Below are 120,439 nucleotides of genomic sequence, written 5' to 3'. Positions count from 1 at the left end.
CTCCTCTCCCTGTCCCTTCACAAGCATGGGAATGCATGTTTGTGCACAGAATATATGTGCTACTTTTGTAATTAAACAATTTGCACATAGTAGGTAAGGTTATTAATATTAAATAATACATTTTATTTGCTCTGCCCCATTCTTTCTCTTGGCAGGTGTTCCACTGATGTGCACACATAAGTGGAATGATCTCTTCATGGAGAAAAACTACCAGCTGACTTGCATTGTCTCACACCAGGAAAAATGGATTTGAGAGTACAAGTAGGAGACAGTCCTATAATCATAGAATTTCTTGAGTTGGAAGATACTCATACAGATGATCAAGGCCAAGCCCTGCTCCTCACAGGTCTAGCCAAAACTAAAGCATCTGACAAAGGGCATTGTCCAAACTCTCCTTGAACTCTGACAGGCTTGGTGTTCTGACCACTTGCCCGGGGAGCATGTTCCAGCGACTGAGCACCCTGTCAGTGAAGAAACTTTTCCCAATGTCCAATCAACTTCCCCTAACAGTTTCATTTGGTTCATACCCTGTTCTAGCCACAGCTTGTGGGCAGACAGTATATTTAAATGTGCTCCCTTCATCCTGGGAACATTCTCTTCAATAATAGCTGGTTTTGCAGATAAAATAAAATCTGGTAGTTCTTATCTGGTTATCAAGGGGATTCAGTAAATGTCCCAGAAGCGTTTTCAAACTTTATATATAGATTCATGGCCTTTGCCCAGCAGAAATAACAGGCAATAACATACTTCCAGCACATTCTGAAAACTATTTTTTAAAGTTAGTTTGCACCATGCCAGACCACATGTTGGAATTGTTTTCTTGCTCTTTGAGTTCCAAAACTCTGAAGTACTGTGCTTTTCTGTGAGGTACATAAGTGTGCACACCAGCACACCAAAGAGAAGAATATACCCTTACTGTTTCTATTTAAACACTCCCCCTGCCTTGACCATGAGTACTGAGAACTCAGACTTTGTAACTAGTTGCAAAGGGCTTCAAACCAAGACATTTAATTCTCTTTGTAAATACCTATAGCTATACACCACTGTCTCTCTATACAAGAGATTCAGCTTCAATAAACAAGAACAAAATTGAAGTTACTTTTCTAGCACTCATGTCCAAATCCTAAATTTCATTTCTGCATTCCCCTATTCTGATCATACACCTCAGAATATATATATACACACATATATATTTATATATATATATATCCATATTCATTCTCTTGGAGACAACATGATTATTTGATATAGAGAAGGGAAAAGAGTATAATAGAACAGATAAGGATCAAAATTCCTAACTTTTATCTGCCCTAGTAAGTGGCTGAAAGATTAATTTAGCACAGAGTAATCTCATGAGGCATAAAGTGTTCGAGACAATTAGTTCTCACAGTGTCTCTCCTGAACCTAGCAGAGCAGATCAGTAAGGATTGGGAGAAAATCAAAACTTGTGCTTTGGTAATGCTTTCTTGGTGAAATGGCATCCCAGGAAAGCAACTGCAAGGATCCAAAAGTGACTGAAGAGGTAGTGCTGCTCTAAATTACAGTGAAGACTGGTTTCTCTTGAAGCCACCTTTACCTGTTTACATAAAGATTCTCAGCTAGCTGCAAAAATGAGTAAAAGGAGAAGTTAAGACTCAACATGGACCCTTAACACAGTAAGGAATAAAACCACTGCTTATTTATCTGTTCAGGTGATTGTCATAGGCTCTTGATTTTTTTTTTTTTTTTGCCTCTGCCATCAACTGCTTTTATGGCTTTTTCTCCAACCTTCCTCTCCTCAGACACATCTCTATGCACTTTGTTCACTTTCTGACTGTATCTGACTGTTCTGTTAAAAGGGTGTTAGACTTGCTATTACAGTCTTCTAGAAATTTAGGGTCCACAAAAAAAAAAAATCTCTCTCACAAGGATGAAAACCAAAATAAAAAATTCCCCAAAGGTGAAGTTACATCACTGTAAGTCTCTAAGAAAAGCAGAATGACCCTTGTTCACCACCTTCCTCCATTTACAGCTGACCTACAAGTTGCTCCCTCTAACCCCAGCTCACAGTTGATCCTAAAATGCTTGATCTCATTTTCCATATCCAACTCTTCAGTTAAAACAAAACCATTTCTAGGCAGAATATAATGAAAAAACAAACAAACAAACAAAAAAAGCCAACAAGCAAAAGAAACCCAGGTCAGGAAATCAAAACTTTCTGAGCATAATTTTCTTTCATTTCCTACTGAGTTGGAATCAAGTTGTCCAGGAGCAGGAAGCTGCTTGGCCAGGGAAGGGGAGCCAGGTAAGGGGCAGTGACCTGCCCAGCTGCAGCCCATTCCTGTTGTACCCAAATAAGGTGAGCAGGAAACCCTTGGTGATTTTTTGATGTAAAATTTCTCTTACATATAAATAGAATTTCCTATGTTTCAGTTTGTGGCCGTTGCCTTTCACCCTGACACTGGGCACTACAGAGAAAAACCCAGCTCTGTGTCCATCACACCAACACAGGTATGCTCTGGGCCTTGTCCCAGGGTTGAGTTGATTGCATTTTATTTTTTTAAATCTCATTTGTAGTATTTACTTTTCATCCAGTAAGGGTGAAATTTGCATAACTCCTCCTTCAAAAATAGTGTGGCCATCTCTAAACTAGTTAAATCATTACTTAAGTAAACAAGATGTTTAAGGAATGGCAGTAATATTATGATTATCGATTTTTTATCACTGATTTCTACCATCATCTCTTTGAAGCAAACCAAGAACATATATGGAATGACAAATTAGAATCTTCAAGTGCCTTCCAAGAATCTAAATTGTTATGCTGCCAGCTGTATCCCACTGCATCACAATAACAAGGACTACAAAAGTTCAAGGCATCTTTTCTATACTTCAGTTATTAGGAATTTTTCTATCATGTCTTCTCCAGTTCATGTGTAAAACACTGTTACTCATAGCAGCATTTAGAGCGCATTATTGATATGAAATATTTATGTTCTAGTGATCGAAATTAATTCATACAGATTATATTTTTTGTACATTAGTACCTCCCTATATAGCTTCATGTGTCTTTGTTTAAAGAAGCCAGAAAAGATAAAACATTATTCCTAGGCTGTCCATTGGGAATATGGATATCCCAACTCAAGTATCACTAAACTAACAGCAAGCTCAGTAAGCTTTTGGATAATTCCCAGGCTACACTGATCAACCTTCAGCTCTGCATCTATTATCTTTATATTTCCTTGCTGTAGTAAGTTCAGAAACTGTAGTGATGCTTCACAGATTTTTTTTGGTGCTTTAATTCTGTCTCCTTCACCACAGACAAAATTGCCTGGAGCGTGAATTTCAAAGGGAAAGTTACAGAATCTCTTATCTAATTTATAATAAGTTTTGTCTGTGCATAGCTCAAAGCAATGGGCTCAAGCAGTTTTGACTGAGCAAGGGAGTTTCATAGGTCCAAAGGGGGTTGGTTTGGGTTTTTTACCACTGTGGCCAAGTCCACAGAGGTATGAAAATCAAAGCCAAATAGAGGGGTTTTTCCTTGGTGACTTGGTGACAGCAGCAGTGTCAGTCTTGCTCAGTCAGCTTTATTTCATCTTTGAGGTGTCAGTGTTTAACCCTGAATGCTAGATAAAGCAGAAGGTAATGTGCCTGCTGCTGCCCACAGTGCCATTTAACAGCTACAGAGGGAAAGGAGAAACATGTTCATCCCTGCAGGATCCTACAGGGGAGATCCTTCTGAGGCAATAATCAGCTGCCTTTTCCCTTGCTTTGTTGGAGAGGAGCGAAGGGAGTGGGGCTGTGCCCAGGCCATCGAGGTGGGGTAGCCGGGCTGAGAGCCCTGCCCTGGTCACTGCTGTCCCCAGCTGCCTTTGCTGCTGGCCTTGTACTCAGCCTGGCCTCAGGACTGGTTATTTCTAAGCAGGATGTGCTGCGGTGTTTGGACACGAATGATTCCTCAGTTGTGTTTGTCAGGAATGGGGAGACTGAAAAATGGGATAACAGAGCAAAAGACTCAGCAATGGTTTCCAGAGAAAAAGGAGATTTACTCTGGTTTTCTTCAAGGTGTTTAGCAGCTGAGCTTATCTAAAGACCTGACTTATATCCAGTGATAGTGGGCAAAATTTATTGATTTTTATCAACCTGAGAAGACATGGACTCATTTTGCAGGCTCCAGCTGTGATTCAGAACTCCTTGAGCTTTCCCTTGTGTGATATGATCAAGCTTAATCATGACGTGCTGATTGTAAATGGAACATACTTCCTTGGTCTCTGCTCTTTCAAAGAATTTCTGAAGGTTCAAAGAGTTGCAGAAAAGCCTCCTTGCACTGTGTGATGCTGGGCAATAAACAGTGAGCTTAAACACATGCAGGAAAAAGCCATTCTGACTTTACATATTTAGTGACATGGTCCAAGTTAGTTACAGCTACTTTTGAAGATGGCCTTGGAATATTAAGAGTTAGCTCTTTAAAAACAGCAGCTCAACACTTTTGCAGTCAAAAAGCAATTAGAAATTATCATGTAAAGGAGAGAAAACAAAATAGAGACTTTGTTTTTACATGCGCAAACTATTGTACATCTTGCCCTTGCCTACTGTGGAAAAATTCTACTTTGTGGACTTGAAAACAATAATGAAGAACTGGGAAAAGATAACAGTACATGATTAAAGATAGTGCAAACTGAGCTAGCAGACTGAGATTTTTCAGACTGGATAAAAAGTGTCTGGAAAAGATATGACAGATACCTAGAAATATCATTCCTGGCATGGAGAAGGTGGAAAGGATTGATTGTTCCAATACAAAAGATAAAGAACATGGACTAAAACTAGAAGGTTCAAAACAAAGTTACTTCTTTTATGTGAATGAACCTGTGAAATCATTGCCACAGAATGCTGTGACTTGAGAAAGCAGTGGACAGGTATTGGGAAAGTCTGTCCATGCAACAGAAAGACATGAAAGGCAGCTCCAGGACTGCAGGAGATACAGGAGCTGGGAGAATACTTTAAAGGAAGAGCCACTGTTTATGGATCTTACTCCTGTACATGTCTTTGTCACCAAGGAGCACCTAGATGGATGATGCAGCACACATGCTTATGCTTTTAAGTTTAACTTCACTTGGTCCTGTAAGGGTTCTTTGATAGCTGTTCACATTTTCTGTGTTTGAATTCATAGCCTGGCGCTTCTATTTAAGAAACACTCAGGGTTTCTTAAATGGTGCTGTTAATTCTGCATTATTTAAACAGGCACCAGCCAAATATCCTATTCAGTTACTCCAGTAAGAATTTCAATGATCTTTTTTAAAAAAGGCTGTTGGACAGAGAATGATTCAATGACTTGCTTAGAATCCCACACCTCTCCTAAACCACAATATCTCAACAGTTTCTGGGACAAGACCCAGAGAACATCCATATGCTCATGTGATGCAAGCAGCACTGGGTAGTGATTTCACTATTTATACACTGGTTTTCATTACACCTTTCACACAAAATGCCTTTGCATATTGGCATAAATCTCCCAGAAAAGGTAATTGGGATACCTTCCATAGCAAAAAGATGGTCTAAACTGGACTCATCTTCAAATCACTTGAACTGGAAATAGTTGTTACCAGTCTTCCTCTGTCATCACTTCCATTTTGCAGATTTCTACTGAGCATTTTTAACCACTCCCCCCATGAGAAGGCCTTACATCAGGGATGAAGGTGTATGGTAAGTGCTCTGGAGCAGGTTTTAGCCAAAGCCTGTTTTCCCTTGATTTCTACATGCACCTGCAGCTGATTCAAGTGCAGGTCATCACATGGAGGTTTTCAGCAAGCCTCCCTTGAATTTTAAATATAAAAATAGGCCATGAGCACACATATGCATGTCAATTACTGTGCTTTATGTTTTAGTGCTCCTCAGTTGCTAGAAGGTTTTATCTGCATTTGGGGAGGATTTGCAGGGTGGATGGCAGGGCAGTATGTATAAAACACTGAAAATATTTATTTTCATATATGCTCACTGATGAGTAAGTATCCCTGCAAGTTCATGCCTTTGGACATGCAAAGGAAGGCACTGAAAGAATTTAAACCCCATTTTTGTATTATTCAATTTTCTTCATACTTTCAGGACTCAACATTTTCTTGACTGATGTCAGACAAAAAGCAAATTTAGCAAATCTTAGACAAAATCCTATCAATTGTTTTGAGTTCTGTCTGCATGAAAGAGCAACCCAAACTACATTTCTTCTTTTAACACTATTAAAATTTTTCCTTTTCTAGCCTGTTCTGAATAGTCTAGTCAAAATCCATTAATTTCTCTCAACTTCTACCTCTACTTACTGCAGATTTGCTATTCAAAATGAAAGGCACCCTATGCATTTAAAATGTTACCACAGTAATTACTACTCAAACAATACATGCCAAATTAGAACAGTCATTTTTAGGGACATTGCTGAAGAAATTGTTTTCAGCCTAATGGAAGTTAATAACTGCTACTTACCTGGAACATCATTACTATTATTGCTTAAATAAGGTGACATTTAATTAGCAAGTCATGAGCAAGAATAGTCTTTAAAATGCCTGGTCCTGGCTCCTGCAGATATTCTATAGATTCAGTTGAAGGTGCAAACCAGCAGAAGGAGGGAGGTTCTGCATGGACTGGGGATGCTTCTCACCAGTCCTGTGCAAACCCTTCACCTCAGAGGGCAGCAGCCATCCAGAACTGCCCACCTGCCCCCTAACATTGGAATGCCTTGGTCACTCCAAAGTGCTGGTTAGAAAACTCTGATTTCTCAGATTAGAAATACTAACCTGATTGAAGGAACAGAATAGCTAATTCTGTATTAATGAGGTTTAAGGTTTTGAAGATCAGGAGGGCCAAACAATCTGGATTGTATTTCCATAAATATATGCATCAGTGGGGCTGAAACCAATGGGGATCTGCTCTTTTCAGTGGAGGATTTAGTAATGGTAATAGCAGCTTCAAAGGGCAATAAGGAAGAAAACGCCACATGAAGAAATCTTAAGCTTTTTCTCCCTCTTAAAACATTATATGTCTATTTTTAATATGTCAGCTTAGAATTGAGCAAGACACTAGTCCCAGAAAGCCAATGGTTTTGCCCTGTAAGAAACAATTTGGTTATGGGGTTTTTAAATTTGTGGGGTTTTTTTTTCAACTAGTTTCAAATTTTACATAGATTAAATTACTGAAATACTCAGAGTTTGGTTTATTATATGTCTAACATGTGCCAGGCTCAAAAAAAAGACTGTGATAAAATAATGGGGTTTGGTTTTCATCTTCTTTCCTCCATCTGATGTGGTTTGAATTAGAAATTACTTTAGGACTGCCATAAAAAGGTCCAATTTTTGTCTTTTAGGAGCAAAGAAAACAACTTGAATGTAAGCAACTAAAAGCTGTTTACTAAACCAGTATGTGTGTTTATCCCTAAATAAATCTGTCACAAGGCTGTTAGATAATTTGTTTCTAGTGAGTACTTTGAAAAATTGCTATTTAACAGATACTGGAACTTCCTTCCAAAAGTTGCCTGTTGAGATTTTTGTGAACTTAGTAGAGAAATATGTATTTTCTGAATATGAGAAATGAGGAGATAGGAAACAGTCTGTGATTCCAGTACAATGTTGATCTGGACACAAAACAGTTATTCAGCTCATTTTAATTATTTTTTTTTTTTATAATATCAGTTAAAACTCTGTTTCATTAGTAAAGTGAGGAGGTCCAAGTTACTGTTAATTCCAGGGCCAAGGTAAACTGTTCCTGTTCACAGTGAAAATATCCACCAGAAAGAAAAGATAATATATAAAAAGAAAAGGAAATGCACATATGTTTCTATAGAAAAGCTGCTTTAGTTGAATTCAGGAAAATCTCATTGAGCAGAATGAGACAAAAGCCACTAACTGAGAATAAACATTACAAATGAAGCATTCACCCAGGAGTTTAATTTTTTTCAATTCTGATAGCTCCTTTAGAAGGCATGGAAATGTAATGCCCAATTGACAGGGCCTCTGAAGTTACATAACACAGATCAAGGCTCTGCTCTGTCTGTGGGGGAGTCCTCAGGCTCCTCTGCTCCTCAGCCAGGATCTGTACCCACCCCAACACCTGCATCTTTATACACCCTACAGCTACAAATTAAAAAAAAAAAATCCAAATAGCTGTTAGCATTGTCAACCATAGCCACTTCTCTCTAAAATTAAGCCAAATTATGGAAACTACATGACATCTGGTCTCCTTCATGTGTATGCTAATATTAGAAAAATCTATTTGCTGCTCCAATACTGCACACAGCATGACACAGGTAATAGAAACAAAGCAGGATTTCCACCTCTTTCAGACTGCTCCTATAAATAGAAATTTAAAAAATGATCTGCCACAATTTCATTGTCTTATAAGAGCATTTTTTGTCAATTTTGGACATCAAAAGCCTGACTTTAAAAGAACTACAGATACCTCATTCTCTTCAACTTCATAGAGAACAAAGAAAGTTTGTTTCCAGAAAGACTGCCCATGAAAATGCTAATATTCATTAATGAAACTATTTTGCTATGTACTTACATGCCAGCACACACAAGTATTAATGATATTCATACTTTTGAATTAAATACAACATATTACTTGAGTTACTGCTATCAAGTGTTTTTCTAGTGCTGACAATTATTTTGTGTCTACTTGGCATGCACAGAGCTACATCAGCTTCAGCCATTTCCCAGTCTCTGCTGACAAACAGGAGGTCTCCACACCTATTATTCACTGCTGGCTTTCCTAACCACTTTAACACATTAATTCTTGAGGATGCTTTAGTTGATTTACATAAATACCTCCTCCCCTCCTACATGCATTAGATTATTTTTTACAAAGCATTACTGGGGATTATTTGCAGCCAGCAGAGTCAGTATGTCCTCACCATACAGTCCAGAAAAACAGAGTTGACAACCAGGCTGTTTCCATGGTCTCCCTGACACGCTGGTGTTCACACTCAAAGTACAGCAGGCAGCTGTTCTCACCCAAAACATGAGCCCAGCTGTGCAGAGGAAGGTCTCACAGTGGGTAACATATGCATTTGTTTTTCTGAAATAGAAAGGAAGAAAACATTTATCAATTGGTGGATTTAGGTAGACTGAAAAGAGCCAGTAAAGCCCAACTGTAAAATCTGAGAAAATCAGGACGGTTATTAAAGGGGAGAGAGAAAGTGGTAAAATAGATCACTTCTATTTCTTTGAGTTTCAGGGTTTCCCTTCATGTAACCCCAGTGTGATCAGGAGATGTGGTGCTCAGCCCACTGCACACACTGGCGGGGCCACACTCTTCACTTCCCATCCTGTACTTGCAGAAATCCAGAGCTAAAGGCCCAAAATTCAAGGGCTGAGCCCCAGAACAAAAAGTTTATTTTCACACCCAAGATCTCCCCAGGTTTGCAGCAGTTACATTTATCCAGCTCTTTGAATCACTTCTGTATTTATTGTTTCATGTTACAAGTACAAAACTAGTGTAAATACCATGAAGTAAAAAAATTTACTTTATCTGGTATGTTTTTCACTCTCTCATTTCCATGTTGTTTCTGTCAGCATACAGGAACTGTTTCCAGACACCCCTTCTGTGCCCATTTGCAATTCCTCGGAGAGCAATCTTTAAGGATCACACAACTTTCCAATTTTATTATTTTCACCAAAAAGAAAATGTGAACATGCTACTAAGCATATTCTGGTTCGTACAGATTGCTACAATTGCCTTACTTATCCCCCTTTCATAGGATTAACCTATAAATTGAATGAATATGAACATAGTTATTAAAATGATTTGTCTGGTTTTTCTGCTATTTCCAAAAATAGCACCCAGGAGATAGGAACAAATGAATTTGGTATTTCATCCAGAGACAGGATACCTCTTGGGCTTTCTAAGCCTTTAAAAATTATTTAGCAGTGATGACAGATGCAAGACTGACATCTCAATACAATGAAAATCTCAATTTATCCATGCTATCAGCAAGGCTCCAGTTATTGAACAATTCTATAGCTATGCAGGTTGTTACTGAATTAAGTCCTTCCTATAGCATAGTGATTAATAATCCCTGCTTTTGTTGTTTAAAACAGATGTTTCAGGGCACAGAATGACAAAGATCAACTTAAATACATGAAGAGAGTATAAATGTCTTCCTGAGTCTGCAGAACAACCTGAAAAAATTTGATGGAGAGGTCTGCTTCTCCCTAATCACCTGAAAGGGTTGTCACGTCTGGAATGGAAAGATAAGTTACAGCATTGCCCTCAGTAATTATTTCTAGATGGAGAATTCCAGCAGAAGCATCCAGCTTTTGTTCTTAACCTCCAGTCCAAAGCTGGCCATGCAGTAGGAAAAGTAATAAAAAATAATATCTCAGAGGAATTCATTCTCATTATGAAACAGTTTCATATTTAACTAACTTCAAATGTCTTAACATTAATTAAGCTACTGTAGTTTCTTCTGGTGAGGTGTGTCCTACAGCAGAGCACTGCATCACCAACCAGCACAGTCATGCTCTGGGTTGGGCAGGAATTCCCCTCCCTGCCTTACTTTTAGTGGCACAAGGAAGTTTAAAACCAAGGTGTGAAAAGGTACATCAGGCCCTCCTTCTCAGCTGAGCCTGCTGACTGATCCTGGCATCAGTCACTTCAGAAAGAGAATAAACCAGCAGTTACTTTTTTGGTGCCTTTTCCATGAGGATTACAGCTGATAGAAAGAGAATAAACCAGTAGTTACTTTTTTGGTGCCTTTTCCATGAGGATTACAGCTGATAGACTGCAATGTCTCCCCCTTCTGTGCAGCTGGAGATTCATGCAGTGCTGCTTGTCCCAGCAGAGCAGTGGCACAACACAGATGCCTTTCCCATGGTTTGTAAATCCTGTATTTTATATCCATGACCTTTGCAAATCAAGCCTCAAAGAGAAAGCATAGCCTATATAAAGTAAGTTTATACTTTGAAGACTTAAGACTTGCAAGTGAAATATATCTGTTTAGAGGCAGAAAGTAGAGGCTTCCCAGGCAACTAGAAGCTCTCTCTGTGAAAGCAGCATTAAAGACCCATTTTCTTTTAATCTGTGATGACAAACTGCCTCAACAGCTGCATTCCTCAGAAATGAAGTGACCAAACTCATGGGTGAAACTCCTGTGAGAAGACAAAAATCACCCTACCCTGCTGGCTTAAAACTCCTCATACATTTGAAATAAGGACCACAAATTCAGGTATAAGTGGTAAAGTAATTGTGTTTTCCCACAGCAACAGTTAATAGGAATAAAGGATAGAATACAAAAATAAGAGTGAAATAGGAGCTAAGAAATTCAGAAAACAGCCTAAAAGCAGGCATGGGAAAAGTCTGGCCCATACATGTGCCTCCCCTTGCTTTGTGAACAGGAGACATCAGACCATCGAGTTCTGCAGTTTCAGTATCTGAGAACTGGGATATTATGCTAATAGCTGTGATGATAGCATTTGATGTGGATTTCCAGGTCATTAAGGATGCCATCAGGGTCATCCACTGAAGGAACACACAATGCCCACTGAAGACACCTCACTGGAAGTTCAGATAATTAAATGTAAGCAACAAGCCCTCTCTCCTGCATACTTGCCTTCTTCAGGATGTGAGTTGCACACTGAGGACTACAAAGGTCACAAGCCCACTGGCCAGCTCCTGGCTAAATCCTTTCCCACAGCTGCATGAAAGGTAAGTAGCTTCAGGGGAATCAGCAATGAGTTTACTGGTGCAATAATCAGTAAATGTTGTCTCTAGTGCACAGTGTGAGAGACAGATCTGTAGCCATTGACCTTAATACTACTGATTACCGTGTGGTTTGTTGAGTAAGCACTGTGTAAGTGAGCAAGTCTGAAGCACAGCCTCTGAATAAAGATAACATTACATCAATATTGTGTCATTTTAAGCCTATATTAGCTACCCAAAAGTATTTGTTAAACTAGCAGGAACTGTGCCATGGGCAGCCCCTTTTCACTCCAGTTCTAATGTAGAAATACCCTGCAGAATAATCTCACGAGCTAAAACTTGCAGAACCATATAAAAGCAACAGGGACCAGTTAGGGTTTACATGTACATTTTTAACCTTGTTTTTTCCAGACCTTAATTTTATTTTTCAGTTCTTTACAAATTTCTGACCATGTTTAGTTTTATCCACTAACACCTTTGCAGGAACTACTGTCTCTTAAGAATGCATCCTTTGCAAAGCCAAAAATTTCACACTGGTACAGAAGCAGGGAACTATCACAGGAGTGCTGAATTAAATAGTTTTAAGTAATTTTGCAAGAAATAAAGATATGGCAGATTACTATTCCCAGTTTTAATTTATATATGCAAAACTAATCATCCAACATGACCTAAATGGGGAGTGCCACTTTCTGTTCACCAAAAATGCAAATGGTTAAGGACCTTGAGAAGTGGTGCTCCTTGCAGAGGTCACCTCGCTGGTCTATTATCAAAGCCTGCATAATGAAGTGGATGACACAGCCATTAACTTGCATATGGGCTTGTATATGTCAAAGCAGACCAGCTTAATCTAAAGGTGAATTCAATAATGTTATGCTGAATTGCAGTACAAAAAAAAGCCTGCAAAAGCCTGTGATTAAGGGTCAGCACATCTGGCTTCTGATTTGATGTCAGCTGCTAACCCTTCTTTGACCTCATCCCCTGCAGACTGTCTAACTGCCTATTACTACGGATATTTTACAAAGTCATCTTGCTAACTCTCACTGTGCACTGAGAAATACCATGTATCTTCCCCTTTGCTAAGTTAATTTCCAAACCTCTTCAGTACACACGGAAAACCAACATTTAATTTCCTAAACCTGCAGAAAATTGTATCTCACATTGGGAGATAGTGAATGAAAATTGTAGGAAAGCTTATTTTTCCTTCCAAAATAACCATTCTGTCCATTAGCCAGTGTGATCTCTCAAATTTGCATGCTTTTCATAATAACATTGGTGACAAAAATTTATTCATCCTTAGCGTAGCTGCATAAAACCAAGAGCAGAAAAAACTTGCTTACACTACATGGGAAATCATTCACACCACATGAGATTTCCTACTTTACTGACTCTTATTGTTCTTCCATTTATTCATTTCCCTATATTTGGCAGGTTGGTGTCCCATTTCTGTTGTTGATAGGCTGAGGCTTGTTTATGCTTTTGGGTAGGGCAGTCCAATTCTGCCAAAAATTAAGGACAAAGCCTGTTGAGAGGCTGCATCCTTCTGCATAAAAAAGAGATGAGAAACCTCTCTCAACTCGGCTTTCCATTTGCATCAGAAAACAATCTGTTCATTAGAAACAGTTCATAATCTTAAATGTTTTTCTAAGCTCCATACCAACTGATTCTTGTTTCAAAACAAACAAAAATTACAATTTACAAAAGTGAAAGGTAGATAATTACAGCAGAACACTCAGTTATAAGATCATTTCCAAGTACACAAAGGGAAGGAAATGAATGGTTTGTGAACACCCATATACAATCGCAGACGTTTCTCAGTGAGAATAAAGGAAAAGTTTCAGTACCATGAATGCCCCAAGGCACCACAAGAATTTACTTCATAGGTGTAAAAAAAGATACATTAATTTGATACCTAAATATTTTAGGAACACAAATCAGTTAGAACACACCTTGCAATTATTTCAGCTTCATTCTGAGAAGAATGTGCTATAGGCTGACATTAAGGAAAAAAGAATTCCACTCTTTCAAATGATACACAAGCATTTTTTCATCTATTCAGGTTTATAAAAGCTTCAAAAAAAAAAAAAGCTATCCAATACTTGAATTATTACATGCATCAAGACACATAACACAAAAGATTTCTTTTAGAATTTTACCAGTGATCAGCATTTCTCACTTATTTTACCCTTTCCACCACATTTAGGGAAAATGGGGCTTAATTATGGAAACCAGCAGCTGTTGTAGCTCCATAATGCATATAAATAAAACACCAAAAGACTGCAGTGCCTTCTTTTGGGGTTACTATTTTAATGAAACAGTATCACAGTTCTAGCTCGTTCCACCCTTTCCAGGGTGCATATCAGCAACAAATCTCATCGACTGCATGCTGCATTGCTGAATTAAAGATAGAACCTACTGGGATGGAGCTGAAACCAATGGGAATTTAGAGCTACACCACACGTAGCAGGGACTGGGCTTGTTGCCCACATCATGGCCTTATCAAAGTATCAAGAAAATAATAAACATAAAATATAAAGTTCAATAACTTTGTTATCAGTATAACTAAACACAGCTTTCATAAACATATCAGATCTATGCCTGCAAAGCCTTATAGTCACTTTTTCCTTTATTCCTCTCAGCCAAAAAGCAAACCTTCATTATCACTTAGAGTCCACCTGGTTTTCCAAACAGCAATTACACCACCTGCACTGCATTCCACACTAGAGCAAATTTAGTCCCACTTCACTGCCATTTCTGCTAGGGTCTAGCTGCCACCCAGTCTATCTGCCTCTCATTAGCAAGGCAGACCCTGCTAATAAGCAAAAGGACTCTTCATATGTGCAAAGAGACAGGGAAGACATCTGATGGATGTCACCCTGCCTCTGACTCCTGTGTCCATCTCAGCAATGCACGCCCTCCATGAACACCAGTAACTGCGCATGCACTGCATACACATTTCCCCTGCTTCCCGAGCAGGCTGGGGTTGGCACATGCAGCAATCTCATTCTGTTTGTGTGAAAGTTTCATATTTTTCCCCATTATGAGTCCCCACAGCCCAGATTGATAGCAGACCCAGCTGTCCTTTATAATTACATTTTAATGACTTAGGATGGTTGTTTGCATTTTGGCAACTTGTTTAATAGTGATGACATTTAAATTGTCACAACTAGGCTTCAAAGTTATCAATTTATTAGATGATCAGGAAACTTCACACCTACAGTGGTGAGGTTTTTTGGCTGCAAAATCAGTAATCCATTGGCACACTGATTTACATAATGAGGGTTATTTCATAGGGATATGCTTTAGTTAATTCAGCCCTGAAAAGGATTCACTTGAACGAATTAAAAAGGTTCTGTTTACTTATTTATTACTTTAGATTGACAGATACTCTAAAAACACACATATTGTGTTTTGCCTTCTGTTGCTTTTTCATTTCAGTACATTGACTTCTTGTGCACATATCCATTTATTTCTTCTCCTTCTTTAAATGAACCTGGGATTTGCAGAATCACATACGATTCCTTCAAAGAAACACTTCTTTGATACAGCAACAGAAGCACTCAAATATTGCACATTTATATTCTCAGTAGATTTTTTTTTGCTAAGTATTTCAGTACCCAAGCCCCAATGGTGCATCCAAACAGTTGTCCAACTCCTTATAGATGTAGAAGTCATGAAGAGCAGAAAAATTAACCCTGATTGCCTGAATGTCAGGTTTAATCATAGTACTGTCAGCTGCCTGGCACATCCCCTACACACTGCTTGTTTACCCCTCAAGTTCCCTGCTTCCCACTTTCAACCCAAGGGTTTCAGTCTCCCTCCCTGCAGCCCACCAACAACACATGCTTCTGCCAGAGGAGACTGAAACCGGTCAGGTGATTCTGAGGTTACTGGGAGAGCAGCATGCAGGTAAAATTGTCACATGTTGAGTTTTAGGAAATCAACTAAAACTTACTAATACACCTGATTGGTGATTGGTATCAACAGGGATATGCCAGTCATCATGAAGGAAAGTAGCTCTGGGAGGGGCAGGAGGGGGATTACTGCTCAGTGCCAAGCCCCTGATGAACAAATGGCACTGCTGACAGGCACCATGCAGATGCAAGCAAACACCCTGTGAGCTCCCACCTACCTCAGGGACTTGGCCCAGCATAGGGGGTGCCATATAATCTTTTTTCCAAGAGAGAACTGGCTGTAATACATAAGTACAAGGAAAAAAAAAAAAACCTAATGAATGTACTTCTCTTGACAATTTTGACTGCCTTTTCCTCCTTATCAGTGGTATTACCTTCATGCAAGCAATCATTAAGTAAACAGATCTCAATGAAAAGTCATTTCAAGTACAGATTTCTTCCACTAAACTCCCCGGAGTGCCCACTCTGTAGCCCTTGGGCAAAATCCAGCATGAATTTATCTCAAGAATAGGCCAGTGCTCATTAATCAAGCAAAGGCCTGGCTGCAATCCTCGCAGGCGGCTGCGCAGAACGCCAAGTCACCTTGTTGTAACTGATCTAGGTACTCTGCACTGCCAAAAGCCAGAAAGCTGCCAGAGACCATTATATTACAGATGGAAAGCCAGTAAAGAGAACAAGGAAAGTAATTAAAAAATATATTTCTCAAGCTCATTGGACATGGACCAAAATCCAAACACAGAATGAATAATTGAAATAAAAGTGACAGGTAGCAGAAATACACATTAGTGAGCTGCTGAAAGAAAAAGCTTCAAATAGACTCTCACAAGCTTTTAGAAGAGGAGGAAGAGGTCCCCAGGGCAATCCCCATGGGAATTCTTTGACTCTGGGAAGCGGGAGGGTTCATCTAACTAATGGTTGAAAAACTTGCCCTTCTACCTAGAAAGCTGGAAGATCCCCAGAAACCTGAACAAGTCCTAGAAAGTTTGCATAAACACCCCTGCAGATGGCTGAGCACTGTCTTTACGCCCTTGCCGGTGCTCATTCCTTGCCAATCTAAGCCCTCTGCCCTGACCTCTGCTCGGTTTCCAAGGGTGGCCTTTGAAGTGGGTGATTCCCGCACTGGCGATGGCTCGGGGGACAGGACAGCCCGGGGCTGTGACTTGTTCTAGCTGGGAGCTGTGCAGAGCACGGTGTGAATCCTGCCTGCTCCAGCCACACCCATGCCCCGGATACAGCCTCAAGCCGATCCCAAGCACCTCGTTGATTTTTTTTAAAGAAGATTAGAGAGCAGTATCAGCAGAGGACTGACAGGCAATCATCTTCAGCAGAGTGAAAAATAAACTGGAGCAGTAAGCCAGCAACCTGTTGTAGCTGTTTGCTCAGCGAGCGCACGGCTCAGAGCATTGCTGCGCTGCGTGTCACGACAAGCAGTCACACAAGGACAGCGCGGAGCCACCTCCTGCTGCTGCCCCAGGCCTGAAGGAAGGCTCCCACCTGCTTTTCTTGGTCTGACAAGAAACAGCACATCTCTCTTTGTCCTTAGGCGATCACTGTGGCCACAGCAGCACTACCACTAAAATGGGTGAAAGCTGCTATTTGAAACTAAGGTAAAGACTGAAGCTTATTTTCTCTACATACAAAGCAAAAAGCAGCATCCTCAGCAGGCTCACCAGTTATTTTCCCCAGCTGCTATCAGTAGTCTCCAGTGTGCTAACGGCAGTCTAAAAAAAATACACATCAATTTTTATTGAGCTTTGAAGACCATAGCTTCTATTTCAGATCTGAATAAAGCATTGTGCTCCTGAAAGCTTGTCTGCTTTTCCCATCTATACTAGCTAACCACATACAGCATATTGCATTTGCCAGAAAATTCTACATTATCAGGTTAGAGTGCAATTTCTGCTGAGCTGAACCTGAGTAACACTCAGGTACTAAATATAAGCTCTCAGGTTTGGTGATAGTCAATAGTTTTATGTAGTTTGATTCTAACTCAAACAATGCTTTCTATGCTAAAAAATATTTAAGTGCTTCAACACCACAATTTCATCTTCATTTACTTTACTGCTTTCTACAGCAGTCTTGTAATTTCTACTGAATATTGTAAAAACCAATAATGAAAAAGCTGAAAACAATGCTTCAATAGAGCTTACCAGCTTTGAATTGTCACTTTCAGATTCACTGCCTTGAATATTGTACTCACCCCTTCCTTGCTCTGGAACAACCTCTGCGAAGGGGACCCAGCTCCAAGGTACCTGATGAAGGGGCAGGAAAGGTCCAGGGACAGCAGCTGGTTCAGCCAAGAGTCCAAAGCACAAGGCAGCCCACGAGGACAAGGCAGGGCAAAGACAAGGGCAGGAAATCAAAGCAGACATTGCCCCTGGATGGAGCTGTTTGGAGACAGAACCCTCAAGCAAGGGCCAGGGCAAGGCTGGGGGCAGCTGGAGACCAACCCTGGTCCAGGCCTGCTTAGGGGAGGACTGAGGGTCTCAGGCTGACCTTAAATGGGGCTCTGAGCCCACAAGGAGGGGGTGTGGCTGGGGGACCCAGGTGAGGCTGGCCAGCCACTATTAAGGCCTAATTAAGACAGACCAATGCACTCTGAGCTGTGACAGATGCCTTCATTAGGCTTGGTTTTGTTAAATAAAAATATGTTAAAGACAGCTTCAGGAAGTTGAAACCAACAAATCAACAAACAAAACCCCCCAAACAAATAATAATGCCCATTTCAATATTATGGCTTACTATGTCTCCTCACACCTTCCGGGATTCAAACTTCCAAAGGAAATAACGCTTCCCTCTTTGAATGAAAACAGAAATAAAAGAACCAAATTTTTGAAGTGGTCTTCTGCTGGTATCAGCTCCTCTTCCAAATGCTTCCTCACCCCTGCCCCTGCCTCTCAGCCTCTCTGCAGGGAACAGGAGTCAGGCTAGTGACCATATACAATGTAGGACCAAGGTTAGCATAAAAGACATGCAGACCATGAATTCTACTCATATATCCAGAGGATAATACAGAGCAAGAAAAGACTTCCAAGAAGAGGTTTAAATGTAATTTCTGGTGAAATTACTGAACTATCTTTGACAAATCCTTCTTTACAAGGAGTGCCAGATAAAGCCCTCTGGTATTGCCTTTGGATTAGCCCAACTTTGAGAGCTGGGAACCTGGGAGAACAGCAAATTGACATTTCATCTCCCTTGGGAAGGCCATTGCTTCCACTGTCCTGGCATCCTGCAGGCCAGTGGAGCACAAAAATGTCACCAGAATACTGACACATCCTTGTTATAAAGTAGTTCAAATTTCATAAAAAATTGGATCAAAATCCATGTTTCCGTAACAGAAAACATTACATGAATGCTTTATACAAATGGGAAATAATCACAAAATTTTCACAGCTAGAGCATTAAGAAAAATTCCCTGCCAGCAGCAGAATATACTTCAACTTTATGATTTTTATAAACTGTGAATGATGAGATGTAAATTATGCTGCCACTGAAAAAAACCCAAACAACTGTGTTCAACAGAATATTTTCTGCCTACAGTACTACTACAAGTAACAACTTCCTGACTGTTATTCCTGAGGTCAAGCAAAAGGAAGATAAATGTTTGCATATGCAACTTTTAAAATTGGGTTTAGATGACAGCAGGTTACTCTTTTGTTACTTCATACCAAATAACTTTTCACATTATAGTTTGTTGTCATCAGTGATGTCACATCCTATTCTATTTGCTTTTGACACCTTTTTTAGAAAGCTCTTCAGTTGCACAGAAGGATTGCCTGGTACCATCTTCTTGGCATAGTTTACACAATTTACTTAACACTACCTGTTGGTCTACTCCCTTCTCTTCTGCTTACGTACAGCAGCTCAGGATTTTGAGCTTTTTCAAAATATTTTGGCTTAACTGAAGTGTCTCACTGCAGCATGGAAGTATCCAGATAAGCAGGAGATGACTGATCATCTGATCAGATGCCTTTGGCTGTAAGTGTTGGGAAACCTTTCTGATGTTGGTCCATTTCTTCCAGCCCACATTAATACCAAGACATTCCTTTAGTTTCCAGCTGTTGTTTCATCTATGTCTTCTGGGAGTCTATATGAACAAATCAGGAATCTCCAGGATATAATCTATCTCTGTAAGCTGGAGAGAAAGCATCTCCATTTTTCCCTCCATTTGTCCATATTGTATTATCAAGTTACTGTGTAGTGATGCTGGCAGCTGAACTGGAGAAAGGAACCTGCCAGCAAGGAAGAAGTTAGTAAAGGTGGACTAGGTAGTTAAAGCAGAGTTAATGTCAGATCAAAGACTCTGGAAGAGTAAGCCCTGAATTTATACAAAACATTCACTATCAGATCTTATTTCCATCTGTCTCTCAGAAGGGCTTGTCTCCACAGTTTCCAAGGCATTATGTTGTTTTCAAAACCAGAATAGTAGCAGTGTGTATAAACTAATAACATGTTTAAACTGGTCCTTTGATCATCTGTATTTTGTTAATTTTCTGACAGACTCATAATATTCGGTGTATCAAATTCTGGGTTACTGCTTTTCTCTTCTCCTGCTTTTTGTAAACACTGTCACGTACTGACAGTCTGGGAAAGCCACAGTTCCTTTACCATAACTGCACTCCGGCATTCTTCTTACATTTGTAGGCTAGTCCTAACTAGTTCCTTCAAGATTAACATAAACAGTGTTTCAAATGTGCTGCTATCAGATTCCCAGCATTAATTAGAAAAATAACCTTCAGATATGGATTTAATTTGCATCCATGCATTCATAGCAGGATGTTCCTTTGCAATTGTTACATGTTGAAAACCCTCTGTATAACCCTCCAAAAAAGCGAGTATTCTGAGATCTGCTCCACTGCTTCTAAAACATGTTTAAACTTTCTGCTATTAAGCAAAGATCTCAATGTCACTTTTTCATTAGGGGTCAACATATGACTAAGCTGTATGTTTACACTGATAATAGCTGGATGATAAATATTTACATGGATTATATAGTTAGCAGTAAGGCGTAAGCAGTGCTGACCGTATGCGTCACTCCTGTACCAGGAGTATACGCATTAGGAAAATGATGCTTTTGGTTTTTTCCTCTTTATTTTCCTTCCAAGAGTTGAATTCTCTTCCTAATCAGGCCAGACATAACCAGGAAACAGAACCTATACTGTTAATAGTTGTTTAAATGGAAAGGGATATTGTCTTAAATTAATTCAACCAACCTTTTATGTGTAAGCCCTTCAGTTATTCTTACTCAATAACATTATTCATGTTGAGGAAAGCTGAGTTACAGCTTGTATGGCACAAGTATATCAAATGTAGAATTTGTAAAAAAAAAGAAAAGTTGTAAAATGTGAATAGTGTTTCCTATTTCATTCAATTTTATTGGTAAGACAAAATTATCATTCAGCCAAAAATGAAAAGAAATCCATGAGGTGAATAGTGGTGTGAGATTAAAGAAAGAGAGCAGAAGGTGTTTTTTTTTCTTCTAACCAGCTATTTATGTAAGTATAAACTAACCCAGAAGATCTGGTGGGATATTAATAAAATTTGTGTGGAACAAGGAAAAAATGCCAACTTTTAAGATCTTTATGGGTATAAAGTCCCATATGTGGGTAAAGAGTATAAGAACAATGGTGGGGTGTTTTTAAAACCTAGCTACATATGTGGCCCATTAATTATAGCATTAGAACACATTATTCATTTCCTTAGCCTCCCATTGTTTCTGTGACTTTTGTTATCCCTGCTATATCATTAAGGATCTGAAAAGAGAGAACAGTAATATACAATTGCTCAGATTGACCCACCAAGGGAACTACAATCCTCTAGGTCCCAGAAAGGAACCACAGCCTCAGGACTTGCACATCCAGTAATAAGATCTGGGCCTGTATTGAGGCAAGAAATATGGCATCTTTAAGAATTATGGACTGCAATTATTGTTGCCTGAAAATGAAGTATGCTGTTACAGGAAATGGTGCCAGTTGTAGAAAACTTGGTGTATGATAAAAAAAATCTATCAGTTCAGGCACTTTTAACTCCCACATCCTGTGATTTCTATGAATTATTATGATTAGCATTAATTGAAGTAACAGATCTAAACGTGCCAAAAGTAAGGAGCTTAAGGTAATGTGTCTAAATGGTGGCACACACTGAGCCTTGCCCGCCTCTTTTGGCTTCTGCTCGTTCTTGGAAGCGAGGACTATGCTGAAGTTGCTTGTTTTGGCAAAGCCTGCTCCTTTAACTTGATCTCCACCCTGTTTCTAGGAATTCAGCCCCTTTCATGCCTGCCAGTCTGCTGAGCTGTGTGCTGTTTTTGGAAGGGCAGAATGCAATTTTCTTATAAATTGTATGACGTACTTGTATGAGTTGCCAAAATGTTCTATGAAACCTGAGTGCCACATAAATGACAGCAAAATCAGGCCGTTTACATGTAGCTTTGGCTATGGGTTTTGTATGATTCATTTCTGGTCACATATTTGCACCATCAGCTCACCAACATTTATATGAGAACCTATTATTTCAGACACTTATAATTTGCCCAGTGTATTCCCTACTGAATATTAATAAAAAAGCTCACAGTCTGGATATCTGTGTCAAATCTGGGAAATAATACAGTGACAGCAGTGACTAGTACTCTACAAAAGTGAAACTAATGCAGTCTTTGGCTGCACCAGGGGAGGTTTAGGTTAGACATTAGGATGAAATTCTTCACAGAAAGGGTGATTAGACAGTGGAATGGGCTGCCCAGGTGGAGTCACTGCCTCTGGAGGTGTTCAGGAAAAGACTGGACGTGGCACTGAGTGCCATGGTCTGTTTAACACGGCAGTATTCAGTCGTAGGTTGGATTTAATGATCTCGGAGGTCTTTGCCAAACTTGTTGATTCTGCGATTCTGCAGTGTCTTCATCTAATTGCTTCTAACGCTTGGGGGAAAAAAAAGTCCTCGAACTATTAAACTTACAGAACTAGTTACTGTTTTGCATGTGCAGTAAAACGCTCTCAAAAGGCAAGGCGATTATGTATTTTAATAGTGGGCAGTGCCAGCGGCCAACACCCGCCCCGAGCGGCCGCCTCAGCTCTGCCGCCCCCGCGCTCCGCCCTCAGCCCGCCCGCGCACAGCGCCCCTGGCGGCGGGGCGGTCCCGGCGCATGCGCGGTGCGTTCCCCGGGCGGGGCCGAGGCCGCGCCCCTCGCCGCGGAGTGGCGGCCGCGGGTCACGCGGGGCGGCGCGAGGTTCCGGGTCTGCCGCCGCCGGAGAACGTGAGTGCAGGGGCGGGGGGATGCCGGAGCCGCCGGAGCCGCCTCCTCGCCGGCCCTGCGCGGCTCCTCCTGCCGTGCTCCCTTATTCCGCTCTCCTGCCCTCCTCCTGTCTTGCCTTTGCCGCCGCCTCCCGGCGGAGAGCGGCCCCCCTGGCCGTGAGAGGCGCGGCCACACCCGGGGAGCGCTGCCTTGCTGAGGGGGGCCCGGTGCAAGCCCCGACAAGCGGGGCTGGGCTGGGTGAGCTGCCCTCAAGCTGCGCTCTGTAGGAGGTTTCCCTCCGCCGCGCTTCGCTCCTTCCCGCCGCTGCAAGGAGTGGTGGCGGTGGGAATGACGGAGCCGAAGCGGCCCGAGAAGTCGAATCGCCGATATTTCACGGTTTCGCAGCCATTATCTTCATACACACACCCAGCGTCGTGCCCGTGGACTCGGCTCCCGGGAGCGCTGTGGTGGCGGGAGGAGCCGGGTGTCGGGAGCGGCGGGGCTTATCCGCAGCCGCACATGGTGCGCTCCTCACACCGCCCCAGAGTGGCCTTACTGCTTTCGTTCGCCTCCTTTTCCGCAGTGGTGTTTTTTATAAATTCTAGAAACAACTTCTTAACAAAATCAATAACTCGCCACAGCTATATCCCTTTCTTTGTTAATACTACAAAACAAAAAACCTACCCCTCAAAACTGCAAATATCTTGGGGCTGTATCGAAGAAGAAGCAAAGGCAAGTGTATCTTGTCTGCATTTGGTAAGCCTCGCAGTTGTTAAACGCCGATTCTGAGTAATTCAGATGTCTGTGAGATGTAATTAACAATACCTGAGCTGGTTCGATTTCCTGAAATAGCACAGTGATGTTCTTCCTGGAACTGCTTTTTATTGACATAGATTGGAGGTGTTGACAACAGCAGTATAACACTAATACTAGGAAGCATGTGCTTCTGAATTGTTTATTTAACCAGTATTATTTTAAAGTGGATTTCTTCAGAAAGTTCCTGTTCTTCCTTTCCTTCCTTTCCTGTTCTTCCTTTCTCTTACACACTGCAGGCAAATTGTCCTTCAAAGCTACCAAGGAATGCCAGAATTGTGAGAGCTGTTGTGCTTCACACTTCTGTAGTGGAGTCAGGCAATCTTTGATGGTTTAATTTTTCATAATATTAAAAAGTTCTTCAGATAAAGGAGGATGCTCTTCTAGTATGATTACCCAAACACTGTACACAACTATTGCAATTGAGTGGGGGAAAAAAAACCCAACAAACCCCAAATCCCTGGCCCTGAGTTAAATATCTGTGAAGTTAAAACTCAGCTCTGGCCTAATCTGAAGTTCACTGTTGTTTTGATGTATTTTTATTTTAAGCTGTGACATCCTCTTACCTTTATAAGTACAGTGATATTAAATATTGATGGCTATTTCACTTCTCCAACTTCAATTAGTGTAGATGTATCCTGGTGTTTTGAAAGGCAGTTCCTAATTACTGTCTGTTATGAGAGAGATTTGACCTAGTCCCTTGGGTTCTTTCCTGTGAAAGCTGTCTCATTTATTTTGGGATAAGGTGGCTAAAATGATTCTTGGCATGTATTGTTTAACGTATGTATATTTTATTGTGAACTGTAGTTGTTGCAACCTTCAGAACACAATTTTCAGTTTTAAGGTGAAGTTTTTAGTTAAAAAGCTTATTTTGTTGAGGACTTCCTCCTTTAGTGGTACCTAAGAGGATTAAAAAAGCTATAAAAGATTTTCAATTTTCATGCTGAAGCAGATAGAAAGGCAGAACTTCTTTAATCTCACAGAAAACTTTGAATGAAATTTAAAATGTTGCACAATTAAAAAAGCTGTGATATAGCCATTTATGAAGTCATTGAAGGCTGATATTTAACATTGAATTGTCTCAGTAAGAGAGTTTAAATTGTTTTAAAACATTTTTATTACAGATGTTTGACTTCTCTTACCAAATTGTGAAGTGCTGTGTCTTTTGAGTTCACCATTCAGTATTCCTTTGTGAAGGAAAGCCCTTTAAAGGCACATCTGATGAATCCAGAAGTTGTTCTTTATGAAGTAATTAATTTTATAATTAAGTCAGGACCTTGTCTATGCTATGAACTGTGTAGGTGACTGGACATTTCAAAGCTGATTGTAGCTGACAGCTTGTGGCTGACCTTCTCCTTGCATACTTATCAGTATAAACAGGATGATTCATTGTGTTTCAATTTTTTAGTTTATTTTTTCCTTGCATTGGTTGTTTTTTCTGTTTGGCATTTTCCCCACCTCTTTCCACATCTGAGGGCCACAGTCAGAGTGTTTACAGTTGGCTCCTGCTTCCTTTGCCCTAAAAGCTCTGATTTGATTCTGCTGTACCTGGAGAAGCCTTTGTGTCCTGAGACTGTCTCTTCACAGACAAGTGCTGTGGGCCTGCTGAGGTTTATCTTCACTGTGGGATGCTTTGTGCTTGGCATCTGACACTCACCCTTCTGTTTCAGGTGGTTTTGACACTGGTCTAGCTCTAATCTCAACATGTAGGCTGAGTGCACAAGTTTTTTTCCAGAGTGTACTTGGTTTTGCATAAACATAAATCAAAATTTCAGGATAGTTATGTTTGTTTTAGGAGGATTCTCTTCCTCTAAATTCAAATTACAGCTATAAGAAAATGTGGTAGAATGTTTCATTTTAACTGATATTTACTAAAATATTTACTTTATTTTTTTTTAGTAATGTGAAGTCATAATATTTTATGGTTGCCGAGTGAGGGGGTTTGTCACAGTAAAAATAAGTTTAAATGCTTTTACTTGTTTAGTATGAAACAAACAAACAAATTCCAAGAATATTTAGTTCAGACATTTATCTTGAGTAGGTGACAAAAAATGCAGCCACGTGGCAGCCTGGATGTAAGACAAATGTCTGTTTCAAGTAATTTCTGGAAATTTGTACATTTTGAAGTAGGTGGCATATTTTCAAAAAAAAAAAAAGGGAAAGGAAAAAAGTGCTTCATTGTTTCAAGCCTCATTAGAGTTTTAATGAACAGTAGAGGCTGAGGAGGAATGTTCAGATTTAAGGGAGCTGCATGAAGGAGGCTCTCAGATAACTCCTGTTCTCTTGCTGGGGATCTTTTCCCCTTTGCCTCAAACACAAATGTGTTTTGGCTGACATCTTTGGTTGCTCCCAGTAAGGGGAATGGTTTATGATAACCAGCACTGCTGAAATCATGATGGAGATCATTCCCAGTGCTGTTCCATGATTATTGTCTGGCTATGTGCTCGATGAGGGTTTCTTTTCTTAGGTGCATGGGTGTTGAAAGTACTTAAATTGGGAATTTAAGGGTGTCAGAAGTAGAGATGGGAACTTTGAAATATAAGAATGTTTAACAATTTGAACAATGTGGTGTATGGCAAGATTTTGATGTTTCCTCATAACTTGCATTTAAAGGATGTTCACCTTTAAATTTGAACAGTTTTTGTGTCCACTGTTTTGTGGTGAAAAAGATGTGTGGTACAAGAAAAGCCAGAGGTCTGGGCAGAGCATTATTAGAATACTGGGGGGTGTTGGTGTACCTGATGTCAGAGCTAGTGTGGAAAAAGAGAATGACATTGATTAAACTTTGGATTAGCTAATTTTTTGGTAGTGTTGACTTTAAATCAGAGACTGACCGTGTAATTATCTGCAGTGGCCAATTAGCAGTTTAACATTGTTCATTTGAGCTTTGTGGGGGCTACAGCTGTGGTCTCTGCAGTTAAACTGTGATCATTAAACACTGGTTTTAGAAGGCACCAGTGTAGGAAGTTGCATGTTCAAGAGGCCTGGTATGTTTCTGTTGTTTTCACTCTCTTTTGGACAAGGTTTGGGCATTATTTACCATTTCCAAAATAATGACGTGGGAAAAGCGTAGTCAGTTTCATTGTAACGTAGCAAATACATTTTACATGCATTCTGGTTTACTGCAGTCGTTTTCAGGATAAAAAACCACAGCCAATTTGGTTTTTTCTCTCAAATTGCTATAATAAGCATAAATATGATTGAAACAGAAATACAGAGACAAAAATTACTTAATTATAAGAAGTGGCATTAATTAATTGTGTGTGAGCTGGCATGGAAGTGTGTGCTTCTCTCACTTCAGGATAAGCAGAGAAGGTGGCCTGGCCCCTAGCTGGCTGTCTTTGCTGTTCCACCCTGTGCAGGTCTCCCAGGTCCTTTTGCTGGTACAGGGTAACATCATCCAGAGATGCTTTTCAGTTTCCATCTGCTCACTCACTTTGTGGAATGCAACCCAATCAAATTATCGAGAATACTCTGAATACCTGAATAAACATATTTAGTGAAGTGTTTGCAGGCATGGCAATGGTCTGTAGAAATGTGAAATTAGTAAATCCTAACAGACATAATGGGGAAGGTTACATTTTGCAACTTGAGCTGTCCTTTTTAAATGTGCCATTTTTTCCCTGTCCTCTAGAAGAATTAGATTATTGCTTGTTTATCTAATGAAAATGTTGAAGAGGAATAATTTTGTATTAATTGGAAAGGCATTTAAATAAAAAGATTAGTAAATTAACTTCAACTGTGTTTAGTAAAAAAGAAGGTTAATGGGGTGTTGAAATGAGAATTTTGTATATAACTCATTATTTCAGGTGGTTTCAGTTATCTTTTTTCTTTCAGAATTTCCAAAACTTGTGTGGTTTCAAAATTGAACAAAAGACTGGAAATTGAAATAATCTTCACATTTCGTTGAATGAAGAAATAACCATGGAACGAAGGCAAAGAGGAGTCAGTGCTGGACTGCTTTTGCTGCTTTATCAAATTTCTCAAGTTGGGCTCCAGAACATTCCTTCTGTTACCCTTGGGGTACTTGTGCTGAATATTTTTCTCTTTCTGAATCCTTTGAGGCCACTCTCTGAAGTGTGTCTCAGTGTAAATGAAGCTGTCCACAAAAAGAACTGGCAGCGTTTGCTGCTTTCTCCTTTCCACCATGCAGATGATTGGCACTTGTATTATAACATGATTTCCATGCTCTGGAAGGGCATAATGCTGGAAAGAAAGCTGAAGAGTATATGGTTTGCCTACATAATTGCAGTATTTTCAGTACTGATTGGAGTAGTTTACATGGTGCTGGAAGTCCTGCTTGTGATAATTCTGGATGATCCTTCCTATGAAATGAATTGTGGCGTAGGTTTTTCAGGTAAGACACAGAGTTGGTCCAATTTACAAATGTAAAATTAATCTGTATATTTGCTATGTAACAAGAACTGTTAATTGCAGAAAGAGAAGAGGTGTACATCTGTATATATGTATGAGTGTCACATCAGTATCCATATCCTGTTTTTCAATTTAAACATGTACTATGGGCATGAACATAAAGTAATTCAGTTCATGTTCTTGTGACCAGCAGGGACTTTAGATGAGAACATGAAAGTATCATCATCCTTGGAGAATTGTGTTTTCTGTTTAATATTGCTGGTTAATTGAAGTCTGAACTCTTAATTTTCAGATGTTGTATAAGCCTTTCAAGAATGCTCCTTAGGTGGCTTCTAGAAAAGCCTGTCAGTTTAAAATTACTCATGCCTGTCTTTGGAGAGACTCCCCTAGATCTGCTTCTGCTAGCAGCTTCCAGACACCTGATTGTGGTCATCTTCCTTCCAGCAATGGTCTTGTCTCCTGCTTTAGCAGATCATTTTCAAGTCAATAAATTTCTTCTCTTTAAAAAATCTGTAATCAAGTAGAAAAGTAGCCCTGCATTTCTAGATAAGTAGGGGATTTCTTTGCTGTCCTTGGGACCTAACCTTAGAAGGCAAGCCTTCTTTCTCAGCCTTTAAGAAAGTTCCTCAGACCACTGTGAGCTTTCTCTTGAGAGGGACTTTTTCATAAATACTTCCAATAAGTTCTCTGAATTCATTCCATCATATTGACTGGCAGTTGCATGATAAAACAATTGCAGTCAGTTAGAAATTAATACTATTTACTGTGATTAAAGGTGATTTATCTACTTTTTTTTTGCAGAAACAAGTGATTCTGGAGTATGTGTAAGATGATTTTCCATTAATTCAGAATTTGAACCTACTGTTGAGCTTTACACATATTTGTTTGTCTTGTTTTCAGTAGTGGCTTTTCTCAAGTCACAGAACATGTTTTTGAGTTCACTAATTTTGTCAATTATTTCAATAGAACTCCCATTTTAAATGTTTGTATTGTTTTGAATACCTGAATAGCTACAGTGAGCAGGCACATTAAAAACCAGCTTAGATTTGGCTGTTAAACAAATACACAATTTTTCTACCTTTTTTTTAAGTCACTGAAAAGTATCATTGAAAGAACAGAACTGCTCTGGCATGCAGCAATATGCTTCATGGTGCTTTGAAACTGCATGGTACTTCAAATTGTCTGCATTTCTTTATTATTTGTGCACAAGTATTTCTCTCTTCATGTGATTTCTTCTTGTTTGCAGGAGTCTTGTTTGCTTTGAAAGTTCTGAACAACCATTACAACCCAGGAAGAGTGAGCAGTGTCTTTGGATTGCCCATATCCAGTAAATATGCTTGTTGGGTGGAGCTGCTGGCTATTCATTTCATCTCCCCAGGGTAAGTGCCTCTGATATTTCAAGGAAAGGAGAAGAGATTTGGGCTGTCTGGAGTAGTTTGAGGTGTGAGGAGTGTTAGCTGGTATCCCAGTGCAGTGTTGGGCCTGCAGTATGCTTTTTCCTTAAAACTCTCTGTTTTGAGTACATCTCAAATTAAAAACCTGAAATACTGTTCCCAGCAGGTGTATTTGAGTATTTGAGGGAAGATAACCAAAGTTGATGGGCAAGGAAAAGGGCTGAGCTTTTTCAACGAGGTACCTAAACTGCTCCACTGGAGTGCCCAGGGCTTCATTAGCTGAGCAGCATTGCACTCTTTGCCATTGCTGTTCTGGACCCCTCTGGCTTCGTCACTCCTCTGATTTATGATCAGAATATCATCCAGCATTCTGCCAGTTCTGTCACTGTCAGTGTCACTGTCCTGCAGTGCTGCTGGTCATCTCCCTCAGTTTCCCTGGGTGCTCTGTGCCAGCACAGTTCATCTGCCCCTACCTCTGGAAGAACCATGCTTTTCTTTGCAGTTGATTTTTTTAAGTCCTGTTTGCAAGTGAGTAATTTTCCTATGTAGCATTTTGTAACTGTGAATCACATTGCTGAATATATGCAAAGTACAGACACAAAACCTATGAACTATCAAATCACAGTTTATGTACAATTTCCCTTTTCAGAAAGATTTAAAAAAAAGAGCTCAGCAATACTGAGATATTCCTTGTCAGGTACTATGATACAGCTGATGGAACATTTCCTAGCACAGAAGGAGAATTCAGATATTGCTTAGGTTGAGCACTGGTTTTATGGCTTTATGCCTGGCTGCTCAGTTAACTGCAGTGAGGATTAAAGACAGAAGAGTGCTCTGCCCAAATGCAGATTTGTTTGTGAGCTGCATGGCATGGCTACAAATATAAAAATAAAGCTTTCAGTGCATTAAAAACATTTTTGTGAAATACATAAACCCCTGTTTTAGCTGAACATAGGTTTTATTTGGTGATATGTTTAACAATACTGTTTTTAATTAAAGAATAGTGGAAGGGCATTATGTATGAAGTAAAACCTTATCCTAGTGTGTAAGGTAGAGGAAAAACATGATTTCAGACATTGTGTGCTGTTCTTTTTCAGTTGCTTTACTGCAGAAATGTCTTTGGATAGAGAGTGGATAGAAAGTCCAAAGATAATATAAAAAAAATTTCTTAATTTCATGGAAGTTTAGATTGCTACCTCATCTAAACCTTTGCAGTGACCTCTACAGAGGGCAATTTCACAGCACTTAAATGATAATGGGGGCTACAGAAAACAAGTAGTGATCTCCAGAAATTCATGTCCTAGAACATATGTTTGATTAGTAACTGCCCACTGCCTTGCAATGAACCAGAGCAATTGTATCTCTCACAGCATTGCTCTTACATGCTCGTCTGTGTGCTCAGGGCACGTTATAATATTTGAAGTCTATGTTTAACTGGTTCCTTTTATAAACTAAATTGCATAATTTAATTTTGAATAGATAAGAGGTTAGTAATTGAGGCAGAATTCTGCCCAGTTAGAAAGCTTAGGCAATAAATTTGGACCTGCTTTTGTGTGCTGTGAGAGGGTTTAGAAGTTTACTGGCATCTTAATATTTTCTTTCTCAATGTTTTTGTTTTGGAAAAACTTTAAAGTGTATTCACTATCCTTCTAATCTTCACCTTCCATAAAGGATATTGAGACGTAGGCTTTTGGGATTATTTGTTTAATGGAAGAAGAGACATGTGAAAAGTTACCTTCTGTTTCATCTGTGCCTCTTCCAGAACTGAGCAGATATCTTAAGTCTTAGGTGAACCAATATAATGTTGGTGATTTCTAGAGTAGGTGATGTCTAAGTATTTTTAATTTTCTGAGGTCAGATATTTTCTAGGTCAGGCATGCATTTTTCATAAATTTGGAAAATATGCTCCAGAAAATCTGTTTGGAAAATTAGGTCCTTATAGATACTTTATTTTGGTAACTACCTTTTATCTGTAAGTTTTCACATCAGCATTTATGTGTTACTCTCTAGAGAGTTGTTGGTTTTTAACGAGAGAGAACTGCAGCTCCCCATGGCACTATAGGGTTTGAGGTTGAGTAGGTGGCAAAAGAGTGAATTTAGATGTGATCTTCACCTCCCTCTAGTGACACCTGCATTTTCCTGTCTCCTTTTACCACTGATGCCTGGAAGGTGGCTTGGCTTGAGTGCTTGTGCCATCATCTGTAAAACTCCTGTAGATCACTGACCTGAATGTAAAAATTTATACAAACATTACACTTGGTGCATTAAACAGAGGTTTCATTTCTACTTTATAAAGGAAAAAAAACCTCATTTTAGCTTGTATAATTTAAATTTTTTGACAATTAGTATAAATTAGTTATTTCTAATTGCACATATGAGGAAATTTTAATGTTTAGTGTATTGGCTTCTGTAACTTGGTAAGAGAGGTGAAAAATTTTCTCTTAATCTATGTCAATAACTTGAGCAAATCTTGTTTACTGTAAGCATGTTCTTCTGCTTTGATTTCTCAAAAGACTCAGAGCCTTTTCCTTCTTTATACAAATGGTAATGATATTTTTTTAAAGAAATTGTTGGTATGCATAGAAAAGAACTTGGATCTCAGCAATTTGATTGTTTTAATTTTGAAGAAAGTGTATTACAAAGATTGCAGTGGATCTGCATTCATGCTTCTTTTACACTAATTGTAGGATTACATGGATAGTGCAGTAGAAAGTATTGTGTTTGTGCTTTCACTCAGAAATGTACATGGTTTTGGTAAGATCTACCCAGACATTACAATGTAAGTCACTTTTCTGAAGTTTAAAACCAGTTAACTCCTTTGGTAAGTCTTTAAATGCTTTTAGGGAATCATATTCTATAGCAGCTAAAATGATCTCTGCAATTAGCTTTCTCAGGATATTTGTTAAATTCTTTTCTGTAACTGTGTAACTCCCAGTTTTAAGGTAGTTACAAAGAAAGAAGACTTGGCATTACAACCTTGCAGGCAAGTGATGTCTCTGTGCTTGGTCTCACTCAGGGACTTTCTCTGGGATGTCTCAGAGACTTTATCTTTACAACCAGTTCTACACTCTCCCTTTTGTATTCCTACCAAAAAAAGTCTCTACTACTCACAGGATTTTTTTATTTTCTAGGACTTCTTTTGCTGGGCATCTGTCAGGGATTCTTGTTGGATTAATGTACACTATGGGACCTCTGAAAAAGATCATGCGAGCCTGTGCAGGTAAATCATTTTATTGAATTTACAAAATCTGCATAAGGAACACTTTTATTTTTAAAATTCAGTAAGTCTTGCATTCTGAATTTCAGTCAGAAATTCAGTGCATTCCAGCAAGTTTTTATACAATTCAAGATGTGCTCATTTTATTCAAGTGGGTGCAGAAGAAAAAATCCTTTTTTTTTTTTTTATACAGATAAGAACAATTAAGACTAAATGTGACTTTCAGATATTTTTACTTAGAGTATCTTTTACTCTTCTTTTCAAGAGTATTTATTTAGAGTATAATCTTTCAATGAAAATGCCACTTCAAGTGTGGTGAAGCCATAAACATATGTCAGAACAAAATGTTTCCATCTTGATTTGTGCTGTCATATTGATTCTAATGGAAGTCTCTGGTTTGATGGTGGTGGGATGCTTAAGAAATGGTTGCTGGATTTCTCAAGCTTTCCAACAATGTGTTATTACAGCTTTTCATATTGCAATAATAATTATTTTCTAAAAAATATTATAGCTTTAGACATCTTTAGTCTTAAAAATTGTTTTAAATACAGCCCTGCAAACTTTTAAATGAACAGTCCCATAGATGTCAGTGTTTTAATTGGAAGTCTAAGCCCCAACACAGCAGATGTGCTGGGGTTGGTTGGCAGAATATTTGGCTTTTTTTGTCTGACTGCTTGATAGGTTGAGTACTTTATTCATGAGTGTTCCATCAAATTGAACATGGATATGGTGTTTGTACAGTGGGGAATTAATTGTTCAATTGTGTGTGCTGTCACTGGGGCTTTGACCACAGCTTGGGGATATTCTGTAGGTCATGTATGGTCAGCAGCTGGAAGGGAAATGACACCAGAGCATCAGCTTTCCTGCCTTGCTGCAGGAACAGGCATCAGGTGTCCTGTTAGTTAAAGGTTAACCTTGCATGATGCTGTGCCACAGGGAACTGCCTGATCACTATGGAACAGGCATCAGCTCAGCTGCCAGGGCAGCTTCAGGGGCTCCACCTTGGGCTTGGCAAGATGCAGCCCTGCCTGGGTAACCTCTCTGATCCCCTCACTAACCCTGCTCTGCTTGCAGTTGGACTGGGGCCCTTCTGAGGTCCCTTCCAATCAATTTCTCTGGGATGTTGGGGGGATAGAACGTAAGAAAATAAAGATAGTGTAGAAAGTAATCTTACCCCTAAGGAGATGCAGCTGGGCCAATTAGCAAAGATTAGGAGCAGGCCTGGCTTTAACAGGCCACAGCTGTAACCAATGAGAAGCAGAGTGCTATAAAAGAGTGGGGTGGCTGCTTGAGAAGGGAGCTGGGGTCAGTGGCTGCTTTGTGAAGAAGAAAGAGTCAGTGCTCTGAGGAGCTGCCCAGGAGAAATGCCAAGAAGGTATGGAGCTTTTGTGATAAGGAGACAGCAGTATGGAGCCCCTGCAGTAAGATGACAACACTGGGATTCAGGGATAACCCCACAGTACTGTCAGTGAACCCTGCCCTGGCTGCTGTGCAGGTTCTGTGTGACTGACAGCTGCAGGAAGCAGTGTTGAGCACACAGGCATTTTTTTTTCTCCTATGTAGCAAAGCAGGAATAATGCAGTGTTGCTCCAGTCCTCAGTTTGCTGTGCATTAAACATTGTTAGTAATGAATACTCTCAGTAAAGAAAGTGTTCATTATGTGTTCTGGGAGAACATAGTAGGTTGCTTTGCTTTTTTCTAGTCTACATGGATCTGTTGCTTGAACATGGCACTCTACTATAAAATCTGGAACATACAAGATTGCAATAGTATATTCTCTCACTGATGCCAAAACAGATACCCATGTCTGATTTCCTGCCTGTATCTTATGAAACAAACTCTTAAAGAAGGGGTACTTTAAATTTGAATTTTGTATTCTATAAAGAAAATATGATTATTCTAACAGTATATGCATTATTCTTTTATTTAGCTGGCATTTCTTTCTTCACTGAGCCTGACAGGCCAAGGGACTACTATTCAGGTAAGTACTCTTGTCCAGTTAACCAAAAACTTACTCCAGCTTTAAAAACAGTTTCTGCTAATGATTAGAAAACCTATAGGAGAGCTATGTGAATGGAAGCATACAGAGTGTACAAAATATTCTGCACACATATACTTGCTAAACTTATATTACTTCTCTGGACATGTCTCACCTTTCCTCTTCAGGCAAGTGTGTGGATGGATTTTGTACAAGAGGCTTAAGCCTCTAATTAAGGTCATGACTTCCTAAAATGCTCCCTCAAGGAAATATCATCCCTTTTGCACAAGGTGCAGCAGTGGGGAAATTGTGTCTACTGAAAGCAGCCTTTTGGACCTAGGTAAATATGCCCTCATCTGGCAAATTTATCTGTTCCATTCTAGGGTGGTTTTTCCCTTCTAACAAGGATCTTCTTCCCTTGAGCTCTCACTGTAAAAGAAGTAATTTATGTGCAGAAAGCCCCTCCTCAGCAGACTGAATTTAGGCCATCTGCAGTTTCTAGATGGATGGTTGGAATGGTGGCATTGAGTGGAGCTCATTTGATTCACCTCTCCTGCAGAGCACTGAATCATTGCCTGTGGAGTGTACAGCAATAATAGGTGGAGTCCTTGTCTGTGGGGGCCAGGAGAGGCTGGGAGAAGGGCTCTGGGTGTAGGATGTGAGCTAAGGGATGCAAATCCTGGCATCTCTTACCTCCTGCAGTGATTTATGCTCTTTCCTAGGCATCTGCTGGAAGAGCAGGATAAATGCATAGTGATAACTCTCTCAAATATCTGCCAGTGTGCAGTGGCTTGTGGCTTAAAGATGTTCTCAGCAGAAAGTTTTATGGGAGGATTTTGTCTTTAATAGCCTGTGGTAGATCCTTCTTCCATCAATTTGTCAAAAGCTCTTTGAGTCAACATGAACACTTTTAACACCTACATCATCAGAAAAGACTCACAGTGTGGTTCCTGCTTTAGAATCTGTCATTTTTTAGTTTGGCTTAAACCTGCCAACTGCTAATTTCATTTTGATGCACGTTAATTCTTCTTTGGGGAGGGAGACTAAACCTTCATTCTTTATGTACTTCTTTCCTTAGTGATTTTTCAGGCTTCAGTCCTGTACTCACAATGGCTATATTTCCCCTCCTTTCAGAAAGTTGAAGTCTGTCTGGTTGCTTGTAAGGAAACTATTTCACACGTTTGATCATTCTTACTGTTCTCTGATGTTTTGTCAGGCAGGGGTTTTTATTTTGTGTAGTCTTTTATAATTGAGATGTGCTTACTTTGAGCCAAGTTTATAGCTACTTTTATTCTCCCTGATGGACTTTGTCTTCCATGATCTATCTCCAATTTTATTATTACATTAAATAGTTCCCACAAGTAGGATTCTGGGCCCTTAAGTATTTTTGAAACATCTGTTTTGTAATTCCTAAACAAAAGACCTTAGTCGGCTTTCTTCAGCAACAGCAACAGGGATTGTTCCAACTTTCAAAAGTATATTTACCCAGGGTTTTCATTACTCTCATTTACCTTCAGGTCACAAAACATTTGATCTAAAGGCCAGTAAAGAAATAAAACAATTACTACTGAGAAGTGAAATGAGAGGTGAAGGCAGCGTGTGCAGCAAGCACAAGTGACAGCACAAGTGACCTGCTGCCATGGCTGGCAGTCCCAGCCCAGGGGAAGGGGCTCATCCAGGTACAGGAGCTGCTCACAGACACTGATCCTTCCTCCAGTGTCCCAGAACAGCAGGGTGGGGGGAAACTCAAAAGATTTATATTGGAAAAAACTTTTTAATAGCTAATGAAGATAAGAATTTATACTTGACATTTAAACTCTGTGATCTGTTACAGCCCCTGTACAAACAGCAGCTGCTGGGAGCTTGGGTGGTTGTATGAGACCACCCTTGTGCAGGAGCAGCAGAGAGATTCTCAACAGCCCTTTCTGTTTGCTTTTCCAGTTCTTTTCAAGTAGGGAAAATGGAAGAGATTTCATGTAGTTGATCTGCCATGATGGGGAGGGAAAAAAAAGCTGTGGTATGCTGGCAACAAGGAAGTCTGGGATTTTTTTTGTGTGTTTTGAGCAGTCCTCAAATGCTATTACTTTGAGTTCTTTTGGACAAAGGGGAGATGGAGAGAGTTAACCTGAATTATCCTGTCCTCCAAATTTGCCTTTAGATATAACCATTTAATTTTTTTTGTACTAAATTCATTGGTCGAAAATGACTTACAACTGCAGTTAGGAAAATATATATTTGTTGTGTTCATTCCCTGTTCACATACTTTGTAATTGTCTTTCATCCTATTTGCAGAAGTCTTAATGGAAGATTTAACCTTTTGCTTGGTGTGTGATATATGGAATAAATTTGGCCATCTGTGAATGAAGAAAACTCTCCCTAGTGTCATAGGCTAATGATGCATATCTTGATTAGTTTTTCACTTTCTGGCATTGCTGATTTATTACTATGTGCCTTTAAATACCAATTTAAGTAGAAAAATAGATGAAGCTATGGTCAGAGTATATTTTATGAAACAGCACAAGGAAACAGCTTTGAAAGAAAAAAGGTTTTAAGTGTAATTTTAGCACATTTAGTATTTAGTAGCTGAATTAGGTTTTCTCTAAGTGCTGTTCATGAATAAAGGATTAGGACATTTATTTTGATTAATAGGAACACCTTGAACATGTCAATGTTAGCAAACTGTGTCTCATCTTAAAATAAAAGATTACAGCTTTCTGAGTACATACAGCTTGCTGGCAGTGTGAAACACAAACAGAAAAAACTACAGCAATAGAACAAACCTAAAATACAGCATCCTTTTGCTTTCATCAGATAATTCAATGCTTTTAGTAGCAGGATTTTTACCCTCTTCATGCATGTAGTTTTGAAGCCTTTGGAAAATAAATTTATAGCTGAGAAAATGTTGATTCAGATTAACATAAAGCAGAGGAGAATGAGGGGAGTGTACAGACATAACAGCTAAATGCCGTCCCTCAGTCAGATTTCACTGCAGGTGTAGGAGAAATCTTCCAATGTCAGTTGTGTTCCAAGACAAGAAAGAATTGGAAAAAGAATGTGTGTGTTTACTGTGTATGTGTACATGTCTGTGTAAAGTCAATGTGGGGATATTTGCAAATACAGACAAATATATATGACTCTATGTTCTTTGTGCAGTTACTCTGTTCAGTTTTTCCTGCTTTTTCTGTATAACTTTCAAGACAGAGTATTGCTGGTTTTATTTGACTAAAGATTCTAGAGCTTAGGATATTTTTCTTTAACAAAATTTTTAAATAGAAATTATTTATTTATCCTCACTTTGTCATCTGCATTTGTTATTAACAACAGAAACTTGACAAATTTCACCTGGAATTGATAGAACCAATGAAAGATCATAAGACTATCATTGATGCTAATTATCTGAAGAAAAAGGAAATTGCCTGCTGTACTTGTTTAATACAAAAATATTTCCATTTTTCTCATTTTGAAGAACCTTTGTATAGTTTTCTCTCAGCTGGAAGAAACTGGCAACTTTTGTGTACTTTGGTTCTTCAAGATCCCTTGTTCAGCTCTCTGGAAACGAACACATCACAAAAGCTTTGTATTTTGAAAATACAGAAATGGAATAGGAAAACTGAACTTTCTCCATAGTTTTCCTCAGTTGAAAAGTGTGACTTTTTTCCATAATTTTTCTCAGCTTAGGTTTTCTGTGCTCAGTCAAGATCAGACTGTGTTGTTAGCAGGAAGAGAGTGTTGCTCAATTCTCCAGCCAAGGAATTTTTTCCTTTTGACTCCCATGTGTTTGGGTGGGTGATGGCCTGTGCTTGGTTTTGGCCAGCTGTGCAAAGGCCAGGGAGGTTTGTCAGCAGTGCAGCAGCAGCAGTGAGAGGGACCCTGATGGGATCTGTGCTGTGCTGGCTTTTGGCAGGGCAGCTTTGGCTGTGCCAGAGCACAGCAGGAGCTCTGTACAGCACTGCAGGAATTTGCAGCAATCTTTTCGTGTGACTTCTCTGGGTCCAGAGATGACTGGAATTTATGATGACATTGTTTTATGGGCCCTGGGGGAAAGGGGAAGAGAGGTGGGGAGAAAAAGCCTGAACAGTACCAGGTTGGTGTTCTGGTGATAGCAGTAAGGTCTCCAAATATTGACAACTAAATGTTAAAAAGAGATGAGCAAAAGTGTCTTTCAATTTCTGTCTGAAACTTGTTAGTAATAGCAATTCTATGACACTTACTTTAACAGTTATAAAAAATTGAGATGTTTGGTCCATCTTTTTTTCTCTTGTTTTTTTTTTCCCTGTTACTATGCTGTGGCTTTGTAAATTAGAAGTTAATTTATAGCATATATTGTATAAGTAATTGAACCCTAATAATTTTTTTCTTTCCCAAATTAAAACAATTTGTGGAAGAAAGATAGCAGGAAGATAATATCTGATTTCACACTTGCTGAGTAGCAGCAATTGATTTTATTTTTTGATTTGTTTTACAGAGTATTATGGCTATTATCCAGATTATCAATACAGAGCTCCAAGGAGCTACTTTGATTATACAGGTGGGCTCACTGAAGAAGAACAGCTTGAAAGGGCAGTGCTAAACAGTCTTAATGAAAGAGGTAGGAATTTTATTGCATTTTTATCTCTTAAGTTATGATTCATACTGAAAGGGACTTAGGAAATAAGATGTATTCCCCATGACTTATTTTTGGACATGTCATTTTGGGAAGGAATTGATATAAAATCAGCTTTATTGTAAAGGATATTGTCTATTTTACTGTCTTTTTAAGATGATATTTTGCATAAGTTTTAACACTGAGTTTGAGAAAAAAAATCCTTCCTTTTAATATTAAGCATTTTGAGATGTTACTTGAAAGAATGAGCCATTTTTGTGGAGTTTTTTGAAACTATCAAGAAAACTGAATATGAATGAGTGATAAGATTTAAGTAGACAGTATGCACTTTAAAAGCCTACATGTATGACTTTGAAACATCTGCAACTTTCATTTGTAGCCTTAAATAATCTCCAACACTCCAGGTAAGATGTATTTTTTATCTCCTTGTGGTTTTGAACAAAGGTAAGTTTTGTGCTATCAGAGGGAATGTGTTTTTTTGAGAATGTCCTTTGATGAAACACAAGAATGAATTTCACTAGTACCTCACTAGTAGATTGCTGTGGAACCAAATTTCACTTTAGGCTTCCCTACCAAAAGCAGCATTTCTTAACACTGCTAGTGCCTGGTTTCAGTGCTGGTTGCAGTTTGTAAGCCTCACAGGCAAGTGAAGCATGAAAAGGTACCATCATATATTGTTTCCAGTAGAATTTGGTGTGATCACATATGTAGGGATCTTGCTTTATTTTGCACTTCTTTCTCCTCCCTGCTGGAACACTTTTTAGTTTGGACAAGCGAGACCTAAGATTTGAGCTCTTAAAATACTTCCTTAAAGAAGCTGTGTAAAGGTTCAGTTTGCCTATAGGCAGATGTCTTGTTTCACAAAGAACATAATCCAGAGCATGTCACTGATCACACCTGTTTCAGGGACACAAAGGAAGAGATGAAATTTACTGCACTAATGGGCAATTAGGATATTCTTCCCTGTCAGTTAGTTTGAAAAATAATTAGCTTCAATGAGCACTATCCTTTGAACACGATGTTTTCCCTAAAGTGTGAACATTCAGGGATTCTTGCAATTACATAGATGATGAAACAGGTACTTAACATGACAAAAAATTACATAAAATAATTTGAAATAGGTTGTATTAGCAGGTACCACAATTAATTTAGGGCTCTCTTATTATATATTTATTTTTCAGAGATTTTTAGGATATTTTAGGGGTTTTTTTTTGCAGGAGTTTTTTAGGAATTCTCTGGGAATGTTTAGGATACCTTTAGGGTTTTTTCAGAGTTCTAAAAGAATTATTTTAGGGTGTTTTAAGGGCTGTCTTACTACTAATTGGAGTTGCTGGGAATGTTTTTGGGTATCCTTGGGGCTTTTTTAGGGCTATTTAAAAGTTTTTAGGGCTTTTTGAAGAGTATTGAGGGAGAAGTCTATGGAGAACTTTTTAGGACTAGGGTATTTCTAGGGTTTTTGAGGGAATTTTTTAGGCTTTTTTATCAGGGGATTTTAAACTTTTTGTGGTATTCTTAGAGGTCTTTTAAGAATATTTAGGGATTTTCAGGGGTGTTAGGGACTTTTTAAAAGAAGAGTATTATTAGTGTATTCTGAGGCTATTTTTAGGTTTTTGTGGGGTGTTTAGGACAATTTGAGAACTAGGGCTTTTTTAGGGAATTGATAGGGTTTTTTTAGGGTCCTTTCAGGGCATGACAGAGGCTGAGGGGCACTGTGGGGGCTTGAGGGTGGCAGAGGCTGGGAGCTGAGGGAGGAGCAGGGAGAGGGGACAGTGGGTGACACACAGAGAAGCTGAGGGTGGTGACAGCGAGAAGCTGGGGCTGCAAAACTTTTTCCTTGCAAACAGCCTGAGGCCTAGGCAGAATTTAGTGCCTAGGTTAGGGTTAGGGTTAGGGTTACACCTAGGGTTAGGATGTTGAAAATCACAAAGCCCAGAGTTCCAGGCACACTGCAGCTGCTAAAGGCATCCCCAGGGTTTGGGTTAGGTTTAGAGTCAGGATTTAGGGTTAGGGTTCTAAAAATGTTACCAGTGTGCTTTTAACAAATTGTTACTTGAAAAGAGTTTATTTCAAGTATGAATGGATTAAAGATTGTCTTTAGCCATTTCCTCTCCTAACCAAAACAAATTATCAGACTTCTGTAGAGGGAATGGTTTTGTGTATTTCTCAATTTTACCATCTTCTTTTAAAAACAAGAGAGAGACAGACACTGTTCAAGATTGTTCTGGCTTGCTCTTGTAGCAATCCAGCTATGTCTGGATTCATTGTATGTTACTTTCCTTCTGAACTCATTACCCTCAGCTACTTCCCTGCTAATTTGATTTTTCATTTGTCAGCTGTTCCAAAGCATAGCACAGAAACAGTAGTTAATTCCATCAGTCTTCTTCACCAGTGTATGTTCAAGTCTGTAGATGAGACATATTGACAGGATGAATGGTTTGCTTGATAGCATGATGAAATTTTCAGACATTGACAGAAACTGAAAGGGCTGTGCTAGAAACAATAGCAAAGGCTAATGAATGTGGTCTACTTGAAGCTGAGCAGGAAAAATGAGGCAGTGATAAGTACCAAAAGCCAAAGCTCTCAGACTGTATAGCATGTCTGCATTTTGCAGAGGGAAGGACAGGAAAGAATAAAAGCAGTTTTGCCACTTTATATTTTTTTATTCAGTTGTAGTTTCTGTCTGACTTCTAGTGAAACACAAAACGGTAAAAAGGTTGCTATGTTTTCTGTGTCTCAGCTCTTTCTGGAAGCCTCCTAGTCCTGCTAAAGTATGAAAAGAGGAAAAATGCCTGCCTCTCCTTAAAATTCTCTGTACAACTCAGTAAATTATAAGTGAGTTTGATTAGACCTAAAGATTTGACTATTCATGGGCTGGAAGAAATGAAATGAGTAAAGCAACACTGGGTTTTTGACTCTGGCTTCTTGCTGCCTTCCAGTTTGCTGCTTCTACCTCCAAATTTATCAAAAATACCTTGGAATGAGCTGTGCAGGGAGGTTGTGGAGTCCCTGTCCCTGCAGGTGTTTAAGAAAAGGCTGGATGTGGTGTCAGTGCCAGTCTCCCTGACAAAGGGTGTTGGGTCATAGGCTGGACTCCATGAACTCAAAGGTGTTTTCCAACATCATTGCTTCTGTGGAGAAAAAAAAAAAAAAAAAAGGATGTTTATAAACTAAGAGAACTCCCATTTTCTTAAATAGAGCAGTTTAAACATTGATGTTTTTGCATTAAAAAGCAAGGAAAGTCAGGTGTTCAATATATTGCACTGTATGTGATCTGTAGCACACCCAAGTGCTGGTTGGTAAGCTTTAATAATATTCTGTGGTTATAACATATTTAGCAGGGCTGTACTATTTATGGAGGAGACAATTTATATAAAACTGGTAAAAATGAAAGCCAAGCAAGTGTTGGAAGTTGTAATGACATTTGATCAAATATCCAGATCAGAGTTCTCTGTTTTGGTTAACTGTGTGGTCCTTGCTGGGTTCAAAATAAATCACCTCCTTATCTTCTAGAGCAAAGCCTCTCCAGAAGTAACAGATTTGTAGAAATGAGAAGTATCTGTTCTTTGTATGGGTATTTAAGTGTTTGTGTAGTTTGGTTCTTGTATGGATACCACACTCAGTAGTGCCAGGACAGATGGTGATACTGAAAATGGTAAGCTGTTCAACTGAAATGTTCTAGATTGTTCTTTAACACAACTAAAGCTGGCATGACAAAAAATACAGAAACACTGCTTTGTGATACCTCTGCTGTTCATTTGCTACACTCCTCTTATCAGATCTAATTGCCTATTTCAGTTTGGTAGCTTCATATATTCCTCCTGACTCTTACAGAGACTGTCCTGCAAATCATGTTATCTAGCCTAAAAATAAGGTCATAACTTCAGAGAAGAGGAAAAATCAAGTGAGAATGTTTAATGTAACTCTTCGGTGGGGTTGCATTAATACAGGTGTAGTTACATCTGTTGCAATTGCAGCATTTTTCTTCTGCTCCAGAGTGCTTTAATTGTGAACTTAAGTAACAAAAGAAACTCCTACACAGAGCGACAGGGTAGGGATGGAGGTCTCAGTCTTCTGTATTCACAGAAGGTGGTTCTAGTTCACAATAGATTTGTAAAATATGCCATGGAAGGGTTAATGTTTTGTTCTAAGTTTGTTGTACTATATCCTTTGGTGTTGTCTATCACCCGGTGTTGTTGCAGTTTTCCATGTCCTTTGAATGCAGTCTTAGATTCCATTAGTCTTTGCTTTTGCTGATGTGTTGAAATGCCTGTGTTGGTTTCTTGCACAGATGTCAGGTGGTGTTTCAGTAGTAGCAGTGGCCTAATTACCATTTCTGAATACTGTGGCTTATAAATATTTTGATAAGATGAAGGTGTGATTTCATTAATATTTCTGCAGTAATTAAAAGAAAAAAGGTGTCAGGGAACTATTTTAGGTAACAGGATAATTTAAATATCTACATGCAGATACAAATACATTTGTTTAAGACATCCAGACTTTGCTGTTCACCATATTGTTTGATGTTAAAAAAAAGATCTTTTCTTCAACCTAAAACTTGTCAAAATGTATTGTGTAGCCTTCTATTTTTGGGTCAATATATAAAATAGCATTTTTCATCTTTTTTTATAGCACCACATTCTATTACTAGTGATTATTAAAGCACATGTATATTTGAAGTGTTGAGCATATTTTATGGGGACTAAGCAGAGAATTGTCTTGACTGTGTGAGTGGTATCTGTTTTCTTAAATAAAAATTAACTTGGGATGCTGTATAGAAAAATAAATGTTTTTATAAGAAACTTTTTTATTTAGTTGACAATTTCACTACTGGAAAGAATTTTTTTAAAGTGCAAGTAATTTAATTATGATTTAAAAATCAGTTATTAAACTACAGCATTATGATGCAGTTTTAACCCTATGTGGCCAGGTGAAAGCTCAAGAAATGCTGAACGTTACAAAGGTTTTATTACCTTTAAAGCAAATGTGCTTGTCCTTGACACTGTCATTGTGCTCAGAAGGCAGGCTGTGGTTGTGTTTCTGGAGCCCCTCAGCTGAGCTGCTGTGTGTAACCAAGCCTTGGTTGTTCCTTGCTGGGTGCCTCCCTGTGAGTTCTGGAGAGCTGCTGGAAGGGCCAGTCCTGGCTCCTCGGGGTGCCAGGCGCAGAGCTGTGGGGCTGGGAGTGCTCCTGCTGCTCAGATGGTTTTGCTTACACTTGGAATGGTTGGGCTGCCGCGTGTCCTTCCCTTGTGGAACTGCTGCCAGCTGGGGGTGGGAGCTGTGTGTGCATCTGCTGTGGGGCTGCACATGTTGGACTCAGTACTAAAAGCAAACACAAAAGCTGCTTTTACCAGAAACAACTGCTGAGGACACTGAAATAGTTTAACATTCTGGAGTTTGCTGTGTAAAGCAGGGATCGTGAAAAATGTGAATACTTGTTAATACTTGTTATTCTTAACTGGTTAATACTTGTTACATGTTCTTTTTGTTGTGGTTTGTTGTTTGGTTTGGTTTTCTTGTTGGGTTGGGGTGGTTTTTTGGGTGGTGGTAGCTTTATTGTTTGGGGGAGTTTTCTGGTTTTGGTTTTTCTTTTTACTTGACTGTTTTTCAGAGCAGTTTCTGGACTTTGTAATTGCCCTGAAACCATCAGAATTGAAAACATTCAATTCCCTGTCTCCTTTGTGTTGTGACGCTTTGGCTTACAGGATGGATGTGCATTTTTCTCCTATTACAGACCAAAATAACAATTGTTTTTCATTGTGTCTTGTAGATTTTGGTGGAGGAACACACAATCATGAGCAGCGACCTTATGGGTTTTGGTTTCCACCTGAGAACTCAGAAGAGAACATGAGAAGGCAAAGGCTTCGTAGGTTTGACAGATGATGAAGTGGGCAGGTGTTGATGTAAAGTGCTATTCAGGCTTACCAAAATATTTACAGATTTATTTGTAATCTGTAATTTACAGAATAATTTATAATATTTTCCATTATTTTTACTACTTGTTGCAAAACTGCGTAGGATTTTGTGAGTTCAGACTCAAAGTTGGAACTTGAATAAAAACAGGTGAGATAGGAATGAATATGTGATCTTTGGCCGTCTCCATCTTAATGCACCTTAAATGGAAGAAGACTGATGGTTTTTCCAAACTGTCTTTTTTTCCTTAAATTATTTTGTATAGCTTTAAGAATTCCTCAGCTTCTTGACTGCTGATGTTCTCAGACAACAGGTTTTCTTCATCCATTGCAACTGAAATGTTATGTTTTCTGTGTAACTTTACAACTATGCAATTTTTCCTCACAAACCTTTCTCAGTTATCTCTGACAACCAGTTCATTTTTGAGGATTACCATATGAAATGACACTTGAAAAGATTGGTTTGATGACAGTAGCTGGGTTATGTGAATCTAGGCTTAAGCTCTTGAGCAGACAGATAGTTGCAACTATCCTTCCCCTGCTGTCCTTACCAAGGAATTTTTCAATACAAACTTCAGTGTGGCAGTCTTCCTCACACCATATTATCTAGAACTTGGATGAGATAAAACTGAGTGGTTACTACTTATGTTTTCCTAAAGCCTTTCTTAATATTTATGTTTTAAATCAAAAACTGCTGCTCTTTACAGAGCTGAAATAATTTATTAGGAGTTTTCTGTAAAGGTAGGTGGCTATGCCTTACAAAGCATATATTTATTTACTAATATTTTTTAAGTGTCTGTTTCCCTTTCTAAGAAGGCTTGGAAATTTTCTTTTGTATATGCTGTTCATGCAGCTTTAAAAATTCCACTATTTCTCAATATTTATCTTGTTTGAAGACCAATCTCAGAGCTGAGAGTTTGTAGACTTGTGGAGATCACACCTAAACACAGGCTACCTTGAATTCTTCATTTTTGAGAATTTCCTTACCCAGCCAGAGGAGTTGACAGGAGACCTGAGAGCTCAGTGTCCTACTGGGCACACCCTCCACATAAGTCTGTCCTCTCAATGGCACTGCTGCCTCTTAATGTTAACTGATGAACCTTCAGGGCTTTGGTTTCCAGTATCACCATGAAAATCACTCCTTGTCCAGGCATTTTATCCTCAGAATGAAAGAACTTGGGGATGTTCCTGTAAATCTGTTGCAGAGAGGTGTGATTGCAGAAGAATAATTTGGTTATTGGCTTTTGACACAGACCTGTTGGATTCTCCTCATCAGCACTGAAGGAGTGAGGATTAGATAAGCAGTTCAAGGGTTTCACCAACCTGTGTTTTATGAAGTCTACTTTTCTATGAGGTTATTTTTTTAATATAAAAAACAGTGCTGTGTATTTCATACAGAAAAATATCCTGAAAGGAAATTTTTTACTGTGTTCTTTAAATAAATAGTACCTGCCCTTTCTGTTTGTAGCTAATGTATGTAAGTGAAGCTCTGGTTTGCTGGGTAAAGCACAATATCAGGATGCAGACTTTGGGCTCGAGGTTTTGGGACACAACAGGCACAACTGCAGTGGGAATCCAGGTACAGACAGAATGCTGATTTCTGGTGTGTTCTTGGGCTTGGTTGATGGTTGATTTTGTATATATGCAATAGCCGTAGAATAAAACAGCAGACACTTTTATAGAAGGCCAACTTTTTTGTGTTCACTGAAAATAAGTCTCAAAAATCTGTATACTTTTCTCAGCAGGTAATAATCAGATGTAAATGAGAAGAATGTAGCATTGGTTCCTCAGAAATCCTTTAATGCTCTGGTCAAAAGTTGCAGTGTAACATACTGTGTGTGCTAAACTGATATTTTTCTTGTTTAAAAGCACAGGATGTGCTGCTAGTCAGGTAAAAACAATACTTAAGGAAAATCAAAAACCCGATTAAAATTTATAAGCACTTGGTTTTGTAAAGTGAACTTAGACATACATGCCATTAAATATTCACAAAAAGTTTCAGTACTAATAAATGTTCTGTTGTTTTGACTTTCTTTTGTATACAGAATTGAAATAAATATTTTTTTAACATTTAAAGCTGTTTGGTTTTAATTATAGTAATTAATAAAGTGTATATTTTAACTTACAGAGCTACTGCTATGTTGGTAGAAATTAAGATTTGTGATACCAAGGGGGTAGATTGATTGTAGTGGGACTAACATTGTTTCTTTTTAATTTAGGCAAAGCTTTGGAGTTAGATTACTGAAAAGTTCTGGTATGTACAGTGTTTGGAAGGTTTATTCACACCTGCTCATTGCAGGTGGGTTGGCCTGGATGGCCTTTAAAGGCCCCATCCAACTCAAACTATTCTGTGGGTCCTCAGCAGGATTTTTGCCATGAAAGCCCCCATCAGTCAGTTTCAGAGCAGTGCTGAGGAGAGGTGGCTGATGAATGCCCAGTGTGCTCTGTTGCACTTGGTCTCTTCAGGGACAAAGATTAAGGGCAGTTACCCAGGTAAGTGTTGGACCTTGCTTCTCCTCTGGCCCTGGTCACCGCCTGACTGCCTCAAGGGCTCTTGGAGCAAACGTAGCTTTGTGTAAAATATTTCAGCATCTGCAGTTTGATTCATTTGTTGTAGGAGCTGTGATTTCTTGTGAGTTGTTTGTACTTCCTCTAAACTCTGTGATCAGGTACCATGTAAGAAATTCCGCTCCCTAATTAATCCTAATCAGCAGACTTGTTAATGGGCACATTCTTGAAATTTAATGGTTGAATGACCTAACATATTACTGTTAATGAATAAGGGTTTCTCACAGCCCAGAATTAAGATGTGATGAGAGAACTGTGTTTAGCTTCTAAAATTCTTTTCCCTCTTCCATCTTGTGTTTAAGCACAGGCAAATTCTGTGATTTTGTGTCAGTGTGCTGATTTCCCTGAGAGCACCACTTCTAAAGGGAAAAAATGCCCCTTAAAATACCAGGAAAACAGTATTTGTATACCCCTGTGTGCCAAGTGTATATATGCTGTTACACAACAACAGAGAACTGCTTAACCTTTGAAGCTGCTGCTTCTCTCCAGAGGTGCGAGGGTGGAGATGGCCCAGCATGGAGGAGGGAACAGTTTGGAGCAGTTTGGATCCAGCTGCCCTCCCTGCTGCTGGGAGGGGCTGGGAGTGGGGATTGCTCTCATTTTCCCCTCTGATTCCATGGCTGGGGAATTGTGCCCCTTTTGGTTCAGCGCTGAATGTGGATTGTGCTTCCACACACAGCTGGTGAGCAGATCCTGGTGTTTGTGCTGTGGCTTCTGGAGTGTGCAGACATGAAGGACAGAGTTATTGCATGGGTTTATTATAAGCTTCTCATTGTTTCCTGTATAAAAAAATGCTTATTTCTTACTTGTTACCAGATTTCAGAAGGCAAGAAAATATTAACGTTTCTGAGCTTTCAGTTGTAGGAGCTGCTTCTGAAGGAGTGTCAAGCTTTCTAGAAAGTCTTACAATAAATTCTGATACCCATTTACTCTTTCAGGAGCTGGGAAAACTGGAGAAACTCAGTTTTTCACAAAACTCTAATATGGTTTGGGCATTTTTGTTTATATGATCTGCTGGGATGAATAAAGCAATTGGGTTAGTGAAAGAGCAGATCAAGGATATGTATAACAGCATTCTTCTGCTGCATGAGAACAGCAGTAAGCTCAGCTCTCTTTCTATTTACCAGCAGAAATTGGCCTAATTTGCAGCAAAAGGAGTGCAAGCAAAAGATGTCTAAACATGTAGATGGTGAACTTCCAAATAAGCTAGGGATATTCCAGAATTTCATTCTTCTCTTTGCAGCAGGTTAAACAGGTACTCCTTCAGGGCTGTTGGGCAGGTCAGCAGTAAATGTGCTTGCCTTGGTGCAGAATGTTGGTGTAGGTCTGGTCCTTCACCAAACTATTCTTTCCAGTGATCATTTAAGAGAGATTGGTGTGCAGCTACTGGGTTCTGTGAGTCCCTGTTTTCCTTCCTTATGCACGGAACAAGTGAAAGAACAGCCCCTAAATCCATCCAATGTAAGTGAGTATGGAATGACCTCTTTGCTGACTTAAAATTATAAAGTACTTACTTATGAAGTTCTGCAGCTGAGAAGGCTGTTGTGACATCATCTATGCAGAGATACAACCTGTCTGTAGCCAAAACTTCTGTAACATCTGGTACCATTTATTGCATCTATTTCACTTTCTTACATGCATCTTAAACGTTTAAGCACAATAGAATCACAGCATTCTAAAATAATAATTTGTTTTGTAGTTTTAAAATGCAGATGTGCAGAGTCAAGCAGACTACAGCTACAACTGCCTCAGAGTAGCCATTTTTAATTTTTTTACTTCCCATCAGAATTTAATTGATTTCTGCCCATGAGAAAGTTTACTCTCAACTTCAATGGAAATACCCCTTTGTAGTGGTATTTGCCATGTGCATGGAAGACTAAATTCTGGAAAAGTTCTTGTTTTCCTGGGTACTGAAACCTTGTTTTGCCAAGCTGAACCTGATGTCAGTTTGGGATTTGAGTGCTTCATTCCAAATCTTGCTAGAAACCAATCAAGAGTAACACACAGGGACACAGCAGAGACTCTGTAGGGTGGTACCTTACTGTGGGTCTTCCATTAGGACTTGGTTGGGATGTTGTCTCACATGTTCTGCATTTCTAATTCAGTGAATCTGGGGAAAACATTTAAATATGTGGAACTTCAAATCCCACGGTGCTCAAGCCTGTCTTTTGTGAAGCAGTGGGGCAGTGTGTGGTCAAGCACAAGGTGAGCTGTGCTGTGAGGTGTGTGAGCTGCCTCACATGGAGGAACTGACTTTGTTGGACAGATTCGCTCCAGAATGATAAATATGGAGTTGTTTTTACTTTGCACTTGCAAAATGTCACCTCTAATTGAACTTCCAGTACCTTGTGGAACATCTGGGTGAAGTGACTAGGAAAGGGGAAAGCTGTTAAATATGAATATGGAGCAGCATCTGTTGGAGTGCTGGTGGGGATTTTTTTCTGCACCTGGCTAGTTTTCCAGATGGTTCAGGTGGGCAGAATTTCAGCAGCTGTTTATGTTGTTTGGTCAGTTTAAAATGCTGATTTCTGAAATCAGATCCAGTCATGAAATAGATCCCCAGTTTGATGCAGCAATTGCTTCACCTGCTGGAAAGTTCTTACCAGAGCTGACTGAATTTTTTTATTGTTTTGAAGACTAATGGGCTCTGTCCTTGCTTGACTGCTGCTTCTCACAGCTGGCTTTGAAGAGATCCTTTTTCTTGCAAACAATTGTTCCCCATTACAGCTCCTCCCTATGGCCTTGGATGGTTGTTTTCTGTCTTGCTCAGACAGTTCTAATGCAAGTCAAGCCTTAGAACAGAAGTCCTCATCTGTGCAACATCTGTCTGTGGATGGCCACTGAGTGGAGTTACAAGTTACTTAAGGATTGTTTGTAAGGACTGGGAGTCAGTCTGGGACATCAGTGTGAGGTGGCCATGTGGAATAACAGAAACTCCCAGATGGTTGTGGTTTGTGCCCTGAATCTGGATGAAGGTACAGGTCGGAGCATTGCTTGTGGGCTGCTGGTGTGGCCCCACGTGCTGTCCTGGAGGGCTGGCACAGTCCCTGCAGGCTGGCCCTGTGTGCCCAGAGCAGGTGTGGTGCAGAGCACATTCAGTCTGCTCCAGAGTGTGCTTTAAAGCTTTAGGGGGATCCTTTCCAAACAAGTGAGCTGCCTGGGTTAATGGATAAAAGTTTTGCTTAATTTCCCTTAAATACAGGCAAAAAATGTATGGACTGAATGAATTCTGGGGTTTCACTGTTGTGATACTGCTTTTGTTTTCCTCTGGTGCTTGTGAACAAGCCAAACTCAGAAAAAGGTGAAAGAATCCCTGGATCAGTTTTGCTTAAACTGTTGCACATGATAATGTGATTCTGGGACTGACCTGTGCCAGTGCAGGTAGTGCCACAAAAGGGCTGCAGCCTACAAGGAACAATGTCAGAGCACAGGAGGAGAGTGAGAAGGAAGGTGCAGCACAGAGAAGCCACTTTGTACCTGGAACAACACCTGTCCCAAGAAGCTTCTGGCTGCCCCCTGCCTCACTGAAGGGTCTGATGGCACTTGCTGTGGTAACAAGGGAGCAGAGCAGGGCCTGGACTGAGTTGCCCCTGGGAAACTTGGAGGAAAGGTATATTAGAGCTTGTCAACTTTTCCTCCAAAATAATAAATTGAATTCCCTGAGCTGAGTCTGTTTACCCCCCAACAGTGCATGGTAAGTGATTTCCCCATCTATAAACCAGTGAGTTTTCTTGCTCTTTCTCCTCCTGTTTTCTTTCCTGTCCTGCTGGGGGCTGAAGCAGCTGGGCAGGTGTGTGGCTGCCAGCCAGGGCCAGCTGCCCACCCTGACAGCTCTCAGCACATGACAAGCAGGGACCTGGGGCAGCAAGACCTGGCCATGGCCCCTGCACTGCTCCTGTAGGAGGCTCTGTCAGCTCCCAGGCCCCAGCCAAACACCACCTCTGTCTGCAGCTGTCTGCTGTTCTCTCATTCTGACACCTGTTCTATGCATGTGGATTGTGGAGTCTAAAGTTTTGCTTTAGTCTCTCCCTTTTGACATACTCTGTATACACCAAAAGACATTCAAGAGATGTTTTCAGTGTTGGCTTGTGCATCTCCTTCCTTGTAATGAAAAACATCAAATGAAGCAAAAATGGCCACATTTCTTGTGAACAGATCACATTTCAGGCCATGCAGTGCTTTCATTCCATTTGTTATCCTCTAGAAATTCTGATGCACAGGGATGTGAGGGACAAGAATCTGCCACCTGCCATGAGGATTTGCCTTGAGTTAGAACCAGGACCTTCCCATGTCCTGGCCATGGTTTGCTAGGGTGATAGGCAAGCAAATTTCATTAGAAATCACTGTATCTGAATTTAATTCCAGGTCAGTTTACCCCAAATGGCTCCAATTTTAGTGACCTCCAAGTGCAGCCAGCATCACTTTCTGTGTTGCTCTTAATATCCTGCCTGCTGCTGAGGATAAAATTCACTTCTTGACTGGGCCTGCACAAGATCCAAGCTCTGAAACGCCACAGTAAGGGTAATTTGGACTTCAAGGACCAGCACAAGGCCATTGCTTTTTGGAGTGTTTTTACTTTTAACAGTTTCAGTTATGCCTTTTCACACTTAATTTCATAAATAGGATCCCTATGAATAATTTACCAATTATTTTTCTGCTTTTAGTCATGGGACAAATGAGTGCAGAGTTAAAGCATCTGCTGCTTTATACTTTGATCTGTTTTACTTGCTGTGTAATATTAAGCAATTTATCTGCAATTTAATTTTGAATTAGTACAATATTTCTGATAAATGCCTTATGGAGTTAGCTGAGCATGGAACAGGAATTTGCACACTTATGAAATATCTGACCTATCAGTAGTAGCTTAAAATACATTTCCTAAATATGTTCTTACAGACCATAGTAAAATGGAACTGGCACAGTTGCAAAACCTCTACATAAAAATGATACACAAATGTGGGGGGGTTTGTGTGGTATTTTTAAAGCAAACGAAAGAGCAAAATGGTAAAATGCTGTGAAATAGCCTATTTAAATTATTGGTGAGGCTTTTTGCTGATGTCTTAAAGATTTTTTGGTGCCTTTGTTCAAGTTAGGTGAACACAGATGCAATTCTAAAAACCCTTTTTATTCCTTTGTTCTCACCTTGTCCCTATGACCCAGTTTGCAGTAACAAGGTATATAGGATTTTGATTGTTGCTTACTTCAATGAAGTTTATAGCAAAAGCCCCACTTTGCTTTCCAGGAAAGCCCCAGCCCCTCTCCAGAGTTTGTCACAAGAAAAGAAGCAGCAGGTGAGTGAGAGGAGCACTGCCAGGTGAGGCTCATAAACCGAACCTCAGTGTGGAATCAGCTGAATCCACTCAGGAAGTGGAGCCATCACCTGAGCCACTGGTGTTTGTCCCTGTGCCTGTGGGCAGCAGCTGCAGCTCCCTGCCCCGTGGGGTTTTACCTGAGGCCTTTTAGGAAGCACAGCTTGCACACCTTGGAGAAGGGGTGGCCTAAGCACTGGTGCTCCTCTCCACTCACTGCTTTCCTCCTGCAGGAAGCTCCTGAGCTGCTCAGCACCTCACAGAGCCACAACTGGGGGGTTTATGTCAGACTGGAGAGCTGCGCTGCCCCGCTTTTGTAGGATGCAGCCTGAATCGGGAAGGGATGGAATTCCTACAGGTCAGTGCCAGGGATTGGTCCCTGCACCAGTGTCAGATCTGCTGGGTGCATTCGGGATCACCCGGGAGAGACCTGAGGTGTGCCCTGTCCCAGCAGGCACAGGACCAGAGGGAAATGTTCCCTGGCACAGGTGGGAATGGCACATGCCCCAGGAGAGCTCCTGGCCCTTGCCCAGGTGAAAGGGCAGAGTCAGTTGACCACCATGTAAGCACAGCACACTAGAGAGCACATTTGGTTGGTTGTGTCAGGAGGAAGTTGCACAGTCAGATGGATTTACACTCGACTGGACTTATCCTCTGGCTGTTTTGTTTTCTTCTGGCTGAGTTTGGAATGTCTGTCTTTCCTGCTCTTTGAGTTTGTGTATCCAGCTTTTAAATTGGCTGATCAGCCCGTTGTACTCGTGATGGCTTCAGAGGGAGTTTACTTTGAATTAGGACCCTTGGATGAGGATTCAGTTTCCTTGAAAATCCTTTTGCTGGGGGCACCTCAGTGAACACAAATTGAAAAGTGCTGGAAAAAGCATTTCATTCCATTCTATTAAAATGTAGCTTATTTAAGTGGTAAAAGGGGCATTTGTGGCCCTTCTGCACATGATGGATTCTCCACTTGTAATCTGTGTTTTCAGATGTTTCCCCACGATATAGAACCATTGAATAGTTCTGGTTTTACAGATGAATGGAGGAGGTACAAATGTGTTTTCATTTTTTCAAAAGGTGATTAGTGCTTTAGGATATGAACATTTTTACAATCAGTGCTTTAAAAATAAAAAGGATCTTCAGAGCTGTCATTCCATAAGGATCTTAATGGCGATGGTTCTTTTTTTCCTGGTGTATTTACAAACAAAGAAGCAAAGAATTAATGCAGTTTATTGTCCTAACACTTCTTATATTCATCACTCAGATAAGTTCACCCATTTTATTCCCATGTCACTGTTTCTTTTCAATTAATACTAGAAATTGCTTTGTTTCTTCAGAAACTTGGATTAGAGTTTAATAATTTAATGTAACTGCTCTTAGAAATTAATTGTAAATATAAATACAGGTTTTTAAGGATTTGTTATCACAGTTAATTTTATTTTCTTACATAATCTCCTGTTAAATGGATTTTCAGCTTTTTGTTGCTTATGAAAGCCCAATTAACAGTTCTTTCAGTCTGGTTCAGTACTGCAGTGGGAAAAGACTTTGATCTTCATTGTTTTTATTATTAGATTATTTTTTAACAATTACATTTTTCCCTTCCCTCAGAAACAGCAAGTGCAAAGTTTCTTTAGCTTGGGAAATTCAGCTACAGGGCTTTGACATCTATATGTTTGCACATTTCTATTGGTATGGACAAATATTTATAATATGCCATGTAAATGCACATATTCTTCCTGCTGTAAATACCATTTGTGACAGGAAATCCATTCTCTTGCACAACAGGTATGGTGTGCTTGGTCTTCCCAGATTGCCTAAATCCTCCAAGCTCACCTTGTTCCCTGTGCTTTACAGCAGTGGACTCCAGTGGGACAGAGTTTTGTCTTTTCTGAATAATTTTACATGAGATTTTACTGCCTGTGGATGTGTGTACATGGGCAGATGAGGCTCAGCACATCCCTCATCTGTGTCTTATTTTTCCATTCCAACAAAGAACAGTGCTCCACACTTTGACACAGATTGAAACACGAGCTGCTGTTTAAACCTTTGCACTTTGCTCATCCTCCCCTAAGCCTCTCTCTGTAGCTGCCTGCTTTTGCTTTGCTTCTTAGCCATGCTTCAGGCATACCTGGCATCTACTGATTTTTTTCCTCTGCTCTTGTCCTTCTTTAAGAGTCCCTGACAGGGGGGCTGATGCAAACTGCAGCTCAGGCATCACGGTGGTGAGCCAGAAACTGTATTCATTAGCGAAGAACTGACACGTTCCCCGCTGGCCCTGGCACTCGATGAATGGTGCTGATCTGAAGTCTTCCAGGCAGCTTCCGGGGGACATAAGGGACTGTCCACCACCCTGGTCACCAGATCCAGTGTGCTGGAAAGAACAAAGAGACAACTTGGTAACTGTGAATGAAAAATAGGTAAATGACATTCATCTGTCTTTTTCCCTACTTGCTTTTAACTGTGCTGTTTTTTTGTAATCTGATACTGGGAGTAAGATTCTCTTGCTGGAGGAAATTTTAATTTGGTCTGTAATAAATTAATCTCAAAGTCTAGAGCCAGCTCACTTAACTTTCAGGTATTTATCAAACTGAAGGAAGGAGTAGTCTGGTTGATTCAGAATGATGCCATTATACAAACGTAACTTGAGGATGGCATTAAAAAGACTGGAGCTCTAATTCTGAAAATTGTGTCTTTGTACATGAAAATCCCACTGTTTATTATTATGCAAGGAGGCAAAACCTTTGTTATTTTAAGAAATGTGTATCTTAAGTCTTTAAGTACAGTATATGTAGCTACAGCCAGGTTCTGCAATTTGGAATGGACCTTTGTCCTGTTTCTTGTGAATTTTCCTCTTCAATGTTTGCTAGACACTGAATAATTTACTTTTCAGAGTTAAAAATCCTCGAACCTTTAGAATACAAAAGCTGGCTGAAAGAACCATATCTATATACTGATGCACCCACTTTCTTACCATCAGAAACGAGTATCCTATCCAGAGGCTCCTCCAGCTGGGCGGGCAGGGGGGAATGGACTGGTCCTGGCTGTGCAGTGCCACGGCCTGTGCAGGGGCCTCGCACACGGCGCATCGGCTGATGTAGGGCTGGATCTCCTCCTCGGACAGCGGCGCCGTGGGCAGCGGGGCCGCGCTGGCCAGCCAGTAGGACTTGTCATTGCGGCTGGCGTAGTAACACACCTGGTTGATGTTGCAGTAGGCAAAGGGCATGGTACTGAACACAGGCAGGCAGGACCCTGCCAGACCTGGAAATTACAGTGAGGGATGCCAATTATTTCACTTTCTAGGTCAGTTGAAAATTGTATTCTGGCCAATATTGCTACAAAAATATGTATTTTAGCAAGATTTATGTAATGCACAGGTGTTAAACCTCCCAAGCCCTTTACCAAGATGTCTACATGAAAAACAGAGACCTATTACCAGTATGTATCTTCCTTTGACCAGTAATATTTAATTGTGTCAATCTGATATTTAAACATGATGTTGTAGTTTGTCACCATGAGAAACAGTTATGATAACAAATTTCCTAGCTGTGCCAACACTGAAAAATAAATTAGGCAAGAGGTGGTGGCTGGTTTAAAAGGAGATCAGCTATTTACAAACTCATTAGGAGCAGTGAGAAACCAAGTGACAATGCTGATAAATAGAAACATTTTTGTGAAGTATGACAAGCCACTGCTAGCAGTCCATTAAGCTGAAATCCCAGCAGCTATCCTACTGCCTTCTAGAAAGGCTTCACAGACTCCCAAAGTGAAATAAAAGGATTGACAGATTTTGCAGAGCCAATCCTGTAAAATTCCCATCAGGCAGACATCAGTGGGAACCAATAAGTGACCAGTGCATACTTCTGTGGTGAACTTCTTCCAGAACTGAATTTAGAAGAGTTTCATGGTAGCCTATTGAGTTAGCAATAATCACTGCACAAAGTTCTGCCTTGAACTTGGTGTGTGAAGTGTTATTGCTGTAATGCCTCCAAACCCAAACACTTTCATTAAAGGCATGTGACATTTCTGTACAGAAGCCAGTTTTGTTTATCACTGATAATATTACATTCCAGTACTAATGAAGGATCTGGAGCAACCTGAGTAGGAAAAATGCCTGCAAAATCACAGAGGATTTTGTTTGAATCTTATTTTCACTGCTGTTATGAGGCATTCTGTTAGCAAGTGGCTCTCCTGGGAAATGCCAAACACACAATAGTGAAAACATTCTAAAACATCACTGCTATTCTAAAAATAGTTCTTTTTATTGCTCTTTTAAACACTTCTTTTTTTGTTCAGCTTATTAGGTCCTTGATCTTTCCTCCTCAGAGACTTCTCTGACTCTTGTATAACAAGTCAACAAGAATTTAGGAAACTTTTCCTGTGCAAATTGCCACCAATCAGTTCCTCAGGCTGCAAGTCAGGCAGCTTATTTATACATCTAATTTTAGTCAGAATTGTATAAGACAGGGAAGAAGTGACCCAAGGCACCAAAAGCAGCTGTCTCTGGAAGGAATTTGGCTTTGGCTTTTCCAAAAAATATTAGCTTCTGACTCTGAAAAGCAAAGGATTCTGCTGGGCACATGATGCATAATTTACTTGTAAAGCTTACTTATACTGCCCAACTGTATTTACCCAACTTAACCAGCTCTTTCCCAAGCTGTGTTTACAGTAAAAAAGGAGCAGATCCTCCGGGGAGTTATTTCAGAGTGGCCAAATAAGATTTCTGACCTAGGAAAATCTCTCCAGTGACTTCAAAGGCAGCCTAAAATGAGGTGGGATAAGCGAAATAAACCCCTCATCTCTCCAAGTCAAAATTACTTAGAAACACTTTTGCATTCAATTGCAGAGCAGCAGAAAGCCATTTTAAATGGGCGACAATAGGGCAAGATAACCAAATTCATTATAATCAGTATAAATTAGTGTAGAAAATAAGTAGCTGACAGTTTTATAGCTTGCTCCATGTGACTTGTCTTTCCTTGTGTAGATAACACCGTATTATTCCTTAGCTGGAGAGCAATTATGTACAATACATACCAAGATCTTGATTATGGGCTTTCTCTTGTCCCTCCAGGTACAGCAGACTATAGCCAGTCCATAACTTTGGCATCCCCTGTGGGCAGAGTGGTTCTCTGTCTGACTGACTGTGAAGGACGAGCAAGAATCCACTTGCAGATCTAATCTGGGGGCCTGGTTGTCCTGGGACACCAGTCTGGCCAGGTGGACCTTAGAGAAAGGTAAAAGAAATTTACTTGTATAAAATACAAAGTTCATACCTGCTGTGTGTAAATGTTCAATAAGTTCCCAACTGAATATAATACAACTTCAAGGCTGTCATGGGCAATAAAGATACAAGCAGACTTCTGAAATTCTTTTTCTGGGAGAGAAATTAACTAGATTGCCACTGAATGCTTGGCATTTGGCTTTTCTATTGTGCCTCTGTCTTGTGCTGTATAGATTAGGAAATGAAGTGGGCAATGATTTCCCAGACTTACTCGCTAGGATGAACAGAAGGTTTGGACTGAATTTGAATCTTTGCAGTAACAGTCAATGCCCCTTGCTCACATATGTATTAAACCCTTAATTTATTAGAGAGCAGTCACAGGTAAAATACAACTTTAATTACTGCCAGACAGTTGCCCCATTAGCTCTGGCTCAGAGGTGCATGCCTATTGATATATTCTGTGTGAGCATGGGTGCTTAATTGCCTTTCTGCTTAGCAATGGATGCTGAGATAAATTTTCTTCCAACGGGTCTTGTTATGAAATCATTCACAAGTGTCACTGCCAATGCTTGAACTGAGAAGGGGCAAGAGGTGTCATGGAATCTCAGGCTAGAGGTGGATGTATCCGTGTGGGAACCGGGGGAGCAGAGAGAAAACTGAGTCCGTGCATCATCTCACCCATCTCCCCCCACACCGAAGTCATGCTCGTTCTTACCTTGTGGCCCAGCATATCCTTGCTCTCCTCGGCTCCCTTGGTCACCTGGTGGTCCAGGTGCCCCAGGTAACCCATCTTTACCTGGCAGGCCATATGATCCTTCTTCACCTTTTATGCCTAGATAAACACAAAGTATGTGCTTTTCCTGCATAGGGCTGCATTTAAGGTTCTGCTTGTCCAAACACAAAGGGCCAGTCAGCAAAATGGACACCAGGACAGGGAGGTGCAGAACTGCTTCTGCTGGGAATTCTCTTCACCACTTATTCACCCTGTGACCACAGCAGTAGCTCAGAAGTATGAGTTAGGAACAGCAGCTCCTGATAAGGTTTTCCATCCTCTCTAGAGATCTTGCGTGATTTACAGTAGAAATCAAAGCACTCCCCAACAAACATTATCATGCAAGCCTTGTGCAGACCTGCCATGAGGATCTGCACCATGGAATGAGCTGTAACTCCTCCTGAGGCAAGCCAAGCTGTCAGCTTGGAGAACCCCATTCAGCAAAGTCTTAGAACACATAGTAAACTCCCTTTGAAGTAATGGATGTATTGGAGTACTTAGAGAACAGAGAGGGACTGCAGAACTGGACATTTTTAGGCTCCTGATGGCCTCTCTTTTTTGTATTTCTCACATGTCCATGCACTTTATACATTGGAGGGAAGGTGTGGTGTGACAGTAAATGATGCATCTCGTGTAGTGTGCAGATAATGATGGGCCTGTTCACTGGCTACCCAAAACAATCTGAATTGAACAAAGCAACACTTATCAGGTATTGTTGCCCTTAGAAGTGGTTTTCCCCTTTTGATAAAAACCAGTTTTCAGATTGAGGGTGTTTCTCTAGCACCCACCACAGTTGTTTCTCAGTAATGATGTTTCATTCCTTGCAGACTTTGTTATTTAACCTGCAGCTGAGTAATTCAAGGTTGTGTCACAGCATTCAAACTTCCCCTTGTTACTTTTTACTAAGAAAGTCTGAACCAATAAAAAAAACCAAAAAACAGCTTTTCTAGGTTGGTTGCTGAGTTCTTCTTCCAAAGCTTAAGCCCATTGAGGGATTTTAATAAAATCCATTGCTTTTGCCAATAAAACTTAGTTTGCCTTCCAAGCCAGGAAAAAATTGGATTCTCCCATCTTAATGAAGGAAAAAGCATTACTATTTCTTTATTTCTTTCATAAAACCAGTGTAAATATGTGTATCACTGTATCACCTGGTTTTAAAAAAACTCTTAATGATGTATATAATGGAAACACAGCTGTGTAACCCCAGAAACTCCTTTTAGCTGACAAATCAACTAAGATAGCTAAAACTAGAGAATTAACTGAAAACTGCATTGTTTCCTTTCATGCTGCCGGAAGTCTCCTGGGAGACAATCACAGGGGTTTTTCTCTGGACCCAGAGCAGCCAACACAACAAACTTTGGTTTCCCAAGTAGGAAATACCTAAAACCACACAAGGGATTCCACCATTAAACTGAAGACACTGCAATACAGCCTATGCTGTGTTTCTGTGAAGGTGGCCTCTCTTTTGGGATCACCAGTACCAGCATCACCCTTGTTTTCTTTTTATCTGTCAGAAGAACATTTCCGTCTTTCATCACTTCCTTTTTAAGATCTCTTTGGTCAGTTTCCTTTGGTGGTAACTTTTTCATGTTCTAAAGACCTCTATTGTAGCCACTTCTCTGACTTCAGTGTCCTCTTAGGACTTTGGTTAGCAGAGCTTTGGGATTCACTTTTGCTAGATTTTAAAGCAAAAGTACATTTTAAGCATCCTCCAAATAGGTCTAAGCCAGAGGGCTGGTTTGAGGCATTGCTTTATAACTTGGTGGGGAAAAAGGAAAAATACTTAAAGAACTTTTTTCTCAACAGTGTCTTATGCTTTTGCCCTGCCTGGCCTAGGAAATGGCAATGCAGTTCAGGCAGGTTCAAACAGCCTGGTTCAGCTACATTTATCCATCATCCTCAGCATTCACCAGCCCATTATGTACTTCTGGAGACTGTCAGTAAGTGTTTAAGGATAAGAGAGAGGGTAAAACACAGAGAAGTAACTAACATTCTGACCCTTTTCAACTTGTTGTCTAAATGGCTGAGAAGAACATCCAAGCTTTCAAAACATGAGCTTACCTTGGGGTCCAGGGTGGCCTATTGGCCCTGGTAATCCTGCAGAGCCATCCTCTCCTCTTTGCCCTGCTTCCCCAGGAGGCCCTGGGATGGTAGGGCATGAATCATCCACTTTCCCTGGCTCACCAGGGTCACCTGGAATGTGTAATGGGAAAGTGAATTGCCAGACTGGCTAATAGTTCCTGAGCAAAAAGTTAATGTAAATGTTAACTGATTTGGTTTTTCAAGAGTATGCTTTAAGTATTTTAAAATATTGAATAACTGAGTCCTGCTGTTTTAATTTTGCTCTTAGTCTTTTAGCACAGTATTAACAGTGTGGCAAGCCAGTGTTAGCAAGTGTATGTTAGCTGGTCTGTGATCTTTGCCCAGGTGGACAAGAAGGTCAGTGGCATTCTGCCCTGTGGCCAACAGGACCAGGCAGTGACTGCTCCCCTGTGCTCAGCACTGGTGAGGCTGCTCTTCAATTTGTATTCAGGTTTGGGCTTCTCACTACCAGAAAGACACTGAGGTGTTGGAGTGTGTCCAGAGAGAGGCAGTGGAGCTGGGAAGGGTCTGGAGCACAAATCTGGTGAGGAGCAGCTGAGGGAACTGGGGGTGTTTAGTCTGGAGGAAGGTCAGGAGAGACCTTACTGCTGTATCACAGTTACTTGAAAGGAGTTTGTAGAGAGTCTCTTCTCCCAAGTAATAGGAGGAAATGGCCTTAAGTTTCATCAAGGGAGACTTATATTGGGTATTAGGAAATATGTCCTCATGGGAAGGGCTGTCAAGCCCTGGAACAGGCTGCCCAGGGAAGTGGTGGTGTCACCAACCCTGGAGGCAATTGAAAAGATGTGTAGATGTGGCCTTGGCAGTGCTGGGTTAATGGTGGGATTTGATATGTTGAAGGTTTATTCCAACTTAAACAATTCAATGATTCTACATTTCACATATTTGGTATAAAACTTCTTAATGTGCCCCAAACTGATTTGAGTTAAAGCCTAAAGTCCACCTAACCAGCTTCAGTGCAAACACCTTAGCACATGGAAGATTTTGCAGTATTTTACCTATTTTGTTTTTGCAAAACCATCAATAGGCAGGCCAAAAAGGCTAGCACATAACAGCCATTTGAAGTGGTTATAATACATAATAATAAAAAAGAATAGTCACATTTTATATATTGAAAGTTACTGGCACCTTTTGCCTGTTTGCATTTTGGATCAACATTTAGTCAGATGGAAAGTTCAGTGTTTGTAGTAATCCAGAGTTAGGATTCAAGATTTTGCTACGATTTTGGTTAGAAAGCATTTTGTGTGAAAACCAAAAGAAAAACCCAAATTAGAACTAGAAACAAATGTTTGACAAGTCTAATTGACATCCTAGCACGAGAGTTCTCAACAGAGCATTCTCATGATGTTGGTGCTGTTTATGTGAAATATGAATTAGAGCTATATTCTGCTAGCAGTACCTACTATTCCTAGAAACCACACCAAGGATGCCCTCTAATAAGAGCTGAATGTTTCTATATATAAGGGAGGGAGCTCCCATGAAAAGAACAATAAACAAAAGTCATGAACTTACCTATGAAACCTGAAGGATTTGAAAAATGGAAAGCAGATTGTGGCCATTGAGGTGCAGGTGGAAGCAAGTTTCAGGCATGTAAATTAGAGTAAAGAATGGAATGAGAACTGAAATCACTTACGTGAGGTGACATTAGAAACAAATAGTTCAGAAATTTTTAATCAAATGAGAAATCATTTAAGTTGGCAACTGCAGGGGTCTTTTTTTCTGAGATTGTTTAAATTATTTGCATGCAAGTTAACATTAGTATGATTATATATGAATTGAAGATCACAGTTACAGTTGAATGACACTAAGCAACAGGTTCATAAGTACCTGTGGGACCTCTGGGACCAGGTCTTCCTGGAAAACCTTGGTCTCCTTGTTGTCCTAAAGCACCAGGTGGACCCTGTGGGCCATGGACCCCCAAAGGACCTGGAAATAAAACAGACAAAAATATAATGCAGTCTGGATGCTTGGGAATCCTCAACTCTGCTGTGGCAAAGAAAAAAAATACATATTTCTTCTTCTTTTTCTGTTCTGGATCTAACTTATGACTTTTCTTTTTGTAGAGATTGGAAGTGATTGGTTTAGATGGGATTTCTCTGCAGGGTGTGAAAGAAGCAGAGTATCTAAGAAGTCATAGTGTAGATTTCTGTTTTCAAACTAAAGAATCTGTTGAAAGCTCCAAGCTATTGCTTTGGGGCAGATGAGAGATTGTTAGTTCAAACTCATCTGCATTTTCCATAGTTTCTCAAGACTGCTGAAGAGGGGATCACGGTTTGCTTTTCTGGCAAACTCAAATGTTTTACTGCCTTATTCTCAGAGTGGCAGAAGTGTCTTCCAACAAGCTGTTGTGAAGCAGTGCATGTGAATCTGTCTCTACTCTCACCTTCTACCCCATCGTGTCTGTAGGTAAGCAGGAAGAGCTGTGGAATGTCCAGCCTCCACCCCTTCTGCCCGGCTCCATCTCCAGCGGGCACCCCTGGGCACAAGGCTCAGTCACAGGGGCTGGGAATTAGTGCACACACAACTTAAAAACATCTCTGACCATACCCTTTGGGCCAGCTCTTCCTTGGCTCCCTGGAGGGCCTCTGGCTCCCTGCTGTCCTCGTGGCCCAGGATTACCTGGTGCCCCTCGAACACCACTGTCACCTGGATCTCCTCGCACAAAGATCGTCTCTCCGGGAGGACCAGGATTCCCAGGATCACCTATGGAAAAGAAATTTATTCTTAATGTATGCACAAAGTACAAACATTTAAAAATAGCCATGTTCTGCTGGTGGGGTATTTTTTTTATTTTACTCTAGAGTGTTTTCGTTTTGTTTTTTTTGGAGGAATTTTGTCTAGGATGTAGGACAGCCCTTGCATATTTCTGGGAATACTAGTGTTAGCCTTTGTCCAAGGAAGACAATAACAGGAATAGTTCCCGAAGTTAAATAACTTCTCTGCAAGCAGCAAGTTACTGATACATTCATTGAAACATGGTTTCTCTACATTTATATTTTAAAGCTTTATTACTGTGTTGCTTTATGTGGAGATCTCCATTTTGTCCTTAGTCAGCTACCTACCTAGTGTTCACTGAGGTAGTGATGGGTTTCTTTATTCCCTATGCACTTCTATACATTGTTTCACAGACAGTAACCCTGTTATTCCTAGTATTCGCAGGGGGTTTTTACATTATAAAAATTGATATTTTTAGTTTTAGTACCTCTGATGCCATCTAAACCAGGTAATCCTTGATCACCCGGAGGACCAGGGGAGGCACTATCAGGAGATCTTCCCATAGGTCCAGTGGGTCCAACAGGTCCTCTTCTACCTAAGGGATCACATTAAAAAAAAATAAATCTGAGGTTATTCTTTTTAGATTACAGGCAGAAGTTAGTAAGTAAAAGAATGCTGACATGAGAAGTCATGGAGGTAATGTATGGTCACACTTGTATACCAAACATACCAGTCCCCAGGCTAACAAGGCCATCTTGTCAAAGTGAAAATATTAATTATCTTTTTGAATTTTTAATTCTTCCCATAAAATATGTGTAGCCTGAGGAATACATCATCCCATGTTGGCACATTGCCACAGAGAGCCACATTTTCCTGAACTCCAGCAATGGGAGAAATTATAACAATGTAAGGTGAGTGGGGGCTATGAAATGATTCTGCCTGGGGCAGGAAAAGTATATACAGATTGTTCCTAGCAAAAGGGATTTACACTGATTCCTAAAAATCTCAGTGAACAAGATGAATTTACTAGCCTTAAATGCATTCTTTCCCCCAATCTTTAATGTGGATTTTTCCACAATAAAACATTTATGCCCTTACTTGTGACAGGCAGAGTTCTCTGCACAACACTTTTGAACAGTTGCAGCTTGTTAACATGTGGGTTGCATTCTGTTGCCTTCTCTTTTCTACCAAAAAACAAATCTAGTTTCTTCAGTCTTGCTTTTCACCCCATCCTTCCATTTACTTTCTGGTGAGTTTTCTCCTTTTTGTCAAAGCTGGTCACAACTATCGAAGACCTCGCTTATCCCATGTTAGACAGTGTTAATACTTCTCAGAATTAAACCTGCTCTTTTTTCCTCAACAGCACAGTTCTGTTGACTCCCCTAGTCCACAAACTAGTAACCAAACTAAGAAAAATGATTGTGTCTTCATTTTAGAATAATTCACCTCACCAGATTTTACCTCCTGCTATTTTTCTTCCATATGTTATGTGACTGTGGCAAGGTCTGGCAGTGTAAAGCTGATGTCACTTCTAATCACAGAGCTGCTGAGGCTTGAGTGGGTCTCTGGAGACTTCCTAGACCAGCCCTGCCCTCAAAGCAGGATCAGTTAGAGCAGGTTGCCTCAGGTTCTGTCCAGCTGGGGTTTGAGTATCTCCAATGACAGACCCTTCATAACTTCTCCAGGCAACTTGCTTGCATGTTCAATTCCCTTCACAGGGAAAATAAAACTTTTCCTTACAGTTAAGTAGGATGTTCTGTATGTTAATTTGTGCCCATTCCCTCTTGTCCTCTCACTGGATATCGCTATGAAGGAACTGTCTCCAGGTCCATCCTTTAGGTATTTACTCACATCAATAAACTCCCCCTGGGCCTTCTGTTCTGGAGACAAAGCAATTCCCCCTATCCCTCCAGTCTCTTCACTTTCTCAGTGGCCCTTCCTCAAACACTTGCTTTTTCCCATTTCTGTGCAGTTTGTATACCACCAAGCTCTAAAACAACCACTATAATCTTGTGAAGCAGTTCTATCTTGCAATTACATCAGAACAGTTGATAGATTCACTTTAGTTCTGGGACTGCCAGATCTTCTGCACTCCTTTTCTTCAGGAATTTCTTCCCAGGTGGCAACCCTACTAGCAGTTCCCTGAGTATATTCAAGTCCATAATTTTCTATTTTCATTCTTTCCTATAACATAAACCAGAAACTCTCTGGAGACTCTCAGGAGTCTCTGTATCTCTACAGAAACATCAGCGTGTTACAACAGAAGTGGTTTTAGGGAAAGAATCTTCTGAGTAATGTTTATATTAACCAGAGTAAGTGCCTTTAGAAAAGAAATTAACTATGAGGTTGATTTCTACACTGCAGAGCAGCACTTTGGAGAAAACCTTTTCTTACCTGGAAATCCTGGGAATCCCCTTTCTCCAGGGGGGCCTGGAATAGAAATACCAGGCCATCCAGGATCACCTCTGTCTCCTTTTGGTCCAATTTCTCCTGAGTATCCTGGGGGCCCTGTCTCACTCTGACCTTTATAAGAAAACAATTATGTACATACAGCTTACAGCGAGTACAAATACAGATGTGCAGAACAGAAATACCAGTTGCAGATGTTCTTCCTTGCAAGAGTTGCCTAGTGCTGTTTTTCTGGTTCCCTCTTGGAAGCTGGATAGAGTTTTGTTGAATCTGGCCCTAATTCATCACTTTCAAAGAAATTAATCTTTTTGCTTAAATGCTCTTCTTCAGGGGTTATTTTATATGGTGTCATTATGGTAACTTGAAATGTAAATTGATTGCATGGTTCAAAATTTAATTTTCCATCAGCATATATGTGCAATCTTTAGATAGATTATAAGCATTGTTTTTTAACAGTGCTTCAGAAGCACCATTTGAAAGTTGTGAATACATCAGCATGAGTGAAATCCACATTCCTCTTAAGTATGAGGCACAACTCCCATGGACTTTTAATGGAGTTGGGATTTCACAAGTCTCCTTTTAATTTGTTAGTTTTATCTTTTGCATATTTAAGAAAAAGAGACTTGGCTCTCCTTTGAATCATCTGCACTGAACTTTTTAATTTTACAAACAGCCTTGAAGCATTCCAACAAAACTATGTGAGTAATGGAAGTTTGAAAGTTTTCCCACAAATAACTGCAGGTGTGCCATTAAGCATACTTTAGATTCTGTTTGAAAGTTTGGTCTGTGCCTTAATGATATCTTCTGGGCAAGGCAAACATCAAAATAATATGCATCTATCCTTGCACATTCAGTCATGTAGAAGATTTTCTGTTCCAGTTATTTCTCATCTTTACCTGGAGCTCCTGCAGAACCTTTTTGACCTTTTAGTCCATCCAAGCCATCCAGTCCAGGCAGTCCAGGAAGACCTGAGAGGTGTTACACAGGTATGACTGACCAACAATCCATTACAGTCACAATTAAAAATCAAGCCTTTTTTTAATCTGACAGCCTCAAGGTGGGGTATTTGCTGAATTTGATTGCTGGCAGCTGCAGATGAGATCACATTGCAGTGCAATCTTTTTGGAAAGGCAAATGTGAAAAGTTTAAAAATTGCAGTCATAATACAGTTTCACATCAAAGCAATCAGAAAGCACAGCTTTTAATCCTTTAGGTACTTCCATCCTGCAGCTAGCAGATTATGGGCTAATCTATAGAGACCCTTCTGTCTGTGACTGGACTGCCACCGTAACATGTGGTTGCTACTCCCAAGTTCACTGTGCTACCACTTCATGGTCACTGATGGGGGTGCAGACACTACCTAAGATAGCTGTAAAGCTGGAACTTCTTTACAGCTTCTGTTCAAAATAGAAGTGCAATTTATCTAGCAGCAAAAAGAGGCTAAATTTCCACCTGGCTTCTTTTCTCTGGTCCTGCAGATTTCACACAGGAAACTATGCTTTTTTGCATCGCTCTATTACAAAAGCTCTTTGATCTGAACAGCACAAAATCTTTGAAACAGCAAATCTATAATTGAAACCTCTGGTGTGACACATGGTAGTATATAGAGCAGCTCTGTCACTAGTGATGTTCACTAGTAGCACTGGCTGAGTGTTTGTGGTAGTCAGACATAGCTTTTGCTTTATTACTTGTGCTTTTTTGAAAATTGCTAAAAGGTAATAAATGAAACAATAGATGGCACTTTTTAATCCATTTTTAATCTAAGGTTGTGTTTGTTGTTTGCAATTGAGGGTATAAAATATCTCCATGTCATCAGTGCTTTTTAGTTCCTTGGTTGTATAGATGAAATGTGAGAACAAACATTTCCTCAGTGCAGACAGCAGTCTGTCACCTGGTGATAGCAACTGGTCTGGCAAAACTGATGGGTCATTTGTGACAGGTTTCAAAGAGGTTTCAGAGACAGGAACAGAATTGGGATGCCTCTTGGTTCAGAGAGGGATGCTGATCATCAAGGAGCTGAATGATACTGTCAGTGCCTGCTCCTGTCCCTGTTCCACTTCTGCTGCTCATCTCTGCCTCCTTTCCTTCCCCATCAATTCCTCTCCCTGCCCTGCAGGATTCCCAGTGCACTTGCAGTGGTTTTCTCCCAGAAGTCTGAATTATCTGTGTGTGTGTCTCCTTTCCTCTGGCTCCTTCCTGCCACAGAAGATGTGGGTTCTCTGTTGGGTGCCTGTGCTCATCCCAGCATGTCCTGCAGCTCACCACTCTGCCATGTATCCAGAGCAGGCATCTTGGGACAATTTATTGCTCTACTTAAGCACATAAGAATGGATATATTTTTTAAAGTTTGTAAACTGGTCGAATTTGGCAAGGACAAATTGCTGTAGGAACAGCAACACAAATACCTTTCATCAACTGCTTCACCTGCCAAATTTAAGTGTCCCTAGTTCAAAGATGGGTTATCTGAGAATGAAAAATAAAAAAACCCTAGAGTTCTCTAGCAGGCACGCCAAAAATTATAATAATATAGCTTTGTTCTCAGAAACTGTAGAATCATTTTAGTTAAAAATTAACAAAGGATGAATTGCAAAAAATAAATCCAGTGTGTAGCAAACACCAGTCTGGAAAAATTTTAAATCCAGAAAAATTTTTGAAAACCTGCAAAACATTGATAATATATTCTCTGTGTAATCCACTTTATAACATGGGATACTAGTAATCTGACCTGTAATATCTTCTATGACCTTAATTAACTGTTCTTTAACTTTTCATGACATTCTAACTTTCATTCCTGCTTTCTGTAGCCTTCCTGTGCTTTGGACATGATCCCATTTTAAAATTTATGTAAGAGTTGCTTTTGGGGAATTTAGCAGGGGTATTTTAAAATTATTAAGAGCTCCTAACTAATTTTGGCCCCCAGGTCACCACTTAAAACTTTTTTTGATCTGTGGCTCATTCTGGCAAGATTGATGGCTTGGTTTTACTTGCTTTCCAGGGAATTTCTGACACATTTGCCAACAATCCATTATAATATCAGCACTTGTACTTCTAGATTTTTGGATTGCTATGGTCCCATATTTCTAGGTACAGCTGAATTGGCTGACCTGAGCATGAACCACTGTTTCTGTGTTGTACAGCCCAATTCAGCTCCTATTCACACAAGTCCTCCTGGTGATGGTCTGAGTATTACTTGCTCCATCAAGGATTACTCACACAAGTAAAGCTTGCCAGGCTTAGCCCTTAACTAGTAAAACAACAGTAATAAAGAAAATGGGGTTATGCTTTAATAGATGATGTTTATTTTTTTTTTTTAATTTAGAAGTTTTTTAAAATCTGTAAGTTCAGGCACAAGACCTTTAATGAAACTGAGAACTAATGAGACTAACAAGACCATATACTTAGCCATGAATTATCCACTTCATTTCTAATGCTTGCACCAGCACTTGTTGAAAACAGCACCAACCAAGATCTATACATCCAGTTGAACTGGAATACAAATACCAGTCAGTTTTCATTACTGGGTGTAGTTTAAAAGGTATTAACCTTCTTTTCAGCTATGCTGGCAATACATAGAATCCTCAGCTTAGCAGGCAACTCACTCTCTAATGAATTGTCATTTGGGATTGAACCTTCCCCTCTGCAGGACATGTGTTAATGTCATGTTCCTGTGCAGGACTTGGGATAACTTCTGCACAATATAGTAAGAGGTGTCTTATGGCAAGAAGGAAAGAGCCCATCAATTATGAAAAAGTTTGCAGCAGAAGAATGCTTTTTTTTTTTCTTTTCTGACCCCTTTCAGACATCCCTGCCACTGCAGATCTCTGCCTTTGTTACAGCAAATATTGCTTGCAACACTGAAATGTTCTCTTGCACATTATGTACCAGCAGGGAATCTGTCATGACAGTTTAAATCAGCACTGCTTATTTACTGCAAACAATCATAAATTGTTTCCATTTTTCATTTGAATTTTCAGTAATTTATAAGAAACTTCTCAATTTGGCCTTAAGCTGAATTTGAAAAAGTGGATCTATTGTCCTCTCTAACCATTTTCTGTAGCCCCAAGTGTTACTTTACTGTGGTTTCTGCATATGGGTCACTAATCTTCTTCCTGTTTGGGAACTGGTTATGAGGCACACTATAACAGACACAGGATACAGAGCTGATAACTTTCTTTAGGGAGTATTAATAACTTACAATTTCAGTTCTAAGCATAGTAAAAGTTAATAACATTCCCCAACAAAAACAGTTGTATAGATGAATTGACATTCAATCTAAGCACAACAACCATTGCAAGAAGTGTAAATTAGGATTTGGAGGAAACACTTTGATGCTAAATACTCCAAAATCAGACAAGCAACAAGAAAACCAACAATAAAATGCAACTCAAGTTATCACAATTTGTTAAAACAAATTTGAAAAACAAAGCTGTCATAGCAGCCTGCTGGGTTTACAGAGTAACAGTGGCACTCCATGGTGAAAATGTAGAACACAGTATAACTGAAGTGAAAGTGAAACAACTGAATTACTGCAAACTCCTTTTTCTTTCCTGAAGTCCTGCTCTTGGTTACAATCAGCTAAGCCAGACTCTGTTTCTACCTTCCCCCTTACTCATTTTAGATTGTAGCCCAATTTTCCAAAGTAGCATTTCTACTTAGTTACTTATCAAAGGTAATGGGAACTGGCCTAAGTCTAAGCAGTTTAAAAGACCACAGAGTCTAAATCACAGTCACAGTTAGGCCTTTTCCATTTTCACTACTGAAAAAGTATTTATGTCTGGTACTGTCACATTACCAATAGAATGGCACTGTATATTCTTTTTACCTTTTCTTTTATTCTTATATTCTTACCTTTTCTACCTTGAGATCCAGGTAACCCTTGCAATCCTGGAGGTCCCAAAATTCCAGGTTTCCCTTTTTCTCCAGGTTCTCCTGGCAATCCTTGAGGACCTGTTGCTCCTGAGAGTGAAAGAAACCCCTGTGAATATGTAATCCTATTAAACTGTTGATTTTTTCCCCATGCTTTGCAGCACACAGCTGTGTTAACAGCAGTACCTGCACGTGTTTGGGGATGCAGGGAGAATGGAAGGGTCTTGCTGTCTGAGAGTGAGCAGACAATTGCTGCTATAGGTACAGAAATAATTTTCAGTGCCCCCTTTTGTATGAGCTCTGATTTCTCCAGCCTCCTCACTGAGATGGCTCAAGTGCCTTCTCCTGTTCCATATATCTTTTGAGCTATTCTATGGCACTATTTTTTGAACTTTGGCATTACCTGGTAATCCAGGTGGCCCTGGATATCCTGGGTCACCCTTAGATCCTGGTCTTCCAGGCTGTCCTTGGATACCTGGTAAACCCTTTTCCCCTGGAAATCCACTAAGTCCTTAAAGGAAAAAAAAAGGCAATTGCTACAGAATGGCTCAAAATGCACAGGGAGCAGAGCTCCCTCTAACACAACTTAGAGAAAATTAATTTTTAAGTCCAATTTTGTCTTCCATCAAACAGAGGTACCTGGCAATCCTGGATCTCCCACAGGCCCTTTCTGACCATATGTACCAAGCAGAGGAGTTGGGTCACCTCTCTTGCCTGTTGAGGTACAATGAATTCCATTTTATACAAGCATCCTTTCCATCCACCAAACCAAAGCACTGGACACTTTTGTAAGATCAGGAAAGTCATTAATAGGTATAAACAGCTACAGAAGGGGCTAAGAGAACCCAAAATAAGAATTGCTTTGTCACATTCAAATTATGACAGTTCACTTTGTTTGCATTTTCTCTTATTTGATTTGACAAATTTTCCATATCTGTAAGAATGGATTTGTACATGGTTTTGATGGAATTTTAAATTTCTATGAAATTTGACAGGAATTTATCTTCTAAATTATCAATACCTATTTTAAAGGAACAAGATGTTGAAGAATATACTGAAATCAACTTTTGCCTTCAGGTAAGTAAGACTTGTTTTTAATTACATCCATGTTTTATGGGAAAACAAGACAGAAGTGAAAATAATTTTCTAGTGGGTCTTCCCCATCTATTCCACATATATCCTAACAATATTGCTCTATTCACAGCATGTCTATATAAACTCATTACCTTTGCATCCTTTGGAGCCAGGCAGTCCTGGATATCCAGGGTTTCCTGGTAAGCCAACATCACCCTAATTTTTTTTTAAAAACAAAATAAAAATGTTTGACATAGGATATGTGTAGCAGGAATGATCTGCAGGAGCATTTGGTTCTCTTAGCAAAACTATATCTTAAGCTCACCAAAAAAAAAATCTTGTCTTTGTTACTTGTCTAACATTGGCCAACAGCAAGGAACTGTGGGTTAGACTTGCTAATAATTTTGAATTTATGCTTTTACAGCTTATTCTCATTCTTGGCTCAAACAGCCTAATTTCCCCACAGATGGCTTGAATAATTTGATTTAAAAGGTACCATAAAATATATATCCAATATTGTTGTATGTTACCCAACATTTACTATAAACATTAACCAGAAATATTGTGATGTCACAATAAAAATGTAGATTTCCCTATTTTTCTTTTTGAGCAATGAACATTAATCAGCAAAGAAATTTAATTAAACAAGCTAAGCAAAAGTATATCTCTTTACCAAGAAAATAACTGCCTTTTCCTTTATGTAATTTCACTGTCTACCTACCCAGCATACAAGAAGTGAAGAATTACACCTTGCATGAAATGTTTGTGTGGTTTTGTGTATTTGTTTTTGAGCAACACTGCTTGCCTGGGCTCTGCCTGGGGCAAAGATGACTTGCTTTGTCTTGTCTGTTGCCTTGGTCACTTCACACAGCAGGATATGAAGAAACAGCTAGATATTAACTGCATAATTGTGCTGCTGCTATGTTATGATCTCTGTGGTAAGTGGTTTGTCAATCTGTTCTTAAGAATAATGTTAAAAACTTGATTGTGCATCTGTTTTTTGCCCCCCTATTTAGTGTAGTAGAGCCTGGACTTCAACCATGTAGCAAAGCACTACATCAGAACAGACAGCCAGGAGAGGTCCTTTCCTAACTCCCACCACAGTTCCTGCTAAAATGTAACCAAAGCACAGAGGTGTTTCATTAGGAATTTACAGCTCCTACTACTCTGGCTGTCTCTTTTCAGAGGAAACATCTAATGGGTGAGTACAGTACAAGCACCCTTCAGCATATTTCTTAGAGGCAGGAGATAACTGCAAAGTCCAGGACACTTCACTACAGCTCTGTTTACCTGGTCACCTGGTTCTCCTTGAAAACCTGTCATTCCTCGAAGGCCCTTTGGTCCAGGCAAACCCTGTGATCCTGGAAACCCCATCACTCCAGTGTCACCTTGGTCACCTGGTAGTCCTGGAACACCATTCTTTCCTGGAAATCCTCGTGTGCCTCTGAAACCAGTATTGCCTTTTTCACCTGAAGTTGATTGCAGAACAAGATAATGATCAATCAAGTCAAGCCAGTGTTTGATATTGGTTTTCAATATGGCAATGCTTTCACTCGTGGTGTATTGCCTTAGTGACAACACAAAGAAACTAAAGAGCCAGTTAGGAACCTGCAAACATGGCTGGCTGTTACTGCAGCCCTGAGCCCACACTGTGAAAAGCACCAGTGGTTTATGTCAGAGGAATGTGTGTGTATGCAGGGCTTTCATGAACTCACCTGTGTCACCTCTCAGTCCGTGCTCCCCAGGAAACCCTGGGTCCCCCCTCTGGCCCTTCTCCAGGCGGAGGTTAACGCAGCCGCTGTCTCCTGGAGGCCCCCTCTCACCTTGGAAGTAACATTTGCAATGTAAATACATCCCCACAAGTGACATGTCCTGAAAATTACCACCACTGAGTCGTGACTTTCCTAATAGAGAAAGCCTTCAAATACTAATATGGTTCTCGGTTTTCTCAGCAGGCTCACTGCTGACAGAATTTGCAATCCTTCCCTTGATTTTTTGTTTATTCACTCATAACCCAGGTGATATTAAATCTGAAGAATATGGAAAGATTGTGAAATTATGAAAGACAGCAATTTTGAGCTGCCTGTGATTGCATCTTGCAGATGGTTACTCTCTTTCCTATAAAAAATTAAACAGATTTTTAACACAGTAGTAACAAAACTAAACATAGCGACAATATAACTACAGAGTAAAGTGGATTTTTACAAACCTTTCATTCCCATATCTCCACATTCTCCACTAGGCCCAGGTAGACCCATTTTTCCTTCTTCACCTTTTACACCAAAGATTCCCATTGGGCCTTGTATTCCTGGGAGTCCTGGGAATCCCTGGGGTCCTTGAATGCCTTTGCTTCCTGGAAATATGAAATGCTTTATTTACATGTTAAGTCTGCTTATATTGCTACTGTTATATTCTGAGGAATAGTATAAAGCAAAACCAGGATGTTTAGAAGGGCTTCTTAGGAAATCAGCAGAACTAGAGAACCATTAGTTGGACCATGTCTTCATGCCAAGGTCAAACTTCTCTTGAAACCCTGATTCTACTGAGGCAAAGTGCCTCCTCCTACCTGCAGTCAGCCCCTGAAGATTTAGGCTGACTTTACTCCTAAAGCAGTTATCCCCAACACATCACCAGATCTTGCATGTGGCTGCTGGATTATGGGGGCTTTGTTCTGCTCCCTGTGCCTGCCCTCCAGCTCTGGAGGCTGGCACCCAGAGAACAGTTGGGCTTGCCATTAAGGACTGAGGCAAAGAAGGCATTAAGTACCTCAGCCTTCTCCTCATCCTTTGTCACTGTTTTGCCCCTCCCATCCAATAAAGGATGGAGATTCTCCTTATTCCTCCTTTTACTGCTGATGTATTTATAGAAATATTTTTATTGTCTTTTATAGCAATAGCCAGATTGAGTTGTGGTTGCACTTTGGGCATCTTGATTTTCTCCCCCCATAACCCTGATACACCCTTATCCTCCTGAGTTGCCTGTCCCTTCTTCCAAACTTCAAACACTCTTTTTTTACGAGTTCAGCTAAAGCCTGTTCAGCCCAGCTGCTCATCTTCCTCACTGTCTTGTCTTTCAGCACAAGGGATGGCCTGTTCCCATGCCTTAAAAATTTCCTTCTTGAAGAATGTTCAAGCTTCCTGGGCTCATTTGTCCCTCAGGACTGCCACCCAAGGGATTCTGTTAACCTTAAACATATTCCTCTTATTATTGCATATTACAACCTATTACAAATAGTCAGGAAATAATATATAGAAATATGTCAGTGTTGTAAAACAACTGAAGCACCAGGATGCACCAAGATGCATCAAACTATATTCATCCTTTGTTTTTATCATATGAGAAAGAACAAAGAATGTTTCTATGGTTATTGACTCTACCCTGCTGCAGTCTTATCCTTGAAGTTGGAAAGGGAGGTGGGTGCAAAGTACTTGCTAACCTTAACATCAGTAAAAAGGGCTCCCTCTACAAGAGAACTTATAGGAGAGGTGGTCTGCAGGATATGTAACATACCTGTTTCTCCTGGGAAGCCAACAGGCCCTCTATTTCCTGGAAGTCCTGGGGTACCTCGTGAGCCAGGAGGACCTGGGAGACCTTGTGAGCCCAGAGAGCCTTTGAGGCCTTTGATTCCAGGGGGCCCAGCCAGGCCCCTGTCTCCCCTCTGACCTTTAAAGCCTGGTAAGCCTGAGAAAGAGAACTTTAATCTATGTATGTAAAGGCAGGCAAAAGTTACACAGTTGCATATAAAAAGTAGAAAGTGATAGATTTGGTATAAATTTGAAAATCATCAAACATGGCAAAATAAGTTGAAACCTTTTTTTTACTATGTTGGAGTTCTTGCCTTGCTTATATTTTTCAATTTGAATGTTTGTTTTCTTGTATTTCTTTAGTGACAGACAATAGAAGAGCACTGTGAAAAATCTCTACTAATATGTAAATACTTTTGATAGATGTCTCTCCTAGCTCTTCATAAATAACACTTCTATTGAAGAATTAGGAAGATAAAAGCATCACAGCAGTGACAGGAGCTCAGTTAAGTTACTCAGGACAACAGATATGAGACAACTCTTTGTTTATTACTAATAGTGAACTCGCTGTGATTTGGCCAGTTAAGGAACAGCATGGGAAGGGAAGCTGGGATACACCTGAGATGCACAGTCTACATTCCCTGAGTTTAAAGAGCTGTGCAAAACATAATGTACACCCCCAGTAATGAGCAGCTCCCATGGCAATATTTGTCATGGCAGCCACAAAAATCATGTGATGAAACCTGGCAGAAAATATGTGCAAAGTTTAGGGCTGTGGGGCAGCCTGCTGGCTGTTGTGTACCTTGAGGTCCTGGCAGGCCCATGACACCTCTGAGTCCAGGTGGTCCTGGTAAGCCTGGGACACATGGTGAGCCAGGGAAGCCCGGGCAGCCTGGTGCTCCTACATCACCTTCTGGGCCTCTAAAGCCTTTGGCACCTGGAAATCCTGGGGTACCAGGTTGTCCTAGAAAAAAAAAAAATTGTTAGTTCCATCACTCACTGTTCCTCAAAATCCTAGTTTTAATTTTGAAATGTACATGTTAGGTTACTATAGTATCTTATTTATCCTCTAGTTTTTCCACAGTTTGTGAAAAGTGATGCTTTTCTGCAATTTAAAATTGGCTGTTGTGGAGAACTTCTTTCTTTAAGGAACAAATACAAATTCAATCCTCATCTATAGGTACAGAAGAGAGTTTCTGATGTATAGGAGCAGCTCACTGGCCTGCACCAGGTGCACAGCACAGGCTCAGTTCTGTAGGTGCTCCCTGCACTGAAGGATGGGTGTATCTGCTTAGGGCCAGGCAAAAGGAACATCTGTAAAAGGAAACAGCAATATCCTCTATGGGGTGGGAAGGATGTGGTGCTGTGGAGACATCACTGCAGCAAACAGCAAAATGTAAATGTAAAAACAGGGAGTACTGTTAACAGTCACCATTATGGATCTGAGTGAGAGGAAGTTTTCTCTGAACCAGGAGCACCTCTGCTCAGATTTTGTCCTTTGAACATGTAGAAGTGTTTCACAGAAGCTGGCTCATACCTTGAAGTCCAGGAATGCCTGGATTACCCCTTGCTCCCTGTGCACCAGGGGGTCCTGGCAGTCCCCTGGTGCCTGGGATTCCTGGAGGGCCATATGTGGTGTCACCTGGAAGACCTTTCTGACCATCTGGGCCAGGTGGACCTGGAAGGCCATTTCTGCCATCAATTGTAGATCCTCTTTCACCTTCATCACCAGGATCACCAGCTGTGCCTCGAAAGCCTGTCAATAAGATTTTTAAATTCAAATAGAGCTTATATCAAGAGTTGTTCAGGGTTTTTTGTTTTGGTTCCTCACCCCTCCCAAATGTGGAATGTTGTAGTCCAAATTTAGCCAAATTTAAATTGTCACCTTGCAAAGAAAAATAACATCATAAATTAAATTTCATGTTTCTTATTTATAGCTTATGATACACGAGGAATGAAGGAGGTAATTCCTGTGGGAAGTGACAGGGGTTTTCTTTGGGGCAGCATCTGTCTTGAGTACTGTCACTCTTGTGTGGTTCAGTGCTTTCTGGATACTGAACTATTCATTTCAGTTCAATCCTGCTTTACACTACTCTATCTTTCCTTGCATTACAACTTGCCCAGCAGCTTTCCCAAATTAGGGAAAGCACAATTCACCTTCTGGCCCAGGGATTCCTGCTCCTGGCCTTCCTCGATTGCCTTTTTGCCCATCAAAGCCATTTGGGCCAGGATGCCCAGGGAGTCCTTTTAAACCTTTTTGTCCTGAAAATCAAAATGAAATACATAAAAAGGCTGTCAGAGCACTAAAATGTGTGATCTAAGGATTTTATCTTTATTCCATGCAAATTCATGTACCTTGAAAACCAGCTGATTTCATCTGCTTCTAACACTTTGGGCAAGAGCCACTGCCCAAGTCATAAACAAATGCATGGTTGCTGTTTTTCTAAATTAACACGTTCCCTATTCCATTAACAGCAGACTGCAAATCACTAGTGTTAATTAGGAAAAAAATATTTCCTACAAATTTTCATGTGGTCATGAAACAGTATTAACCTAGTGAATAACAGATGTCAGCTCAAGTTCTTCTACTCTTCTGTGCTATGTCCTGCTTCTGGAATGGTGCAGATGAGCTCAGTACACTCATGTCTGTATAAATTTTTGTTCCCACCCACAACACTGATGTCAGGGAGCTGTGTAACACCATATTACACAGCTTGAAAATCCACTCTCTCCATTTCTTCTAATTTGCTTGGATATTTCAAATGTCTCGGAGCCGATCACAAGCAACACTTTGCCAGTTCCTGGGTGAGTTCTTTGAATTTAAATTGAATAAGTTGAAGAAATTATGATAAGTATTGAGATTTTAGGGCTCAATTGCAAGTTGCCGTGAGCAATACATTTTTAGAAATTACAGACTTGCAGCATATCTTTGCCTTGCACATCTCTTTCTCCTGGTATGGAGATGTACATACTCTAGGCCTTACCCAACTCCAGCATATTTTTCAGACTCTCTCATGCCTTTTCATTGAGGCAGGACAGAGTTTGAAGCTGCCTTGATTTAATTATTTCCATGGAGGCTGCCTGCACTCCTTCTGATGGTGCAAATGGCAGCTGTCTGGCCCTTGATTCTATTAGAGACTACATTCCCGTGTATTTGCAGTTTTACATTTTGAAACACGTATCTTGTTGAAAAACTAGTATAGTGTAGCTTTTTAGGATAGCCTCTTTTCTTTAATTAGCAACTTAAAATTCCATTTCAGTATAAATCAAAAATTATTCAATAAACATACCTTGAACACCTTTAAAACCTGGGGGACCTGGATTTCCAGGATATGGTGATGTAATGCAGACAGTTTCACCTAAAGCAAGAGGGAGAAGAAACTGGCCTATTTGATTTTAGATTAGTTGGAGTCTGAGCACTTACTGTAATATTTCTGGGGAACTACCCAACCACACGTGCAAACGTGCAGTGACTGTTTATGCACATTGTTATTTCCATATTACTGAAGTCTTGATGGGGAATCTTAAAATATATTTTTCTTGATACTTCCTATCAAACATTGGTGATGTTCCAAATTGCTGTAATACAGTTGTATTTTTTAAAGGCAAAGTTTTTTTACATTGTCCTGGCAACTTGTTTTACAGTACTCTCTGTTGCAAGAAAGAAATAATATTTTCTTTTAAATTCTATCTACAGCTATGGTGTAGATTTTTTTTGCTAGGCATTTTTATAACCAAGAAAACCAGGCCAAGATTTAAGTATAAATTGTGTTTTCCTAAACATTAATATTATTTTCACTCTAAATTAACAGCACTATAATATATAATACATATTAAACCATGATGGATGCCACCAAACATCCAAACGCGTATTTTGCTATTTCATTCTTAACATAAACATTCAAAATTACCTTTCTGGCCTTTTGGACCAGGTGGCCCAACATTCCCCATGTCACCAAAGTCTCCAGGACTACCTCTGGCTCCTGGAGACCCAGGAAGCCCCAGGCCAGGCAATCCCATCTGGCCTTTTACCCCAGGAGGTCCTGGGAGCCCAGGGAATCCTTTATCACCTGGAATTGCTACTCCAGAATCGCCCTGAAATATAAATTCTCAGTAAGTAATGAGCTAATTTCTCTCCTCTCTTTGATTATGAAAAAGCAGGTTAGAGAATTATCTGGAGAAACACTTTCACAATGGTAAGACTACATGGATGGCATTAGTATTTTTAAATATTCAAAGGCAAAAGGAACAAAAGGGTTTGTGTATTTTTTATTTCCTGACCCTGTAATATTGGCACACAGTATACGCAGAGATTATCATCAGGAATACCAAAATAAACAGTAATACTTACAAGAAATGAATTTTTTAATGCACAAAAACTTTCATAATCTTTCATAAGATAATATGTTAATTGGAATGGAAAAAGTCTGGGGAAGTCAAACATACCTCAGCTCCTTTTTCCCCCGGCAATCCTAGTTCCCCATCTCTGCCATCAAGACCTCTTTGGCCTGGAAATCCTGGAAGCCCAGTAGGTCCTCTTTCACCCTTCAATCCTTAAAATATTTTTTGGGGAAAAAAATATTTGCAGTAATTTTGGGGGGAGGAGTTATTTCTCCTTAAAGAAATGCTTTGTAACTGTTGATCCTATCTCCATGATAATTCCCAGTCCTTGAATTCACATTCCTTAATGAGGCATTTTAGGCTCAGGAAGGCAGTTTGTAGTTGGATACCTGATGGAACAACTTGGTCTCTGTAAAAGAGATGTTCACAGGCACCACAGGAATGTGGCTTTTGTCTGTGCTATACATAAGAGTTAAAATATTTCACTATTGAAACATGCCACAGATTTATTCTTGATTTCAGTGAAGTTAGGATATAGCTGTGCCATATGATACAGAATATTTACATCAATATTCCCCAAAGGTTTTTGGTTTTTCCCCCCATGGATTTTCTTGCACCAATACTTATGAGAAAGTAACTTTTGTATCAAGAACAGCAAAACTATTCTAACACAAAGATTCTTTCCGCTGTGTCAAGAAACCTTTGCAAATAAAAGCAAATGTTTTCCCCTATTCCAACATCTGTAAAAAAACCCGCAGGCATCCAAAGCTAAGCTAACTTTTTATAAACAATAAAAAGGACAATCTTCTGTGAATAACTATTTTAGCTTTTCTAACTAGGATTTGCCATCAGATTGCTGCAGTTTATTGTTCTCTTTTTCTTTTGCCTTTACAAATCATAACCATAACTGTGGAGAGGTTTTGATCTATTTAATTACAAGAATTCCAGTTGTGCAACTGGTGGCCTATTGTTTCTCTTCAATGCCTGGTCAAGAGTAATTTTTAGAAATAAGAGAGGAATCTGAATAGTCATTGAGCCTGAAGTTTTCCCAAGAAAGATGTTGGTGGCCTAATATGAGATAACAGCTATGATATTGGTATATGGCAGTTCAGTAGGTGGCTTCTGTTCAATAATATTTCTTCATTATTTCACAGTATTTGTATTCTGCTTAGTCTTTGCTGTACAGACTTCTGGAAGACCCCAATTATCAAATGAATGACACGAAAAGTCATTTGTTTGCATTAATAACATGCTGTTAAAACTGTTTTATGGCTCAACTATAGAGAAAAAAAACATAAAACACTGTGTTGATCTTGTGTTTAGCAAGAAGAGATGGTACCAAGAGAGCAGTTTGGATATATATGCCCTCTAGGTTTCAGTGACTTACTGAGCTAATGGATTTAGTAAAGAGTAAATTAATGTTTTGCTTACACTATTGCCTAGATATTGTATAGGAAAACAAAAAGGTTAACAGTAAAATGTGTGTTTACCTTTTATTCTAACTCTTCCTGGATCACCCTTCTCTCCTTTTTCCCCAGGCTGTCCAGCAGAACCAGGAGTCCCCTTATTGACAAAGAAAAGAGTTGTCAGTTATCTCCAGCAAGGAATCAAAGTGGGAATTTAAGGGAAAATTAGGTATCTATCTCTTGCATTGTTTCACCAAAAAAGACCAATTAAAGTAACCAAAAGGATTCACTGGTCTCTTCTGATGGTCAAAAAGAGGAGTGTGAATGGCACATGGTCTTTTCAGGCTGACTCTGCCATGTGCACAAATGCGCAACTGTGCTGGTTTTGCATTAATTAATGTTTGGTGAGGAGGGAAGAAGCCACCAACAGAAATGATTTTCTGAGAGGAGCTGCTGACAGCTTCCTCCATGCCTAATAACACCGATCACTAACTCATTTTGAATATTGACACTTTGCTAAACCACTAGAAAGTTAAACATGCCTCTGTGCACACACATGTTAAAAATGAACAAACCCCAGGAAATCTCAAATTGGCAAACCAAACCCACTACAACAACTGACAGAAATTGTAATGCCAGAGCACTGGGCCCACAGCTGCACAGATGTGGGACTGCAAATGTAAGAATATCAAGAGACAAATGATTCATTAACTCTTCCCACTGCAGACTTCAACCCACTGAGGAAGAGAATCTCTGGAGGGTGGTGACTGCTGGATGAGGCTGTCCTCCCAGAAGTGAACACAGCAGGAAGTAAGTGATGCTTTTTTTTTTAATGAAAACCCACAAAGCTAACAATAAAAAATTTCATCTAGTTAGGTACATTATATTCTTAGATGAATATATGGCTTGAGAGGTTTAGAGGGCAAAAGAAATACTTTTCTATATTTTTATGCTGATTTTTGTTTTCAGCTGTCCAAGCAGGGTGCACTATTCTTATAATCTTTTGTCAAGGTTTGATCTTGCAACAGTATATGTAGATCAAGACAACCATGTGAAATTTACACAGAAGTAAAAGGCCACTAAGGTACAAAACTGGGGTATTATTTAGGTAGCTTCCTCTGTTACTCAAAATCTTTCCCTTAAAAATAGGTGAGCAAAACCAGTTTACAATGTGATTGACAATTTCAAATCAGGCAGCAGACTTCTGAAAAATGTGAATCTGAAACTAGAAGTGACTGTTACAATGTTTAGATCTTCAAGTAGGCAGTGATGAGTTATTAGTGTCTGAAAAGAAAATGAAGGATTTGGGAAGAAAAGAGAGCAGAAAAATGGAGAAAAATGGTCTGTTAGACCAAAGCAGTTCTGTACTGAAGTGAGTTATTTCCTTCCAAAGTGATTACTTTGTCCTTGTTTCTCAATTAAGTAACCTAAGAACAGCAAAATTCAGGACAAGGCTTCAAGCCTTACTTCAGAGCCACAAGGGCTAAAACATACTCTCAAAAGTAACAAAAACAGCAGAATCTCACATATACCACCCAGGTAATAGGGTTTTAAGAAAATAAAGAGAGCAAATGTAAATCTTCTAATGAAATGATTGGAACTTGAATGAGAGCCCTTCCACATCCTTCTCTCACACTCACAGTGGATTTGTTTGCTTTTTTTGCTTTTGAAAGAACATGTTCTGGAAACTTTTAAGCAATTCCTTACGTGAGCAAACAGTTCTGCTATTAAAACAAACCCAAATCTCAAAACAACAAAACAAAAACCAACCAAGAACAAAAAAATAGGCACAAAACCCCCTCTAAACATGCCCCTCAAAACAGCCCAAAAACCTAACCATAATGGAATGGTTATAAAGCAGGGCATATCTACCTATATTTTCAAACAAAAGCCTCTCACAAGAAAGTGTATTAAAAGAACCTTCTATTTGACATTATTTTGGCATGCAGCATCCTAGATGTACATTCCATATGTCAGACCAGAAGAAGTAGATCAAAATCACAGCAAGACCAATAAATTCCCATATACTGTATTACTAAAGCAGTTAGATTAAGTGGTGTTTTGAATTACTCTCACTCTGGGGACTAAGATAAACTATATGAAGGACATTAAAGAAATTAATTCTACTCCAAAAGTAAAAGCTTGTTTCACTAGACTGTATTAAGCTAAAGCAGATGAAAGTTCCAGATAGTGTTCCAGGGTACTTTCTCCACCATTCTGCTTAAATGCCTGCTGAGTTGAGAGGTAGCTTGATGTTGTTTAGTGAAGCTCATGAGAAGCACTCACAGGGAGCCCTGGTGATCCCACTGCACCAGTTAAGCCTGGGTCGCCCTTTTCTCCGTGTCTTCCAGGGGATCCCATTTGTCCTTTCCTTCCTGGAGTTCCTGCAGGTCCTTGCACACCACGGGCACCAGGAGGACCAGCACTACATGAGCAGAGGCCTTGACTTCCTGCATCAAAATGTCAAAATTACATTGAAACAGCCGAAAAATTATTACACAAAAAATAATGCTGTCCTTTTTCTTTTCTGTGTGAGTAGTGCACCACATTTAGACCATTTTATCTCATGTTATCTCACTAGGAGAGGATTATCAGTCTCTCTTTACAGTGCTGAGTAACTCTGCACTAACAGGATTCTGCTGACTCAGAAGCCCCAATGCCAACAGTAACTCTGTATTTTGATGGGCCTAAATCTCCAAGTTACCATGGACTTCTTGCACATTTAGATTTGACACTCCTGGCAAAGGTTTCATGCTCAAATTGTTGTTATCCAGGCCAACTTACCCTTCTCTCCTTTTGCCCCTTTTCTTCCTGGAAGGCCAATCTGACCTTTTGGTCCAGGTTCTCCAGGGATCCCTCTGTCAGTACAGATTACACCTTTGAAGAAACAAATTTTCCAGCCAGTATAAGTCATGTTTACTGTTCCCCCAGCTTAGGTTATGTGTCCTCCTCTCCCTTCTCTTGTTACTCTCACATAAAAAGTTAGTGATATTAATTAATGCTTTACAGGTTGTTGCTTATAGATTATACTGCAACACACTGTATGGCTAGACTTGATGTTGACACATTGCTTCTCATTGGTGCTATTATTTTTTTCTACTTAAAACTTTACTTTTTTCCAAAGGATGCAGATTTGAGTTTCCTCCTCAGTATTTTTAACTTGAACAGTTAAAAAATGGTCTATGAGACCAAAGCATTTTTAAAGTTTAATTTTAATATGTGTGTTACTTTTGTGGGTTTAAATCACCCAGAAAACTATGAAAATCTCACTGATGAAAAGCTAATAGGAAAAATATGGTTTCAACATCCCATGAAAACCTTGAAATAGCTGTCAAAATGCACTTTTCAATTCTCTGTATTTGTAGCACCAACAAAAGCAATGGCTATATTAATCTGCAGAATTGTGTTCTTGTTATATGAATTGCTATTGAACCTACTGGGTAGTCCAGGTAAGCCTTGTCTTCCTGGCTGCCCTGGTAGGCCTGGTGGTCCAGGAAATCCCGGTCTTCCTGGGATTAATTCACCTGTTCCAGGCAAACCAGGGTCCCCTTGAAAACCTTGAGGTCCTGGTGCCCCACTTACTCCTGGTAGGCCAGGAAGACCTGAAAAAAAATAAAGGTAAACAGCCCACACAACATTAATGTGAGATATCAAGGAGGAAACCCCAGACCATTCAGGACTGCCCTGAAGAATAGCTTCTACATAACTAATGTTGAATCCAAATCCTTGGGTTTTTCAGGATCCACAAGAAAAGAGGTTCCTGCTATAGACCTTCAAATGCTTCTATTCCTCCTTCCCTCCATTACCTCTTTTGTAGACATCCCAGTTACTCCAGCTCCTCATACAGAGCAAAGCCATCCTCAGCACATCCCTTTTTATCTTTTTGGGATGGAGAGCAGACATTTTAAGTACAGCACTCCGGACACAGTAATACCGTCGATTTACCATGGTAGTATGCTCCTTTGTCTTCTGTTCCTTTTCTAGTCATTCCTAATGTTCTACTTGGATAATTTTGTTTCTTTTTCTGGCTATTAAGTGCTGAGTTAATATTTTTAGTGAACAGTCTTTACAGTTGGTGACTTGCATCAAGCAAGACCAGAGAGCAGTTTTCTTTCAGCAGCTTTCTTTCCTTCTGGTGTTTAGTTCACATTTATCCTCTACTTCTCTTACTTGTTCCATCATATCCTGGTCTTCCTAGAAGGCCTGAAGGACCAATTGGTCCAACTGACCCCATTTCACCAACAGGACCTGGAAATCCAGGATCTCCTCGTGGACCTACAGAGAATTACAGAAACATGTGAGCTGAACACCTTATGGAATTGACAGCTTAAATCTAAATTAAGCTGCAACCAAAATTGTAATTTGGAAACTACACAAGAGTAAAATAACTTATGAAACATTTTAAAATGTGTAACAATTTAATTTTAAGGTGGGAGGATTTGGTTACTTTTCTATGGATTCCATCCCATTTCACAAGCACATTTTTAACTCTTCATTGCTTTGTAGAAGTATCTTTGTGCTATGTATTACAAAATGCTGAGGGAAATGTTTGGCTAAAATAAACATGTGTAGCATTTAAAATAAATATGGATTTCATGTTATGTGCTTTGGCAGTACACACAGGGATGTAATTTCAGGATCACCTTAGCCAAAATTATTCAGATTTTTAAAAGTATATTTTCAAAACTGCTACAAATAATAACATTTAAAATTGCAATTACATACTGATAAAGAAAATCTGAATCAGATGTAAACAGCTTCATTAAATTGGAAAAATAAAATATTGGCAGTATTTCTGTTCTCTATTGTCCAAAGACCTCTTTCTCTGAAGATTGTATCCACTCACACCATGTACATGACTGAATGTTACTCGAGATATTAAGCATGGGGTTTTTTGTTGTATGGGCTGGAAACCATGGAAAAAAATTTAATTTATTTTAGGATAAGACCCCTATCTAATGGGGAGGTTCTGCTGAACTGGGGTTTTGTTGTAACTTACTTCTGTGATCTGAAGAAATTTCTCGTGTTGTACTAGCAATACAATTTATGATGAGCTCTCTGTTGAAATATTCTCACAAGACAAACTATTCAAGTATTAGATGCAAAAGTGCAACCTTGCAGGCAGCAGACCTGTCTGTTCCCCACTGCTTCCTGCTATGAAATAAGAATTTCCACACATCTTTTCACCCATTAGATGAGTAAGATGGGGATAAAGGGAGCTGGGACATTAAAACCCAGCCTGTAATAAATTGACAGGTATTCTGTTGGGAGTACTAGTCCCAGGATTTTCCCCCTGCAAATAGGAAGCTTGAGTGTAGTCTAAAATCCGTGTGTTGTGGCAATAATGAAAAGAGGAATCCTAAATGACAGTGGGAAGGCAGGTGTTCTTATTTGCTGTCCATTAACCAGCACAGGCTTATTTTTCATTGATTTTTTGTAGCTATGCTTAGGTCCAAGAATGAGAGAGTCCTTCAGATCTAGTTGTGACTGTATGCACAAAGATCTTTCACCCAAACAAACATGTAATGTGACACTTGTATGTTTAATGTAGTTCCAGGAAGATCAGCAAGACAAACAAACACAAAATGTGGCTGAACCCACAAACAGGAGTTGGCCTGTGGCCACTGGGAGTATTTTAGGGCTCTGTCCCCTGCATCCCTAGTGACCACTTTCACACACCTTAGCAAAACAGGTCCTGCACTTTATACAGCACAAAGACTAGTCAAAAATAGATATAACCTTTTATAGGAAGCAGTGGAGTTCCAACAGTTCCAGGAGGACCTGGGGGCCCTTCTTCTCCTGGATCCCCCTGTAAGAGTCCAACAATAAATTTTTTTATGTACAAACATATGGTGTACTACAATATAACTGAATATTTCAACAGTGGGGAGATAGGTAAGGATGTGATACACAGGGCCCAGGAAACTTGATTTTGACACTTTGCAGCATTTAAAACCAAGCAAAAATATTTAAAATAATCATTATCTTTCAGGATACCAGTGGCTGAACAGTAATATAGCCGTCACACATCTCTGTTTGACTCTTCGGAACATGTGACTGCTGTATTTTATTTCATTCATTTATTGTAAATATGACTCAACTACAGGAAATCAGTATCCATTTAATTGAGAAATTTTGATTTAACAACCAATCTGTAATTAAAAATTACAGAAATGCTATATCAGGATTAGGAAATTACTTCTATGACAAATAAGCATAGAGAAAGTTTCACTGTCTAACAGCTATTATCAATGGTAAGAGGTACTCAAAGCTCTTACAAGAAGTTTAAAACATCTGCATTAGGGAAACATGAAAGTGCTTACTAATGGTGAGGAAAATCACTTCTGCTTGGAGGCTTTCTAAATTAACTTGGATTTTGCTACTTAGAATTGCAAGCAAAGTGGACTTTAGGGAAGTCTTTTATGTGGCAAATTGTATTAGACCTTTTGCTTTGTAGATTAGAAATGAGCTCTCCTTTTTCAGCAAATGGGAACTAAGAAAACAAGAATGTCAATGTGGGAACTGTGGAGTGAAGCTGTATTCCCAGACTGGACTCCAGGGCCTTTTAGGACACAGACAAGGAGAACTGCATACCCATTCTTACACAAGTGAAAACAAGGCCTCTATGCCTCTCTCTTGACTTTTTTTTTTTTAATGATATCTCTGCAGTAGTTAGACAGTTCTGTTACTGACTGCTGCCCTCATGATCTCTGGCCTGTTTCCTTTGACTGTATCTTGCAGAATGAAAAAATATCCTTGTGTCATCTTTGGTTCTTTTAAACAGGAACATAAATTTGTCTTCCCTAATGACACAGAAGAGTCTTCTGTGTGGCAGGAAAGAAAAGGTAAAACTGGTATTTTTCCTCCTCTGATAAATTTAGAAGGGATTTTGAGCTTTAAAATTAATTTTAATGACGATTAAATAAAGATTTGTATAATAGATGTATTTGGCCCAAGTCTTATATAATTTTCATGCTGATTTTTAAATGACACAACCAGAACACAAGAAAGAAATGAAGAGTAATGAGCCAATGTCAAACATGTCTGGTTTTGGTATTTCAAGTAATAAATTCCAGTTGTGGTCTCTGAAAATCTGGTTTTAGGCTGTTAGGTCTAGTGACCCTCCCTGGCTGGCAGCTGCCTATTTGCTGTGTTTTCACCATTGGTACACTCCCACCCAATGGCATAGATCTCTTTAGATTATTTTGTTGACTGATACTGTTTTCTCTTCCCGTGAAAACTTCAGGAAACTCAGCTTGCTGACAGTTTATTTTTAAAAAAAAAAATTGTGTTGCCAGCATCCAGGCTTAGGCATCAAAAGCTATGGCAACAATTCCTCAAAGTCCACTCTTTGCTTTTAGCAACAGTCAGCATTTTTAAAGAAGAAATCTACTTTCAATGTAACTGGGTTTTTTTTTTTCTGAGTTGCATTCACCTTGAACCTGAATGCATCTTAGATTTTCTATTAATATGTTTGTTTCATAAAAATCCATGCAAGGACAGGCTATTCCCAGGAGAAGTTATAATCATATTCTTGTTCCTTCGGTCCATGTGATTTTTAGTGGATCATAAGCAACAGCTGGTCAGGGCAGCTGAACAGTTGATGCAGTCTGGATAGGTCTGCTCCTTTCAGGAGTAATCATATTTCTCCAATGGTTTGCCAATCAAAACTACAGCATCTGTGCAATCCCTCAGCATTTTGCCTATCTGTAGTAGTTACTCTTTTTTTATTAAGTTGTGCCTATAATTGATTTGATTTCTTTTGCTCCGGGCACTAGTAATTGTAATTTCATCTTTCTGATTCATTACTACAGGACTTCAACCATTTCCCTGGCATAACCTACCAACAATTAATCATGTTTTTGTTTACTGTTTCTAGTGGTAACTGATGGCTACTCAGGCTGTGGGCTGATCCATGGAGTCTGAGGAATGCACTATTCTGTCTATAACATAATTTGTCTCAAGCGTGTTAATGAGACCCTGAATTAAAACAATACGTACATCAGGGTGAAAACTTTTTAACAACAAAACATTTAAGATTTGATTCTAGATTCTGGGAGTATTGGACTGCAATGAATTTTCTGTTTAAATCTGATATGCAATGTTTCAGTTTAATTAGTATCTAAATTATATCACTGTGTTGTGAAGTTGATAACAGCCAAAGGGGATGAAAAGTAACATCTGTGGGAATTTTTTTCTCCCAGGGTATGACCACATAATTAAAATCTTGGCTGAAGAAGCTGGTCTAGCATTCTCCTGGCATTCTCCTAACTTTGAAGTAAGTCTGTGAGTAAGCCAAATGTTTTTGTTGTACTTTTACTTACTTACTTTATGTCTTTGTCATTTCTCATTTGTAAACATGCTTTGAAAAGCTGTCTGTTGCTTTATATTTGTGTACTTTCTACTGTGTTTTTAGCTGTATACTACTTATCACAAATTTGCACCAGTCACAGTTCACTTTTTTGTATCACCACAGATTATGTAGAGCATGTTCCAATCTTAATCTTTAGTTTATAACAGAGGTGATTTTTGAGCAAATCTCTTGAAGAAAATTTACTGGCTTATATGCAGTTTTCAAAAAAAATTATTTCAGAGGAAAATAAATACTCCTTGACTTTTGTATTCCAGAATATTTAAGCCAAGTTCATTAGCATCACTCTTCCTGCAGTAATGTTTTTGTCCTCTGTACTGTGATGATAACTTTGATGAGCTTTTTCAATCTTGGTGTCTCTACTGATGATTCTGTCACCCCCCTTCTGCATTGCAGCATTTCTCTTCTCCTCTTGCTCATACACTGTTGACCATTTGGACCCCATCCCAGGACTCCTTAGGCCTTCCCCCCTGGCTAGACTCACTGCTGCCTTGCTCCCTCTAGGGTAGCATCCAGAACTCCTTTTTTCTTCTGAGTGTGCTTTGGGAAATATAATAGTTCCTTTCATTCAAGTCTTTGGTGTTGCTCAGAATTACAACATGATCCAGTAATCAGAATTTCATTTGTTCTGCAGCCTGCAGAAGAAAATTCCATCAAGTTCTGTCCTGAAATGTCACTAGACTGACACCTGAGTCTTCTGAAATTGTTTTAAGCATCTCTTCCACACTTTAAATATTTTCCTGTTTTACTGCTTAGCCCTGGGCTGTGACACCTACACTTCTAATCCCTAGTGGAAAGCAGCAGGTATTGTAAAATAAAAGACAGTTAGTGTCATCTAAGTGAGCCAAATTAGGAAATGTTTAAACACAGCTGGTGTGAAGGAGTCCACATCTTTACCATTCTGGTAAACATCTTGGAACAATTGTTTAAGTGAACAGACTGAAAACATGCCAAGAGATTTCGATAAAACATGCCAAGAGATTTCGGTAAATCGTGCAAACAGGCCTATCTGAATGGAATCCTGCCACCTCATTTGGGGCCAGTTTTCATCCTCATTTATAGGATCATACTATTAATTAAATAAGAGCTTCCTTTACCTCCCATATTTCCCTGGGGAATGCAGCTCAGCTGTGAATACCTTGCAGAGTACTACAATTCATGGATTAGGTAGCTATCCTGGTATACTTACAGGTAACTATTTGGATTAACAATTCCTATGGTATGTAAAATAGAATTTCCACTCTCACTTGTACCAGCTAGGAATGTTTTCTTACATTGCTATTTACTACCATGGTGATGAATAACTACAACTATCATGAAAACAGTAAGCATTTACAGAAATTATGATTGTATAAAGGGACATGGCCTGATAAGTGGGTACATTTGGGAGGAATACTGGCACAGAGGGGAGTGGGGTGTGAATGTGTCACGTTTTTTACCTGAATGCCTGGATAGCCAGGTTGTCCAGGAAAACCAGCAAATCCTGTTTCACCCTGGAAAGGATCACATAAATACAATTTGATTAATCTGTTAAGACATAATTAATTGAGTAAAACCCAGTATATGCAGTACTGTCATGTTATAATTGTGTCCAGAGAATTCACTGGGTTTGTACAGGAGGTGGTGTTTCACAGACTCTCCTGTGTTGGAAAATTCACAGCCTGTATTGCCAGGTTATTCAGACAGTGCTCAGCAGATTCAGTGAAGCTGGGGCACAGAATTAGCTGGAATACATACCAGCAGTCTCTGATAGACTGTCTGCTTAATACAGTCAGTCTGTATTGAAATTGCTTTGCTGCTTGCTGAATGATTCTCTTAAACTACTGCATGGAAAGCAGCTGCACATCAGCTCTCTTCTCTTTTTATGATTTTCTAATATACTCATCCAGGCAGTACTCAAAGCCTTTAGGTAGGTAGGACTAAAAAACAAAGTGAAAAGTATTTTTGCAGATAAAACAGTCACCTGGAACATAACTCTAGAGGCAAATATTTATACATTAATGTGATTTATGAACAGCATGATTACTATCTTAACTAGAGTTGGGCAAGATATAGATCTATATACATGCATCTATTGTTCTTTATTCCAGTAAGATGCTGTAAGTTCACAAGTAAAATTTAGCAGACTTAGCATCACTGGAATTTCTGAAGCCAGAAACGTGAACAAAACATGCATGCACCACAAAATTACACAATGTCACCATAAAAAACAAAGTTAACATGCTGCATAACTTTTCTATTATGCTGTTTGTGTGTCCCACTGACTTTTCCTCCTCCTTGCAACTTCAGATTCCATTAGCAAATTTCAGCCAAATTTCAGAGTGGCAAAAATTCAAAGACACAGAGTTCACACAGCCTCTGTGGCAACAGGTAGCAGAACAGAAAAGAAGGAATGCAATCTGCTCTGTGAAGTATGTGGAAATTCCAAATCTGCACAAATCCACAGAAAACAAAATCTCATTGATCCCACTGTTCAGGGAACTTCTGATACTTTCTGCCTTCATACCTTCATTCCAGGAGAACCTGCAGGTCCATAAGAACCAGGATGACCCTAATAAAAGCAAGTAGACTGTAAGCTAAAACAGTAAAAACTTGTTTAAAATTAAACCTATTCAGAACTGCTGATAGTTAATGTTACATAGCTATAATATTACTTGGGATATCTTCCAAAAACTTTGAAAAGCTTTTGCAAATAGTTTCTGTGAGAAATGGACAAGAATTAAAGCTATAGACCAAAGCAAACCAGTCAAGTTTTCACTTAATTTTTTTACCATATTGCATAAAGCACAGTAGTGGAAAGCTGCTCCACTTCAGCACTGTTAGGCAAATCCAGCACAAGTAAAGTTGCTGTGAAAAACTGCCATCAACACGTATAGAGAACATTAAAATTACTGTGTTAGTACTGTGCTGTTCCAGGGCAGATTTGTGCTGCTCTGAATATTTAGAGGATAACCCTAAAGATTTACTTTCTTTCCAAAGAAAGTCTGTATGAGCTTATGTTTAAGCTGAGACAGGGTAAATCCCAGGGCAAGTCTCCTAAATATTCTATACAGGAGGCATGACAGATTAGTTCAAAAAATCCTTAAAGTCTTTCCTGAAATTGCAAACTTGAACTGCCTAATTATAGTGAATTTATGATATAATTTATTGTGCAACTTTCTTACCCGCAATCCAGGGAATCCAGGAAGGCCCTTTTCACCTTTTTCTCCTCTCCCAAGTATGCCCTAGAGTAGTCAAAATAGTTTTTTTAACCGAGATGCTCAGTGAAGTGTGCATGCATTTTAATTTTTGTGCATGTATACATTACATAGATGGATCTTGTTTCACTTGTGAGGCTCAGTCACTGGGGCTGACTTTGCACAGCATCCCCAGCAGTGCCTAAGTAGCTCCAGGTATCTGAGGAACCTGCTCTGGTCTCTTCTCTAAGCTTCATATAATTTCAGCAGTTGAATTTGTATATATTTTTCCTAAAGCTTTTGGCATTGTTGAGCTGCTTCAGTTTATTTCTCTGCTTCTGCTTATGAATTACAAGTGTATGTATTATCATCTACATAGACAAATAGTACTGGAGTGTGCATATAAAGCCCTTTTTTTTCAATGTAAATATTAAAGAAAAAGATTAGCTTTGTTCTCTTTTCCAGTGCCAAGTAACAGTGGTCTTTTTATGATGGAAAATGAACTTCTGAAAAAGTGCCAAACTTACACCTCAGAAAGTTGATGTTCATGCTTCTCATTTCTTCTCTTCTACTACAAAGCTAAATAAGTTTTTAACATAAACTAGAGTCATTCTTTTGTCTCAAATTTCCTCTTTTTTTTTCCTGAGATGTGGCAGCTTCCTGCCTATGGATTTTCCTCTTCTGGCACCTCAATGTTTAAACTGATCGTGTTGACAGAAAGCAAAGAAAATGTAAAATAGACAGTAAAAAGCAACCCTCTCTCCAAACAGGTGACTCTGCCTTCTCTACCCTTGGGGTTCTCCACAATGTCAAGTTAAAGTCTTCCCTCAACCTTCTGTCGTAAACATACATCATGCCCCACTAAGAACACATTCAGATCATCTCTGTTTCTCTTCCTGAGGAAATAAAAATAATCTGTACTTGTATTTTCTTCACAGTTCCAATCCATTATGTCAACAGCACAACTGGCAACAACACAGATTTTTTTGCTACCAGGCAACACTGAATAGGTATGTATAAAACAGACTCAGAAAGATTTTCCAAAGGGTTTTAAATATTTTTGCTTTCACACTGATTTAGGCAGTGATTAAATTTCACAGCAAAAAATGCTGTGCTTTAGAAGTTTAACATAATAACCATACAAGGACTTTGCCAGCACCATGGGAAAAAAAAGTCCCATTACTTACTTTGGGTCCACGTGGCCCTCTGTATCCTGTTACCCCAGGTAATCCTTTTTGGCCCTATGTATAAAAGGAAAGGTTTTGTGTATATTAATATGCAGGATATGCCTATGTGCTGCTTAACTTTTTTAAAGTCCTACTATGAATTAGAAGTGTTAAATGGTATGTTTTTAAGCACTGGGTGTATTTCTTTATGTGTCCTAGACACAAGAAAAGGAAGAAAAACATTTATGTACTTATCTTTATTTCTGTTAATGCTGTCAGACCAGTATAATGTCTGTGGAGGGAGATGGATATATATTTTAATTTGCTGCTCTTCTTGGTTTGATGCAAGTACTTGATGCAAGTACTCACAAGCATAAATCTTCACTTTTGAGTACAGCCCCAGTCTGAATGGCTGCTTACACAGCCATGATTGTGTTGTGTTGTAGAGCAGCAAATGTCCCACTTCCCAGGAACGTGGGGAGTTTATGGAGGTTATTTAGGTCCTTTCCCTCTCTTCATACACTTGTATAGCAGCTGTTTGCATGATCACAGCCAAGGTCTAACATGTGAAATCTACTGGTTCCCTGAGTTGAGGCTGCAAGGAGCTGGCAATGCCAACTTCACCTTTTCATTTGTGTATTTGAGGAAATCTGACTTGAGGATGCAGAGGACTCTGTAACAATATAGGGCTCTGTAACACAGTTTTTGTTTAAAGAAAACATGGGTTACAAACATTCTAATGTTCCAAGCCACTCAGCTGTGGCTATGGTAGGTGTGATCTTGAAGAAGTACAAGTTGTTCAGGAAAGTTGTGGCTGCCCCGTTCTTGGAAATGTTCAAGGCCAGTTTGGATGAGGCTTTGAACAACCTGGTCTAGTGGAAGGTGTCCCTGCCCATGGCAGGGGGTTGGGACTAGCTGATCTTTAAGGACTCTTCCAACCCAGATGATTCCATTATTCTGTGATAAAACTTGCAATAAAAATTCACAACAAAATCACACTGAATTTTTATATTAAAAAGGGCACCCTAGAAGGGTTAAGGTTGGTTCAAAACTGTAGATTGGAGTACAGTTGCCAGTGATATGCAAAATTTATATTGTATTAAACAAGTAAAGTATTACTGAAGAGCCACAAAGGGATTCAATAGCAAAGTAATCAAATTTGCCAAGATGCCTGAAACATGATTTGCAGTGACAAAAACTGAAGAACACTAAAGCAAGGGCAGTATCTCCTTTCTGCATCAAGACAGTCTTCCCTCCAGAACATGAGCTAAAGTACACATGGGGTGTCCTCTCCTGAAAGCTTGTAGGAAGGGTGCTGAACAGAGGATTCTGCTGCAGTTGGTGGTTTCTTACAGAAAGATAGGTATACCTTATGCCATCCTTGCAAAAATTACATCACAGGATTGTACTTGCTAAGTTGAGCACTGTTAAACATGATGACAAATTAACACCTTTTGTCCTTTGAACAGCTGAGCTCCAGGAGGTCCAACTAACAGTGGTGACCCAGGGGGCCCAGGCAGTCCAATGTCACCCTGTGGAAGCCAAAACAACAGCAGAGATGTTCCATGCAGCATTTCAGTGACACTCAGCTTGTTTTCCTGTTGTACCATAGCACTACATATTTCTGTACCCACTGAAAATGTACTAATTACCTGCAGATAAAGGTTTGCACTGAGATCTGTAAGCCTCTTTACATCTGCCCAGATGAGTAAGGTTGGCAATCTAATCTCCTCCTGACTCATTAAAAATTATGCTACAGCTAAGGAAATAAATGAGAATGCCTGGCTCCTGCTCCAAATCTGCTGTGGAGATAGCAGTTACAGGACTGTCAAATCTCTCATGTGTACATACAGTCTCTCATATTCTAGACCAAAGTGTCTGAGCACAAGATATTGTGAATATGAAATGAAATTATTGATTTGTTGTGGAAAGTTGTCTATGTTAGACACTTGCACAAATTCTAAGAACTGATTGGATCAATTCATAGAAGAAATTTCAAATATTCCACATTGGTTCTATATATCCTGAATATACTAATATAGGTGGAGACTGGTAAAAGAACTGTTATCATGTGCTTCTTACACCCTTACCTTGACATCTGTTCTGCACTTAGCAAGAGATGAGATTCAGGGACTGATCTGGTCCAGCCCGTCACTAAGTAATCACAAATACTGTTGTGATTACCTAGGCAGTGTCTGTTCAGAATGTATGTAAATGTTAAGTAACACTGATGGTTGTTTTTCAAAATCTTCAGAATGTGCTTGATTCCTGAATGCAGCTCACTGAAGGAATTCCTTCTGCTCAGAATTGATTCAATAACTTCTTCTGTTCTAATGTGATGAGCAGGACACAATGCCACAAATGAATGGGTTCCAGGGAACTCAACAAGACTCTAGTATTCTTCTAACTCTACAGCAATAATATATTTAATATTATTTGTTTTCTTACCGGCTCCCCCTTTTGTCCATCCACTCCAATTCCTGGATTTCCCTGATTGATAAAGAACGTACACAGTTTCAGCATGATCAGAAAATATTAACATTAGAGTTTAATCAAGTAATTCTTTTGAAAAACTTGATAAAAAATAAACAAAAGGAACATTTCAAATACTAGTATAAATTATTATTTTACTAACAGCTTCAGAAGTTATTACCTACCTGTTCACCTGGCAAACCAGGGTAACCTGGAACACCCTTTAAAAGAGAATGAAGACAAATCAATATGTCTGATTTAGACAGGTTTTGAAAATTATTTCCTCTTGCTCGTAAGACCTAGAGGCAGAATTTTCTCTTTTACCTATTCCAAAGTGCAATTTACTTCACTTGGTCACTGCTTTGGCTGACCTCTGGTTTCCCCCTTTCCTGTCTCCCACAGGTGGTCTTGGAAAAAGAGAGCACTAGGAGCATTTCTCCATGACCACAGACTGCCAGGATGAAACATGTTCACGCAGACATGGGAAGGAACAGTATATTCCTCAACTTCCAAACTCATAAGGTAAAGCTTATTACCTGCCTCAAAAATTACTTTTAGGCTTTGATTCACATTAAGGCAAGTCTAAAATGGGTAGACAAGAATGAATGCATATCCTAAGGCAAGGCTGTGTAACTGTGGGGATCTTACAGGCAAGCCTGGATGGCCTGGGTATCCAGATGGGCCCGTTGTACCTCTTGAGCCCCTAGGTCCCTGGAAAAGATTGAAAAAGGTCTTTTTGTGAACATAGAAAGAACTTGCCCTTTCCTACACAAACCCAGCACCTCTAGACCACCTTGGACTCAGCCTACTGGCCACTGGATTCCACCCACAGCCTAAAGCTGACACCATGCCTGAAATCTCCCTGTGACGAGAGCAGCCCAGCACCAGCTTCTGGGTAATACTGGACAAGGCACAGTTCTATGTTATTAATGCATTGGGAGTTCTCTTTGTCAGCAATTGTGCTATGGTGTAGGGACTTGATACAATTCATCAGTGACTGCCTTTTTGAAGGGTATAACAAGAGGAATCCAAAGTCACCAAGAATGTGATCCAGCAACAAAATTAAACTCTCTCTTCTTCTTTCATGTTCTTATGGCTGGAATATCATAGAGTGCTACGTATTCTTGGGAGACCCATCAGATACTGTAGGAGAAGATTTCACATCTTGAAGTTCACTGAGAAAATATTCTGTGAATACCAGGGCAACAGCTGCTCCACACACAGCTAATGCAGTGAGGACGGTCTGTTTCTACTCCCTTTCAGCCAACATGAACTAGCCATAGGAACAAACTATACAGACTTGATGTTTCTCAGACTTTATTCTAGAATTTTGCTATTTAAGGCAGGCAGAGAGAAACCCCAATATTTCTTACCATACTAAGGAGAAAAAATGGAAGATCTTCAAGACAAAAAGCAGTTCTAGAACCCATTGACTGTACTTACAGGCAGGCCAGGGGGTCCAGGATCACCTCTCTCTCCCTGTAATGACAATCATTTAGCAAATGCATCAGTTCAAGCTTTCTTGTGGGTATTTTCTAACTTTACAGATATTAAGATCATAAACTAGCTGTCAGAGTTGTATATGTGTTTTTAATTTTTTTTTCCCACTAAGTTTTATAGCTAGTGAGGAGTAATGGAACAATTACATTTACCATACATGTTTTCCTAGAAATAGATTATTTTTTTCACAATCAGATACTTACCGGAAGTCCTTTTCCAAAATGTAAAATATACACTGAATTTCCTTTTTCTCCTTTTTGCCCTGGAATTCCCTTTAAAGAAAAAGAGTCTTTTAAAACATGTTCTACTTACTGATATCATACATTTCCATGGAGAATGTATGATAACTTCTCAGACTGTGACTTTCTGGTGCCCCTATATCACAGGGTAATCCACTAGGATCACGAATGATCATTTTATCTAAAAAAGCCTTCTGTACAGTTGAGCAAACCAGGTTCCCACAGCTTCTGGACTCCTGCTCTGTTTAAGTGCTCCTTAGCCTTTGAGTCCTTCAATATTCTACAATCTTCACAAATCTTGCCCTTAGTATCAATATGCTTTCTTTTTCTTTCAGGGAGGCAGTGGTTTTAAGTACTAGCCCTCTGCCTTCCATGAAAGTTCATTGTGTGATTCAGAAGAATTCAAAGTGATACTGCATACAGATAAAAAAATAAAAGTATGGACTGTATTAGATGCATGTATTCAATATTTTGAATGTTGAATTGTTATTTCTGAAGTTTTTCCATTTGAAATCCAAGTACAGTGGATATAATTTAACTAAGTTAACCACCTGAATACTGAATTCAATAAAATGGGACACTGTCAACCATTTTAAAACTGTACTGGTACAGTGTTCATGATATCATAAACTGTCTGTCCAAATCCTGCAGTCAGAATGAAACAAGGAAGGTATTTCTCCCTGGAATAGTACAATAAAAGGAAGAATTACAGCTGTCTGCAGGTGGATATAGCTACAGTAGATTGGATACAATTTACAGGTAAACAACAGCTGTTAGGGAACACAGTAAACAAATCAAAAGTTGTTTTTATCTTTAGTTATTTTACACGTGGTCTCTTTTATAATAAAACATTTTTGTTAGATTAAGTTTATCTTCTATATGACTTAGGTAAGGCCTTACAGATAGAAATTACTTTATTTCCAACAAGGTCAATGAAGTAAAGCCAATTTATTAAAACCATAGGTACATGGTGTTAAATAAAATGGTACAGGACAATGTTATAAATAAGAATTAATAAAAATGTTGGCTGTAATGTACAGTCAAGTTAGTACCTGGTGCAAGAAATCAATTTAAAAATAGGCAATCTGCATAGAGAGGTTGGAAGAGCATTCTTGCACACAAGCAAATATGGTTACTGTGTGTTGTTTTTCTGGGTAGCCAAATGAATTTGCACTGGAATTTTAGTATGCAATCCAAGGCTACATGCCTATTGTGTCTCCCAGTTCTTGTAGGATGCAAATACTTTTCTAGGCTTTCCAAAGAGCAGACTCCTGAAATTGGTAGGATTTTTGCTGTCCCATGTTCCTTTTTTCCTTTATGTCACTTCTCTAATTACAAAAATGTAAAACTCTATTTTGAAGACCGTAGTACATAAGAAAATACACGTGAAATTAGAGTTTCAGCAGAAGTAACAAGTTACTTGCAGAGGTATTACAAATGAGGTTATTAGTAAGTTTACAATGTTGTGTCTTTCATTGCACTAAAGTGTATTTTATTCTAATTGTTATAATCTTTGATAACATCATTACACTCTTGCATCCTCTCCACATTTTTCTAACGGCTGAATTCAGCATTTTATTTAGCTCTCACTAAACACATTTGATTTTTCATGTAAAGTGCAGTTGTTTTTATTGTGTTACTTAAAAAATTTCAGGGAAGCTGTTAGATCAACTAATCAGCTCTTATTGATTCAGAACTAAAACTTGTTTTCACAATAAATCAAAGACTGGTGACTAGAACTCTTGAGTAAAATTTCTTTGAAGCTACAGAAATAAACTACTGTAGCTTAATGACAAGAATCTTTTTATTTTCAGCAGTTGAGTACTGCTAACACAGCTACTTAAACAATTTTAAATTGCCTTCCATTTTACCAGAAAAAGTAAACAAATATTAAAGTGCTAATTTCAAACCTTTTAACTGTGTAACGATCTCTGCAAATACAGATACATGTCTAAGCAAGACTAGGAGTGCACAGAGCACATATGTGTAAAAAAATGGTACCAAATCTTAGAGTGAAAGAGGATTTAGCCTTGTTGAACCTTCCACTTATTTCTAAGTTATCTCATGTATGTCCCTGCTAGTCATGCTTTTAAGAAATTTCAAGTACTAATGAATGCTAAGGGGGTTTCAAGCTACTCCTTTTCAGCTGGAGTGGCAATTCTGGGGAAACAAGACAGAATTTAACTCTCAAGGCAGCCATATGTACTTCAAGGATATAGAAGCTTATTTCACTTTCAAGCTTCATCTGTTAGGGCAGTGTTTCACTCCCATTAACGTGAGTAAGAATTCCTGGGAATTCCCTGTGCAGCACTGTAAAGCTGATGCCACAGTCTAAGAGTCCTTTTAAGAGCTGTTAGCTTGGAGGGGAAATGCAGGTGCACAGTGGGAATGCCTCTCACATACATAAGGACCTCTTGGTCCCATATAACCGCTTTCTCCTGGGAATCCTGGGTCTCCCCTCGAGCCATTGCAGCCGTCCAAACCATGCTTGCCTCTGGGTCCTTCCCTTCCTGGGAGGCCCTGAAAGACAGTTCAATCTTGATGAGAAATGATTAATGGGAAATTACTTTTTAAATTAACAGAACAGTTCAGAAATAAATAGATGTGAATGAGATGACCTCTGACGACCTTTACGGTGGTGCTGGTTTCATATTCTTTTACATTAGAAATGTCTTTTATTCTGAATAGATTTTTTGTAAGGTAGAACAAGTGAGGTAAGTCTTTTGTTTATTTTTCTTTTAATTCTGTTCATAAACTTTTCTTTATACCCTTAAAAGTTTTGAGCCTGTTTTGCCCTCCTCCTGATCCATATCTCACAGCAGAAAATGAGTAAAAATTCTACTGGGTGCACTGGCAATTCGGACAGTACTAGACCCACTACAGCTATAAAGCTGAAAAAACCCACAAAAAAACCCCCAAAAAGAAAAAGTAATAATTTCAAGCAACGTCATGCTTTTTAATTGTTAGGATAAAACAAGTAAAAAGAGGACATAGCTTGACCCAGGCACACAGAAATTACAGAGATTGTAGTTTTTCTAACCTAGTAATAACTAACCAGTGTCCAAATAAGGATTAGTTCTACTAAAAATTAGGACTTGGGCAATAAAACAATGAGATTTTCTTGGAATTATTATCCTGTTGGAGAAAAAAATATTGCACAGAATTAAAGATTTTTGTAATGACAAAATATTAATTTTGACACAAAATTTTTTGGGGGGGGAGAAGTGTGAAAAATCATTAAGAGAGTATCCTGGTCATTTACCTGAAACACTTTTGTCAATTCTACCTTCTTCTTGTCTGTAAATTCTTCAGTCTAATTTGTGGACACTGTTTTCAAATGAACATCCTTTGCAAAAAAAATATACATTTCTTGGGAACACTTCCTCTTTTTGTGCCAAATTTTGGGCTTGTGACCTCTGCACTACCCAGACATTTTGGCAACAGTCCCACTGTCAAATGTGGACAGCTGACAAACAGATGCTACAACACCCACTCAGCTTTTGGTTCTGTTTTTACTTTCAAAACTCAACATTTTAACTCTGTTTGATCCACATGAAACTGGTAGCATCACAAGAATTCAGTTCTAGCACAGTATTTTGAAAAATGCATTATCTAAGATACTATTTCACCAATTTTCACATTGAAAAAGACATTAATAAAAGTACATTATCACAGGCTTAAAAGACATATTTAGGACCCAATTTGCTTATTCAGTCCCTATTCAGGTTAAAATTACTGGACTCAGTGGTTGAGTTTCTTCCTGCAAAAGGACTACAAGCAAAAATCAGAATGTTTGAACAAAAAGCAGTGCATTGTTTGAGATATTCTCAGTGATGTTAAAAATGAACCAAGCAAACTACAAGCAAAGAAGTGTATCATAGAACCTGAGAGAAGAAATACTCTGCTTTTAAGCCTAGTGGTAGTCTCTGCCTTCACTGCCCCACTCCTGCTTGAAAATTCTGTACTTACCTCTTTGGGATTTGGTGGTGCTTGTTATCAATAGGAAACACAGTTGAAGTTAACCTAGTTATTTTACATTTTTTTTCAAAACATGTAACTCCCTGAGAGAAATGTTAGAGGACTTGCTATGAATTTATGGGATCTGTAATTTTTACAAAGAAATATTTGTTTAATACGTACAGGAACACCATCTAAACCAGGAAATCCTGGGACTCCGGTTGGGCCCTAAAAACAGGTGATATGAAAAAACAAAGTTGATGAGATTATTACTTAAAAAGAATGAAAAACAAGAATATGTGCTACTATATAGCAAGAAATAAAAAACCAGTCTTGTTTAAAATATTAATCAAAAGCCATAATTTTCAGAAATTAAGTATCTGAAAAAAACTTCTACAGGCCTAGCAGAAGAGTAGTGCCAACAGTTACCCATGTACCAGGTGGTACAAACACCTAATACTCAATAGCTATTCATACTCCAAAGATTATAAACTGACAGAACAGGAAGTTACCTGTAACTTATAAAATATTTCTGTACATAATTTAACAATCCTACTCCTGTTTTGATAAAATTTTTGTTACAGCATTTACATTTCAGTTACAGTTACAGTTACAAGTGTGCTAGATACTGACATTAGTGATTTCACTCTGAGATCAGTCAAATTAGACTATTAAAACTAATATGAAGTACCAAGGGCCAGGGATTGTGCAGATATGAAAGATATGAATCTGAACTGCAGATTATACTCTGCAGTTTATACTCTCTAAGTGGTAATAAATCTCTGTTTAGTACAGCATTTTTAAAAGCACTATACTGCTCCCTCCAGCTCCACATTTCTACACATTCTTTGAGATTAAGGAGGATGATGTGGTATGTGACAATCAGAGTCTGTCCACCATCTTTTACATCTTCTGACAATTCTAATTCTGCAATCCACAGCAAAAAAAATCTCCTGAAGTATTTTTTCAAGAATTAATTATCTTTAATTAGCTTCTGTGAGAATTTTGTGTGAGCAAGAGTATAGTTTGGCAAATTCTTTTTGGTAATTCAGTTTCTGTTTCACTTATCAACATTTAACATTACACACTGTATATACCTAAAAGAGCTGTCTGTAGTGTTTCCTACCTTATCACCTTTTTCTCCAGCTGGCCCAGGCTTCCCATTCTCACCTCTCTGTCCTTTCTCCCCTGGCAGACCAGCTGGTCCTGTAGATCCCAAGGACCCAATCGGACCTTGAGCTCCCAGCTCACCAGGCTGACCCTGAAAAGAGTCCAAAGAAGTGAATGAATACTGCTGTAACCCCCACAGCAATTCAGAGATGACCCTGTGCATAAAACAAGGCTAACAATGTATAAATATTCATGATTCAAAACAGTTGCTGGACAGCCTGCAAAACTGTCTCACGGATTAGCTGCTGTAGGACCTTCAAATTTAACAACTTGCTGGAGGTGATAATTTCTTTTCACCTTCATCAGGTCTCCAAGACCACCTCTCTGAGATGCTTGGGATAACCTCCAAGTCTTCCTGGCTCCAGCAATTTAAGTATCACCTTTTGCAAGCCTAGGACTTCAATGAGCATTGTGATTTCCCACCAGAAAAATGAGGAGTCCTTTTAGACAAAGGGACTTTGTACACAATAAGAACAATCTAGCAAGTTCCCTATTTCAAATCATGATATGCCAATTAAGTTTTTCTAGCTCACATTTTTCATAAACACTCTCATATTTTAGTGCCTCATATAAAACTTGTGAAGTTCCTGGAGAAAAAAAAATAGTTTACATATAGCTATATAATAGTTAACATATTTACAAAAAGTATCAGTTTTAATAGATTGTGTTAGAATGTTTGGGAAGTTGAAGAATGTAATTTATCTATAAATGGCTCTAAATTGAGTATTTGTGCCTTCACTACCATACAATCTCCATAGATTTCTATTAACTTTTCCAAGGTACTATACAAAGCAAAATTGCTCACCATGCCAACTGACTTTTCAGTCTATAACACTGGTGTGCAGTTGTTTCAGATGTGTTGCAGTTTTTGTTCTGTGCTGCTCAACAACTATGCAATCATAGATTCAAAATGCTGAATGAAGCAAGCTTTCCAATCAGGCTTCACATGTGAGCTGTCTACACTTCCACCCTACAAAAATCTATGTATTTGCAGGTCTTTATTTTGCTTACATATCTTTTTTATTTTATATCATCATCCTTGTTTACCTAGTACTTGTTCTGTTTCCAAACTGAAGACTGTTTTGCTTTCAAGATTTCATCCACTAATTATACTAAATTATTAGAACTATAATTAATTCTATTAGTTACACAGTATGTATAATCAATCAATAATTTATTATATTATAGAATTAATTATTATAATTAATTATAATCCTGTATTTTAAAAGAGAGGAAAAGGGAACCCCACACATTCCTGAGAAAACCATATGGCATTAGGACCACTTGAGGGCAGTAAAAGATATTTCAGTATTCACAGAAGTAACAGGCTATATCTTTACTTTTATGAATGGATTGAAGGAAGAAAAAAAAGATAGAAATGAAAGACGATTGTAAGAAGATATGTAGCTTCAGGAAGCAAAATAACTGAATGCTTTCTTCTCAGTGTAAACATTTCAGCAGGCTGAATCTGTCTGGACAAAATCTTGTGAATTACAGCCAGGGACTTAAGCTTCTTTTCCTTTTTATTTATTTTCTCATTGTCTTTAAAATCAGTGTGATTTGACAGTGAAAAGAAGTGAAAAAATGTATGGTATGCATCATTCAATCAAATCAACAAAACAACAGAGAAGTTATTTAATACATGTTGGAACAGGAACGTATTATAGGTTCCTTCCCCAGTGGAAGTAGGGCTGGATGACCAGTGGCCCTTAAACTATGAATAGGAACTTAGTCCAGAGGCTGGGAAAAGAAGTCCTACACTTAAAAATAAGGACCACCTGAAAAAAAGAATCCTCATATGAGTCATGTTCCATTTATCTTTACTTGCTCCTCTCACTTCAGCCTTGATCCTACTTCCAGAGAAGTCACTGCCAAAAATTCCAGGGCAGACTTAGCATGTTGTCTTCTCTAACAGTTACAATTTTTGAGATACCAGAATTTCAGCAGCGTAAAATATTGTGCAAATTAAGTGCTACTGGTATTAAAAGCTGATGATTCTGCATCCTTGTTAACAGTGAATGGACAGTTGGGATTCTGGGTGTTGAGTGTTTGCTTGCATGAGCAGTTGCAGCCTGTCTACTCACAGAGCCTTGCTCATTCTATGTTAGAAATTATTTATTAATTGAAGTACTTCTAAGGTAGCTATTATGCCCTTTAAATATTTGATTGAAAAAGATAATTGGACAACCATTTTAATTAAAGCATCATTTTGTGTACAAGGAAATGAATCAGACTAATAATAAAATACAACTCTTTGAACCATTAACTTTACTGGAAGTGGCATGAATTTTTAGTTCTCTAAACTATCTATTACTTTGCAAAATGCATCATTCATCAACAGGAAAAGAAAAGCATAAGATGTTTTTGCACTAATTTTTTAGTGCATTTGTCTTTTTGTGCATTTTGTTGACAACAGGTTTCTGCACCAACTTCAGTATTTTTAATTAATAGTGTATATGCTCTGAATTCAAGCGTTGAAAGAGAAAATTTTCAAACATGTTATATCCTTTGGACAGTTAAGAAACATGATTTTTATTGCACTCAGATAAAAAAAGCTGACACTGTAGGCATTCTATGGTAGTTATTCTAATTTAAAAATAAACACAGGACATGTAGTCCTTTAGGCTGGTAAAATGTCTTCATTTGCTGCTACACTGTGAATTTAATTGACTTCATGGTCTTCAGTAGAAGGTAGTGAAGTCATAGAACAGAGTCACTGAATTCAGAATTCACAATGGGTTTGGCAGCTGATACAACTTTAGCATGCCATGTGAAGCTGATGGATTCTCTCTCTTTCTTTCAGCTCAAAGACTGATAATGACTGGAGCTTTGTTAAGACCAAACTGATACCATGCCATAACATCTATTATCACATCTATTATTTGTGCCCATCCAATGTGACTACCACAGCATTACAGTCTCAGGACAGCTGTAAAAATAAAGAGGATGAAGGTAGTCATGCTCATGTGGAAATGACAAATTAGCTCAGATAAAATGAACAGAATATTATGCCCGCTCTGCCATCTGATGCCAATAAATTCCTCTAGGTTTTCAGTGCCTTGTTAATTGTCTAGGTCAGGAGCTACCATGCCAAGACTATAGTCTGTTATTTTAGCATATCCTGGGCTTGACCTGCAGTAAGAAATTGACTTTAAGCAAAACAAGGCTATATTTTTTTTAATTAACTATGCTTCCTAAGACTAAGACTGCAAGTACTTCAGAATCATGCAACAAAACATTTAATGCTGTTTGGAAAAGGCAATGCCAAAGGTTAACTGGATTTTTTTTTTTTAATGCATAAGACTGAAGAGCATCTGATTTTGAGAATGCCTTGAGCACTTAGCTCTCCCAAGCACAATGTTTTAAAGGAGTCTTAATTGGAAATAAAAAAAAAGTAATGCTACTCAAGTGAATTGCCTTGCTTCTCTACATCAAAAAAGTCAAAAGAAGCCCAGTTATCACCTTCAGTGAGGACAGTACCCTGTGTTACAGGCTATGGAGATGTACCAGTCATTTGTGAAATGCACTTACCTTCTGTTCATTAGAGCAAAAGTGAAAATGCCCAGCAATTCCACACAGATTGTAGGCAAATAGTACAGCAGCCCTTTCCACTGTGCATTGGACTCTGGCTTGTAACCAGTCATTTTCATTTCACAGGAGCAGGACAGAGCAAGAAGGAAAGGAAAGCAGTCTGTGGGCAAGAGAGGAGTGCTCACTAAGGCGTTTGGAGAAATGTTTTATTTTGTAATTTGCTTAGTGAGGTGGGGGCATCTGCTGCTGCTCTAAGCTCCACCCATATCCTCTCCCCTTTTGGAAGAGCTGGTCAATTACACAGCAAAGCCACAGCTTCCAGGATTTGGAGGGGTGCCCATTCTGGGAAGATTCTACTCCTCACTGTGTAAGACTAGAACCAAACTAATTTCCACTGTAAATCAAGGCTCAAAAAAACCCAGAACAAACCCTCTTCTAAATATAAACCTGATTAAGATGATATGAATCTGAGAAATCACACAATTTGGAATTAAATCCAGTCTATTGTCCTTAATAGATTAAATTAGATAATTTTTTCACAGATTTTTAGCCAAGTAAATGCAATAATACTTAGAGCTTGAGAATCATAGAATTTCATAGAATGGTTTGGGATTGAAGGGATCTTAAAGATCAAGTAGTTCCATACCCCCTGTTATGGTTGGGATGACCTTCCACTAGACCAGATCACTCAAAACCTGGCCTTGAACACTTCCAAGGATAAGGCATCCACAATTTCCCTGGGCAGCCTGTGTCAGGCCCTCACCACCCTCACAGTGAAGAATTTCTTCCTCATATCTAACCTAAATTGTCTTTCACCCTGAAGCTACTACCCCTTGTTCTGTTACTACAGGCCCTTGTAAATACTCTACCTTTCTTGTAAAGAAGATCTGAACCAAGCTCTGAACTATTGGAAAATTTGGCAACTTATATTTGGCAACTTTATTATATTTTCCAATGATATAATATGCTGTAAGAACAAAACTCCTGATGATGCAGTTTAGCATTCACAGTGGTACTTCACAGAAGCATGAGAAATCACAGTGAAGTGCTGAAAACATCATTCACAATGTATACACTAGGTTTGTGTTTTAACCCTGTGGGACTGTAAAAAGAAAAACTATCCAATAAGCCAGTGGGTGTCACTATTGTGTTTAACTCAACAAATCATAATTTAGCACTGAAATTCTTAACTACTAATGGCTGAAAGATACAAATAGAGCATAGATAATATAGAAATAGACCACAAATAATTAACATCAGCTTAGCTAAAATTGAGTTTTGCTCTGTAATATTTTATTGAAGTCACTGTTGACAATTTTTGGGTGATTCAAATCTGTAAAAAAGAATAATTTTGTAGAGTTTTATCTTGTTTGATGTAGAAAAGCTTGGCAATCTGCAGCAACTGAGAAAAAATACCATTTTCAGTATGGTAGGACAGGGGAACCAAAAGTATTCAGAAAAAAAAAGATGCCCAAGAACAAAAGGAGGTATAATTACTAAGGTCAAAATTTCTGAAAATTTGATAAATGTGTAATATGAAAAATGCTAATTTACAGATGCTGTAGCTGGACATCATGCATGACAAACAACCTCAAAGAGACCTTGCAGTGATTGGTGTGATTCTCCTTAAAGACTGGGGTGGTTCTGTTCCTATTCCACTATCTGGTAAGCAGGATCCCATTCCCTACAAATCCTAACTTCTGCAGGCAGAGAACTGCCTATTCCTCTGCCCAGTTACAAAAAAAAAAAAAAAAAAAAAGGTATGGTCTGCTTCAGATATAGATTTAGGGGTCTCATTTCTATGGGTCTGTTTTATAGAAAAACATAATATATTTTCAGTGAATGTAAGTGAAATGTGTAACTGGTCTCAGGAATCTTTTGCTTTAAAACTGCTTTAAAACTTACAGCTAATGTACTGGGAAAAAATGATCAATGGGAGAAATCTAGATTTCCTCACTGTACATACATCTCTGATAGTGCACTTGAGACCAAGCAGAAGGATTTTACATATTTATTTCCTGAGCATCCAATTTGAAAATTCAAATACAAGTACAGGATATTCCATGTGAATGACAGACTGCCATTGCATGCCAATACCATACCGCTGCAAAAATAGTGTGTTTTAATAAATGTCTCTTACTTCCCAAAATAGACAGAATTTGCACCATTTTCTGAGTTAGTGCATTTTAAATATGTTTACACTGTGCTGTAAATTGAACTCTAATAACCCATGGAACCTACTAAGGAAATTTACTCACAAGATCTACTGAGATGTTACAAGAGAAGCAGTGCCAGAATACTGACTTACTCCCAGGTAACTTTACTCCCAGGTAACTTTGCTCATTCTTACCCCAAGGCAGTGCATTCTTGCCCTGCAGTGACGGATACCAACTGACTTCCTGACTTACCTGTGACACCCAAGTGACTCAGCACCTCTTGTGAATGCTTACTCCTTACATCTGAAGTGTCAGAAAGTGTAAAACCCTCCTCTTAGATTTCTGTTTGCTGCATTCTCCCCTACACTAGGATAAAAAATCAACCTCTTGCTTCATCTGCAAAAGAACAAGCATTGGTCCTGCTGAGTTCTATCTATTATTCACTTGATCCAGGCATTTCACATGACGCCAGATCAGGTTGGCTCATGAATAGATGCTTGCTTCCCAAATCTACTTAACTAAAAACAAAGCCAAGGGAATTGAATAGGATCAAACTCTGGTTTGATCAGCACAGGGGTCAGCACAGGACAGGTTTACAATGGGTCAGTGCTAACTGCAAACTTTTTTTTAGCTATCTAAATTCTATTACAGCAGCCAGCATTTTTGGAAGCTGGTGATACAACACTGCAGGAGTTTTCCAGGAAACAACTCTCCAATTTAAAAAAAGAGGATGAAATGGTGGAAAGGTTTTACTATGTCTTTAATGAAAATTGAAATCACAGACTTCAGGTGATTCCTTTTACCAAAAAGGAAGAAGGGAAAAAGAATCTAAGACGTCAGGTAGAACACTTAGTGCCATATATATACTTTCACTAATGATGTTTTGCTTCATTTAGCTGTTCTACAGTTCTGAAATGTCCAGGTATAATAGCACACAGTGTGGACAAAGAGACATAGCAGCACATTTTAATGGATCCTGTGGAAGAGAGACTTGTCCTTTTGAGTTGTGACATAAGATTAAAAGATAAACAGTATCATGAGAGACTAACTAATAAGACTGCAGTCCCAAGTGAACAGAAGTAAAAATTTTATTGTCTTGTGAACAATTGTAATGACATACAACTAGCAGTTGTAATTAAAATGTTTTTTAAATTAAAATGTAATTAAAAGCAGTGGTGATTAAAATGTTTTTTTTCAGTGATTTCTTGCTAATGAATAGGAGTACAAATCTATTTCTTGCACAAAGTTATGGTTGAGAGAATTAAAAATGACAGGTACACAAGCTCTTCTAAAATCCAATAGAGCAACTGATGCATAGCTATAAGGGTTTTATTTAAATGAAAGTTCAGGTATTTGCTTTTACTTTTCTGTCAACTTGCCCACTATCAATACATACAAATATGGCCATGGCAGTTTAATTTTTTTATTCCCATAATCTGCTGTTCTCTAGCTAAACCTTAATTATCATTATCTTGTCCACTTACATAAAGAAAGCTTTTGATGTTGGAATTTAAAATATTTTCAAATGTGGAATAGAATGCAAGAAAATAGTGCAGAAGGTGGTCTCACACCTGAGGAGTTGCAGCTAATTACCAAAGATTGGGAAGAGGCCTGCCCTTAATAGGCCACAGCTGTGCCCAATAAGAAGATAAGTGCTACAAAAGAGTGGGTGAGCGGGGTGTTGGAGTTTGTTGGTTGTGCTCTGAGCAGAGTTGGAGTTTGGTTGTGCTGTGAAGAAGAAAGAGTCAGTGCTGTGAGGAGCTGAACATGAGAAATCACTTGGAAGGTATGGAACTTTTGAAATAAGTTGGCAACACAAATGGGCAAATAGAAGGCTTGCTAACAAAAGTTCTGAATCTTTAGGCTTGTGTACTGTACAATGCCAGAGGCTTTTAATGACCATTTCTTTTTACAATTTCAAGACAGGATTGAGGAAGATGCAAAACTCTGAGGAACCAGCCCCAGAGTAGGATTCAGACAGAAAAGCAGATAAAGCAGATGTTTTGCATTCTAGAAAGCTAATGATAAGATAAACCGATATTTTATTTTGTAATGGGTAGTCTCCACAAAATATTGGAGAGCAAAGTTAGTGTGTCAGAGTGTAAAAGCAGAATACAGCAAAGTTTAAAAACCAGAAGAATTGTAGTATGAAAGAAAATATTAAATAATCCTATAGAAAATTATTAATTACCATACATTAGGATAGAAAATATGTGCAGTAATCTCTGTGAGGCAGTGTTTAGTAAAGCCATGTTTCATGTGGGGTCTGAAGAGTACTTCTGTTTCTAGTATATTGATTAATATAAATGACTGCATGAAATATAGATTAATATTACATTGGAGGTACTTTATCCATTGTCCATCAGGGTACATGTACCTGCTTATTTCAGAGCTTTTTCAGAAAATGGTACAATTCTCAGACTTACAGTTGCATAACAACACTGAATTAATTTTGAAATGTTTATTACACTGCTATTTGGCACTTAAGTCTAGTTCCTTGGAATTGTTTAGAAAACTAACTGTAAACGCATTAATTGTAGTACAGTTTGCATGTGATGAGGACAGCCTAGGAAAGAGCTAGAACAACTGCAGGAGGTATTTATTATTTATTGACTGATTATGAGCATGTAATTCAGAATGTCCGGGCAACTCTCTTGTTTGAGAGTTAGTTGTTTTTAAATGGCACTTCAGATCAGGTTTTTGGTATCCAAAACAGTCTGTTCAGTAGCACAGAGAGACACTGCAGAGGTACCAGTCAAAATACTTTTCCTGGGATGCCCTTTTGTTAGCACAGTGTTACAGAGATATACGCATCCTAGGCCTCTATTATGAAAATCCTACAGCATGGGGGACTTTCACATAGACATAATCCTGGAGGATTAGGATAGGATCCAAGGACACCGGGGCAGTGATCATGACACAGCAAAGCGTGCAGCTAACTGCAGAAGCACAGGAAGAAAAAGGTGTCTTGCTGTTCTGGCAACTCAGGTTGTACACAAAGAAATGGGGCATGTGGCTCTTCCAAAATTGATCCACCATATTCAGCCTTCCTAAACTTAAACATAGTACTTTGGTAGAAACAATTTTCATCACTGACCATTTTTTAGTTGACCACCAATCAGTACATATATACACAAAATTTGTATATGTTTTTTCCTCACACAAAGTTTAAATTATTGGCTACTTCTATATAGAGATGTATTCTGAGAAAGAACAGCCAAGATAAACTAATCATCATGAATGTATTTCAATTAACAACATGCACAGTTACTAATTTTAGCGTGTAATGTGAAAATGGCTTAGAGCTGTTTTATAATTATTCACAAGACAAAGAAAATTCAAGGTTTTTTTTAAAGTTAGTATCTTAAGTGACTAAGATAAAAAGTCTAACGTTTTTGGAGTCACCCAACGCAAATAAGAAATATCTAAGTTCTTATAAAACTAGAGAATGGTATGGACATTCCCTTTCAACCAGCCTCTTAATCAAAGACAAGTATAGATTTCTATACTTTACTGTTATTAGGAATTACATCTGTCTAATTCCTAGACTGATTTCAAAGAATCCTTAATACAAGAAAGGTACCATGATTAGTACAAACTCAATTAGAAACAGAATTCTTTACAATCTTAGGTGTCTTCAGTGACAGCTGTACTTGACACCAGTGACAGGATTATACAGTTTGTCAGATGTGTTTATGTCTGCATATTGGTTTATTGATTTATCAACCATGTTGATTTTCAGGAACAGCAATGTGCACAAAATGAACAGTATTTGCAACAGTAATTATAATTATCACTAATCACAACTTACCCTTGATCCTTTTTCTGGAAAGCACCGACAAACTGAACAATCCTGTCCCCCACATGGATCAATATATGCATATCCTCCCTAAAAATGGAAAGGTTATGGATTTATCAATGCACAGCAGACAACAATTACATCATCAAGTATTGTCAGCTGGAAATATTAGCTAATTAGGTGATTTTCAAGGCAAAATATCTCTCATCAACATAAACATGCTGGCAAGGTAGAAGCAATAAATTAAAGCTTATTACTTGTTTTAGAAGGTGGAAGACCTTAATTACATGTTATGTTACATAACTAAATAGTACAGCCAAATATAACTTAGGAAACCAGCTGCACCTGAAATAGATTTTAGCAGAACCAGAATTTAATTTGCAATAATGTACAATTTGTAATCCATCACATTATTTTAGGAGATTGTTCAACTACAATGAAATGATAACAGGCAAAACAAGGTGTAGAAGCAAGACATTCACTCAGAGATAAAACCTTGAATTTAATTCTTGTCTATTAAATGAAACTAAGTATATGCATGGTGTAATTATGCATTGCCTACTATTAATTTACTGCTTGTATTAAAAATTTGTTGTTTTAAGAGCACAGAAATTATTGCTTTTTCATCAAATTGCAATGAGGAAAAAAAACTATTCAAGGGGAAATGAAAACACAAATTGTAAGTTCAGTAGATCTTGTGTGTGGTAAATGAACATGATATCACTGTGCTTTTCTATTTCTCCAAATGTAATAATAAACATACTTCACATGCACTTATAAACTAAGTTGGAATGTCTACTAAATAGCATTTTTTGAGTAAAATGGTGTAAATTGTCAAAGATAATTTTAAAAGAATTTTAACGAGGTAAAATATTTAAGAATTATGTAGATAAACAAGTAAATGGTGATAAATATTTCCCCAGTGTGGGTTTTCATTATTATCAAGGTCAAGATTGTTTTGTTACTGGTTTTAATACCTAACAGAACACTGTAGGCTCATACTTCAATGTTTCAAGGAGAAAACTCTGACAAGTATTAGATAAGGAGGAAAAATTCTGTTCTTTCTATCTATACCATTTTTAGAATATCTGGAATTCCCAAGCCTCGGAACAGGAGGCTATGATGGTCTCTCTAACACACTCCTTGTCTTTCACACACTGCATTTCTCATGAAATTACTAATCTACTCTGCACTAGTCTCTCACATAGTTGTTAGAATCTTGCCTCTCCTGGAATATCAATAGAATACAAGCTCCCAGTAACAGAACTGTTATCCTTTCTTCTGATTGAACAGTTATTTTTAAAAAAATATTTCCATCTTCAATAGCTCAAATAAAAAGGGATGAGTCTGGGGACAAAAAAAATAAACTTTACAAAAAAAGAGCTTGTAAATATTTGAAAGAATACAATGAGGATGGACTTGAAAGAAGGTAAGGGCATTGCAAACATAAGAGTAATATGAAGGCCAGTACAGACAGAATAATAAAGTAGATATTGAAACTATACTCTATGTGAAAATTTGGCTTCAGAGAGATGGGACTGTCTACAGAAGCCAGTTTAAGATCTGGGTTAACATAGAGAGCAGCATGGAAAGCTAGAATTGACATGTGCCATAATGCAGAACCATTAGAGAGACTTTCTGAGGAAGGAGATAGACTCAGTGAACAAGGGAGGGTTTTTTACATCCAGCTTTTCAAATGCACCTCAAGAAGCCAGAATTAGAATCTAGGAAAATCCAGAGCATAAAATTGCAAATTAGAGAAGCTGAGTAGCAGAAAGGAAAGACAGAACCTTAGAAATACAGAAAGGAACATTACAGTTTTCCCACAGAACTATTGGTCATTTTGGTGCATGTGGTGCTACTTGTTCAAACTCTACCATTCTATCCCTCACATGCCTAAAGTAAATATCAATGTCACTTACCCCATCAATTCCTTGAGTTGAAAAAATAATCAGCATCCACCTGATTTAAAAGAAGAAAACTGAATTAAAACTGGCCTCCGACTTCAAACCTTTACAGAAATTTAGCTGGTAGAAAGTGAGAAGTGATCAAATGCACACGTGATTCAATCCTGTTTGGGGTCACTACATAGTGTTCCTATAAGGGGTGCACACTTTCAAGAAATGGCCTCCCATGCTGTAAATAGTTTGGATTTGTGGGGCTGAATACAAACAGATAGGCATGAACAAGACTATGTAAAAGTCAGAACTCCCTCTTGTAACCTATTTCCAATCCCACAATTACAAAGGGCCAGAGGGGACCCATTCCAGACCGATTTCTCCATGGACACCATGAGGTGAAGACTGAGTAGAAACTGGAATGATCTGTATCCACCTTGAAATCAGTTAGTTGGTGCTGTTTTCTTTTGCTCAGAGAAAGAGGGCAAGAGAAAGTAGAGAGGAAAGCCACACTGAGAATAGCCCATGATTCCAGAGCAGTTGTTAGGGAAGCCCAGCTCCATGCCAACATTGCTAGTGAGGGCTTGTAAAGTTTACAAAAACAATACTAAAATATAAAGTTAGCCCAAAATTTCTGCAGCAATACAGAAAATAAGCATTCTTTTAAATTATTATTAATGCTAATATTTTTACTAAGAACTAAGGGGTCTACTACTTATATGAAAATATAAATTAGGTACAGCTATAGCATACAGACTTCTGAGTACTATTCTACAGGATACAGTGAAGCCTATTTCAAAATTACTTCAACTTTGTAAATGTCTAGGTATTTCTTATTACTGTTAAATTAATAGCTAAGAATATATCTCAGTGAATCTGGTTAAAAAATCTAGTGATCTGTAAAACTCACCAGGCAGCTGTGATAAGCCACTTAATCCGTTCAAATGAATCCTTTGTTAATGCCATTCCTGCTGATTGAGGATTTGTATATGCAGCACTTCTTTTTTCTTTAAATGGCAGGTCTTCTCTTTCCTTCTGTTTGTGGATGGTCTATAAACACTGTTCCATACTGGTGTTGTTTTCCCCTCTGAACCTGTTTCTATTAAAATATACATCCAATATACACATGAATAATTGCTGGAAAACCAAAAATAAGTCTTAACCATTTGTACATGTTACACTGCACAGCTTTGTGTTGGCACTACATTATATTCTTCCTATTCAGGCCACATTTTATTTTATCAGCAATCCAATTATTTCAAGGGGACTATGATGAAACTGCAGATTCACATAAAAAGGGGTACAAGATTTCAGCCTAGTAAAGATAGTCCTCATTCTGTGTATAAAATAATGAACAAAGAGAATCTTGCATCATTATTTTTTTTAAGTTTTCATAGCCACCATTTCAGTTAAAGTCATTGAGACAAAAGATGAAATACCCATGTACAGTAAAAAAACCTAATGAACTTTAAAAAAAACCTCAAGAAAGTATTTGTTATAGTTTTAAGACCTGACCGAGCAGCAGCATCTTTTGCAAACTGGGCTGGACCAGTCTGTGCCAGCATCTGAGCAAAAGGAAGACCACTCTGAATGCAGAATAAAACATATGCATTTGAGCTAAGAGCTCTACCCATATGCATAGATGGATGGCAATCACTGGACATCACCTAGAGTTTTTCACTTTATTTTTAGAACATTTTTTCTACAATTTTTCCAGAAACTCTGTGTGCAGGACTGACCAGAGGCCTCCACAGTCTCACACAGCCAAATTTTGCATACATAATTTGCATACATAGTGCATCCCTGACCAATTACTTAGGTCCGACAGTTTTATTTGCTGCTCCAACCTTTTTGGAAACTCGAGCTTCAGAAATCCAGAGACAGGGCCAGGTCATGTGCAAACTCCCTTATGCCCCAAATAAAAAAGAAGCTGCAATCCTTTGTAATAAGGCATGTCTGGCAAATGAGTCACACTGAGGGTTATTTCAAACTGAGGGTTTAAGGGCTGGGCTTCTCCCAGGTTAGCACAGGTTATCACAGGCTTCTGCTTTTTAGCACTCTAGTGTTCCAAATGTGGGAAACAATTTTGAGGAAACTGAACACTGACTGGTATGAATTGACAGGGGTTTGCTTCCTTTGGAGAAGTTTCCTGAGCAGAGAGTAAGGATGTGAAGTGCAGCAAACTGGCTGCTCTCTGATAGCTGTTCAGGCAGCAGCCATGTGTTTGTTAAACACGTGAGGGTACAGTTCCTGAAACATTACTGTTTTGCTTTCTATTATTTGATAGTGTGGCATCTTTCTAACCAGAACTAATCTATAAGTAATATTGACTCCTGTGTGTGTGCACAGTATATCCAAATCCCACAGTACTAAGGGGAGACATTGGAAGCTGCTGTGCCCTGACTGATGAATAAATAGCCTAAAGGCAGCCAGTCCAAGCTGCAAGATCACTCTTTATATGCATTGTACAGTACTCCATTCATCTGTCAAATTCTTACAGTCTTGCTGTGCCCCAGTTCCCCATCTGTAAGAAAAGAAAAAAATAACAACATCTCTAATAAAAAAATAATATTCCAACTGCATTCCTACCTCACTGATTTTTTACATTAGTAAGATAAACAATATAAGCAAAATTGTGAGGCAATAAAATATTGCAGGGACTGATAGCCTCAAATGGAAAATCCAAGTCATAAAGTGTTGAGACTTTGCAGAAATGTATTCCTTTTGCCCACTATCCATCTCATTATTTAATTATACAAACAGCTTCTGAAAATTAAGAAGAAAATAAAAAAGAAAATTATATTTGGTACATTTGCTTTGTATTAGCGGCGAAACTTTTATTTTCAAATTAAAATCCATTTTGATCCAACCCATTGACACAGTTTGAAGTAATACTTAATGCATGAGTGGTAGACTTGCAACCCTCTGCTTGTTATTTTGTCATGGCTATCTAAACCCCATCATTTTCCGAACAAGTTGAATTGTTCAGTAGCTAATACAATAACAGAAAGAATACAAGGTTTTGTTTAGATTGATGTGTCAAATTGATCTCATTTTTTATGTTTTTGAAGCAATCACAACAGTTACCTCAATAAAATATCCCCAGGATAGCACACTCACTGCCACCAAAGGAATAGATTTCACATGACATCACCAAGCCTCACCTCAGAAAAGAGAAGGGGAAAAGCTGGCAGTACAACATAATCTAGATGTTTACTTTCTAGACAGGAATCAAGAAGCAAGACAACTTCATTCTCAGTAACTCTGCTAAAGAACTAAATGAGCCATAGTTTGAGGCAGACACACAGCTACAGTTATTGAGGTAAAAAGAATTAGAGCAGTCCTAACTGTATTTTCATTGCATCCAAAGGAAGCAATGTCATGTGCAACAATACCACAGAAGTTACAAAGTAAGGATTCAGAAGCTGTGAAATAAAAAATGGGGTTGTGTGCTCAGTTTTAATGTGGTTCTTTTATGCATATAATTAGGACATCATTTGACGTCTGTGAACATATATGCTGTTTTCCATAGGACTTCTGCCTCATTTGTGATGGACATTTTCAGTACTCTCTCCATCCTTTCCAATAAGTCCTGTTTTTTCATTTACAGTGTTCTATAAAACTTTGCACTTTATACTAAATACAACTTTAATGTTTCCCACAAAAATATTCCCAAAAATAGTATTATCCTTTCTTTACCATAGAGAACCAAAGAAACAAAACCAAAGTTAAAGTAATTAAGTATCAGTTACTGTAGAAAAAGACAAACTTCAATTAGATGCATCTTTCAATTGCTTTCTAGAATTAAGGTTGTACTCCTGTGTTCAAGTACTGGTGCTTTTGTTGGATTTTTGTAAAGTACCTCTACAGGCACCTGCAGGTATACATTTTGGCACAACTGATAATAAGCTGGACAGCTGTTCAGACATACAAGATTGTCTGAGTTTGTAGCTGTTGGATAATTTCATGGATTACAGCAGTATCGGCAACACTGTGCATCAAGGTTCCACAGGCTTTTTGTGGATGGACACTGCCCATGATGGCAGTGCTGAGCAGTGGGAGAACATCAGTGGCTGATCTTACCTGTGCAGCAGCTCAGTGCTCCTTTGGAGTCATGGATCTGACCTAGAGACTCACATAAAGGCCTGTATGCTTCTATGTGACAATCTTAGAGTGCAACATTACTTGCTGTTTCTTAACTATAAACAGACAAAACTCTCATTCAGCTGAGCCACTTAGCAGCCAGCTGCTCAAGGTCAGTGAAGGAGGTGGTTCTGCAAGTGAAGAGGATTATTTTAAAATATTTTGATACAGCCTTATTGATACATCTCCCTTGTTAGCACTTTCACATTTTTGCTTTGAGCTTGCTGACTTTTTTTTTTTTTTTAATTTCCACACAGGGTTTTCATCATTTGAAAATTGACTTAGTATCTCTTCATTATAGCAGTGTTTCATTCACTCAGTATTCTGCATGAGTTCCTTCCCTGCCCCTAACAGTGGTCTGCCTGCTTTCGTCTGTTTCTTCCAATAACTCACTGGCATAGTATTCAACAGCTCTTCTTTTGAGTACTGTCTTCTTTATAGTGAGATCTGGGGCATTTTGCATTGAAATTGTCATCATTTCAGAGGACTGATCACTCTCTTCCACTGTAGTCTCATTTGCTCTGACTTCATTGTCTCATAGACAGCATATGCACCTTTTGTTCTCACTTTTGTATAAATAACTGTCTACTACCTTCTCTCTAACACCAGTACTTCTCATGTTAAATTCCAGCAGTGGATACTATTTCTTCTACATGGTCACCACCAATCTGGCCTGAAACCAGAGGAATTCTTTCCTTTTCTCTCCATACCTTGCTGTCTATAACAGCATGCTCTCACAGATATTGGATATTTTAGAGTCAAGTCATTTTACCATGTTGCTATGTACAAGATCTTTGGTTCTGAAGATGATGCTCACCTCCTCCTGAAGCATGTTCTTACTGGCACTACCAAACTTTTTGGAAAAGTCACTTCTGCTAACCAGCTTTCACAGCAGTTTTCATTAGAGGTTGAGTATGGTCTACTGAGCAGAGATTCAGCTCTACTCTTGTGCCTGTCAGAGAAGCTGTTTTACAAAGCTCTCTGGCTAGCTTTCTGCTCACAAAAGCCTTTACCTTTGTATTTCATTAATACTCCTAAATTTATACACATCTAATATATAGTTGCTTTTGCTGTATCACTTTTAGTGCAAATAAAAGCTGTAACATGGGATTTCCTGTATTAGCATCCATGAACACTACAGAGAAGATAAGGCTGCTGTGGCTGGCACTGCCAGCATGCTTTCTAAGTTTGCACCTTCTCAAAACAGCACTGTGTTTGGTGAAAGGTTACCTTGAGCGTGCAGCACTTCTGTCAATAACATAAATGTGACAAACATTACACATTGCCGACACTTCACAAATCACAATTCTGTTCGCAAAAGCTTTTTATCATATTAGGTGGAAACCTTGAGGAGAAACATTTCTCGCTGCTTTCCATTTATGCGGTGGGGCAGCATTTTGCTCCCTCTGGGAATTTCCTCTGTCTCATAAAGAAAACACTCGGGGGAGCGGAAAGCGCTGCTGAAGGAGCTCCGGTC

The 120,439-nt window shown here is 39.0% G+C and overlaps 2 protein-coding genes across 2 annotated transcripts; one reads left to right on the top strand and one right to left on the bottom strand.

Moving 5' to 3' along the window:
- The first annotated feature begins 22,773 nt into the window (after positions 1–22,773).
- RHBDD1 (rhomboid domain containing 1) lies at positions 22,774–47,097 on the top strand. Its single transcript, XM_058031148.1, has 7 exons — positions 22,774–22,818; positions 27,448–27,967; positions 29,231–29,363; positions 32,510–32,598; positions 34,526–34,576; positions 39,039–39,161; positions 44,944–47,097. Exons 2-7 carry the CDS (start codon positions 27,535–27,537, stop codon positions 45,054–45,056), a joined length of 942 nt encoding a protein of 313 aa, XP_057887131.1. The 5' UTR covers positions 22,774–22,818; positions 27,448–27,534; the 3' UTR covers positions 45,057–47,097.
- A 7,184-nt stretch (positions 47,098–54,281) lies between these two features.
- COL4A4 (collagen type IV alpha 4 chain) lies at positions 54,282–115,799 on the bottom strand. The gene is made up of 47 exons (XM_058031107.1): positions 115,730–115,799; positions 114,844–114,883; positions 112,934–113,011; positions 103,392–103,526; positions 102,449–102,493; positions 100,712–100,828; positions 98,273–98,341; positions 98,013–98,048; positions 97,218–97,280; positions 96,755–96,790; positions 96,546–96,587; positions 95,549–95,629; positions 94,119–94,172; positions 92,920–92,979; positions 92,262–92,306; positions 91,195–91,248; positions 87,124–87,193; positions 85,555–85,659; positions 84,822–84,986; positions 84,169–84,261; positions 83,671–83,834; positions 81,469–81,541; positions 80,084–80,190; positions 79,549–79,732; positions 78,928–78,996; positions 77,795–77,899; positions 77,175–77,393; positions 76,440–76,601; positions 75,624–75,794; positions 74,323–74,466; positions 73,829–73,936; positions 73,404–73,582; positions 72,266–72,329; positions 71,679–71,753; positions 71,443–71,550; positions 71,022–71,129; positions 67,070–67,141; positions 66,159–66,287; positions 64,252–64,359; positions 63,597–63,752; positions 62,877–62,975; positions 62,562–62,570; positions 61,008–61,139; positions 58,890–59,006; positions 57,988–58,176; positions 55,928–56,214; positions 54,282–55,327 (listed from the first exon to the last, which is right to left on the bottom strand). The coding sequence occupies exons 1-47, from the start codon at positions 115,783–115,785 to the stop codon at positions 55,064–55,066; spliced, it is 5,046 nt and encodes a 1,681-aa protein (XP_057887090.1). The 5' UTR covers positions 115,786–115,799; the 3' UTR covers positions 54,282–55,063.
- Between the last annotated feature and the right edge of the window lie 4,640 nt (positions 115,800–120,439).

The sequence above is a fragment of the Melospiza georgiana genome, chromosome 10 (assembly GCF_028018845.1).
Source record: "Melospiza georgiana isolate bMelGeo1 chromosome 10, bMelGeo1.pri, whole genome shotgun sequence".
Lineage (NCBI taxonomy): Eukaryota > Metazoa > Chordata > Aves > Passeriformes > Passerellidae > Melospiza > Melospiza georgiana.
Note: the sequence above shows the minus strand (reverse complement) of the source record. Positions and strands in the feature narration are given on the sequence as shown.

Bases quoted from the DNA above. Each gene is read 5' to 3' on its own strand.
- COL4A4 (XM_058031107.1), bottom strand. From the start codon at position 115,785: ATGGCATTAACAAAGGATTCATTTGAACGGATTAAGTGGCTTATCACA. The intron at 83,835-84,168 runs GTAAGTTGGCCT...ATTTTGATGCAG, and splicing joins AGGGGCAAAAGGAGAGAAGG to GAAGTCAAGGCCTCTGCTCA. The intron at 58,177-58,889 runs GTAAGAACGAGC...CCTTTCTCTAAG, and splicing joins AGGATATGCTGGGCCACAAG to GTCCACCTGGCCAGACTGGT.
- RHBDD1 (XM_058031148.1), top strand. From the start codon at position 27,535: ATGGAACGAAGGCAAAGAGGAGTCAGTGCTGGACTGCTTTTGCTGCTT. The intron at 27,968-29,230 runs GTAAGACACAGA...TCTTGTTTGCAG, and splicing joins TTGTGGCGTAGGTTTTTCAG to GAGTCTTGTTTGCTTTGAAA. The intron at 39,162-44,943 runs GTAGGAATTTTA...TGTGTCTTGTAG, and splicing joins AAACAGTCTTAATGAAAGAG to ATTTTGGTGGAGGAACACAC.